General features: G+C 39.1%; 4 protein-coding genes across 6 annotated transcripts; 1 reads left to right on the top strand and 3 right to left on the bottom strand.

Moving 5' to 3' along the window:
- Positions 1 to 265: 265 nt before the first annotated feature.
- On the bottom strand, positions 266 to 4,964 carry pheta1 (PH domain containing endocytic trafficking adaptor 1). 2 transcript variants are annotated; one of them, XM_053325754.1, is made up of 3 exons: positions 4,835 to 4,964; positions 4,306 to 4,412; positions 266 to 3,469 (listed from the first exon to the last, which is right to left on the bottom strand). In XM_053325754.1, exon 3 carries the CDS (start codon positions 3,426 to 3,428, stop codon positions 2,526 to 2,528), a length of 903 nt encoding a protein of 300 aa, XP_053181729.1. In that variant the 5' UTR covers positions 3,429 to 3,469; positions 4,306 to 4,412; positions 4,835 to 4,964; the 3' UTR covers positions 266 to 2,525. The 2 variants fall into 2 exon arrangements, with proteins under 2 accessions (XP_053181729.1, XP_053181730.1); XM_053325755.1 differs by lacking the exon at positions 4,306 to 4,412 and having other exon boundaries at positions 4,835 to 4,939.
- Positions 4,965 to 16,296: 11,332 nt separating this feature from the next.
- Positions 16,297 to 22,700, bottom strand: prr16 (proline rich 16). 2 transcript variants are annotated; one of them, XM_053325767.1, is made up of 2 exons: positions 21,951 to 22,700; positions 16,297 to 17,327 (listed from the first exon to the last, which is right to left on the bottom strand). In XM_053325767.1, exons 1-2 carry the CDS (start codon positions 22,083 to 22,085, stop codon positions 16,443 to 16,445), a joined length of 1,020 nt encoding a protein of 339 aa, XP_053181742.1. In that variant the 5' UTR covers positions 22,086 to 22,700; the 3' UTR covers positions 16,297 to 16,442. The 2 variants fall into 2 exon arrangements, with proteins under 2 accessions (XP_053181742.1, XP_053181743.1); XM_053325768.1 differs by lacking the exon at positions 21,951 to 22,700 and adding an exon at positions 21,554 to 21,646.
- Positions 22,701 to 26,075: 3,375 nt separating this feature from the next.
- On the top strand, positions 26,076 to 53,877 carry hsd17b4 (hydroxysteroid (17-beta) dehydrogenase 4). The gene is made up of 25 exons (XM_053326054.1): positions 26,076 to 26,219; positions 26,699 to 26,752; positions 27,775 to 27,882; positions 28,555 to 28,614; positions 28,776 to 28,797; positions 28,981 to 29,027; positions 29,374 to 29,458; positions 31,454 to 31,641; positions 33,340 to 33,431; positions 33,619 to 33,643; positions 33,784 to 33,912; positions 37,208 to 37,314; positions 40,771 to 40,883; positions 43,746 to 43,869; positions 44,096 to 44,147; positions 44,479 to 44,550; positions 45,724 to 45,827; positions 45,923 to 45,988; positions 46,403 to 46,472; positions 46,648 to 46,754; positions 47,910 to 47,996; positions 48,109 to 48,195; positions 48,363 to 48,501; positions 49,606 to 49,733; positions 51,689 to 53,877. The coding sequence occupies exons 1-25, from the start codon at positions 26,168 to 26,170 to the stop codon at positions 51,776 to 51,778; spliced, it is 2,208 nt and encodes a 735-aa protein (XP_053182029.1). The 5' UTR covers positions 26,076 to 26,167; the 3' UTR covers positions 51,779 to 53,877.
- LOC128365354 (dmX-like protein 1) lies at positions 53,348 to 110,270 on the bottom strand. Its single transcript, XM_053326055.1, has 51 exons — positions 109,896 to 110,270; positions 107,222 to 107,463; positions 104,953 to 105,078; positions 99,980 to 100,057; positions 99,424 to 99,502; positions 99,087 to 99,231; positions 98,592 to 98,658; positions 97,918 to 98,102; positions 96,336 to 96,540; positions 93,556 to 93,736; positions 92,815 to 92,991; positions 92,388 to 92,629; positions 90,755 to 91,472; positions 90,235 to 90,356; positions 90,054 to 90,143; positions 89,547 to 89,649; positions 89,316 to 89,435; positions 88,689 to 88,907; positions 87,247 to 88,520; positions 86,727 to 86,985; positions 85,975 to 86,108; positions 85,441 to 85,627; positions 85,199 to 85,309; positions 81,756 to 81,925; positions 80,784 to 80,881; positions 80,468 to 80,633; positions 79,191 to 79,319; positions 78,849 to 78,987; positions 76,481 to 77,268; positions 76,010 to 76,108; positions 75,363 to 75,530; positions 73,860 to 74,051; positions 73,587 to 73,663; positions 70,944 to 71,065; positions 69,858 to 70,115; positions 69,278 to 69,486; positions 68,857 to 69,005; positions 68,530 to 68,615; positions 68,190 to 68,391; positions 67,433 to 67,550; positions 66,941 to 67,003; positions 64,976 to 65,062; positions 64,110 to 64,228; positions 63,484 to 63,631; positions 61,730 to 61,790; positions 61,108 to 61,235; positions 60,525 to 60,602; positions 60,245 to 60,336; positions 59,986 to 60,038; positions 59,151 to 59,368; positions 53,348 to 56,910 (listed from the first exon to the last, which is right to left on the bottom strand). The coding sequence occupies exons 2-51, from the start codon at positions 107,306 to 107,308 to the stop codon at positions 56,677 to 56,679; spliced, it is 9,360 nt and encodes a 3,119-aa protein (XP_053182030.1). The 5' UTR covers positions 107,309 to 107,463; positions 109,896 to 110,270; the 3' UTR covers positions 53,348 to 56,676.
- Between the last annotated feature and the right edge of the window lie 487 nt (positions 110,271 to 110,757).

The following is a 110,757-nucleotide window of genomic DNA, read 5'->3' as shown; positions in this document are numbered from 1 at the left end:
TTGTTAATCACATTCATCACCTCTCCCACCAGGTGTGTAAAATAGAGGCTGACTGCTGTGAAGTCAAGGGTTTGAGACCATGGTCTAAAATTGTTGCACAGTGACACCTGGTGAGACACAAGTCGAACAGCACTAAGAATGTGTCTGTTTTTATAAGGTAAGGTATCTGCCATCTGTACACATCTCTAAAAGTAGCAGCAAAAGATCTAACCAGCCAAATATAGTAAATTAAATTTGATAGCAGAAAGATGAAATGTTCACAATGTCGTATTAACACTGTTTATTGAGTGGTTTACAGCAAATGCTTAATTAGGAAACATCTTTCAAGGGTACCATATTAGGACAATGTGTTAAATAATATTGGTTAATCAAAATGACATTCATACAGTGTACAATAACATTGAAAATTGTTAATAGAGTCATGGGATTTAGTGGAAAAACATACAAATTGATTTTTGTGCATTTAGGTTGCATTCCTCATATTGGCACTCTGAATAAAGATACATAGGTATGTGGTTCATTTGACACATTCACAATTTCCTTTAAATATTGTCAAAAAACAGCTTTTTTTCATCTGTAATCATAGTAACCATCTCCTAGAGTCAGTAAAATTGGCACTAATACAACCGAAATTTTAGATAATACATGTCAAAAGCATACTGCCTCGATATTGCTGTTTAAAAAAACATCAATCCACACTGTACCAGTCTCTCCCACATTGTCATTTCTGTCCAAGCCGAGTGTATAACAGCAATGATAGTGCTGTGCACTGATGCAGACTGAAACAAGTGAGCCATTGTCAGAAAGTGATTGCACCGAAATCAGCCTTTGGCAAGAAAGAAGGAAGGAAAGAAAGAAAAGAAACAGTCGTACAGTTAAGAACAAAAAGGAAAAGACAAACCCCTCCATCACTATGGTCCTGTACATGACTGTATGGTAATGATTTCAAGTGCAGTAACAAAGTTATAAAAAGGTAACATAAGGCACGTATAAAAGAAAATTGTAAATGCTATGATTGAATATTGAAATACAGCATGAGCACTCATGTTAAAAACGGCCATTTTTCAGATTGCTGGTGTTAACTTCCAACATGGAAGAGTAAGTACTTGTATACAAACCAAGAGGTTGTTAGATGTTCAAAGACAGTTTAATCAGTAACATTCAGATTAGTCAGCTGTAACAAACAAACCAACAGGGCCATCAAATTAAGATGATTGGATTGCATAATGACGAAATGATCAGCAAACTACGACTAAAAGTGTTACGTCCTGTGAGTTCAAAGATGAACAAGCTGCTTTTATGAAATACAAGAGTCAAAAGAGAACTAAGTGACACTCTTATGACACTGCATCATCTGGCTGCTGGCTAACAAAGGCTAAAAATACCAGGGTGTGTTGCTCGGAGCAAGACATCCAGCTCCCACCTCGGTCCCCAGTGACTGTAGAGGGGAGGCTCTGACATTAGCAACCACAAGGCCTCTGGGGTGAGATGTGCCCTGGTGGGAATATGGAGGAGGAGGATCCAGACCTGTCCCCCCTCCCCACCACACACTGCCTCTTAGCCCACAAAGTATTTCTCCTCTAAAAAGATTAAAATGATCTTCAAAGTTAAGATGGTTTAAAGTTATCGGAAACTCAAAATGTTGAATTTCTAACTTGAAAGCTGTTAATTGACTCGAAGTCATTTCCATTTCGGATTGTAAAAAGTGTCGACAACCATACAAACGGCTTCCCTGCTCTTACTTTAAAGTTATCATGTCACTTCCTGTGTTTGAACACTCGTCTCTGAACGGTCGTGAAATGTTTCGTCACCAGTAGGGGGAAAGCTCAGACCTCACCAATTGGGCGCATCAATCATACCAGCTGCAAGGATTTTCTGTTACTTTTACAACTGTAAACTTAGGTTAACGTGTCGTCATAGCAACCTGAGCTATGTTGATTTGCTTTGTGCAACATCTTTAGGATGTTATTTATGTGGCCTTCGTGATTGAATTTGCATATAACAGAAACAGACTCTTGCCATTCACAGCTTTTCTCTTTCAGCTTGCTTTTTCAGCTTTTAAGAGATTACCACCGCAGGAGTATATTTAGAGGCTAGAAAGAATATCAAAATTGGTAATATAATGATAGAACGGTATATTTTGCTGAATTGTATCTACTTCAAGTTGATTTTGATGCTTTTTTATATGTGCCACGGTTACTTCTCTAACTGTATCATTACATTTCTTATATTTGTCTTATCGCAAATGATTTGGAAAACAGTGGAAAAGAACGTTTTTTTATATTTGCCTGGACTGTATAGTGTATGTTAATTATTGATAAGACAAATTGATTCCCCTGTGCCAGACAAGATCTGGAATCAATCTCTTTTCTTTTTTTTTAAATATCCTTTTTGATTGATGATTGAAAGACTGCAATTTGCAAATAAGTCATTGTTTTCTTGTCTCTCTGTTGGGTCCAGAAGGGTGCAATATTAGAAAAGGAATTATATAGCTGTGGGAAAAGAAACAATCCATTTCTGTCAGTTTACTTGCTCTCAAGCCACTGCACTCTCAGTTCCTCCACCTCTCTGCCATACCAGTCATGGAGCTTGGAGAAGCACCCAGTGCCAGGGGAGACAGGGCTCTCCAGAGATGCTCCTCTTCTCCTGGGTGGCACTGGTGGAGCCCGCACCCCATCACCCCCATAACCAATCACACTGCTGTTCCCAGAGTCTGCACTGGCTTCCCAGGCCACCAAGGAGGACGCTCCCTCGACAAAGCCATTAGCCAAGGCCACTTGTGGTTTGCTCCATGCAACGCCGTTCTCCTTGGAACACCCAGACATGAGCTGGACCTCATCCTGGACATTCTTGTGAGCAGAGAAGGGGATTACCATGGGAGTGGCACTTGATGATGATGATGACAAGGAAGATGACGATGATGAAGAAGAGGATGCTCCAGACCTTGATCTTGACACCTGGCCTCGCCTGGAGGACTTTTGCCTGCCCTGCAGGCTGCCTACTCCCACCCCACCACAACCACCTCCTGCAGCCTCGTGAATCTCCTCCAGCTGCCTCTCCAGCTCCTTCACCACCAGCCTCATGTAGTCAAAGCTGGCCCTTGACAACGCTTTCACCCACGACTCCATGGCCGCCTGGTTCTCAGCAGCCATCTTGTACACCCGAGCTTTGGCACAATCAAACTTAATGGCAAAGGCGAACTCCTCAGCTGACTCACACAGCTCCACTGTGCATCCTTCAAGCACGATGACACCGATCGGTTCGCGGCTGTCGCGCTCCTCAAAGTAGAAGAGCATGTTGCCCTTAAGGACGAACCAGCGACGGTGATAAGCCGTGTTGCGCTCACCCTTTTTGAACAGGAAGCCGGTCTTGTCTGGCGGGGAGTCACAGGTGGCGTAGTGCGCCACGCTGCGTTCGTTCAGCTTCATTTTTACTCCGCCTCCTTTTCCACTGTGGACTCTTTATTCATCTGAAGAAAAATATAAAGACAGGTCATCCCCAAGATCTAATGGTTAGTTCATAGTCAATGACGCCAAAAGCAATTCAGAGCAACTTTTGATTCTGCTTATTAGTTGTTTTTTCTGCCTCTGTCTTAGCTGAAAGATAACATCTCTGCCCTCAGTGCCACATGACTGTATTATTTCTAGTTTATTGACACAATAATCTAGTAATAATCAGGCTGTGGCATGTTTTATTGCTTTATGTTTAGTAGGCAAGTAATCTATTAGCCCATCTCCTGTTAGAAGGTCAGAGCACAGGTCTGGTACAAAACACAGATGCTTGCCAACAGGACTTCAACCTACATCCTCTAGTCTCCTCCCACCCACAGCCACCCTGTCAGCACTGATGGCTGTGCAAACACTTTTTTGTTTGGCTTTTTTTAACTTTCATTTTACCTGTCAGTACAAGAGTGCAGACATGACCTCGGGCATAGTGCTGCGCCAGGAAATACAAGTACAGAAGAAATGCTGTATTAGGTCTGACTCACTACAAATATAGGCCAACTGAGAAAGGCTGACTTATACAACAGGGTGAAATTCTTGGGTCATTCACTGTGAAATCACATGTGCAACTGTAAACTAGGACTCAGTCCTTCCCTCTGTGTAAACAACTACTAATCTAAGTCTGATGTCGCCTTTAAAAAGGAAGTATTAAAGTTCAACTCTGGAGATAGATTTAATTTATAACCTGACTAACTTGTTTGTCATGTAGCTTTCATGAGAAAACAAGTACACATTAAACTAACTAGACAACACTTTGAAAGCAAGCTACACATGTAAATGTATGTTTGGTTTCTCTACTTACGTGTCTTTTCTCATATCCAGCTGACATCCACTCCTCTCCTCCTCCTCCCCCTATCACATCTGGAGCTCATAACTTAACATGTCTTTGTCACGAACTACAAATGAGAGCTGAAAAAGACACACACCCAAAAAGAAAAAAAAAGTGTCAGGTTTTTATGACCAGTCCGAGTGGAAATGTGTGCTACATGTTACAGATTAGCTGTTTTTTTTCCACCTCTCTGTGAGCTAATCGTATTTTGGCAGCAATGATTCAGACTCACAAGCTTTTGACACATCAGCACTTTGCGGGACATTTATCTCTGGCTACAGAAACAGTTTCAGCAAACAAATTAACAAAAAAAAAGAGAGAGGGCCACAAATGTCTGAAAAACAAACACGTCTCTCTGTGCCAACTAGCTAAACGCATTTAGCCACTTTGATGAATACCAATGTGCATCAGCGTTTTGACTCCACAGAGCCGCTGAGGATTAACATTAGCCTCACATTTAAATTACCACGACGTTAACGAAGTAAGCGTTCATTTTTATTACCTGATAACGAAGATGCTCTCCTTCAGTCAGTCACATAATATCCTCGTTGTTTATTTTCCCCTTTTTTTATTTTTATATAGCTCTCCCACTTCTTTCTCTTTTTTTTCCCCCTTTTCGTCTTCCCTGTCACGTGACCAAATGCGGCGGGCACTTGTTGTGTTAAACGTGGTCATCTTAACCGAGCGGGGACGTAAAGACAGCGCTGGAAGGGTGGCACCTGGATTAGCGATGAAATAAAACAAGCGCACCCGTCTTTGCCCTTGGAGTACGGCTGCTACAGGCTGCTGGGAACACCTGCATATCTGGACCAAGGATGCTCCGTCTGATAAAGCCTATGAGGACTAACTACACTGTATTATTACATTTTAATATTTTAAAAGTAAATTGAAGACCTACTTTTTTAATTTGGCTTTCATTTGAACATTATGATATATATCAATCTGTCTTTTATTTTATGTTTAAAGGTCAATGCCGTTTGGTTTTTTTTCGTGTTCATGTCGTTTAGTCAAATTTAAAGGGGTTAAAATGTGAAAATAAACGTATAAATAAGTTGCACACACTTTTTTGTGTGGACCCAGGATCAAATTTCTGCTTTGAATCAATTTTGAATATATAGAGGATTATAGCAAAAATGTCAAAGTGGTGTAACCATGAAAACTTTGTACCAATTAATTAAACTTGCTCAATAAACACCATATGAACTAGTTTGGTCTTAGATTATAACTTTTTTATATTAAATAAAGGTAATGGAATGCAGTTGTTCAAAATAATAAATTGAATCTGGGGAATCATGTAAATCAGGAACCATTTCAATGTTTTAAAATAAAGTAATTATTTGTATATATATGCACGTAAATACACTGTAAGTGGATAACATATTCAATATTTATCATTCTTTTGTGGTTACACCATTTGACATTTTCAGGAGCATTCAGTTACTTTTGGGGGGGTGCATATGTCATTTCAACTGACATAAAACCAACATAAATACAAAATGTACATTTTAACAAACCCAATGCATGCTTTTAAGACATATTTTAAGATTTTTAATACATTTTTTAATTCTTCATCTTGCCAACCCTGATTTGTCACTGACCCTTTAGCCTATTTTACTACTTAGACTATTCCTTTATTCTGTTTTATCCCCTGATTGTTTTACTCGTCATAATCCACCTTTTATGTCTGGTTTTACTTACTTATTTACTTACTTGACTTTTTGTATGTATTTGGTGTAGTCTGAAGTTATGTCAATCAGCAATATCAGGCTACCTTGGCTCAATTGTTGAGTGTCTATGGGATCAAATGAGGGGTGCATTTTTCCAAGCTTTGTCTGAAGGGAGGCCCACAGTCTCAGACTCTGAAAACTCCTGGAATAGAATACATCTCCACTGCCTACTTTAGATATAGACCCTCTGGACATGTTTTATGATAAAAAATACTGTGCTGTAAATAATAATTTGTATCTGATATAGTTTTTCAAGTTTCCACATCACACTTCCAAACTAGTTGTGATGACACAAATCATGCTTGTACATACATGCCTTAAACTCAGATTTTAGGTCAGCACAGAGACACTTTCCACCTTTAGTAGATGAATGTAAAAACAGACTGTGCATATATATTATTCTTCATAGTGAAGCTCAAACATCAGAGTCGTCCTCAGCTCAAAAAATGTAGCGGTGGGCTTTAAACATTTATTGTTAAACCTTGATTTCTCTTTATCACTCCTTACATTTCACTTGACTTCCAATTGAGAAGAAGTGGTTCGTGGAAGATAACCTAGCACACCTTGCAGTAAATTATTCATTCTTTGGAAATCCTCCAAATTGACACAGCAGAGATGCTCGAATCTTTGTGTGCCTGCAGCGAAATCCTCTACAACAGAAATATATCAGGCCCTGTCAGGAGTGATGGTGCAAAGAGTTTTTTATGTGACCTCACATTTTATAAAGAAAGCCATTTCCAGGCAAAAAATGTGAGACTTTTACTTTGGATATTCTCCAAATTGTGACACTAAAAATGTTTGATTCCTTGTGTACCTGCAGCGAGACTCCTCTAGAACAGAAATATATCAGTTCCTGTCAGGGATGATGTTGCAAAGTATTTTTATGTGATGGAAAATTTCATTAAGGAAGTCATTTCAATGTACAGAGATGCAACTTTTTCCTTGGAAAGTTTCCAAATTGCCACAGTATAAATGATAAATTCTTTGTGTACCTGCAAGTGTTATTCATTTATTTTTTATTATTTTATTTATTTATTTGACAGGTGCCCATTAATCAGCAGAACAAACTGTAAATGAGCCATCTGTTGTCCCTGTTGTCTCAGCCAACAAACAGCAAGTAAGCGTTAAGGTTAAAATTGCAAAGTACAACAGGAAATGCAAAATACGTGAGAACAGTGTGTGCGTGTTTGTCAGGGATGTTCTGGTAACAGGGTCAGATTAACCCGCCCTGCTCCTCCCTCTCTTTGTGCACTGTGCATGCCCTTGAGTACCCCTCAGATGAGGTGCCCCCCCCTCTCCCCTTGTATAAATAAAGGTTGAATTAATTAGTATATAACCCTGCCGAGGGTGTGCAGTAATTTGATTAATCACACACTAATTTATTTATGAATGTACACTATTTAAACACAAGTAATGAATATATTAAAGCTAGATTTCTGACATGGAGTCCCTTTACAAGATGAGGCCTTGAGATTATGTAATAATGCAGGAATGAGGCACCAATGAATTAGAAGTATTTTCTTCTTCAGCAATTCAGATGCTGCTACACACAGCTGCCCAGTACAACTGTAGTATTCTCATTCTACCATTTTACATTGGCTGCAATACTAAAGGTCGCCAAGGCAACAAGTTACAAATATACTTTTCTAATGTACATTTTTTTCTCTGCAAGTCCTTCAGGATTTGAACTCATGATCTTCCAGACTCAAGTTCATCTCTCTTCTGTCTCCAAGGCCACTTCCACTGCCTAACTCCCATAGCACTGTCTTTCATCTTTATGGCATTGACCTGCTGGCGGTGGCCTGTGTTATAATGTGTATGACTGTGACAAGCCACTATGAATTCATTAGATTATCTTCTGGAGACAGCTGATGGCCTTTAGCACCGCCAGTCTGCTATCTCATCATACTAATCTTCAATTAACTGATGCAGCTGCTGATGCCATTTAATGCATTTTTCTTTGTGAAAGGTTTGCATGCACTGCTTTTGGCGACTCATTTGCAAGAGAACAGTTTATGATAAAGCATATAGATGTAAAAATCAACACTTTCTGCACTCAAAATGATTGTCCAGTCCGTAAAATATACACCGTTACACCAACATTAAGTGCAAAGTGTTTTTTTAATTCTCACAAGTTATTTTCCAACAGTTTGTGTACACACACACACACACACACAACAAAATATCATTGATAACCTTTTGAGACATTCCAATCTTCTTTGACTCTTGATTCGTCCGCAGTTTGGTCATGAATTCAGTCTCTGTGTCCAGTGAGAACAAAGAGGTGACATTTACAAGTGTGGTGCCTCCAGTCTGAATGTGGAGAAAGGCTGTGTGCATCAAAGAAATTCTGTTGCTCTCCAGCCCACATCTGTCTTCCTTTTATTGATCCAAAATGGCCCATGAAAATTTGTCCGCATCTATTAATATTCTTCCTCTTTATTTGATTACCAATGACTTCTTGACCTAAAAAATGGGCGTTTGTCAGGTTTATTGTGGCTGCAGAGGCAACCTGATCACATCATATGGGGAAATAAGAATGATATATTTCTTAACTCTGTAGCATGGAGAGCAGAGCACCCCAACAGACAGCCTCTCCACATATGCATAGAAAAACACAGTGATGGCAGGACAAAGTGAAGAGTCAGTCATGCATTCATTCAGCCCCATGCCTCCTGTCTGATAAAGCACAACTAGGTATTTGGTTTACGCCATTTATATTCTCCACATTACATTTTCTCTCTTGCAGTACCACTCCCTCTGTAAAGATTCTTGCAATGATGATACTGAAGCACTTGTTTTTCATCCGTACAAACACTATGCTGTTGCTATATATAAATAACTCATCCTGCTTTGCCCTGCTGAAAAGCACATACCTCAAGGGAATGACAGCTTTTGTCAGAATACCTCTCAGTCATCCAACACAATATCAAAAATATCATCTCTTTAAATGTTAAAGTCTCTGTAGAAAAATGCCTGAAATATATAGATATCAAACATGTACATGTATAATTGTATACATATAAAATTTGATGCAAATTATTACTTCTTCAAGGATCCTTTAAAGCTGTTACTATGCCACACTGAACTGTATCTCTGCATGTTATAGTGAAAAAAAACATAGCTTTTATGGCACCAGTAGAGCACATAGATTTTGATGTACAATGAACATGTCAGGACACAGATCAGTGACCACATCATCAAGTTCAAACAATCAGTCTCTCCGAAACTGCACTGTGTATATGTAATGTGCATATGGCACATACTGTACAGATACATAATGTTATTTTCTCCTCATCTGCAGTCCAGCAGAGCAGTATTTTGCTCAAAGGCAGACCTGTCGGGCTCCCTAGACACAAACAATTACAATTCTTAAAAGGCAAATTCTATCGGTTGAGTGGAGCTATTGATTTCCATCTGAGTATGCACAGAGCAGAAAGTCTGTGTAGACATCAATCAAATACTGGCTGACATCATTTCACCCCAACATGTACCTCTATAACTACACTTCTCTCTCCTTTTTGACGAGCAGAGATTCAGCAGCTTTCTAACCTTTAATTATTTTATTTCTATGTAACAAAAATATCATATCCACATGTATAAATTCATCCATCCGTATGCACTTACATACAGAGACTGCCCTTTTGTCTCTCCCCAGTCTCACAATAATAATTATTCCAGCCTTGTGAACACAACTGTGTCTGGAGGTTGTTCATTGCTCAAAATTCAAAAGTATGAATTTGTCTAGAAGATCTTGTCTCCTGTTGGTCGAGAGCCATTAGCTCTTCCAAAATAAGGTCGTCTGTGATCAACCGGGGTCAATCAGCGTATGAAACAGGCGTCCCCTCCACTTGTATCTCAATGATCTCAATGGGCCCTGCAGAGGGAAGAGGAAACACATTAGTGTGAATGTCGAACAGCACAGAGAAGAGCCACTTGAAAGAGCAGTCGCAGCACTGACAGGCGCTTTTCACAGAGCAAAATAAAAGTGTACTGAGGTATTATTGCCCCCCCCCTCTCCACACTCACACACACACAGTCATCAAAGTTAATAGGACTGAACTGTCTGGCACATTTACCTCTATTGATTAAAAAGCCTTCCCTTTTGTGAAAACACAATCGCCTCGTGGCTCTCCTTAAATAGCTGTCATCTTTCTTTTTTGGGGTTTCTTATTCAGTTCTGGAGTGGTTCAATGAGCAGAAGACCCCATCTGGGTCATTGTAGCTCTTACAAAGCGGATCCAGTTATCCTAAGATATTGTTTACCTTCCCTGAGTAAGGTGCAGCTGATGCCTCTAACTTTAAACAATCTGCAAAGGAGCGTGAAATTCTCAGATTAAGTTTGCTTCACCACCAAAAGCTTTCCAAGTTGCACTGAGCCCTTTGACTCTTTCTCACACACACACACACACACTGCTGCATGCGCTCATGCGTTTTCACTCTTGTACATTACATTAAAGGCATGTGCACATAATGTATGTATCCCTTTGACATTAAAATGTATGCATTTCAGTGTGCACACATATATTTGACAGGGACACACACACAAATGCCCACTCACTTTCCCTCATCATGACTTTGTCTGAGTCACAGATAAAGAAGCACCAAGATGAGCCAGTATCCATGCCTAATGTGCACCAGATTTACTTTTTAACATTTGGCAATGTAGGTCATGACTATTTTGTATTTTTATGAACTTTTCATACAGTATCTCCATTACAGATTTAATGCCTCCGCAGCCCCACAATTATTTGGCTTTCATTTTGTTTAATGTTTTCCTCGTAACATTCTCATTTTCAATGACTATAATGAAATGTGGTCGATTTTGGGGAAACAAAAATCAAAGTAAATGATGCATGCAGAATGGAGATGAGCAAATAGACAAGTGTGTCTCTTGGCAGACTATCACCACTGACAATCAGACAGAGAAACAACAGATAATTAATATTTATTGGCAAAATGTGTGTATCACTCTGACAAAGTTTGAAACAGACTTTTATTGTATGTTGCTCACTTGCCAGGTTGGAAAATGGGAAGAAGACAATACAGCTGGGACACATGTGACTATTGTGTGTTATAAGACAACAAATGAGAGTAACGGGTTTACATTTAGAAATATAACTGTGACAAATTAAGCATTCAGATCCATGAGTTTGAGTTAATTATGTAAGCAGCAGGTTTTAATCATTTACCCCAATGAAATGAGGTGTCGCCACTAGTGACGTTAGCAGAATATGAGGTCGAGATTGAAAACACACAACCTTTAAATGGCGGAGCAACTCAGTCATTTATTAGTGGATGCATAATGAGTAGGAGTGGATATTTTTCATCCCTAGAAGCTCATTTGTAATTCAAAAGGTGCGAAGTGAAGGCTGCAGCAGCTCCGGGAAGAAAAAATCTGAATTTTGATTAAACATACAAATGTGAATCCTGCCAAAGGTGTTCGCTATGCTAAGTGTCAGATATGTTTTAATAATAGCAACCCCACCCACATGTATACAGAGATACATGTGCACAGGGAGATTGTTATGCATACAGCTGCTGCTGAGTGGGAGTGAAGCATCATCCAAGGGGAGGTGAAAGAAATAAATGAAGAAAGAGTGAGAGTCAGAGACAGAGAGGGGGGGGGAGAGAGAGAGAGAGAGAGAGAGAGAGAGAGAGAGAGAGAGAGAGAGAGAGAGAGAGAGAGAGAGAGAGAGAGAGAGAGAGAGAGAGGTGGGCTATGAACTAGAGCTGTGAGCTGTGAGCTGTAGGGAGTAGGTCAGTGCAGTTGAGTCAGTCCTGACTCATGATGGAGGCGGAGAAGATCCACCTCCTCCCTGCCCATTACAACTCCATCCTCAAGCCTGGAGCTGTGGAGCTCAGATAGCCATTACAAAAAATGGTGGAAAAACTCCTACAAACAACTGCGGTCAGCTGCTGCATTTCTGTGTAACAGGAACCATCTCCGAACAAGTCATGGATGTTTTAAAACTATGAATTCAAATATTAAGGCCTATTTTTGCAATGAGAGCTGGTCAGTCAGTGCATGAATGGTAGGGTGCCATGAATACAAGCACTTTAGTGTCTTTCCTTCTCTCTGCCCACACCTCAAATATGATGTGGCTGTTAAAACTCTTTTATGCAGAATAATGACCTTAAATTTTTTCAAATGAATCTTAAAGTCATATTATAGTAGAAATATAATACACCTGAGACTGAAACTGGGTAGACTGAAACGTTGTTTCAAGTTGCCCCTTTGTCTGATAACCCTGTCACATATTCAGGTGTGCAGAGATTTTTTTTCAATAGGTATAAAAATTAAATTTGTTCGTTTTATGTGCTAAAGCTTTCTAGTGGAAATTAAAACTTGGATATGTGTGATTTTATACTGCAGGTCACTTTTTCTGGCACCTTTATGCACACTGAGTATTTTATTATTATTTATTACACATGTTTTATTCATACAATTTTTGGTAGATGTATTGTGTTATATGTGGCTGACTTGACTATGGATGTAGCTGCCGTAACCAAGTAATTTCCTGAGAAGGATCAATAAAGCATCTCTCTCTCTGTACCTATTTATATATTTATTTGTGTTTTTCATACAGTGCCTCATTTGACATTACATATTGTTAAAGTGATTCAACACACATTGCACACAGGTTTTCAGTGTGTATCAATCTGTGCCTGTTTTTCAACTTTGAGTACCAAAAGTTGTGTGGTCAGACTCGTAATCTGGTTTACTTCATCATCAGACAGCAGATAAAAAAGGCTTTTATAATGTAGCAAAACTGTTTTTTCTCACAGTAAATAAAAAGTAATAGTTTCTTTCATAATGTTTTTATATTGCACTGAAACTCAGTATTGGCATTAAGGCTGCAACTAATGGCGCGCAGGTGGTCGAGTGGTTAGAGCGCATGCCACATACGCAGCCGGTTCGAATCCCGGCCTGAGGTCCTTTGCTGCATGTCCCACCCCCTCTGTCTACCATGTTTCCTGTCTGTCTACTGCTTAATAAAGTCGTCTATGCTGAAAAAATCTTAAAAAAAAGAAGAAAAAAGGCTGCAACTAATGATTATCTTGATTATCAGTTAATCTGTTGACTATTTTTGTAATTAATCCATTATTCATTTGGTCTATTAAAATGTCAGAAAATGTTGAAAAATGATGCTCACTCTCAAATTGCAAGATGCGAACTATAACATCTTTTGTCCTGATCAACAGTTTATAACTAATATTTCTGTTGACTAATCGATCAATTAAACTAATCTTTTCAGCTCTAACTGGCATTAGTTGCTAACACTGGATTTAGTCCAAAAATATCAGCTGTCAAAGATCATAAAAATCACTACTGTCAGCTGTCTTGTATTCGAGTTGAACAGTGACATGTGTGCTGCAGCTACTTTTAGCTTGACTTCAAATTCAACAAAGGAAAAACAAAACAAACAAATATCTATATTTAGTTATCAAATATCTCTGGGTTGTAGCCTGCACACAACAGCAGGTTGTCTTGGTTCCAGTGCTTTGGTCACAGGTCATTAAAGATAAACAAACAAATAAATAAATAAATACCTAGACAAACATAACTATCTTACAGGGGAAAAAACAGTAGTAAGGAGGAAAGCTTTTGAATAAAATTAACTCAGAAATAACTTACTGGGGGAAAAAGACCCTGATGTAATCATAAATGTATAAATTATACATGCAAGTATTATGCAAATGTGAAAGTCCTCAAAAGACCTGCAGGAAGTAGAAGAACACGCACAAGGAAAAGTAATATAAACAAAATGGAGATGCTCTTATTTCTTCATTGTGACACTGCCTCATGCACAGTATCAGTTTCCTCGGTTCAATGAAGAGTGCATTAGACGAGAAGGCAGTGCTGCTGTATGGTGGCAAAAATCCCTTCATGAACTGCATTTATTGATGGTACTGGCTGCTCTCCACTCTGTAGCTCACTGCTGTGTGTGTGTGTGTGTGCACGCGCGTGTGTTTGTGTGTGAGCATGCCAGTGCCAGACTCATTAGGATTCATTAATACAAGGTAAACACACTGCATGTTCTACACAGAGAGTCAGTCACCTTGAAGACAAACATGCATCCACATATGCTCCAACAAAGGAGTGATACAGCACCAGCCTCCACTGCTTTACTGTTTCTCTTTCACCAGCTCTCTTTCTCTCTCTCTCTCTGCCTCTCTCCATCACACATGCTCTCTTTTCCCCCTCTCTATCTGTCCCACACTCTGTCTCTTTCTCTCTCTCTCTGTGCCCTTAACCCCCATGCTCACTCTGTCATTCTCATTTTTTTCTCTCATGGCTAAATATCCACTGATCCCTAATCCAGACGCCGATTTTAGATTGCAAGGCCAGCGGGGTCACGCGTTGGATTTAGTCGTCAGTGTGTGTGCTACTTCATATACTGATTTTCTCAGCCCTTTCCTCCAAGCTTCCCACCCCCACACACAGTATATTACGCACACATACACACACACACACACACACACACACACACACACACACACACACACACACAGACACAGATATTCAAAATCCAGTATATGCTCTATATATAAGATACCTGCACCCTTAGAACACAAATCTGCCCCATCTTTCTCTCTCCTTCCTCATTTCCTGTATCTACTTTTTAGTGTTCTCTCTCTCTCTCTCTCTCTCTCCCCCCCCTCTCTGTTTATCATAAAAAATATGTGCAGCAGCAGAGCTTTGTCAAGGCTAATGTTGGTACAAAGGCTGTCTGAGGCAGTGCTGTTATCTCCTGTAGTCTAATCCGGCTAATTAAGGGCATCGCTGGGAGGAAGGTGCTACTATTCTCATCCAACTCCAGGGTATGCTGTCTCCCCAAGTCTGCCAAACTGACATGTGCTTTCACACACACCTATACACGCTTACACACACACACACACACACACACACACACACACAGTTACAGATACATTGCCACTTGATTTGAAAATGATTTCAGGACATACTTAACATTTCGGTCACATGCGCACACAATCCACATACACACATAAATATGCTTCTTAACGAGAGCTAATAAAATGAAAGCTACCAACTGCTCATAGACTAAGATAGTGTGATATTACTGCAGATTTATATTCCCTTAAGGAAATGAAGGCCAGCATGTTTTCTGCCTTATTATCTGAACTGAATAGTAGAATTCATTAATTCATTGTGCATTTAGTCTCAAAGATATCACAAGAAATAACAGCAGGGGTCTGTGCAAATGGGCGTAGACTTGCTGAACATTATTTTTTTATTGGGAAATTAGATACAAGATTTTTTTTCTTAATTAGAATTAGCCATAAATCAAAATGTCCTTTTTGTCATCTCACACTTCTCTCTCTCTTCCCTGGCACACCGTGTCACTCTCTACTGATTTTCTCTCTCACTTCTTCTACTCCTACATCAGCAAAATGTGACGTGAGGACTCGGAGACAAGAGCTGGTGGAAGAGAAGAGGAAGCATGAACTCACTAGCCTGCCTCCCAACCCTGATTGTTCACCCTGACAGGCTTGATATAGATGCCAGTACCTGCCTGTGATGATTTTTTAATGTACTGTACTGTACTGAGTGTACTGTGAATACTGAATATATACTGTAAGTGTATCATTGGTGGAAAGTTGTTCTTGTAAATGTTCTTGTACAGTACCAGTTAAAAGTTTGAATGCACTTTCCCATTCACTTAAATGAGAGAGTGCGTCCACTGTTGATTGGTACTGTATATATATCAGTGTATGGGTGGATCTTTAGGGCTTTGAATGAAATCTAAGGGAAGTGGGTTTTCTTGTTTCATCCAGGGGGACATGAATTAATCAGAGCCGTTCTCTGAAAGAACTTCCTGAGTTTGAGACTCGTTAGTACCGATAGCTTCCAGAAAGACACAGATACAATTTAGTTTTACGGTTGTCAGCAGAGTCTCTCCTGAAATTTTAAAGTCCGTGTACATTTTGCAGTCAATGCTCACGGCCTACAAACAATCACTATCTGCACACAAACGCCTACTCACGCACCCACAAATATAAAATATAAACACATGAATATACATAAACAAATACGCTTGCATGCAGACAGATATGAGTCAGTGCACACATGCAATTGCTCTTTTGTTCCTCCCTTTCGCCTCCTGACAAACACAGTTATACATGCACAAACACTCACCGCTTCTTCCTGATCTCTGTGTGTACATCTCAGAGCCTATGGCGATGCCTTTCTCTTTATTCCAGTCGTTTTCTGCATTCTTTTGTTTCCTATTTCCCAACCCTTTCTCTCTCTCTATTTGGGTAATCCAAAGTTCATCTCGAGTAGAAAGCGCTCATAAAGTAGAAAACACTATGAATGATTCAAGAATGTTTAAGTTAGACAGAACGAGGGGTTCGGTGTCAAACTGTGGTTGTGGTTGATTTGCGTAGGATTGTTTTCTGGGGCTTGAGGGAAGTCGGATGAGGAGGCACACAAGGTGGAGGAGGGTTTGCTTTCGGCGGGAAACTGTGGCTGACTGAGAGGCCGCCGTTCTCCAACATCAGTTCGTGGGGAAGGGAATGAGGAGGATGAGGAGGAGGGGAGGAAGAAGAGCAGCAGTGCACAGGGCTGAGCCTTAAGTCATTCAGCTCAGTCTGTAAGTGTAGTTCTGTGTCGTCTACATCGTATTGAAGGTCACAGTCCGGGCAGTAGCCATGGTACTGGACCTTCTCACTGAAACGAACACGCTCCCTCTCACGGGGCTCCCTGCTGGGGGCCTTGGGGCATTTGTTCTTTTCATGATGGAGGAGAGGCATTGGCCTGGGCAATGTAGGAACAAGCCCAGACTCAGGGATCCCGCTGTCACTAGAGATGAAACACGGTGTGGAGGAGAATAACTCCCTGTTTGGTTTCAATGGGAAAACCCCACCGTTCCTCAACAGAGACCCGTTAGCCTTGGATATATTCCCTGATAACACTAATGTTGGGTGAGGCAGATTCTTAATGTTGTGATCCTCGGCTCTCATCGGGGTGAGTCTGGGTGGGGGTAAGGGCGGGTGGGGTTTCTTGAGTACAGTCAGGACTGTGGGGGTGATGATGGGGACCGGTGGGATGGGCGTAGGTGGTTTGAAGATGCAGTCGTCGGGGAAGAGCTTCATCTTCTCCAGACTGGAAGCGGTGGTGGTGGTGGTGGTGGAACTGGAGCTGGAGTTGAGGGTGTCCGTCTTAGAGCTGTCTGTCAGCCCGTCCTCCAGTCCTCCGTCCAGTTGCAGGTCACAAGTCAAGGTGTCAATATCATGAACAACCTGGTGACGACAAGAGGGAGATAATGGAGGTCAGGAATAATAATCAATGAAGAAAGAGACAAAGAACACTTATAACAACACCGATAATTGGGCAAAGAAAGAAGAAAATGATCATGATACAAGATTGGACCTGATGTCTTTATCTCCTCGACTTCTTAATTAATAAATTGAAAACCTTATTGTAGAAAACTTAAAGAAGATTTAAGAGATTGATTCATGAGATTAAATACTGATTAAGATATCACTATGACAACCACGCCAGGGAAGAAAGAAATATCACTACAATTTATGGGAACAGTCACGAGCCTGGCAGACTCTGACTTCAGAGATATACTGCAGCAATCCCAAGCACCATCACAACTGAGAGGAGTGACAATACCAACCATATCCTGCGAGCCAAGAAACAAAAACAGTCATTTGTAATACAAAAGAGTGAGGCTGACTGGAAGTGAATGAAATAGATATTGTCTACATAATAGCTATATACAGTGAAAAAGGACAGACACAAACACAGGAAACAAATGGAAGAGGGTACAGATATGAAAAATAAACCAACTGTCATTCTTCACTCTGGGAAAAAAAGTCAGCACAAATGTTTGTCTCTGTTTCCTGAAGTGAGCAAGTTTGAGATTGATGAGAGTTTTCAAATGCAGAGAGGGTAACTAAACATAATACAAATGCTACAAGAGGGAAGATCTATTTCTACTAACAAAAGTGTCATTTGTTTTAACAACAGCGCAGGAGACAATTCATCACGGTTTGAGACTCATTGCGGGGAAACAACCTCACTATGACGGAGATAAAAAGACAAACAGGATAGGACATTCAAAATAACAGCAAAAAATCCTTTCCTCGAGCAACACAATATTGAGAGAGCAAAACACACCATCAATGGCAGTGGTGCAGTGATGTGCCACAAGGAGACATAAGAAACACACTGTGACAGAATATATTTTGTTGAAAGGAATAGAGGCAAACAGAGCGCTGTTTAAATATTTGAATGAATTTGCAATCTCGCACTGTAAGATGATTTATGAATACAGTACAAAAGGAGGCTATTATTGTAATTGTATTGTCAGAGAAAATGGCAGAAATACTTTGTTCAGTGCAGTAGAAGTGAATATTAACTTTTATCTCGGGACCCCATGCATGCAGCAGATATTTAGATCCAAAGATAGTTCCTTTGTCCTCCAAGAGGAAATTTGTTTTCACAGCATGAATAGGGAAATATTAAGGAGCCATTACAGCAGAAACTGGTTTGTTGGCACTCTTCGTGTACAAAGGCAACAAAGAATACTGGTAATAGTAGTAAGAGTAGTAAGAACACCAATTTGAGGTACAGCACAGACCATATAGATTCATTAAAAGCACATTAAATAAAAAAAACCCCAACAATAGTCTGAGATCTTCTATAGCAGGCAGCATAAATATCATAACAGTCAAGGCAGGCTTTCAAAGTGCATATCAATAACTGTATACTGACAATTGTTATAAAAATAGTGAGTGGTATACTGCACAATCCTATTTACCCATGGACTCCACATCCCTCAGTCCATGCACTTCCCCAGACTCTCTGTGGCTACTGAATCTTGTTTAATTGAGTTACTGCCACAGGAATAAATGAGTTTTCGGCTTGGTTGGTTCTGATCTTGGGGTATCTATACCTCTGACCAGAAGGGGGTGGCTCCACTGAAAGATCCTGTCTGCCTTCTCAGTCAACCTGGTCAGGTAAAGGTGAAACAGGTCAGCCTGCTGCTTCTCCATGATTTCCACACAGGTCTTAACAATTTTCTCTAATACATTTAGTGCATACTGTACAAACATATATATATTCTACTGTAACTAAACATAAAACATATATGACACATTTTTTCAGGGCATTGTGCTTAACTGACTTTGATTCAACATCCACTAATCAATATGAGCCAATCTTGAAGGCCAACAAAGGACTGAGTAAACAACAAAAGCTTGACAGACTGTACAGTGTTATCCTTAGATAGTTTACTTAGAGAGACACCTGTAGTTATTGTCTCCTTTCCTACAGCTGACTGCATTTCATTTCATAAATCAAGCACTTGCACTGTGGACATATCCATGGAAATTAAAAAAAATGTGAGGATAAAGTTTCTTGAAATTACATGCACAGATAATACATTTTACCCACAGAACCATCATTACGGGGGATTATATAAACAATCTATTTAGCGGACCAAATGGACACGCTGCCAGATATCATCTGATGTCATTTCCTGTCATAATGACTGAAATTCAATATTGAAACATCCATGTTCTTCAGCCATTTTGGACGTGTGTCCAAAAAACATTTGTAGAGGATTTCCCATGTGGCTCTCTTTGCTTGAGTTTTTATTACTTTGATGCCTGAAGTCTTTGATATTTTATGACCAGTGAGTGTGCAGGAAGTCAAATAAAAGTTGAGCTGAACATGCTTAAGTTCATATTATCATGGCCTGAAACAGCTGAAATAACTTCTGAGAGAAACTCACCAGAAAGGAACATGAATGTACTTTTGTGATGCATTCATAAAGTAATTATGACAATGGCAACATACTATTGTTCATTTCACATTAGTAATGTTTATCACAGTGTTCCCAGTATATTAGCCCACTGTAAAACGACGTTGCTATCATCTAAGGGTTTGAGATGCATTCCCAAACAGTGGCTTGAGAAAAGGCTGAAGAGGTGATATGGAGTGACGGTAATGAGGAGGGAAACAGAGACCAAGGTAGTGAGAGGGACGATAAAAAGGAACATAGAAAGCCAGAGCCGAGAAAGCAATGGAGCTAAACTCTCCATGCAATCTTTAAATGGGTAATTTGTTGGGACACACACAATAGGTAATACCAGTATCCCAGTTTGAGGCCCCTGCTGTAGGCGAGGCAGCTTTGGCGGCTATGCCAAGCATCAGGGCAGGGTCGCTCATAAGAGCCAGGCTCAGCTCCAGCCCTGTCTGTTAGTTATAATAACAATAACAATAATAATAATAATAATAATAATAATTTATAAGAATAGCTCTTTTCAAGCTCAGAGCACAAAGTGCTTTCCATAGATAACTGCATTTCAAATGGATTATACCCTAAACACTGGCTTTGATAGTAACACCCCCTCGAGGTTTATGTTTAGTGTGTGTGGTGTCAGAATAACTGATCCTCTGCACGATCTCCCTGCAAGCAAAGAAAGAAAGAAAGAAAGAAAGAAAGAAAGAAAGAAAGAAAGAAAGAAAGAAAGAGTGCACATCAAAAAAAACAAAATCACAATGGACAGATTACCATGCGTTCTTGCTCTAATTTATCTCTGCCGCCTGCTGTGAGACATTGTAAAATGCTGAAGAACACAAAAGAAGTCCAACTCGGCTCAAACTGCAAAAACAGAGTAAAGGGAGCAGAGAGGCAGAAGGAGACAGATGCTGTGTCGACTACCCATCCATAATGTAGGAACCAGAGGCTGTACGCAATAGGGTTTTATTAGAATGACAGGCTGTCATGTTAGGGTGAGAGGTTCAGGTTCAGCACAGCATGCTGGCCGGTGGAGGAATGTAAACATAAAAGCAGGTAAGACTGCAGGATTCTGCGACTGAGGCAGCAGCATGAGGTTCAGTGATTGGCGTTTAGAGGGAAAACAGATTTGAAGAGAGGCACTGTAACACGTGAATGAGAGAAAAATATGTCTCTGCACACAGGCACTGCTGCTGAGATACAGAACTGCTGTAAATAAAATCACAATATGTCTCCGTATAATCCCCGAATCCTTCAGCGACATCCTCCCCACCCGCCCTGACTTATATTCAACACCCCTGTCTCTGCATCACTGAGATTTGAATAGCCAATCAGACAGCTCTGAGAGTTTTGATCTTTAACAAGGACTCTGTGGAGAGACAGAGAGAGAGAGAGAGAGAGAGAGAGAGAGGCAGAAAGGAGAAAGAGAAAGAAGGCAGACAACAAGAGACAAAGACAGGATGAAGATGAGCAGCTGTAACAGATACAGACAAGGAATGAAAGGTTAGGAAAGGTGAAGATAAAGAAATCGAGGGACACCAGGAGAGTTGGAGAGAGATGAAAAGTAAAAAGACAACCCCTCTATTATTTGGCAGGAGATAATTCGCAGAAAACAACAGTCAGCATAAAGATGATGAAACGCAATGCAAAAGCGCCTTTCATAGTTGAACCAACTTGCCCATTAAATATTAATTGCGATTAAAATTTTCTCACTTTCATCAAAGCCTGTGACTCAGGGTGAAGCTCTGTCCTGTCATTTCACAGCCCATATCCTCCTGTGCCAGATGTCTTTCATGTCAGACAGAATGATCACATACATTAGTGGGCAAGAGGGGGGAGGAGGAGCATGTCTTGTATATGTGTGTGTGTGTGTGTGTGTGTGTGTATGTGTGTGTGCTGTCACAGCCTATTCCAGGCCCCCAGTGAGGAGGATGGTTAGCCTTTGCATCTCCCTGTCAGACAAAAAGAGAGCATCCTCAAACGAAGAGCCTGCTGTAGAAATAACACATGGATAAAACACATGGCATGACTAGTGCTTACATGCAAAAGGCGGTTTATGTGCTCTCTCTCTCTCTCTCTCTCTCTCTCTCTGTCTCTCTTGTTCATTTACCTCTTTGAGCTCTTTGGCTACATCCTTCAGGTCCCCCAGGATGGTTTCCAAATTCTCCACGATTGTCTTGATCTCCTTTTTCACTTTCACTTTGGAGACTACTCCTTCAACCTCTGCATCTGGTGTCCCTGACATTCTTCAGTTTGTGGCACAGTCTGTTTCTTGAAGGATCGTGAAGTCAAATCCTTTGCTGCTCGCCACGCTGCCACTTTGCCAACGCATTTTTTTTTCTTTTTCTTTTTCAGTCCTCTGCTCCCTTCACTTTTGCTCCTACATCACGGCCGGGAAGGTGCGAAGTGGCGTCGGACAGATCTCTCTATATCTACCACTAGGCATGCGCAATAGAGCGTAACACAAAAATAACACAAATGTCAAAATATTGTATCATACTGGTGTTTTTTTTGTTTTTTTTGTTTTTTTTACACCTTACACATTCATGTCCAACAACAACAACAAAACGATATTCCTCGAGTATCCTTCACGTCGAAAAAAAGCGCTAAATTCAACATTGTGCAATAAAAATAAAAACAACTAAATATTAGTCACGGGCGCGTTAAAAAAATGTGTGAATAAAAGAGTAGCTACACTGTATCAGGCTGTTATCCAAAGCCGTAACACTGCCGGTCGTCAACCTAATGGTCCATAATCCTCAGGCATCGACCAAATGGTAATACACTCCTCCCTTTTCCTCAAATTTGCGGTTCTGGTAATAATATACTCAGGAAAGCTGCCAGGTAACGACACTCCAGAGGCACTTTCCTCCGAAAAATACCGCGGCAGTTTCATCCTGTCTCCATCGCAGCCTCCTCGGAGAGTCTGAGCAGCAGACGTTGGCTGCTCTCTCTCTCTCTCTCTCTCTCTCTCTCTCTCTCTCTCTTTCTTTTTTCACACTCTCATATTCAAATCCAAAGGGGCTATATTGTGTGTGTGTGTGTATATGTGTGTGTGTATGTGTGTGTGTGTGTGTGTGTGTGTGTGTGTGTGTGTGTGTGTGTGTGTGATGTTTAGGGATGGATGGAGAGGTAGGCGACAGTAGCCCTACTGAAATGAATCCCCAGTTAGGTAAGGGTAGGTCTCAAGGAAATGAATGTAAGTCTAAGAAATATTCCCAAAACATATTCCCTAGAACAACTGTGTGTGTGTGTGTGTGTGTGTGTGTGTGTGTGTGTGTGTCTACATCATTCACTGTCCCTCAGTTTGTGGCATGCTGATACACGCTTTGCAGCAAGATATGCCCTGTCTATTTCTCCTAGTAGTATTTTTTTATTTTGAGGGGTCATTAAGCTCTTTGAAATCTGATATTCAGAGCTGAATGTGTTTAAGAACAAATGAATGCTCCTTATTACATTGTAAGACATTCAGTGAAATAATAATTCTCCCTCTGTTTCTCTCTTTCATTGCATGGCAGCTGTTAGTTTGTTGGTATCTCGCCTCATGCATGCAGATTTCTAACAAGATAATTTGCCTTTTTTGTGAAAAAAAGATATCAAATTCAAGTCTATAAACTGCATTCATATTACAATATGATGCAGAGTATAAATGCCAAACAGGCAAAACGTGGAAAGTGCATTTTATTATAAAGGCAGAAAAAGAAATAACAATCTATTTTCCTTGTCTTTGTAAGGCACTTGGTTTTGAAGTAATATATAAATAAATTTATTGTTAATATTACAGAATACAATCAAGACAGGCTTAAAGAAGGCAATTTGACACTGCTGAGTAAAATTGATAGCATATGTGTGAGCAGAATAACATTACAGATGCAAGAGAAACCAAGAAGGAACACAAGCAAATGTTACTATATCCATGTATCAAATCAAAGTTAACTGTGTGAAGTTAAATACTTTGTATGTCAAATTGTACTGAAGTCTATATTTATCTGTCATGAACAGATTCAGATTTCCGTTCTCTTGTATATTTAGTATAGGGGAAGTTTGTAGCTTATGCTATATTTTTTCCTCAGGGTGCCCTATATATTTGGCTATATATACTATAGTAAATACAAATAATTTCAGAATTACAGTATTTCTTTATATAATCTCATAATAATGCAGTATATTATAATTACTGATGGTTATAGGCAAGTTGTACAACAGCTTTTGAAAATCAAAGAAATGCTGATGCTGGTTTTATTAATGAAAATACAGGCGAAGCACAGTGCATATATGTAAATGAAAGTGCTTGTTCTGCATTTAAAAAGTATATATGTATTACAAAAAATGTTAGGATGTGAAAATAAAATGATGTCCTCATGAAAACAAAAGTATCAGACATCACATTGGGATCGGTGTAAAACATCTTTGAAAACTCTTCAGATCTTCCTGAACAGTGTGGATCTTGTCCTTACATTGTAGAGGATCTTTTTGGAGTGCAGCAGGACATTAATTCATTGATCCAGTGTCTTTGTGAGGGAGGGAGGTCATTTCCACTTTATTGAAATTAATTTTCCCCATCTGTACTACTATCAAGTAAAATTAAGTGCTTCACTGAGATCCACATTTTAGGATCCTGTGGAATATCATTTTTCTATCATTTTTGAGGTGGTTTCCAAAACCTCTGCAATCATTGATAAACCAGATCATATGAGAACATTATGCGTGTAAGATATTAATTAACGTGTAAGATATTAATGTTAAATTTGTGGAGTTTATGAATTCTTAAGAATACTCCATCTACAGGGCCACAATAGGCCTTTTTTCACTGCAGCCATTCAGATACGATAGCTGCAGGAAATGCAGGTGTAATCAATAACATTAATTATCGCTGTGTACTCTTTAACTTTTCCACTTCATACTTCTTGGCATTTTGCATTCTTGCTCACTGGTTCTGCTTACTTCAACACTTAAACAGAACAGAACCATCAATTATAGGATTAGCTACCTACACCTGTGCCTTTTCTGCTATAAGTCAAAATATGTGGTGTCAAAGTGGAATTTATATCAGAGTTCACTCAAATTTGATGTTTTTTTCCGCATTCCGCAATACATTCTGTATTTTCATATTATTGCTATGTCACTTAGCTTAGTTACTAGAATAACCACAAACAAGTAAATTCCTTGTCATTACATATTAAAGATAAAGCTAAGTTGCATGAGTAAGATATTTGAAAGTCTTCTGTACGGAACTGGAGTCGACCTAATGAGAGGGTATAAAAACATATACACATGTTACATAAACTAAAAAAGATGGAAAATGTGATAGCCCATACTGTGAGGCCTTATATGTGTATGCTGTGACACCATTGCTGATTTCTTCAACTCAAGCCTGTCTGCAAATTTACATGGGAATATTTTTAAGCTTGCAAAACATTTGATAGATTTTATTAATATACAAAAACTATGTATTATCTATAACAAGGTAATGAGGTTCCGAAATTACTTCATATATTAACAATGAAATTAAAAATATATCAGTTGTCCTGTAATGTGTTTTTATATTAAAGGATAGGCTCCTCATTTTTGAAGTCTGTTATAAAACAGGCAGGTGCTCAAATGAACACTTAAAGTGGTTTTCTTCACTGTCATTCCCCCTGTTCATTATTAAAAGATCCCCTTCAAATGTGCTTTCAATGCCAAAATCCACAATGTGCCCACACAGTCATTTTGTGGAAGAAGTTAATCTGAAGCTTATGTGAGACTTCAGCAGTCTAAATTAGTCAAATTTACAGTCTTTTTAGCATCAAAATCCCCTTTCCTCAGACAGTGTTTCCCTGTTGAGCTGCAGTGGACGTACAGTAACATAAAGACAGATTTTGGCACTAAAAAGACTGTAAAATTGAAAGATATCTTCTTGATTTGACTCCCTTGGACGACTGAAGCTCCACATTAGCTTCAGATAAACTTATAAATGAGTGTTGGCATAAAAGGAGGCTTTGGATTTTGCCCCTCATCAGTTACAGTGTAAGTGCATTATGAAGGGAAACATTGTGATGGTTATTATTTTTTAATTAAATAAATTGTATAAAATATATTGAAGGGATAATGGTCATATTTTGTACACTCCCTGTGAAAACACAGCTGTGTGGTGAAGACAGGGTTAATAAAATCTTGGTTTCTGATTGGTCACTACTGAGCCCGCCCCCTACGTTAGTGCGGAAGTGGAACTTGTGGAAGTTCAGCCTGCTGGACTGTCTCTGTCAACCACTGTTGCTCTCCTACTTTTACCACTGTGCTGGTGTTCTGTCACAGCTCACATTCAGAGAATAATATCTCACTGGGATGTCTCTGTCATTTGAGGGAAGAGTCGTGCTTGTCACCGGGGCCGGAGGAGGTAAAACCCGCCATGTTAGCTGTATGCAGGCTTCAATAGGGTTGTGCAACGTTAGCTACCAATGCTAACCTGAAGACCCGAAGATTTAATCACTGTATGAGCTATATTATTAACACAGCTAGCGTTTAATTGCGCAAGCCTTCCTTTCTGTTGCATTAGCAGGTGATGTCAGTATCATTTTGGCTGTTAAAACTGGCGAAAGAGCTGCGTCGAATAGTCGCAATAAGTAAGCAATGTTAAGATATCTTCATGAATCTTCTCTGGAAATATGAAACAACATTAATTACAATATTAATTATTTGATTAGCAACAGACATTTGCCAGCATTCCTTATTTGAAGAACGCAGGGATCAAAGTACGACGCAAGTGTGTGAAAGGGCACATGCAGCAGTTCCACAACAGACATAATAATACTAGGGGGTGTGATGTTTTGTTAAAAGTACACTGAAGCTTGTTGTCTTCTTTTTTAATTTCCACAGGCCTTGGAAAAGAATATGCACTGGCTTTTGCTGAGAGAGGCGCCTCAGTTGTTGGTAAATAAATTATCCTCATTTCAAATTGCCTCCTTCTCTGGAACAAGTGTAGTGGATGTGATATTATGCAGCCCCCCCCCTCCCCATCCCTCTACTAAAAGTGACGCCTAGTTACCACAATGGGTGTGCTATTTTTATTTTGCTTTGAAGAGACTGCTATGTCAGTGTGCATGTTTACAGCTCAGTAGGAGTGTTAAGAACTAGACATCAGTTTCATATTTCATTAATCAAATCCTCTATTTTAGAAATGTCAGTGAAATGTTACTGTTTAAGTTCTTATTACCCGCTGCTCATACACAGAAAAGCAGTAGCAGTGATTTTAATCTGCAGATTATGGCATGAGAGATTGAGTATGGACCTTCAAATTGTTGCTCCTGCATTGCACACAGATAAAAATGACTGCTGCTGCTGTCCTCATTTAGATTTAAGTACAGATACACCGATCCAATATGTCTCATTGGAAACCGATCCACATTAACTACAGTTTCATTGTCAATGTCATTGTTGAAAAAGTGATTTCTGCTACTAAATTACATTCACTCAGTTGCACAGCAGGTTGCTTTTTTTTTTTTTTTTTTTCACTGTCACAGTTAACTCACTTTTAAAATATTCCAATGATTTCAACACAATGAGGTATGAAATTGGTACTCGGTATCAGCAGATCCTGAGTTCAGGTATTGAAATTGGTATCAGGAGAGAATAAGTTGCATCGGTGTATCTTTAGATTGAATTGATTTAGAGATTACATATACCTCAGAAGGAGAGATATCATACAGAAATGTGCATTGCATTGATTATAACAGTCATGATATGTCTACTTTTTAGACTCAGCAGTTGCAGATTTAGGCGTAAACATTTGCCCTTGCCAAAAATAACAACTCTCCTGCTGCCTGGGCTGAACTTGCCCTTGAACTCTGACAAGGAATCAGCTTAGCTACACTCTTCTCCTAACCTAATCACTCGTGGAGAATTGCAGAACTCACCCCATTATTGCTAATCTCTTTCTTCTTGTTGCAATAAAGTGAATGACCTTGGGGCAGACACTAAAGGGGGCGGAAAGAGTTCTGCAGCTGCTGATAAGGTGGTGGAGGAGATAAGAGCAAAGGGAGGCAAGGCCGTGGCGAACTATGGTGAGAAGTTTGGAATGGCTCTTACTCTCTCACACATCATTATATCTATCTATTTGTTTCTATCTCTGCTTACCTTGTAGTACTAAGCTTATGTAATGATACGCTCAAAAGGAGTAGTGCTTTCAGTCAGTCTAAATGACTCACGGATAAAGCAGTCAGTGAGCATTGTAGGCAGATGTATTTTCTTCTCTCACCTCTGTCTATCTTGCATCTGTAATAAAAAAAAAAAAAAACCTTTTTAATGAAATTGGTTGATGATTCTTTGATGGGTCTCATTCAGGTATTTTTGAACATGGCAGATTCGTTTGTAAATGTAATTCAAAGCTATCACTTACTAGAAAAGATGCCATACTTTCCATGCGTAACAAATAATGATGCCCAGCAATCATTAAATATGTTTTTAATTGTTGAATAATTAGTTTGAATAGGTGAGTTGTCACACATTATTACTCAACATAATGAGCACATCAGGCTCTTAACTTTCTTCTTAAATTTCTTTTCCCCTCTCTTGTATTATTGGAACTGTTATTCTTTACATTGTTTTAACTTTAAGCCTAAACACAACCATGAATCAGTTGTATAATTGTAGAACAACTAACTGGAACAACAAATAAGATACAGTTATGCAGAACATTTAATCATTTCATCACCGTCTCTGTTGTTCTCGTACAGATTCTGTAGAAGATGGAGAAAAACTAATTCAAACAGCACTGGATGCATTTGGAAGAATAGGTGAGTATTGTCTCTGGATGAAAATAATGTGGCCATCAGAGTTTATTATTCAGTTCATAACTCAGTTCATTATTAAATTATCTGAATGAAATGATTGTGAGTGACTTATTATTGCTGTTTTTATTGAACAAAATCTGATAAGAAATCTTTTTTTCTTCCAGATATTCTTGTAAACAATGCTGGGTGAGTCATTTCATGGCAATAATCATACTTTTTTTTAGGTCTAATCACACCATCTGTTTTGGGAGTGGCCATTTGTGTATTAGTTAGTATATTAATAGGAGTTTGGGGCATTGTAATCATGTGGAGAAAAAAAAGCACAAAGACTGAAAAGACTAAAACTCTTTCTTGCTTTTCGTTTCCAAGGATACTTCGTGATAGATCATTTGCCAGGACGAGTGATCTGGATTGGGGTAATTAAATTATGTCTGATCTTTACATTCAATTCCCTCTCATTAACTCATACTGTGCATTGGGTTTCATCACATTTCATATCAACACATAATTTCCTTTTGTTTGGCTCACCTCTTCATGAAGACAGTGCCAGCACGCTATAAGTAGAAGAACATTTGTTTTAACTTTGGCTTCTGCTTCAAGCTACCTTATGCTTGTAAAAACAGATTGCCTGTGTGGGAGTTTTAAAAAAAACAAACTACTGCTATGTGGATGTGATCCACAAATGTGAGATAGCTAAACTGTGTAATATTATTTGTTGTGTGTTAATGTTAACTGTGCCATTCCTTTTACTCTGCATTTCAGACCTGATTCATAGAGTTCACTTGAGAGGCTCCTTTTTGGTGACCCGTGCTGCCTGGAACCACATGAAAAACCAAAAGTTTGGCAGGTAAGGAGCCCAGCTACTGGCATTTATTGATGTAGATGAAAACTGTGCTACCTTCCTATTATGCAGGCAGGATTCTTTTTGTAGGTCTTACAAAGCTGCAATATCCTCAGCAGACAGACCATCAGTAGATTGTAATCAAGAAATCAGGATGGCATATAATGCTGTGTGATGAAGCCCTGATTCAGACATCAGCTTAAGTATCAAAGGTACTTTTTACGTGCCCCACTTTAAGTGGGCATTTGAGGTAATGAGTATATAAATCAGAGCATGTCTGCCATCACATTATTATACATATTTTCTGACTCTGACTTTAGTCATTTCACTGTGTAAAAAGAATAAAATCTGCATAATGATAAAAGCCAGCAAATTTGATATGAATATGCAAATTACCACAGAAAGAAGGAAATTAATTAATTTGGGTATGCAGCACTTAAGATTGATCTCTGAGTAATTTGAATAGTACTTGCATTGATGACTCCACAAGAAGCAGGGAAGATGTGTGCAGGTTCGTATCATTCTTTCAAGTCATGAAACATAAAAATTGTTACTGGACTAAACTTGAAAAATTGAACATGTTTTGCCACTCAATAAAGAGCCCATGCAGACATGGACTGCTTTAGTTGTAAAGAAATATTCAGAAGATAATTTAATTTAGGATTGAAGCAGTGAAGATGTATGCAGATATGTATTGATTATATTTTTAAGGCACCATCAATCCTAAATGGAATATGGTAAAGACATTGCTGACTTCAACAGGCATCCAGTGCAGCTTGTGTTAATACATTAACAGGAACCTTGTTAAAAGGCCTCTTTCACTGAGGGCTACACATGTACAACTAATAACATTAACAATGACTGCAAATTAGACCTGGACAAATTAATATTATTAATCACACTGTGTTTTCCTGCTATGACATGTAAAAATGCATGCTGCTAGTAGGGCTCACTGAGGTTTGTGTGTTTTGAATTGTAATTTTTAGGAGAAGGTCACACAAGCAGATTTGCTTCCATGTTACTTCAGGTAACAGATGCCCTTCCCAAGTGGACACAAGCTGTTCTACATGAATAGGAGAAGGCATTAGTGTATAAAAATTACAGTGACATTTTGAAAGAAGTGTCATTGAGCTCAAGAGTGGCTTGTAATTGAGTAGAAGGCATGTTATTATGTTGACATAATAATTTAACATATAACTAGACAAACTGAATAATCCACATCATTACCGGTTGTATATCTGGATGGGTAAGTTTACAATTCAAAACAAGATTATATTTATATATTTTTATATATATATTCTGTATCATCAAACATATTTTGTGCATCTTCTGTTTCTCCTTAAATAACTATTTTATGATATGATGCTCTTTAAAAAAGAAAATCAGTCATGTCAGTCTGACATGTTTGGTATTTTGTAATGTAATCATAAGGGCATAAAAGTTGCACATTATAAAATATTTTATTATTGCCAATCCTCTGGCGGTGGTTGTATTACACAGTATGAGTGTATTGACATATGGATCACTGCTTTCTGCTGACTTGTGAGACATCACATTTCAGGTGTCTCCGATAGTTAATGTAGCATTTATGCTTAAGCTCATTACTTGTGCTTGACTGAGGTGAATTCCCTGAGTGAGATTGCTCGCACGATTGTATTTGCAAGAGAGTGTGTCCGTTATGCATACATGCATCTCTTTCTGCATATAGCCTGTGTTAAATGTTATACAAAAGAAATAGTCAGGTAAATTTGCTGTATGCAGTGTTGTATTTGTGATAAAGTTAGTTAGATGTTGTGTATGTGTGTGAGTGGGCTTGCCTTACATGACTAGTTGCCTTCATATGCGTACTTCTGCGTGTTTATGTATGCATGAAAAGTGTGTACTCCTTCGTGAGATTACATGTGTATGTATGGGGGGCTAGCTGTGTCTCACATTACTCCATTGTGAAGCCTGTCACTTTGCATTAACACTGACTTGTTGCCCTGGGATGTGTGTGGCCAGAATCATTATGACGACTTCAGCTGCAGGCATCTATGGTAACTTTGGCCAGGCCAACTACAGTGCTGCCAAGCTGGGCTTAGTGGGTCTGGCAAACACCTTGGCTGTGGAGGGACGCAAATACAACATCTTCTGCAACACTATTGCTCCCGTTGCTGGGTCACGGCTCACAGAGACTGTCATGCCCCCAGGTAAGCAGACAGATAAAACTATCAATATATTTGCATGCAATTGCTGTCTATAACATGTTGTGGTGTTTTACTAAGTTTCACTTCCACGACAGTGTAAAATGGGCAAATTTTAACCAGACCCTTTTCTCTGGAGCCGCTAAGCTGCATAATATAATATATAATGCTTACATATAATGTTGATTTACAAAGTTTGAGGCAACAGCAGTCCCGTTTGACATGCAAATTTATCATCTAAAATTCAAAATATGTTTTTTTTGCTGTTCCAACGGCCATGATGAAATTATGCACCCTGTAAGAGCTTTAAAAGTTTTAATGCATCACCCCCTTGATTTAAACAGGGCTCTGGTCTACTTATTTTACTGTAGCTGTTGTTATATTTACAAAAATGTAAGCAAGTATGCCAATGTAACATTTTTTATTTGAAATATATTTCTTAAAGCAATGTAATTCAGCATTCGATATTTACAGTAACCATGGTGAAATAAAGCTCACAATAGCTCATAAACATGATAAAACAAAAAAAAATCTACTTTTGAAATGACAACTTTTTTCAACATTCTTTCCTGTTTTTAAAAGTGGTCTTATGAGCCCATGAACATTTTTTTCTAACCCACCAATCTCTGTTTGGAAATGTCTACACTTCCTGAACATATTGTGTATGTTCTGTGACTGCAGCTCTGTTGACGCGGGTATTAAGTGACAAATAAAAGGAATGGTTTTGTTGCCCTGCCGTGCTGGTCTGCAGTAGCATCTGTCACACTGCGCCGTGCCAACTGTCACAGGATGGCCTTACCTTAGTAAATGACTTGGTTCCATATGTTGGCTTTCACTGACTCAGGCCTTTCTAAAAACAAACAACAAGACAAATAAAATCTTTAATCTTACTAAACATTGCAGCGTGCAGTGAAGGGAGCGGAGTGCCTGTTCTTTTAACTACCATGTTTTGGTGACTGAAGGGTACAAATGTTTTTTGGAGACACATTTTGTATGGTATTAGATTTTTTTTAATGAATCATACAGGGAATTAGCAGCATTTCCCCTAATAGCTTGACTTCATTCCAACATGTATGGGAATCTATTTCATAATATAGTTATTAATATTTACTCAAGGCTCCAATATACACCCAGAAGTACTTTGATTATGTGTGAGATCAGTTTAAACCTATATTCTAATGCATTATAGGTTGTCCCATTTCCCGCTTCACTTGCTTGTATAAGTGCATGTTTTGTGTTGAGTTTTTATCCCGTAGAAGAAGATTATATTAATTCTTACCGTGTAACAATCAATGAGTGACATGACAAAGTCTTATGATAAATTAGACTGGCAATTAGTAGTTAAAGATCCAGATTTCATAGCTGTTAATTCATCGTACACATACTGCATAGTGTGTACTGTAATGCAGGCTAGATATATCAGAATCAAATTAAGGGTATTTTTCCATATCATTTTCATAATCATTCTCCCTTGATATTGCTTAGGAACAAACAGCAGCTCATGTCTGTTAATAGCTTTGTAGCAGGACAATGAATGCTTGAGCTGTGCCTGATAAGATCAGAGTCTTAACGTTGTAATAATACTCTTAACTACCAAGCAAAAACACTGAAGCATTATGAAATTCTTTGCCACTCAGTAAAACTGTGTTAAAAGATGTGCCATGAAAAGAGGCTCTACAGCACAGCATTTGTTTGTTTATTTAGATCTCGTGGAGTCTCTGAAGCCTGAGTATGTTGCTCCCATGGTGCTGTGGCTCTGTCATGAACAATGCCAAGAAAATGGAGGACTGTTCGAGGTATCCAAAATCTTTCTCTCTCTTTTTTCCAAGGCCTCCTTCCTACTACTGCGCTCTCTGTACTGTAGCTTTGTCCTTTTTTTCTTTTGTCATTGAGAACAAAAGAAGACATGTTCAATTTTCATAAACAGACTTTTTTTCTAAATCTGTGTAATGGCTCATCTGGTCATGTTACATCTTTTTTCAGGTTGGTGCAGGCTGGATTGGTAAATGTGAGTATTGTGTATTTTTCCCGAGGAAATTGTCTGTATGCATCTGTGATGTTCATTATCCCCTGGTTCACTAGTACTGTATTCGTGTGTGACTTTCACCATTCAATGACCTCTTTATTTGTGTTTGTCCATGTGTGCAGTGCGCTGGGAGCGTTCTCAGGGTCGCATTGTGAGAGAGAAGAACCAACCCATGTCTCCCGAGGCTGTCAGGGAACAGTGGGACAAAATCTGTGATTTTACAGATGCTACAAAGCCTTCTAGCGTACAAGGTCAGTAATGCTGCGACATAAGGGGCACCGGTGGCCTAAAGGTTAGAGACTGAAAGTTTGCTGGTTCGATCCCCCAACCGGCAGGGGAAGTCATGATGAATTGTACTGGGCAGCTTCCAGGTGTGAATATATAACTGTGTGAGTGTGGTCAGAGAGACTTCCCTGAATAAATAAATGTTAAACAAAAAAGCACACTTTCATACACAGTAGATTATGATCACTTAAAAAAAAGTGTTCAGTAGATGCCATGTTAAAATATATTTTTTAGTTTGTATCTTAATAAAAATATAAACCATTGAACTTAATAAATAAAAATGAAAATACTCATCCTTAATATTTTGTTTTTACAGATCATTAGTTGTGAACATGGACATTTATCTCAGAAACCACACAACCGCTGCTTGAGATGTTACTAAGCTTATTTTTCACATTTGATTTCTTTATTTTAGTCCAAATCAGAGTTGGATGAACTCCCTCCTTATCACCCAGCTGGTCTGCTTTCACACTTGTTTGAATCATGCTGTGTTGAGTCAGAATGATTCAGATTGCAGCTCACAGTGTAGCTACACTGAATGTAATCACAGCCATCTGATAGTTACCAGTGATGTAATGAGCTGACTGTGAAGCCCAGTCTTTGGTCTGGTGCAGGTGATATTCTCTGATATTCTCCAGTCACGATTATCTCTCATGTTGGAGAAATGGATTGACTGTATCTTGCCATCTTGATAAACTGTTCACTTATACTGTCAAAATGTGAGAAGGAGGTGTGTGATTCTCAGGAACGGTGCATTTCAATCTTGATTATGAAGCTACTGGCAGCTATATTCATGAGACAGTGTCTAATATTGTTTGACAGCTATGATATGATATGATATGATATGAGACAAGATAGAAGGTTGTTGAAAATGTTTTTTTATATTCAGATAGACATAAAGGTGTGATTAGCCTATTTGGAGTGCAACGGCAGGTGTAATCGAATTGTTGCTCCATATTTTTCTCATTGTCAACAAATCTCAGAGCCAAACCAACAATGAACTCATCATACTTATTCAAAGCCTAAACTATAGTTTGTCTCTGTGTAGTAGACCTCCATTGTTGTCCATATTCAGTGACCCACCCCTCTGCACTGGGTGACATTTTCCTTCAGCATATATAGTACAGTTACCTGGGTTTGTGTAGAAACAGTTCCAAAAAGTAATAACAGGGCTGAAATGTTCCCACTGGACATGCACAGCAACACAGCTCTGTTTAAAGAGCTTTTCTCGCTTATTGTGCTACATCACATCACAACCTCTTGACTTTTCATTGTAAATTTCTCAAAGAGCTCCAGTAGAAAGCGGTTGTATTGTGTAACACAAGCTACAGAAGTGCTGTAAATGGAGCTGCATTCCCAGTGATGATGCTGTCCGCCTTACACAGAAACAACTCTCTAGAGATTGAAAACTGTTATTAGTCTTTTAAAACATTCCTAAACTGCCGTATCCATAGTCTCATGGGCAAAGGAACATGTCACGCAGTGCTACTGTGTAGCTCATTGATGTGTTTTTAGTAGTTTATGGACAACAATGGAGGTCTACGGCACAGGGGAATAAGATACAGTATATGAGGCTTTGAATGCACACAGGCTCTGTTCATTGTTTGATTGGCTCTACACAAATAAAACAAATAAAACTGCCTTACACATGAGATTTGTTGACAGTAAGAAACCTATTGAAAATCTGCAGCCTACTCATTTGAAGTCAGAGAGAAATAACAATGAAGAAAGAGTATTCATATAGTAATTCTTTGGATTGTAGAGGAAATTAAGCTTTTGTGAGAACCTTTTTAAATAACATAGCTTCAGTTTTCAGACAATAAAGCCATTTTACTACCTGCTCATCTGTATTTACAGAGTTTGATAACACTGAGTGAGGGCAAGATGGTGTTAGATATCAAGTGGAAGAGGTGTAGAAATGAAGTGAAGGTGAATATGATGATATGAATTAAAGGAGTTTTGTTCCCATAAGGTCTCATGCAAACAAGAGGATGGCAAATATTGATCATTATTTCTCTCCGCCTCCTTCATCCCTCTCCGAGCTCTCAGATGTACATTCGAAGAAAGGGCGGCGGTGTTAACATTAACTGAACGGGTATGGCAGTCCCACAGGGCCCTAGCGGGCCTAATTAGCATGGCTTTGTAGTGCATCCTCATTTGTAGCTTATTACAGAGACTTGTTGCAGCCTCTGTTCTGTAACTGCTGCCCACTGAGTGATGATAATTAATGACTGTGGTTAGGGTTCGAAGTTAGTTTTTTTGTCCACCAGCCAAATCGCTCATCAATGTTTAAATTTTACCAGATAGATTATCATTGGGGTTGTTTTTTTGGCTAGTGAGTGAAGCAAAACTACCAGCCAAGTGCATATTTTACCAACATTTGGCTGGTGCCTGGTGGTCTTTCAAGTTCCACTGCGTTCTGTTTCCTGGTTGTTTCAACTGTCTTCCTTTGCTTTGATTTGGCTGAATCTGCAGAGGTATTCATGACTTGTACTACCTGATTTATATGGACATATTTACATCCTGTTTTAAAGTTGCATACAAATAGAGAACACACAATGTGGACTGAGGGTCTTAAGTACATGTAAACTAATGTTAATATAGAGTAGGTGGATCTCATATTCATCCATCTGTTTTAAAGCTGCTGTGGATCAGTACGTATTAGATTAAAGTTCTCTAAGTTCTTTAACATCTGACTACATTTCTTCAGTTCAGCAATTTACCTTGAGATGAATAATCAGTCATATTCCTGAGGCTTATTCCTGCGAAAGTGCAGGATAATTGACAGTTACAGTTGAAACCAAAAAAAAGATGGTCACCCAAAATCTTGGTTAAATTGGTTCATGTATGGGGTTCAATTTGAAGTCATATACTACATACAGTTGAAACCAGAAGTTTCATACACTGTATAAAAAGACATATAACCTTTTTTTTTGTCACTGTCTGACTTTATATCAGATGAAACTTTTCCTGTTTTAGGTCAGTTAGGATTACAAAAAATATTTATTTGCTTAATGCCAGAATAATAAATAATAATAACATTTTCAACAAGCTCATTTACACAAGTAAAAGCTATTTGCATAATAAATAACTATCTCTGCCTTTGTGCACGATCTGTGGTATCAGATATTCACTTCCTCAAAAGATCCTAAATATCCAGGGTTACAGGTTGCATTGATGATGAATTACCTCATCTGTCAATGCATCTGTCTCTTGTTTTTGTGTGCTTCCACTCATCTGTCATCTCTGCCTTCGTTACAGAGTCTCTACAGTCAGTCGTGAGCGTGCTGTCTCGAGTGGAAGAAGAAGTCAGTGCCAGCCCAACTGCCGCCGTAACCGCTGCGTCCTCAGCCTCAGGGATCAATCCTGTGAGTTGAGACAGCCACTGTCCTCCTCTAGTCATTATTTTCCAGCCCCTGCAGGTCTTTGCCTTATTTTCACCACTGTTTTCTGTACGCCCATCAAATGTTTTTCCTCCACCTCAATTTTTCATAGTACATTGTTCCTGCAATGGTGTCAGTAATGGATGGTTGACAATGACTGCTGAAAGAGCTTTAAACTCTCTGACTGTTTCAAACACGACAACTCATGACTCTTTAATGTCGCCTCATTGTACTTAGTCAGTGATGATAATTACCTTTTCAGCTCCTACAACATAGATAAGTACTTAGATGTCTCCTGTAAATACGGAACAGTGATGCACAAGAGAAGCGTCAACTCAAATTAGCTTTTAGAGTGCAACATACAAAAGACGTCGGAGCACAATGGCGCAGTGACGGTTCCCGGGATGGGTGCCTCCTTGCTTTGCTGTGTGCTCCCTGTCATTGAATCACAGAGAGTGAACTGGTTACAGCTCTCACATTGCTGAGCTGCCTTAATAAAACATTGAGCCACAAGTATAATCACATCATTGTATCACATCAAATAATTATCCACTGGAACAGCCACCTTTTTTTTTCTGTGAAGACAGTTGTAGCATGCAAAATAATGAGAGTACAAATTCATTCGATCAACACATTAATCTGTTTTGTAATAGGACTTAAACCCATACTTAAACATTTATAGGGCTGTAGATTTGTTTTTATAATAAAACTGCCTTATTAAGCATGGACCACAATATTCACAATTTTATGAATGATAATTTATTCTGGTTGAACGCTTGGTTAAGTGCAGTGTGTAGTAGGGGTGCAAATGTACTTATCTTATCAGTATCAAGCAATAATTGTTTAAATATATATTGCCGGTTTCTGGACCAATATTCAAATACTTCCCAGTGCATGAGTGCATTTTGTAGAGCATCATTTTAATAATCTAATTTAATTTTTAGAATCTTATCTGGTAAAATGGGACCATGGAAATGTTTTTTTTTAATGAAAAAATGTGAATATTGTGCATTGTATGGAACTGATTAGTTGGAAGCTGTTTTGATAAATTATTAATCATTAAAGTTAACTTGATGAATCCAAAGTAAGCCAAAATGCTAAAAAAAATGCTGATACTAGATTCTCAAATACAAATATTTTCTGTGGTCATTTGTCTAGTAAAGTGAATAAGTGGGTTTTGGACTGTTGGCTGGACAAAACAAGCAATTTAAATATGTCAGCTGGGGTTTTGTGATATGTGATGCACATTTTCCAATGTTACAAAGAGCAAACAATGAATCAATCATAAACTTTAGATGCAGCTTTAAAGCATCCTGTTTATCTTCTGCTTGTATGGTATTAACCAGATGCTGACTCGTTCAAATGGCATATGATTCACTTTTGATGAAACATCCTCGTTGAGATCCGCTGAGACCTCAGCAGCACTCACTAGTTGGCCTCAATAATATCATGATTCACTACCTAATGTTAAATGCTGTACACTTCAACTCTGGTGTCATTGTCTTCTCCACTGAGTCTCTGGCAGAGGTTTGTGTGTGTGTGGTTCTGTCTGGATTGGAGATTTGGAACGGAGTCACAATGTAGCCTCAAGACAAACATCACATTGTGTCCTCAGCTAACACAACATTGTGTTCAGTGTGTGTGTATAGTGTGTATTGCTACACACATACACATTTTTTGCATTTGTGCCTGTGTCCTTGTCATGGTATGGTGCACATTTTGCTTAAGTTATGCCCCACTGTGCCACTGCTGTGCTTATATTGCTCTTACGTCATGTACTTCTCCACCCGTAGTGAGGTCTAATAATCCAACATATTATATGCTATAATTAGATATTTGAAGCAAATATCAGGAACAATACATCAACTCCAGCATCGCTGTTGCTCTGTGCATCACAGGCACTTGTGTGTTACCTAAGTATTATCTTGGTGGAGTGTATTTAAAGTTTAAAATGTAATTATATAACAATCTATCATGAGCACAGTCAACTCATTAGCATTTTCAGTATTATGAGTGATTATAAAACATGGTTGTGCGCAATAGTGTGCACAAAGGGGGGGGTGGGGTGGCGGCGGCAGTCTCCCTCCCTCGTGGCTCAAGTGCCTGTTTGGGAGCCAAAAGGCGCACTAAAGTGCCCTCTTGGGAGCCAAAACGCATGCTAAGGTGCCCTCCTGGTTGGCAAAACACACTAAACTGCCCTCTTGGGTGGCAGAAACACGTGCTTAAGTGCCCTCTTCCGTGGCGAGAACAAACTGTATGTGCCCTTTTTTTTTCTTTTCGCCCCTGCCCTTCAAAAAGTCTGTGCACGCCACTGGTTGTGTGTAAAAAAACAAAAAAAAAAAAAAATATGGGGGAGCACTTTCACATTATACTTTCTCAGTATTTTTGAACTAAGCTGCTGCTGGCTATAGTCTGTACAAAATGCTTTAGAAAAAATGTATTTATGAAAAGACCAAAAGAAATGAGAGAAGATGGTGTTTATGTTAAGGTGCACAGATTTTGTCCAGATGCCTTAGGAGCTATTATTGAAAATTCATCATCAGTTTGACTCTCAAATGGTTAGAAAGCTCTGCCAGAGGATCTTAGGTTGGGATTATTGAGGGTTTTTAAATGGTTGGCAGAACAACTGTGGGCTCCACCATACTGAGCTTTTAAAAGGCATTCGTGACTTTGTGTCATGAGAACTTGACTACTGCGATGTCCTGTTAAGGTGTTACTGCCCAAGCTGGTCATTGACACAAGCACAAATCGAACGTCCATTTCCAGCCACACTGCCCTGACTGCCAGTCAAGTTCACGATCCATTTTAAAATAGTGCTGACCACTTAAAAAACTCTGTAGGGTTGGCCCAGGAGAACTTTTCTAAACTGCTGATTCCTTTCAATTCGGCAAGATCCCACAGGTCTTCAAACTAATGACTGCTGATGATTCTGCCGATCACAGATTAAATCTAACTCTAAGTTTAGGAGCAATTTAACATACTGTATGCTTACATCATGTTCAATCTGAACATGTATTTTATAGCATTTTGCTACTTTTAAATGCTCAATTTAGTTTACCACCTATATTTTGATGCAGTCTTTGAGAAGTGGCCAATTGAACTGTAACAATTTGTCCTGTTATAAGAGGACCGACCTCTGCCTGTGGATTGGCTGAAGCTCAAGAGATTCCTTTAATATGGCTCTAGATGCAGTGTTTTTAAGGCAACTGCGTTGAGCTGTGAGTTTTAATCTACCATGATGTAAACCTTCTTTCTTTTTTGCAGACCTCAAAATTGCAACGTAATTTTCTGTGTCTCAGTTACAGTATATCATTTCATTTTCATTCCTCCAATATGTTGTGTCAAAAAAGCTGACCAAGTAAATGTATGAGTGCACTAAACTCCTCTCCTCTCCTCTCCTCTCCTCTCCTCTCCTCTCCTCTCCTCTCTTCTCTTTCCCAGGCTGAGGCAGTGGGACAAAAACTACCACCAACCACGTTCAGCTTCACCCATACCCAATGCATCCTCTATGCATTGGGGGTTGGCATGTCCACCAAGGACCCAGACCATCTTAGGTGTGTTTTTCAACTCAACTTTACATATCACCTTTCATACAAACATGCAGCCCAAAGTGCTTCACATAGCAAGATTAAAAATAACACAATAAATACAATTTTGCAAAACTGAAAAGTACAACAATAAAACAATAAAATGTTGAAAATAAATAAATAAAACTCAATAACATAAAATAAACACAAGGGATGAACATAATATATATAAAAAAAGAATGATTAAAACATAAAAATTAAGGCTTTAACATTACTCCAAATTGAAAGCCAGAATAAAAAGATGTAGGTGTTTAATTTCTCTTTGAAAATACAGAGACAGCTTGTTATTCTAATATCCAGAGGTGGTGTGCTCCTCAGTTTACTGGCATAAAAACACAAGGGTGACTTTCTGGTACTTTTATGGGACACATAAGGAACATTAAAAAGAAAAGTGCTGGAGGACCTCAGAGATCTGTCTGTAACATAAAATGAAAGATGATATCTGACGCAGGAAGGAGCAAAGTCATTTAAAGCTTTATAAACGCGTAAAAGAACTGTTAAAATAAAATGTGAAAGATTCAGGGAGCTAGTTCGGCGTCTTAAGTGGCGGGGTGATGTGATCCATTTTTCTTAGTTTTAGTTAAGGTTCTGGCCGCAGCATTCTGGCACTAGCTGTAGTTTTCTTACAGGCTTTTTAGGTAATCCAGTATAAAGGGAATTACGATAGTCTAAACTGCTTGTAATAGAAGCGTGAACGAGCATTACAGCATCTTTTTTGAGTTAAAAAAGGTCTGACTAATCAGTATTTCTAAGATGAAAAAGCGTATATTTTAATGACCTTGTTAAATTGATAATGAAAAAGAGTCTAAATTCACTCCCACATTTATGATGTTAGCAAGACTACCAAGCATTGAGTGCAGTTTTTCTCTTTCTGCTTTGGTTTCTATTTAAATAATCAGTTTTTGCTTAATTTAGTTCTAAGAAGGTTTTACCTATCCATACATTAATGTTAGTGAGACGGGCAGTTAGACCATACAGTGCATTGGGGTCATTTGGTGAGCCGGAGATGTACAATTGTGTATCATCAGCATAGAAATGGTAATTGATATGATGGTACATGATATTTCCAAGTTAGAGCATGTACAGTGAAAACAAAATTGGGCTTAGAATTCTTCCTTGAGGAATACCACGTTCAGTACCATGAGGGTGACACAAAACAGCCTGCCCATTAAATAAGACTGAAATCAAGCTAGAACATGGTCAGTAATACCCATTTATTTCTGTCAATGGGTCTGTCAATAAAATGTCATGGTTGATTGTTCTAAACACTGCACTGAGGCTTAAAAGAAGAAGAACAGCCACATTGCATCTACAATAGTCCCCAAGTCATATAAAGCTTTCAGTGGGAGTGTATCACTGCTGTGGTTTGCTCGATAACCAGATGGGAGCTTTTCTGAAAAGCTGTTGTTAGTTAGATGAACAAGTCATTGATTGAAAACAATTTTCTCTAAAAGTTTTCCAAGAAAAGGTTGATTAGAAAAGACTGTGTAATTGTTTAGCTCTGAGTAATGTAGATTGGATTTCTTGAGGAGAGGTTTTACCATTGAAGTCTTGAAAGCTTTGGGGAAGATACCTAAATTAAGAGAGGAGTTTATTGCACTTGTTGTTACTTGAGAGAGACCGTGGAAATAGGATTTAAACAGCTTGGTTAGGATGGAGTCTGAAGCACAGGTGGAAGACTTCATCCTGCTTATCACTTCACTGATGACATCTCGTATCAAAGGATGAGGAGTTTTGAGTGTCTGCATTTTCAGTGCTGGCTCTAATAGGAACTACTTTTGAAAATAGCGAAGCAAATTCTTGGCATTTAGGAGCTGTTGTTATATTTATTATTGAGGCTGAGAGCAGGTGATGGATTTAGAAGACTTCCAATTGTAGAAAAAAAGCACTTTGGGATTGTTTTGGTTTTTTGAAATTATTTTTTGAAAAATGGGCTTTAAATTACTGTAAATTTTAATTTGATCTTTAAAAATGTCAAAGTGAAACATGTATTTGCTTTTCCTCCATCATCTCTCAGCTTTTTTGACAATTTTAATTTCAGCTGACAAATAGCAGCAGTTGTTCATGGTGATTTGTGAATTAATTGCCTTTTTTTGATTTTGTTCAGGAGCAGCTATCTAGTGAGAGTCTTTATTTATCATTAAGATGTCATAAAAAGGTCATCAATTAAGGAAGAACAGTTATTCACCAGAAGCAGCAAGATCCATGAAATCCAGTACTACCAGAGAAAATAGTGGCTTACCCACCCCTTCTTTTATTTTGTCAGCTGGAATATAAAAAGGTAAAATTAGGACTCTAACAAAGTAGCCGGAGCAGTTGAAGTTATCCAGGCTCCAGTTAAAAAATAAAAGCTCAGGCCATGTTCAGAAATAAAATAATTTATATAAAACGTCTTGCTAGAGTGGGATCTAATATTCAAAAGTGCTAACTTTATCAGCTTGAGATCGGGCCTCAGTGGGACTGACTGTCAGACCAATTTTCATTAGGCTGCGTGCGTTTCTGCCATAATGAGGGAACAGTATGACATTAATGTGAGAGACTGAGCTGTTGTGAGGAGCAATCCGTGTTTGTGTGTCTCTGCTAGCAACTGTTTTACTTTAACTGCCCTCAGGGGTCTGAAAACTCAACCTGTGTGAAATTGAACTGAAAGAAATGATAATCTCAGTGCATTTGCAGTGCCATACCTTGACCTGCTCAGAGAGAAATAAAAATCCAGGTGTACAAACACTGTCCTTTGCAGCCGCCTGTGCTGTTATTTTTATGTCTTCAGCTCTAGACTGTTCCCATGGAAGTGATTTTTTTTCACAGTTCACTAACTTTTTCATGAAGGTTCCTGTATGAAGGCCATTCAGACTTTAGCTGCCTCCCCACGTTCGGGGTCATTCCCTCCCAGGCAGCCATGATGGATGGTGGGCTGGCCTCAATCCCTGGACTCAACATCGACTTCACACAGGTTAGAAAACATACATGTTCATGTCTAAACAGCTGTGTGTGAATGCCTTTGTGCATGTGGGACACAGTTAGATGTACATGTGCATATTTGTATCCATATGATGTATTTATTCACATAGTCATGAACACAAGCAGAACAATAATAGTGTGGAAATTATCAGTGAGGCTTTAAAGTCCTTTGTTATCATTATACTGTATGTCACATCTATTATGTTGTTTTTCATCAGGTGTTACATGGGGAGCAGTATCTGGAGCTTTACAACCCTCTGCCCACCTCAGGTATTTCCTTCATTGTTATTAAAGTACATACACTTTCTTGCCTATGTGTGTGAAATATATGCAAGAAAAGCCATTTAAGACTCTCACTTGGAGGATTTTATTTTCATGTCTTAACTGGAACCAATCTGAGTTCAATAGATAAAACTGATGCCATTAGCTTGTTAAAAGGGGACATATCATACACATGTCCAGGTCTGTATTTATATTCTGGGGCTCTACCGGAATATCTTTGCATGATTTACAGTTAAAAAAATGTGTTATTTATCTTAGACTAGCCCTTTATGCAGCTACTCAGTTCATCGTCAAAGTAAATGGTTAAATCCATTTTCAGGACAACTTACCTCTGAAGCCACCATAGCAGATGTGTTGGACAAAGGATCTGGAGCTGTCATCCTCTTGGATGGTGAGGTGTTTTTCTTTTTTTTGCCCATCGGGGTTTACAACTTTAATCATATAGTAAATTTATTTCATATTCATTTGTTTTCATCACTTTAACGTGCCTTTTTCCTGAAAGTTGCCTCTCAGGCTGAATTAATGAAAGTTAATTTACAGTCTGTGTCTGCAGGGATTGAAATAATGGATTGGGAATGACTCATATTTCTGTTTGACAGTCCCATAGAGATGGATGATATTAGAACCACTCTGATCTATAATTAATCCGACTTTAAACAAATAACATGGGACCTGAGGTTCCCTGAGGAGTCACAAAGGGAACTTCTGTGTAATTTCTTGATAAACACCAAAGCAGTCAGTTTCTGTAATCCTCCTAGAGTGAAAGCAAAGTTATTCTGGGTGAGCACGACACAGTTACATCCTGCAGAAGCAGCATTGTTTATCTTTATGCCTGGTTATATTTTGAATTGACCTAATGAAATTAACCAGCCGGCACACTGACAGTAGTCAGGGTGTGATTCATTCTGACAGCTGCTAATTGTCTCCTTACAGCCAGTCTCCACATGGCTTTTCCCCTCTTGGTGTAATTTTACATTATAAGTGTGCTGTAATGCGAAAATGATGCTGAAGCAGGTAGTTTATTGTTATAATGTTATATATGGTGTTGAGTATCTGTTAGAGAAGTTACCAAGCAAGCACAGGATACTACTACCGTATACAGTACTCCTGTCTTCCAACATTAGCTTTCATGTGGAGTTGTCTTTCAGGCCATCTGGTTATTTAGCTCTGTTTTTTGGCTAGTTAGCTGCTAAATGCTTTATAAATTTCACCAGCTGATATTTGGTGCTTGGCAGGTTGCATGTAGTGGAATTGTTAAGAGGTTTTTTAAGTCAACACTACGATAGTGGACCAAAATGTTTAAAGTTGTGAGCAGAACAATCAAACCTGAGCTCAAGGATGATAAAAATTTCCATAGAGCTGAGAGGAAGAGCAGGTTTTGTGAATAATCTGAGTTTGTCAGTACAGGTGAAACCTTTCACATGTGATTCATGTTTAATATAATGTTATTTTAGCCGCTTTAATTAAAAGTTTGAATGCAGGACTTTAACTTGAAATGAAATATCACTGCTTAAGTAAAGGGTCTTTACTGGAAATACTAACTGCCACATGTGCTGCTATACAGTGAACACTTACAACGGTGACGAGCTGATCTCCTACAACCAGTTTTCAGTGTTTGTCGTTGGAGCTGGAGGCTTTGGAGGGAAAAGAACTTCTGAGAAAGCCAAAGTGCGTACTCCATATTTTAATCTAATTGACCAATAAAAGACACCAGGAATAAACGCTGCCTTTGATTTGTTTTATTTGTGTTTTATTTCCTCCAGGCTCCTCTGCCTCCACCTAAACGTGCACCAGATGCTGTGGTGATTGATTCTACCACAAGAGACCAAGTGAGTGTGCCTGTGTGGGTTTTGTTGCAGAACAAATCAGATGCATTGATAATGCATAGGCAGGAAAAGGACATTTATTTTTTATTTCCGCGTGCTGCCGAAATACCCACAAAGTCATAGACACAAATTGAAGGTACGGCAGATGAGCGTGCAGCAGAAGTGTTAAAAATAAAAAGAACGCTGACTGTATGATGCAGCAGAAAATAAAAAAGAAAGGGGAATTAAAAAAAAATGAAATCCCTTGAGCAATTTAAATGACTGCAACTGTATCACTTCAAAGACATGCTTATTTTAGGTATCTCTTCTATTGCCTTCATGATAATTTAATTTCATCCCACATTTGTGTATGAAAAGTTCAGAGGTTTATGAATTAGATATAGATCTAAACAATGTCTGCTTACCCCGTGGTTACAGGCGGCATTGTACCGTTTGAGTGGAGACTGGAACCCTCTTCATATCGACCCCAGTTTTGCTGCCATGGGAGGTGAGAGCGCATTTCTAAATCTTTAGTAACTTGGATTAAAGGGTATTTTTTCCTCTCAAAAATATCTTTTAAGCATTTTCAATCTTTTAATTTGGGGTTTGGTGTAAATCTTTCCCTGAGATTTTAGGTCAAATGAGTTTTGATCTCTTTATACTAAAAAGTACTCTTTGGTTAGGCTTCAAGTCGCCCATCCTGCACGGTTTGTGCTCATTTGGCTTCGCTGCGAGACATGTCCTCAAACAGTACGCTAACAACGATCCCTCAAGATTCAAGGCTATCAAGGTAAGTCTCACCTTTGCTTCAAACTCTGTCATACATTGTGTGAGTCATTGGGCCTTATGCAAGAGCCACTCAAAAGAATTTATCATATGTACCCATTTTAATATTCTCCCTAATTTTGTCCTAGTTATGAACAAAGTCACAAATGATCCAGATCAGATACAAATAGTTTGCGTTTTTCTACAGTGGCTAAAATACTGAATTACTTACTATAGTTTCTTAATCTAAATGAAATTGAAGTGTAAATATCATAATGAAATCAACAAAAATAACAAAATAAAAATCAGAAAGTCAGTATTCTGTTCACCAGTATCTTCATGACCCAGCACAATTTAAATAGAATTTTTATCTTTATCTTTCTTTTAAAATTTTCTTATTTTGGCCAAAATATTGTTAGAAAAATGACAGGTGCCCCAGGGCCTTCATGCAGATCAGGTCCCTGTCAGGGTGAACATCCTAACATCATATCAAACTTGTATACTTTTAAATTTTGTATCACCTTTTCATACACGTTTGTGTATTTTTTTTTTTGATTTACATGACACTGAGAAGCTGATAATAAGCTTGTAATTCATGCTTATTATTATTATTATACTGAAAAACAGTGACTATAGCATAACTACTTTGCTTTATGAAGCATTGCTTTATTCCCTCTTCCTTTCTGTCACGGTACATTGCTGCTCTGATGCCACGTCATCAGCAGCTGTATTTACATAATATGACCCGCTGATTTCTGACAGAAGGACTCAAAGATCTATATGTTGTGCTGATAGTAAACATTTTTGGGAATTTAACTTGGCCTCAAATAGAGGTCAGGTATCCTTTTATATGACAGTTTTGGGCAGTTGATGAAATCTCCTGAACAGATTGTATTGAGTTGAAACAAGCAGTTTATGGCAGGTTTGAGCAGTGTGCTGAAATCTCACAGCACTCACCTCACAGAAAAAAAAAGAGATGAAAGAGCAGAACATGAAAATTTTGATGTGCAGCTTAGGTTGCACAATGGAGACATGGGAATTTTCCACTTCAATCTACCCGAATGAATAGCCAAGTCTTTTATGAAGCATTTATCGGGGCTTGTTAAATGCAATAAAATCATTTAATTGCAGAGCTTGTAACTCCTCCACCATCTTTTCATCCCCTGTTTCTCTCGGTCAGGTTCGCTTTGTGAAGCCAGTGATGCCGGGCCAGTCACTACAGACCGAGATGTGGAAGGAAGGCAACAGGATTCACATCCAGTGTAAAGTCAGTATTTCACAGCAGCGTCCGTTACAATCATCCTCACAGATCTGCCATTTCAATGTTGCTTTTTGTTTTTCTGCATGTCGTTCTGATCAACCCCTCTCTTTTCGTCCAGGTGAAGGAGACGGATGCAGTTGTGCTGTCAGGGGCCTACGTGGATCTACATGGTGCGTCAGAGGCTTCACCAGAAAGCCTTACCAAAGTACGTCAGTCTAAAGTATCTATCCTCTCTATTCCCCTCATCAAATTAGATAATGGAAGCTTCTCTTCTGTCAATGCTGTGGATGATTTAGACTTTTGACGCAGCTGTAGTGGTAAAGATAGACCTCAGAATATTTAATGGAAGCTATCATTTCTACCTTGGCGCAGGGAGGAGGTCTTCAGAGCGAGCTGGTATTCGCAGAGATCGGCCGTCGTATTAAGGATTTGGGAGCAGAGCTGGTTAAGAAGGTGAATGCTGTGTTCGGCTGGGAGATCACCAAAGATGGAAAGAACGTCGCGCAGTGGAGTAAGTGCACTGAACTCACCACCGGAAGCATCCCTTTATAATTCAATGTCATTTTGGGCAGAATACTACAGCTCCCTGAAGCGTCTCACTCTAGATTTGTTGTTGACTCTTTTCCTCCACTTCCATCATAAAAGATTGTCAGCCTCTTCAGTGGTCCACTTAACACTCAGACATCAGAGTCTGGAAACGGTGTTTAGGCTGGCACCAGTCTGAAAAACAAAGGTTGAAATATCCACAGGAGCTGTAAAGTTTACAACCTGATTTGACCTTGTTTGATTTGAGAGGAAAAAGCTGTCAAGTTAATCATTAACACTAATCATTGGACTCTTGGGCTGTTGCAATAACCACAATATTGCTATACTGCACTGTAGACAAGCCAAGCATAGTGGATGGCAAACTACTGCCACAAATGTGCCATGTTCACATTTTTTCTTCTTTACATGGCGCTCTGCTCTTCTTATTTTACACTTCAATGAGTGAGAATGTTCGGCAGCTCCCCTGGTCTGGTTCGGCTGGCTCCAGAGTATCCTACCTGCAGTGTGTACTCTCACATGCTGAGCCCTCATAACAGAGCCAGGCTCAGGGTGATTGGGGGTTTGGTGCTGATGATGCTCAGTAGATAAAAACACATCTGTATGAATATATTTTTGCCTCGATTATATGTTTAAACTCTCCTGGGTCACCACCAGGCTGAGCAAGCTGTCATTTAACATACGAGGTAAAGTCATTTTCCACCAATCATACAACTTAAAGACGCCAGCCAGACTCCATTCATAAATCCCTGGTTTAAGGGGACCTTAACCTTATCGGACGTATGCCAACATACGTTTACTGTCAGTTTCCACAATTTAAAGTATTTTATGTGTTCTTCAGGTACTGCTGCTCTGTTTGGCCAACACATAATAAGACTGACCGTGATTTCCCGCCCAAAAAAACCTCCTAAATGCACCGCATGTATAGACCACATACCATGCTGTTGAGCCACCCTGGAGGGGAACCTCCTCCACCATGACAGCCCTATCAGAGAGAGACTCAGTGTTGGTGCCTGATACACCAGTGAGTTGTGGAAAAGTCACTTTTTTTTCTCTTGCTGTTTTCTTGTAGCCATTGATCTGAAGAACGGTAGCGGTTCCTTGCATGAAGGCCCATACAGTGGCAAGGCGGATGTGACCATCACGGTGTCTGATGAAGATTTCATGGAGGTGGCTCAGGGGAAACTGAACCCTCAGAAGGTAACAAACAAGACCCATTCAGTCCCAATGAACCTGTGTTGATGTGTCATGTTTTAACAAAGGAGCCACATTATCTGCATGCTGTACTGTGAATGACCTTGTCTTTTTTTCCCTGCGTGTTTCTCCACATAAAAGCCACATTTCTACTCTAACTATTTATCATAGTATCTTCTGCTTCAGATTCCTCTACCATGAACAACAGCTCAGCACTGTGTGATTTAGATTTAGTGCAAAATTCAACCATTGCTGACTACTTAAGAATTGTTTAAATGGTCACAAATATTTACAGATACCAAATCAATGCCTCAAGACCTTGATGAGCATCATAGAAAAATGTTGCTGTGATTTGGCATCAAAACTTTTCACATTTTCAGATTACTGCAAGAATTGCATTTTTTGGCGTTTGGATGATGAGCACTTCTGTTCTGGATTTGTGTTTGAAAACTAATGAGGCTGTGATTGTTCTGAAGGTCACATGGCACCATTTTAGAGAGATTTCAGAGAGATCAAGTTTCAAATGGTCTACTACTATGTGGAATCACATAATCACACATGAATACATTTCAGCTCAATGAATTTAGTCTGAGCTCTCCAGTCATACAAAATGTGTGCAATTCCAAGACTTTCCAAGACCTTGGTATGTAGAAATATTCAAACACACCATTTTCAGAATAGATGAAAATAACACATTTATACTGCATACAAAATACTGCATGGGATTAGCATAAAGGTGGCATGTCTGTAAAGGGGGGAGTTGTGGGAACCCATAGAACCTTATTTCATTCAGATATTTTTAGTTTAGAGGTCAAGGGACACTGAAAATGGCAAATGGCATCTTTTTCCCCTCGCCAAAATTTAGCCCCTTCCTCAACAAGCTAGGCACAGTTAGCACCAATTGATTTCTGAGGTCGTGTAGTTTCAAATGACACCAGTATTTTCACTTCAGCTGTAAAACTTAACCCTCTGAAAGACAGTCATGTCAGCAGAGGATGCTGGCGTCCTGAGGGTAGTGGAAGAGGTTAAAAGCTTTGTTCATGTTTTAACTAAAAGACACTTGACTTGATTTTTCCCAAACAGATGCTACTTTGCGCAGTAGTAATGAGGTTTTTGGTGAAAATGTAACCCATATTATAAACACTGTCATTCCCCAATGTTCAAATCCCTTCTTGTACATTTTAATTAAAGAGAAAGTTCCCTTTGAAGAGCCCTCCAAATCTGTAATGACGTTTTCCTTGATCTCTACATGTCAGATAAAAAATGAAAGACTCTGATCAAACAAAATTCAGAAAGCACTCAGCGCGGGTAATCAATCGACGCTACTTGTTATGTCTGTAGCATCTCATCTGTCACAGGGAGTAGCCATCACTGTACAGAATTTATATGCTTCCCGGAGCGCTTGATATTGATCTGAGGCCAGTGTGTGTGTTCTTCACAAAGAGTGTCGGCGAACCGCGGTGCTGAAGATCCCTCAGGCGGGGTCTTTTCCAGCCCCTCAGACGATGAAAGCAGAAGCTGGAGAAAGATTAGTTGGTAGAATTGAAAAGGACGCTGCTAACTGTCATCCAGGGTCATCACAACCTCCCCCCCAACCCTGTGATGGATTCAAGCCTATGATGGATTCAAGCCGAGGAAAGCGCTGCACATCGTTAGTACTTCAATAAAGAGACTTTTTCTGCGGCACCTCCTAGCTCTGGAGCTTATGAATATTCTTACATTGTTCTGCTGCCAAAGCAACAACGGTCACATTCCCGCTTGCCCAAAGACCTGGCTTGTTGCTTTTTCATCTGTATGAAATGTTAGCCGCAGGCACCTTGGCCCTTTTTTACTCTTGGTGTAGTAGAAAACAGCCAACAAGCAAGAAATCACAGGAGACGTGTGCTTTCTTTAAAAAAAAAAAAAAAAAAAAAAAAGAAGAAAGAAAATAATACTCGTGTGTGTCTTTGTTGTTCTGCTAGGCGTTCTTTGCTGGCAAGCTGAAGGTTAGAGGGAACATCATGCTGAGTCAGAAGCTGGAGGTCATCCTGAAGGATTATGCCAAGCTGTGAGCCTCCTCAGCCAACCAATCTGATGACTTCAGGAACTAACCAGTCTACCAGCCCTCTCCTTGGATGCTTTCCATTTGTGCTAATGTGGCCTCTCGCTTCCCTCGCTCACGCCTCTTCCTCACATCTTAGCTCCTCCCAGCAGGAGAGGAGGTGGGGGTGAGAGTGAGAGATCCGTGGACAGAGGATTTTTTTAATTCACCAAACGACATCCTCACTCACTCCAGCATCATTTTTGAGGAGACAGCAGTTCCTCATGACGCATCTCATCTGTCAAATGTGAAGTAAATATTAAAAGAAAAACACCTGAAGACTGCAGCTCCAATACTGATTATAAATCTATGTTGCAGTATCAGGTTACCACAGAATATAACACAAATTAAAATCTGTTAATTCCTGAAATATCTATGTGGGAGAGCATTAAAAACAGATATACTTGCTTTAAATAAAATATAGTGTAAGATGTAGAACAGGAAGTCTGACATCTTCTTCAGGCTCAGTTGGTTATTTATAGGAATAATAACCTCCACTATCTCCAAGGAAGAGACAGAGGAGGAAGGAGTGATGCCATCTGGTAAAAAAAAAAACCCCATTTGAAATAGCACCTGTGGTTCCTTGCTAGAGGCCTCGTCTCTTCTCTGGGATGCAGAGGAGCGACTGGAACATCCTCGGTGAAGGTCAAACTAGATCGGTTTCAGGGTCACAGAGGAGCGAGGATGGGAAGAAGCATCATTAGCAGAAAATGGAAAGCATCCTTCATCTATACTGTTTTGGTTCTGTTTCATTTACATGTTTTTGCCTCTTTGGAATAGATTTTGTCTTCTATGAATTAACTTTCACTGTAGTGATAAAATGAGTCCTTCAAATAGATGGAGACTGATATGTTTAGAGGAACAGACAGAAGAAGCAATAATTCACTGTAATTCCAGCTTGTTAGTTTACTTGGTTGGGTCTTTGTTGTCCGCCCTTGCCTTTAATGTGCCCTTAAAAACACTTGCCTTCATAGAAATTGACTACTGATCTTCATAAAATCCACTCAGCGTAAACTCTCAGATGTGACACCAATCAGTGTCCTTTAGGAGAAACAAACGTCTGCTACAGTGAGCTGAAACGCTGCTCTCTTCTACATTGTGTGAATTCACTGCTTGAAGTCAAGATGATTAGAATCAAAAGCAGTTTCTTGCTCGGGCAGACCAAAGTCATAATTGAGTGGTTTGTTATTTCATCATGAAATTAAGTTTTATGTACCTCATACTATAATCGCAGAACATTTATGAACTGTATAGTAATGTAGAGTTTATTACCAGTCAGTGTGACAATGATGATTTTCACTTGATTTCTTTGTAATCAGTGGAATTGCAATAAAAAAATTTTGTTTGCTCTTTTATGTAAAATAATAATTCAGACTAAAAGCTGATTTTGTTTGATACTTATAACTATGCTGCAATTAAAGTTTAAATTTACCTGTATCAAATTAAAATGTGTCCATTTGGTTTGTTTTTGTCATACGTAATCAAATTAAATCTCACACAAAGCAACAGTCTCTATTCTCAAAATTACGGAAAAAACATCTGCTCGTTACATTTTTTTTTATTACATTGGTACATTTCTTTATATAATACATCGATTTATACAATATCTTCATTATAAAATTAGAACTATCTGATCAAATTCACATTTGCAAGATCGAAGAGAAAAAAAAAAAAAAAAAAAAAAAACAAGTCAGAGCAGAATGTGTTGATTTGGTTGATCAGACCAAGTGAGTTTGTTTATCTACTCATGCAACAGCTACACCCCGACACACGGGTGTAGTTCATATTAGACTGATCTGTTTGCAGTGAGTCTTAAAAGGAAAATAAGCAATATGTGTGGAGAAAAAAAAAGCACTTGCTGTGATAAAATTTATTTCATTCTCGTGTTTGTAGGAGCACACATAGTTTTGATAAAATGCATTTGAACTCTCCACTTGCTTTAGAAGTACACGTCATTTCCCATCCACTTTTGTGGGGAAAACAAAAAAAATTGCACTGATTGTTCAGGCCCACATCATGAAATAATGGACAGAAAAAAGAAATGACAACCTGATAAGAGAGAGAGAGAGAGAGAGAAAAAAGCAGGAAATATGATTACATCTGTCTTTTGATCAATCACTCAATATTCCTAACTATGAACATATTTCATAAATATACCTGTGTTTATACAGAATTATATTCTTCATAAAGTGGCTTTTATCATTACCCACTGTTCATCTACATCTACTCGTTAAGATTATGCAGTTATTATGAGACGCCTACTTTATGGATCTGTGTATATACACATAACTGCAATAAATCTGCTTCATCTAAAAAGGTTTTCCTCAGTTTATCCTCCCTGAAATCAAATCTAATGTACATGTATTTCCCTACAGCAGCACAACAAGGTTCTCTGGGTAGTTAGCTTCATGGATTAAACCCCCTTCAGACTAAATAGCTACAGGTCAGCCTGCATGAAACCCTTCCTTATTGATGTGGAAGACATATCATAATATAAACCAATCTAGGTTACATTTTAAAGCATGTACTGAAGGCAATGTGCTGCGTCTGGATGATATAAAAATCATCTAAATGGTAGAAAATGAATTTAGGTCATAACTAAGAAACTGAAAAAAAGCAAACCAGTCTGCTAAATAAAATTACTTCAAGGCAAACAATATTGTTTCCAAGGCAGTTTTTTTCAATCATGGTCCATATGGGAAATGAATGACTCAATGAAAGGGAAGTGCATCGTTATTGGAATAAAACATTTCCACAACAAAATAGCATTAAAACTTGTTCAACCCCCTAAACCCCCTTTCCATTGTCATCAGCAACGATTCCTGAAGCTTCATATCGAACATTTCAAAAACAAAACGCAGCCAGAAAAAAAAAAGAAAAAAGAAAAAAGAAGATATTTTTCATCATGTCTCATATTAACAAGGGCACGGTCAAATTAAAGCTACTTTGTGCAACTTAATAGTAATATCAGCGCTGACAGTACAGCAGCAGCAGTACTGTGCCAGCACGGCAGAAGTAGTTTTCAGAGATTAAGGACACTTAATAATATTACCAACTGGTTAAATCTAGGCCGCGATTAACAAACACCTTACTCTATATATATATAATTCTTATTCTTATTACCAAAGGCTTAACTGTGACTGCTTTAGTGACTTCCAGTCTTGTAGTTATATGCGCTTACACTACATATTATTTAGCTTAATCTTTATGTGCAAATAGAGAAAGAGAAATGGCGCATTCAGGTAGTCCACAAAAATGAGGAAAAAGGATGGGTGGCGGCACAGCTGTAAACTCAAGTCACAGATTTAGCTTAGCTTAGCTTAAATAAAGGAACAGTGTGAAATTTATTTTGGGAAATTTGCTTATTCACCTTCTGGAGGAGGGTTAAAAAAAATCCTTACTGATCTCACCTCACCTCCGGTTAGCGTAGCTTTGATTAGCACAAAGACTGTGGGGTGGCCTGGCTGTGTTCAAAGGTTCACCTATTAGCATATCTGAAGCTCACTAATTAACATGTTATTTATTTTATAGGTGAATATGTCCTGGACTATTTCTTGGCCGGGTGTATTACTTACTGGGGTCTTTTCTGGTTTTCTAGAGTCAAGAAATAGTCAGGCACAAATAAACCCTGTAAAATGACACATTTTGAGTTCTACACTTCAGCTTTCAAAGATATTAAACATGTAATGGGCTAATTAGTGAGCATTAGAGGTGCTGTTAGGTGGAATTTTTTGTTGTATCCATCTGTTTCCAGTCTTTGTGCAAAGCTAAGCTAACCAGGTGTAGCCTTGTGTTTATTGGATAAAGTTTCTGCCAGAAAGCAAATGAGTTTATTCCCAAAATATTTAACCAACGTACTTTGTGTGTACAGATGTGATTTTGTTTGTTTTTTCCCCACCTTTATAAAAATCACGTTTCCTGTGTTCAATTAAAGTCAGGCTGGATTTGGGCATCAGCCAAATACTTAAAATATAAAACATAATGATGATATGAAACTGACACCCTGTAAATACCTACAATGTGTGTATTTGTTTTTGTTTTTTTTCTTGATCGTGAGAAACATGATCCTCTGATTTTCCATCCAAAACAAGCTGGCGTCATTTGCTTTCATTAAATGTACAAATGGAGCACCAGAATGCGCCAGGAGTCCTTGTGACCGGATATAATGTGCTTTGTATGATGTCGACTGGCCTTACTGCTTTGTGCTGAACGGGTTTGACAGTGTTGTGCAGTCTTGTGGTGACCTTTAAACCCCCAACAGGGAACACTTATCATCCCTGTAAGACACACAGCATACACAGTCCACTTTATCACCTGAATACTCCAGCAGAGATGCCAGAAGAGCTCCCACTATCCAACTACTTGACTAATATGAACTTAAAGAGAAGGTAATACTGTATTAGACCGATGCTGCAGCTTCAGACTCTTCACAGTCTCTTCTCACTCCTGCTTCTTCTACAGCTTCCGCTCCTGTGCAAAAAGGCAGTCTTTTCTCCATGTGCTGTTCACGAGACACTGAGGTGGCAGTTTGTTACGGAGACGTCTCCAGCTGGGTTTCTGTTCGTTTTTTTCTTTTTAAATTTAAACAGTCTTTCTGATTGAATGTGCCCTCAGTTGTCACCCTGTGCCCACTTTGACTTCCACTACAGTTCAGAACACTTGTGGAGGCTCCTGCTCCCAAACACAGCAGAAGCAGTTATCTCACCGCACGCTCACTCTTGCGCCCACGAAAGTCTATAAATCCTTTGTCATTTACACTGGTACATGATAACACTTGCCATCACATGGCATCCTTCCGCCGAAACTCAATGACCCCACGTGTCGATCATAAAAAGCACTTCACATTATTCAGTTAAACTGACACATTTTCTATATGATGAACTTGACGTCGTTCTTGATGTTGCCGTTGTTGTTATTGACAACACTGAAGCGGTTGGGGAGGATCCTCATCTTCATGGTCCCGTCGGCGCCACAGGAGAAGATGTGATTGGCCGGACCAACCTCGATCTGCATGACACCCGTGCCGAGGTTCCTGAACAGCGACTGGCGAGCGTGTTCATTCGGGAAGGTGTAGAGTGGACACTGTGTGGCCAAGTTCCAAACCTGAGTCCAGGGAAGATTCAAAAAGAAACTTTATTACTTAGAAATTGTATTCATTGAAGATACAGCAAAGGCAACTTTTAAAAACTGTAAGTCACATTAAAAATAAGTCTGGTGATACTCAATTTTTTAATTAACAAATAACACCACCACAACCAGAAATGAATTTATCCTACTGCATTTACAAGTATTGTCTGTGTGGCCAAAGCCTGATACAGCTGATATTCCTTTAAAAACACAATCTGAGCACACCTTTACTTTGGGTGACCTGCTCCTTTATTATGATTAAAAGAGGCACTGTAGTTGACTGAGTCTCTAACACAAACAGCGTCAAAAGAAAGAGCGTTTCTGTCAGCAGTCTGTGAATTTGTGAATTACAGGGGACCTGGGGCAGGCTTAGCTCCCCCAAAAGAGTCCTGAGCTCCCTCACGAGCAATGAGATTTCAAGTTTCAGGGGAGAGACTTGAAAAATTGCTAATAAGGATTAGCATTTGTAATTCTGCAATGAATGATATAAGAATTACTTTAAATCTTCTGTACTGTAATTCATTTTGAATGTGTGTGACTGATGGACTCGTTCAAGGTGTTTTAATACACTGTGGCTTGAGGGCCTCTGGGTTTTTTTGAAACTGTGTAATTATTGGGCGTGGATTCATTGTCAGATCAACAATTCTCTGTGTGTCAGCTGTGCAGTTTGGCTACTGGAGTGCACTCAGATCAGCAGCTTCTCTCATCGTTTCTGTGCATTGAATCTCCTCTATCGGACCTAACTGCTGTTCACGATCACACACCTTGGTGAAACAAGTTTCTCTTTCATAAAAGCAAGTCAATCCCTCAATGATTTTTCCGGGTTATGACCTTTTTTATTTGTGTAAAAAAAAATTCTAAATGTCTCGCTAAGTGACGAGTTCATTTAGGTTTTGTTAAGTATTAGAGAAGACAATAGCCTAATTAAGTCTCTTTCTCTCTCTTGCAGTATTTCAGCTATATGTATTGTATGTAAGCTACCATTTTAACACCCCCCCCCCCCGCAACAACACCACACTTAAACCACACTGACTGATCCGGACATGCCCTGCAGTGAAAAAACTAGTTCCCAACAACTGAATCCTGTTTGTGTAACATTTCCTAAAACCTACTTCAGTAAGAACTAATGAACTTTGGGTGAGGACCACAGTCTAAGAAAGTAGCTTTGGTCTTTTCTTTGGATTTGTTGACCATAACAAATACACAGCAGCCAGCATTTCCTGTAGTTTGTTCTGCCTCAGACTGGCAGGCAGGAAATTATTAAGCCTCCACAGAGAACAATGATTACCTCTCAGCAACTTGCATTGTTTGATTCATATTCCCAGTCTGGGAGCTTTATTATTTGATAAGGTATTTCCCAGGCTGAAGTCTGTATGTATGTGCTAATCTTCCAGTTCTATAGACCCTCATCAAACAATTTAGCAGCTTATAGATTTGCAGCACACCCGTGTTCAATTTTCAATCAGCCAATATACAATTAATGACTTTAGATGAGTAACATCACACGCACAGCCTTTAGAGGTTTTTGTGAGAAATAATGAAAAAAAGTTCTTTGAATTTCAAGCAGATGTGGCTGCACCATTCTTTCTATTTTCTGTGATGCAGTGGCTTCATCCTTGGAGTGACAGCTATGTGATCTGCACCAACATATTCAAGTCTATAAGATGAAAGACCTGCTGTCTCTCGAAATGTATTAGCTGAAAACAGCTGCATCTTCCGCCTGCTGAGTCGAAACACTTAACTTTGTTTTCCACTTTTACCTTACATTTTAGTTTCAATCATTCACACCTGTTGTCCCGAGCAGGCACTTAATCATAAGTGTGACTTTAGTTTCGACTGACTTTGATGGTGCTCACTGTCTCTGTGGATAAATGCAACAGTCATCTGATTGTCAGTGTGAAGGAGAGGGGAGAGACGTTCACACCTGGGTGCTGAATGCCCTGCAGGACTGATCTGTCAAAAGGGAGTTTACTTCGTGCTGAGGAAATGATCAAAACTGTTTTTATAATCCGAGTTAAGATTTTAGAGATCAGAGTCTGGTGAAGCTCTCATGTAAAATTAATGACTCCAAAACAAAGTCACAGATCTTCCACCACTTTTCTCCTCTCTGTGTCTCCCCGCTGATGCTGTAACAGAGCAAACGGCAACTGACAAACTAATGCTATTAAATACTAAAATTCCCCAGTTCCCTTTCTGGAATATACCAGACTATATACCTTAATGTTGCCTTCAGCTGATCCACTGATAAAGCAATCCTCAGTTGGATCGACAGCCAGTGCTTTGACCGGTGAGTCGTGGGCCTGGAAGCTCTGGCGCTGGTGCCTGTGGGCGAGCTCCAGGACACTGATCCAGCCCTTCTTTCCACCTGTGATGAGCAGCTGCTGCCTGGGGGCCATTGCTAGCACAGTAGCACCTGACTCATGACAGCAGAAAGCTGAGGAGAGGGAAAAAATGTAGAGGATGTAGAGAAGGATGAAAAAATTAAATATATGACAATGAAAAATGATGAATTATTATATACATTCAGGGTTTCAACTAACTTGTTCACTGTTGATTATTTAAATGGTTTATAAAATGTCAGAAAATAGTTAAAATGCCCTTCAGACTTTTCCCAGGCAGAGGTGGAGCTTTTCCCAGCAGGGTGTGCACAAGTGTACTGTACAATGCATCAATTATAAGAACGGGACTGTTTTTTTTAACTTGCCTGTTCTTTATTGAATCATGTGTGCACTAATAAAGGTCTGATAGACTGAAAGCTCAAAGTAAAGTAAAACACTGCATAGATCTAAGTGCAGAAATCTCTTCTATCAGTTTGGACTCATTGATGCCTCCAGCACATTAGCAAAGATTTGGCCGGTTGTAGCTGTGGTCATCCTGCATTAGAGTTGGAGTGCAGGACTTTTGTCTTCCCCCTCTGGCAGTCAGAGTAAAAGGGGCGCACTTGGCTGTGATTTATTGAAAAATCTACTGATCTAATTCATGTATAAAATATTATCAGTGAATCAGCTGATTCCTCAAAGAGGCTTTTAAAAATAAATCAAATGCTTTTACCATGAACAAGACTGTTAGCAGGAGTCACCAGGGTGTCCCACAGACACACGTTCCTGTGGAGTTACAAAAATCACCAAATTACTACTCATTCCACCATTTTCATCTGACAAGTCATTATCTCTGTTGGCCACTGCACAGTGGAGTTGAACAGACCAGAGATTTAGCATTTAATTGCTGTGAATTGGACATTCATAGCACAGAATTCAACATGCAAGCATTTTTTGTGACAACTGGAAATTCTCCTTTTCTTCTCATGTACCTGTTGTCTGTTGAAAGGCCTGCAGTAGCGATGAGGGAGGAGGAGCCCACAAAGACAAAGTCATGAGCTGTCTTGTTGTGGCACTGCAATGTCTGGCACAGGCAAACAAAGAAGACGGTTAGTCATAGTGACAGTAAGAGAGAGCCAGTGGAAGAGTAAAGGAAAATGAAAATGACAGGAAGAAGACGAGAGGACACTAAGAAGATTCAGACAGACAAAACTAAAAACCAAAATGTTGGAAACAGAAAAAGCACATTAATAAATTCTACTGCTTTCTTACCAGGTAAGGTTTTGGTGCATTCCCACTTGTGTTTGTCTGCCAGAGACTCAAACCTCCATCAGCATCTACGATACCAAACTAAAGAAAACATTTGGAGAGCAAATAAGAGACTTTGCTGAAATTAAGATAGAATATTGCTTTATTTTTCAACAGAATGACAACACAGCTCCTCCTGTGTTAGGTGATTTATGTTGTGCTTTCAAAAGATGTCAAGAGCCTCATACATCCAGGCTGCATTTACATAACTAAAATCAAGTGCTCTGCATGTCCTCTTTTTCCAGTTTTTCTAAAGCATATTTCATTCTTTTGCCAGAACTGGCAGATAAGATAGCACTGGCATAGGACAGGCGCCATCTGAGAAAATTATTAGCTTGAGGCGAGTGCCTGAGTTCGGAGCGGTTAAATCACTCAGCTGAGGAGCAATGTGTGTTGAAGCTAAACTCTGTACTGTTGTTCGTGCCTGAATGCCAAAGTTGTGAGAGGAAGTGTGAAAATGTTGCTGAATCTGACAGGCTCGCATCACAATGCAGTCGTGTTTTGCAAAGCTGTTCTAAGTTTCCCAGTATGAGTGTAACTTCCTGACCTTGTTTCCTTGGTGATTGAATCGTATTCTGGTGACTCTGGAGTTTCCAGGGCTTCTGAAGCAGATGATCTGCTGGGAATGACCCCACTCGAACATCCTCACGCTTCCATCCTGAGCTCCCGTCAGATCTGAACAGTAAAAGTAGGAAAGAAGAACTGTGACATCAGTTCAGCTCATTTTGCAGTTCATCTCTATGGGCGTTCTGGTCCCAACATGAGGTTTTGGCTTCTCTTTGTTCCCAAAATGTTCAGTTTTATTATTTATGGAGAAAACGGTTTACTTCACACACACATTTCAGCAGCTGCTCTTATGACCTGCTGGGAATGATTTCATCCAAACACCTCACAACTGAATCCCCAAACTCCACATTTAGTGGAAAACACAAGGTTGTAACAACTACAGCTCATTCAGCCATTTCTAAATCAACACCAGCACTGGGACCAGAAGGAAAAAACTCTGCCAAATATAACTTTTTCTAAATATCTAGATAAGAGAAACTTTTTGGGTGATGAAATCTTGCCCCGAAGCCTCTTTTTTAACATGAGAAATATGGTGTTGGGATTCCACTTTTAAGAGGCAGATACTCTTGTATTTTATTGACAGACATCTGAGTCGTACTTACAGTACGGCAGTGTGGGATGGGAGGTCATTCTTCTCACATTGTTGATGTTTCTCTTGATCATCTGGGGAAAGAAAGTGAGGAGGAGGAGAATTTTTAGTAAGTCAATGTCAGTAGAAAACAATGCAGTGCTTCATTATGGTAAACAGTAATATTACATGGCTATATGTAATAGTACAGCTTCACAACATTGCAGTTCTTTACACATGCTGAATACATGACATTGCCTGCATTTATCTGCTAAATAATAGCTTTTTTGTTCAAACATAGATGTTTATAACCTGACAGGAATGGAGCCACAATGAGTTAGTTAATACTTAATAATATTAAGTGAAAGTGAGTGACAAAATATTGATATAACAAAAAAAGGAATTGATACTTAAATTATTAAATTCAGACTTGTGTCGTGTTTTAAGGTATTACAGTTATGTTACCAGGTATGACCTGGTAAGTTTGTTGTCACAACCTTTACTGTATGTAATAATGACTGGTGCATATTCATACATGAAAATTACTGTGAGATTTATGTAACCAGGTGCATAATTGAATGTGGCTGATCTGTAGTTAAAATCAGATCAATCTGAAGGTCAGAGAAACATTATGTCGATGTAGAGTACATATTCACCATGAGCTAATATTTAATGCTGCATTTAAATTACAGAACAAACAGGTTTTCATCATCACCATAAAGCATTAATTATACTGTACTGCAGCTCAGTTTTAATTTGCTGTCCTGTATTATGACTGGTAACCCAAAGAGGAAGAGATTAATAGTAATGTCTGCCAAGGATTTTATTTATGATTGTCTCTAAATGTATTCTGCTCCAACCTTGAGCTGGTTGCCTGACTGGTTGGTTTAATAATGACTATGCAGAGTGGCTCTTACTGTCCAGTCATACTGCATATCAAGAGCAATGAGAGAGCATGTAAATAACAACAAACATGACTCATGACTGCTCGATTCAAAGACACTGATGCCACCAAAACCAAATCAATCTCCTCGTAGCTAACGCTAAGTCCTCCGCTCAGTGAAACAGCTCATGCATACTTTACATAAAAGAAGCATAACATGATGGAGATTTGGGTCTCACAAGCTCTAGCATTCAATAACATCTCAGTTCCTTTGTAAGTCAATGAGGGAAGCTAATGTTAGCAGCCACAACGCTTTTGGCAAACTGAGCCCAGACAAAGATGAATTATTAATTAAAGTCATTTAAACTGCTTTGAGGATTTTGCTTTGAGTTCAAAGAAGGGCAGATTCAGAGCAACAGACAACATCAATTAATTAAAGAAAAGCAGTGAAGAGTACTAAACCCATGGCCCTCATCACTGTACTGTGTATGAAAAATTAAGGGAACCATACTCGTAGTTTTTCATGGTTTAGTCCAAGCACAGATTGCATATACTTGATTTTACAGCTACAGTACTGAAGTTAGTCAGCTTAATTTGTTGGCAGTTTTTTAATCATGTCCTGGTGATGCAGTCACCTAAGACTTTTGGAAAATATGTTTGTAACATTAAAAATAATGGTGGCAAAGTGTTGACTATGATGGATAAACTAATGCGTGTCTTTAAAAAATGTAAACAGTAGATGTAACGATTTGGAGATCAGGAAATAGATACAGTACCAGTCAAAAGTTTTTACACATTCACAAGAAGGGGAAGGTGGATCCAAATTTTTTGACACCTACTGCATACTAAAGCACGAAAATGGCTCAGACATAATCAACACACACAAATGAAAGTGCAGAGCTCACCACAGATGCACCGCGGCCTGTCTGCAGGCCTCCCAGCCACGGCATGTTGATGGGTGTGCCGGGAGTACTGTGAGTGTATGGCGTGGTGCCGTGGAGGGCGGCAAAGTCATCACGTGCATGAACCACCAGGAAGTCATCACTGCCAACACTGCAGACACAGGGGAACAATTACTGACTTACTTATATAATGTATTTTCATGACAGATATGACACGTTTAGCGGGAAACGCGTCACGAAAATTTCGAAAAGCATGGAAAGTTTAAGATTTTTAAGCCAAAAAGACAGATAAACTATCATGGATTAGGCCATGTGTGACGAGGATAAGAACACATACTGACAGGAAATGATGATGTTCTGACATGCTGTGGTAATAGCTCATAAAGAAGCAGCCACATGTAATACATATATATTCTGCAACACAGGCACACACAACAAACAATGTAGATTCATATACACCACCTACACAATCATTATTGCACCAACCACATTGTCCCACTCCCAAACTCAATTTAGTGCAGATGGTATGAAGGTGAAATGATGAACTCCTAAAACCGCTGGGACTCTGCGAGTGCAGTATGCATGCAGGCTCACTCACACAGACAGACACACACCGCCGGGTTTCCTACCTTTTGGCTTCAGCCTCATCATCATCGATCCATGTCAAGATCTGTGTGGCCAAGATGGATGACACATCCAACTCCTGAATGTCATGGGTGGAGGCCATGACTAAACAATTACGATTTGCCTGGAGGACACACAGAGATAAGGGGTGGGGAGAGGGAGAGAGGGGTGAGAGACGGTATACGGGTGAAGAAAGCAGGGTGAGGAATAATGTATGTGCAAATTCTGAAAAGTTCGAAGGACCATAAGAGTGACACAAAGACCTTTTTCAAATCTATTCTGCCTTCGGTCACAAAACCATCCAGCTCTGCTTTTAATGATGGCCTAAAGGATACACCTTCCTTTGATCCCTGTTAAGAAGAAGCCAACACCGCTGCTTTCCTTTAAATGAAGTGCTACATTCAGTCACCTATAACCAAGTGCATCACAGCGTGAACCTCTTCCAAAATAGAAGGAAAACATGAGCAAGGGGATATTTGGAGTTATGCTTGCCAAAAGATTTTATGTATCTGTTTTGAATTTGTATAGCTGAGTTCAATGGTAAAAGTGTAGTGATGATTTGAAATTCAGGTTTGGTCTTTGGTCTGACTTCCAATGTTTACATAGTTTTCCCTTTAGAAGATACTAACAGAGAAAAACTTAAATTATGCAATGTAATGGAGAGACTTTTTTCTACTGGCTACCCCATAACAATAAATCATGACATTATTGAACGACCTGCATCATACCGATTATACCGGAGGTGGATAATCTAAGGTTTGTATAAAAATATCAATATGGGCCAGACTGATGCAGTCCATTGTTGGGAATCCGCTATGCCCTCATCATACTGTATCGGGTTTTTCAGTAGCATCCATTTAAAGAGATGTACCTTGTTGATGGCGAAAGCTGTGATGATGTCAGATTCCTTGTGGATGATGCGTGCCTTTCCTCCAGGGCTGCCTTGATCTGACTCAGCCTACACACACACACACACACACACACACACACACACACACACACACACACACACACACACACACACACACACACACACACACACACACACACACACACACACACACACACACACACACACACACACACACACACACACACACACACACACACACACACACACAGACACGATTCAATCATTACAGCTGAAACCGTGGTAAATATTTCCTGCAGACAAATACAGTAACAGCCATAACTTCAGATAAATTTCCCTTTGCGCTACAGATTCAATGACCTGACAAAATCCATGAGAAGGGTTGATAAATTAAGTGTCAAATTATCTTCTGTAGGAGATAACGCAGCTGATGTTATAACAGAACCAAACCTCAGCCTATAAAGTCGACTCTTTGTTTGATAAACTATGTAATGTGTGCACACATGTTCATGTGTTTGTTTGTCTTGCCTTTAGGGGTTAGGAAAGGACATGTGAGGTGCATCAGGCCGCACGGTTAACCACAGCAGCCAACATAACTGAGTTAGTGCCATTAGATAGCATGAATGCAACCACCCTTAAGCAATGAGCACTGTACCATGGAGGTCCTATGGGATGTATGCAGTAGTCTAACAGGCATATTGTATGTTATAGTTTGATAGTACAGTTTGAGCATGGGATTGAATTGAAGTCTCTAGCATTTATGCAAGGAGAAAAGACCACGTCTTTTTCTGTCAGATGGAATAAAGCAAAACTTGACTTGGAGAAATCTAAATATGGTGGTTTGCCATTTTCGTTGAACACATAATCCCTGTGGAACGCAGATTCACTGTGACAGTGTTGGACCCATTAATCAGAAGCTATTTAGCTTCATAGCTTGTCCTCTGAGAGACTGGGTTAATTAACACTGTGCCAAATAGAGTAGCTACAACGTGGCGGTCTGCACAGCGAAAGCCAGAAGATTATAAAACCTCTATGAAGCATCAGTGTACAGTATGATTTAAGATTTATAGTTCACATTAATATTTAGAGTGTTCAATGTAAGATTAATACCAAACACTGACAGGAACATGTAGAGTTCATTGCCCTGAAAATTCATGTACTGTAACTCTGTCAAGAGTTACAGTACAGTTCTTAGACTAAATGTGACAGGCCACATTTACTATTCTACTGTAGAAGGCAAATACAAGGCATGTGCATATGTGCATATGTTCCCATATTTAACCAGTGGAACATTTTGTACTAGCCACGCATGTACGGTGATGTAAAGCATGTTTCATAAGGTTTTGTAACATCTGTACAGATTGTCAGTTTTATGAACTCATTTTGATTCAGAGTAGCTTCCACAATGAACTACATTTGATATGGTTAACACCTACTTTAGACTGATGTAACAAACCATTCATTATTCCATTTTCATCAAGTGTCAACAAATTCATCAGTATGTCTAAGCGTGCAGCCCTATATGAGAGATATTGGGTATAAAATTAGAGAAGATATGATAAAGAATAAGCAGATGGCATGATTATATTTGCAGTCAATCGTCAGGAGTATAATTTCCCAATATTTGTGACCACATGTACTAAACATTACTAATTTTCAGCATCAAATACAATCCTTTATTTTGCTGAATGTTAACACAAATTTCTAAAAAGCAAAAAAAAAAAAGCAAAACAATTTTTACCTAAACAGATTGGTATATTCTAAAAAAATAAAAAAAAAACTGGTTACATGTTTCTTAAATTTAGGTGATATCTGATCAAAGTATACCTAAACAAGAGTATTTGGTGCTAATACTATTTTTTTTGTGTTAGTTGTTTCAGTATGTTGAGTATGAGTGTTAAGGTTTGGTACAGAGCTCATCCCACCCAACAACTGTAAGCCATACTTAATCTGAAGCAGTAGTACCTGATAGTTTCCTGTTTCGTCCATCCCTGAACATTTCATATTGTCAGTCTGGTCCTCGACCGACTTTAATGATTGGGGGAAGCAGCACAACACACAGGGTAGACACACACACACACACACACATACACACAAAACACATATGACAAGTGATGAACCATGCAGTCAGACACACATAAACTGAATTATTGTGCTGTTAATCAAACAGGCTGTAATTATTTAAAATTAAAGCATCATCATGCAACTGGAGGCAGTAATAATACATGTGGTTGGCATGCAGAACAAAAAAAAAAAAAAAAAGCACAAATGCGCCAACAGAGTGTAAAAGCAATATTAATGATGCAGTTTGCCTATGGGTAAATACAGAGATGTGTTGTGGATTTTATCGTAACAAAACAGTTAATGTGTTATTTAGGGACAATTAATAAAATGTTCTAGCTGTGCAATGAGGACACAGTTCATGCAATGGCTGAGCGTGGTGCAAACATTGTGTACCTCGTTCGGGTCCCGTTTCTTGGTGAAGATGTTTCTAATGAAAGTCTCCTGTACTTCCTCCTGCTTGACCAGAAACTGCCACAAACGCTTCACTGGCAGAGCTGAATGGTGGCTTGTCCTGGAAACAGTAGGAAACCTCATGCATATTCACTTTGACACTCACAATTCAGTTGTATTAGTTCACTGAAGCACAAAAAAATATATTAAAAATATATTATTTCTGATGTGTGCCACTGGTGCTGATCTGAATACTCCACATATTCTGTGCTTAAGGCAAAACACATCAAATGCAAATACTGTAACTGTTCCTCTAAGATCAGCAAATGCCTACATACTATATGAGCGATGTGAAATTCTGCCGGGGTCACATCTGCTGAAGGATTAAACATTGACTCTAAAGAAATCCTGGGGAACAACTTCCAAACACATTTTACAGACATATTTGGTGCTGAAGGCAAACTGTAAGTCAGTTGAACTGCATCATGTTAACATTAGTCTCTAATGTTAAAAAGCTGAGGGGCATATCTGAAGACTTGATGCAATATTGTACAGCGTAAGACAATTACTTTGTCTACGCAAAAACACATATGTCTCGAAGGCACCGCGTGAACGTAAACATGCACATCAACAAACACATTAAGGCTGCCTAATTTAAAATTCTAATTGAATAAAAAGGATTACTTTCATTTTTTAAAACCTCTGCTAAAGATTTAGATTACAGATTACATTACAGGCTTGACAGTAGGCATGGCGCTACCTGAATGGTGTGTTGGATGGTTCCAACAGGGCCTTGTGTCTGAGGAGGGCAGGTCCAGGCGTGGCTGTTTCATCCTGCAGGTGCGTGGAGATGTACTTGGAGGGGGGGCCCCCGAAGACCTCCAGCCTCTTCTGCAGCACCTGCTCCCAGCGCTGCAGCGTCTTCAGCACAGCGTGACACAGAGGAGAGCCCACAGGCAGATCTGCATTAAGTGGAAGCAGGCACACACAAACAAGGAGAAAATAAGATTAGTTAAGACAGGCAGTGAAAGATGGCACGGCACTTATCTCCATCCAGGACGTTAATACATCAGAGGTTGTATTACATATTTCAGTTTTACCTAATAGATCATATCCTGCCATGGGGTAGAAGGACTTGAGGTTGACCAGCGCGAGCTGAACCATTGCCAGGCGCATTAAACACCAACTGGAGAGAGAAGAAGACGTTAAAAACCACATTACAGTTTTGAATACTTTAAATGGGTCAAAAGCTGCCTTCTAAAAAACTAGGGCCATAAAGGCTGAATGTAGAGCACAGTTCAGAGGCAGCATGATTACACACAAAAAGTCAAGAGAAAGATGCAAACGCACACAGTTTCACTCAAGGCAGCTCGAATTGAGATAAAGTCGGTGTTTGCAGTAATATATACTCAGCGCTCTGTTATTACCTGTATGAATTGTGGTTAGAATGCTCTCTTTGTGGAGAATTGGGGTCAAACACATCCTCATATTCATCATCATCTTCATCCTCATCTTGACTGCCCTCGCTCTCCTCTGAGTCGTACTCAATTCTGCTTTCAGATGGTGGCAGCAACGGCTAAAAGAACAAGAACACAACGATGAAGAAGACATAGTTGGGTAATGTTAGGGCACCCTGGGCATTTTTCTGAGTGCACAGATACATTTTAGCTTAATGTAAATGAGAAAACTAATAAACATACATACTTTTTCATTTAGTGTCAGTCAGCTTTAGCACATTATTATTGCTTATTAATGTACTTACATAATTCCACATTACCATTATATTTTCACAAGATTATCAAGGTCATGTTTAAAAAAAGATTAGCTGGTTATAATATTCTGGGTTACCTTGGCGATAAAGTAATCCCAAATGCTGAGCTCTGGAGGGACAAAACGTTCTTTAAAGATGGAGGCAGCTTCCTGTTCCACAACAGGTCCTGGCTTGGGACTGGACGGGCCCTCTCTCTCTATCCCAGACTCTTCCTTTGATCCACTGCGTGATGACAGGAGCCTGAATCGTCTCGATTTCCTGTCTGAGCTGTCGATGCCTGGTGAGGCTGGTGTGTCGACAAAGGAAAGTTTGTTAAGTTGCTACATCTGTGATATCAGCTGCTATCACATCCCACTTTGTGCATCATATACAGGACATACTTCAGCCTACCACTTGGGCACATTCACTAATGACAATTATATTAACATTTAATATGGAAACACCACCCTAAAACATGAAAAAAACACTATAGTTAAAAAAAAGTCACTAATGGATTGATGGATTTCACAATGACCTACAGATGGGAACTCAATTAATTTAGATGGGTTGATTTGATTTAGAGACTGGGTCACCTCCAAAAGGAAAAAGCCACACACAGACACAGCCACTCAAATTGTCAGAAATAAAAACAGATATGCTAAAACAATCCTCACTTACCTGGCGGGGGTGTTTTTATTGGGCTGTTGGGTTTCTGTAAGACAGGGGTCCGGGCACCTCCTCCGAACACCGTCACCCAAAGTTTGCTGTTGAGGGGGTGGGCCACAATGCGAAACAGCTCATTGCTGGAGTGAGTGGCCATGCCGTGAACGAACAGACTGAGGAAGACTGCAGTCATGATCTCACAGAGCAGCACGGCTAAACCCGGTTGACTTTCCTCACCTGCTGAGCTCAACAGACGAATCAGAGAGGCGATACCTGGAGAGAGGGGCGACAAGATGTGAGGCATGAGAAGAAGAGAAAAAACAAAAGAACTGAACGACAGTCGCTTTTGAGTGTGCAAACTACAAGAACCTAACATTTGTAGTTTACATAAATAAACAGGGGTGAGAGGTGTCTGAATAACATGGAAAAATTCACACAAATAAAAAGAACATAACATTAAATTTATTTGACAAAACTGAAGATCGGAATGAGACAAATTCTGCAATTTCTTTATTGTAAAAAAAAATCCCATAAAAAGCAAAGCGAATTTAACAATGAGTTTAATCTACTGACAAGTATCGTCTATGTAGCCAAAGTCTGATAAATCTTATTACTGTGTGCCATAGACCTCCATTGTTGTCAAAAAAAAACTATTACCAACACATTAATAAGCCACACTGTTGCACTGAGTAACATGTTCCCTAATTATGATTAATATAGTCAGTGTAGTTAATTTTGAGTCAGTCCCACAGATGCTGTCCTGCTGCCATAAATATCACTAGAATATAAAATGTGTATTAACTGGCAGATGAAAATAGTCCCTAACAAATGCAATGTGTACTCCTGTTTGATGTTTGCTAAAATGACAGTCCACAGCTGTTTAAAGAAAAAAAAAAACCCCAAAAAACGCAAACATATTAATGTATTAATGACCCCTTTTTAAAGATTTACATCCTCAGTAGGAACAAACGGGCCTGGAGCTAAATGTCACACACAGGGTAGGAAAGTTGTAAGTATTGAGAGGTGGATTACCAAGTCACTGTTGGTTTTGGTCTTATATTTGTTGATAAGAACGAAACGTATAAAGTTTTGTGTATTTACCTGGCCACTGTGCTGGAGAGGTGTTGGGCTGAACAGACTCATCCATGCTGACTGTTCTGACTGGCTGCTTCTGGGACAGCAACACACTCTGATATACAATCCCTGTGAAATGGTTCACATGGCTGTGGTAGATGAAACAGAAAAAAGACAACACACACACACACAGAGAGTCAGGATGAGGACACAAAGCAAAAACATTCGTATTAAACATGAAATGCTGTACTGAAAAGTGAAATTGTAAAAATTGGGTTACGTGGTGTAAATATATAATGTCTAAATGTTTTATTTTAAATGTTTTAAACTTTGTTCTCGATTCTGGGTTGCTGTTTCCAAGAAAGACGCGCCGCTGTCAAGCTCTGTTCTGTCAAGACATAAAATACTAATGGGCCGCATCTCAGGTTATATATGCAGTTTGGTAATAGAGAAGAAACACTGAAAGAGAGTGAAGAAAGTGTCAGTTCTCAAATCAAGTGGCTTTTCAACAAATGCACACACAAAAAAACCTCGAATGGTTGGAGAGGAAATAGAGAATAAGGAATGCTTAACCCACCAAGGAATCTATTAAGTTTCTAACATCCAATAAATCCCCCTTTAAGCTTCTGTGAAAAAACCAATTTGCCTGCACATCAAAAAGAATTCAAAAGTCAAAGCAACATCATTGAGAGGGAGGAGTGGCAGGGACTGTGTTACTTAATGCACTTCTCACAACGAGTTTAATCCCTCAAGTCACGAACAACACACAAGAGTACGCAGGTGCAGTAACTTCTAGTATTTTTAGGTGGACGGACCTGTTGGCCGGTCTTTTATCGGTAAATTAAATTAAACTGAAGTTAACATGACAACAGAGAGAGAAAAGAGCAGAACACGGATCAAAATACTGTCAGCTTGGCGACAACACTCAACCCCCACAACCTACATCCTGAAATACCTTTTAAAAAATTCACACCATGTCTTACAGTTGCTCCCTCGCTCACACGCTCAAGAGGAAAACACAGAAGCCCAATTTCATCAAACCTCTGCAGCGATACACCAGGAGAGTTTAGATCATAATTACCATAACAAAGACAGTGTTAAATTAGAAATAGCCCTGCTAATTTAGTTCGACTCTTCAACTCCCAACAGTATATGATAGATGGCTCTATGTGTGCGTGTGCATGTGCAAAGTATATGGACAATAAAGAATAGGAAAATATATGAAAAACCAAGTGCTCATTTAATCACATTACTAAGAATTATGCCATCTTTAAAACACCAAAGTCAGAGAGCTGGTTTTAAAAGAGTTATGTTTTCTCTCTTATCTAAAAAAAATCTCTCAGGGGTCACAGCAGTGTGTCGTTAAGGGTCCCACTCTGGTCAAGCAAGTTAAAATGAGTCTGCACAACATCAAGAACCATGACAGACAGTTGCACAGCAGCATAGCTGCAGGCCGAATGGGTAATTTCAAAGAAAGATTCCCTCGCGCTCCTTCCTCACCCATCCAAAGTTTAAAATCCTGCTGGGCTGTTGTCAAAGTGATTGGGAGTTATGCTACACACATGTCTTAAATAAAAAATGTTCCTCCCATCTGTCAAAACCAAAACTCTAATCAAGTATTTAAGATAAGAATGACAAGCAGCCTTGCAGCTTTCATAAATCATTCTCAAAAGTATGAGAACAGACAAGTGAATGTCATATTTTTAGGAAGCAAACTTCTAACATGTTTGTCTTTTTCCACACCTTAAAATCACAACACTATTCCACTTGGTGAAACCAGCCTTATCATGACCAATGCAGTAAAGATTATCTCGGTAGTAAGATGACTTTTCATACGGACAAAAAAAAAGCCTAGGACATCATGGAGAAAAAAAAGAAGTTTCCACTTTGTTATCACATTGGTAGTGTTTTGCTTGAACTGTATGTGCAAATTATCCTCTTGTTATAAAGTATTCGTGGTTACCAGTAGTCATGTCTCTTCCCCCTTATTTCTTTTAATTCTGCTCCAATAACCTCTCACACACACACACACACACACACACACACACACACACACACACACACACACACACACACACACACACACACACACACACACACACACACACACACACACACACACACACACACACACACACACACACACACACACACACACACACACACACAACCAGAGGATACAAATTAACATCATCTTTTTGAAAACAAAGTCAGATCTCTCGTTATCCAGTGGCGACTGGTGCCGTTAATGGAGTCGTGTCAAGGTGATATGAAAAAGTTGTATCAAAGTTAAGCATCGCTTGAAGACATATAAAGAATTCAATAAGCTTGCTCGGAGAGATTCTGCACTGCACTGTAGATACTCACGATGAACTCAAACCAAGAGTCTGGGTCGGGCATGACACTTTTTTTAAACAGTAAGCCACAGCATGCAACGATTTATTTCCCAAGATTCCCAAATAATTGGCAAGAAATAGACTGTTTGTGATGCATTAAATTTTTAGTATGAAGCTGCTGATGATGTTGCTTTATTGAGCAGTCCTTGAAACATGATTCAACCATTGAAAAAACAACATACAACACTGTATCCTTGAATGTTCAAAATATTGGTTGTAGTGACCTTGTCTAGCAAATGATCATTAAAAAAAAATCCCTGCTTGAGACACTTACCTGTATGTGTGTCCATCACACAGACACTGATATATACAAGCAGACAAAGAGGCAGCCAATGTGTGCATCACGTAGATCTGAAAAAAGAGCAATGTCAAAGTAAAGTGTTTTTATATGAGGTTTATATTGTATTAGTTTTAAAGGTTTTACTCTTCTAACTGAGAACATTCATATAGTTTTTGTGTGGGTCATTACACACATCTCACAGTATCACTGCTCTCTTCCAATAAATCAGATTAATAGCTCTTCTGTCAAGAGGAATATCCACCTCACCTCATTGTTAACAACATCAGGATGTGGAGGAGAGTTGAGTGCATTGATGGTCTGTAAGATGTCGTGAGTCAGGTTGGTCAGGTATACGATGGGATTGGCCACCACGGTCTTTACGTTGGCTGTGCAAGCCATCAGAAGAGGGATAGATGTGGGCTGGGAACACTGCATCATCACTGGTTGGATGGAGTCGTCCTGTGGGAAGAAGTCAGAGGGTAACATTTTTATTTATAGTATGTAGTCACGTACACTGACGAAAAGAAGTACAAACTGATTTGACAATGCTAATAATGCATAATTGATGACTTTTCACTGGGACATATATATATATATACACACACCACAGTAAACTCCAAAAATAAGATATTCAACATTCTCATTTCTTTTCCTTCTTCTGTTTTTTTTCTTTTTCTTGCAGGTAATAGAGACAGCTAGCAAAGGGAGCTGGAACTGAGGGGTGCTGCTTTGAACTGTGAGACAAAAGACTTTTCCTGAGCCATACTAAGACAGGATGAGCCAACTGTGTGAGTGTCATACAGGATCCCATACTTAGGAGAGTACAGGCTGGGTTTTTCAATGTGTGTGTGTGTATGTGTGTATGCGTGCGAGGGTGCATACATTTCTATTTTTGAGAGAACCAATTTCAGTTTAAAACCAGTGCTGTGAGGACAATTCTGTATTGTGAGGACATTTTTTCACAAAGTCAAAGGGCAATTTGAGGGTCAAGACAATCTGAGCGTGTAAATTTAAATAGCAAAATATAACCTGATGGAGGGGCACCTAGTGTTGTGCATGTTCTCTAAATCCCCTAACATATTTCTCTGTGTGTAAGTATACCACAGGGTTATTATGTTCCCCACACTTGAAGAATCACATTCACTTGTCACTAACATAACTGAAATAAAGTCAAACGAAAAATACAAAAATTACCTCGACAACAGTGGAGAAATTTGACAGCCATGGCACCAGAGGTAGGACAAAAAGAATTGCTTTTATGTCAGAATCAAAGCAGGAAAGTAGAAAAGACTCACAGTGCCCATCAAGAGCATTGTTCCCATGCCGGCTCATTGAGTTGTTTACCTCCTAAAATTTGACTCAACAATCTCATAGTCAGCCTAAGGCAGGACCTCCTTCAGGAGCTGATGTGAAGCCACACAACCTGTCAGCTCATTGCTGGAGGTGTGCTGACCATCACCAGTGCAAAATATGTAAGGCTGAATGTGTGTGTGTGTGTGTGTGTGTGTGTGTGTGTGTGTGTGTGTGTGTGTGTGTGTGTGTGTGTGTGTGTGTGTGTGTGTGTGTCCATGGAATCTGGTCGCATTACAATGAGCAATTGAATTGTCAGTGATTTACTAACTGACTAAATGTTTTATCAATTCTGCCATAACTCTATGAATCAGTTAGCATACTTACAGGCAGCAGCTATAGCAAAAAGACTCATTTGGCTACCACTGCTAAATTGGTATACTATTTCTATCTTGATTGTGCATCTGATGTCATGATTACCTGGTGAGACTCCTGAAGCAATAATATGAGCTCCATGCGTACAGAAGCCAGTCCTCCACCATGGGAGCCGTGTAAGCTGCAGTAGCTCAGAAACATCCTCAGTAAGGGCTGGTTACTCTGCAGCCAGTGTCTCCTGCTCTTCTGGCTGTCACCACGTGGGCTGCCAGGCTGAAAAAACAATTTTGCTTTATTAGTTTTATAGACGCATCAATCAACATCCCTGTAAATATGCCAAGGTTATCCAGCTGGCTAGTGTTCAAACAAAAACGGTGCTATGCTAAAAACAACTAGATTTTAAAACAATGTACAAATAATCGCTTCTGACAACAGATGAACGTATATCTTTAGGTTTTTTAAAAACTTTCATTTGTAAATAGACAGAAAATGTATTGCACAAGCATATGTGTGTATACTAAATTATGTTGTTGAAACTGAATCATATTATAGAAAAGAACAAATATTCTAGCAGCATGTTTTGTACCCAAACAAAAAAATAGAGGTATGACTGTCAGAGATCTAAGGAGGAATGGTGCAACAATCTCTTCAAACTAAGCTGTTTACTTCATTTTTCATTACAGTAAATGTTGCATTGATTTCTCCTCATGAACATCTGACAAAACTAACGGCAGCCAGCTATCTACACCCACCTGTTCCTCCTCCACCAACCCAGAGACAGGGGCATCACCCTGGACTGACAGCTCTGGCAGGCAAGGCTTGTAGTTGCAGCAGTGCTGGAGAGCCACCACCTGGGGGAAATCACAATTTTCTTGTGAAATCAATTTATCTCAAAGAATAATCACAAATGGGTGGGAGTGAGAGCGTTATACCAGGAGAAGGCAAATACTTTCAGAGAAGAAATTTTCATTATGAGGTTTCAATGCACTAACAGAGTACACACACGCAGAGAAAATCTTGAAACAGTGAACATGACGACTGTGGAGATGTGTGCAGTTACGCAAGTAATAAAAATTTTATTGAGTGAACCTAAGGGTGCAGCCAGACTTACGCTTCACCACACAGATGGATATTATAATAATGTTTTAACTAAAAAGAAAAACATTATGGATTTGACCTTTAACTCTGTGAAAGTGTTAAAAAGTGTGTGTGCGTGCAGTCACCTCTCTTTCTAACCACTGGTAGAGCTGATAACGAAGCTTTCCTCCATCCAGTTCATACCCTGTCGAAAGCGTCCTCAGCTCATTGGTCATAATCTTCAAACAGGCCGTAAACTTCAGCTGGGCTACCAGGATGTCATCCGCTGGTGCGATGAAGTCACTGCTGTCCTCCCCTGTCACCATCTCCATTAGTGGCGACATGGCATCCTGCGTGTCCTGGAACACACTGCTGCTGTCTGCCGTTCTGCCGCTCTTACCATTTTTATTTTCTTCTTCATCCTCATCGTCCTCATCAACGTCTTTGTCACTGTCCCACTTCAACTCCAGGGGCTCATCTGGGAGTGTCACTGACGGCTGGCTCCAGTCAAAACTCAACACTGAATCTGACTGGCTGTTGGATAAGCTGTCCCCGCCTGACTCGTAGCCGTTAAGAGCTGGCTGAGACCAGTCCGGGTCTGATGTTTGTCCATTCTTACTCCCAACACTGAGTTCAGTGGCGATACCCGTATCCTCCTGGTTGTGGAGTTTGGAATGCTTGTGGACTTTGGGCATCTTGGAGAGGACTTCGAGTGCTAGCATCGGGCAGCCAGCTTGCAGGTGTGCATATGCAGCTGTGAAAAACAGTCTTCTCTCCTCCAGGCTAATGGAGTCAGCCCTGCGACCCTCCGCGGTCAGGCCAACTTTAGCCTTGTCCGAGGAGCCAAAGTGGCGACGAAGGAGGAGTGGGTGGGTACGGAGGTAGGTGTAGAAGTTGAAAACCTCAGGATTACATGTAGATAAGGAAGAGGAGCCTGCCATAGACACAAAAAGACAATGTTTTATCTGCTGCAATTGGCAAAAACTGCTGCAAGTGGCAAAACCTTTACTGTTTTGACCACAGTATTACCTGCAAGGAAAAGCTGTGTTATTGGATCAGACAGAGATGGAGCTGGCTTACTGACAAACATTTGCACATATTTGAGCACTTGTACACTAAGAAACTACATACTGTAGTCACTTAAAAGGTAAGTAATGGCCTTGGGAATTCAAAGAGCAACAGTTTATTGAGAAGAGCTGATGGACAATCCAATGAAAGACAACTCATAATGTAAACCCAACAAGGACAATACAGAATCTATAACATGGAAAACAAAAACTGCTTTGAGAACATAATTTATGACACGTGTAGCACAGAGGTGTTAATCTGCAACTGTTTTGGCTCTGAAGTAAGGTTCATATTAAGTTCAATTCTTCATTTATTCTTAAGGCAAGCTGTGCACATTTTCTTATTTAAACAGCCTTCTGTGTGTGGTAGGTTGCAATTACTTATGCAATTCCACATACTTAAACAAACAGAGGGCCAAAATAGTTACACGGCTGTGACATTTTAGAGAAAGCAGAGGAGTTGAACTCACAGTGTCAAATTACAATCTGCAAAAACCTCAGTTTACCCCCATTTTTATCTGCAATGCTGCAAATGACACATCAGCATCCACAGCAGAAAAATGTTCACCTGCAGTATTTACTGAGGTATCAAAACATCCAGACAGATAATACTTCTGACAGTGTACACCAACCAGTCCCAGATAAAAGCTATTATTAATTTTCAACATATGTTAGGGGGAAAAAAACATTAAAATGCAATTTAGTGTAAGAATTAACTTTCCACTGCTTTCCACCGAGGTAATAGAGCACAGGGCAGATTTTGACTTAATGTATTAATTTACATGTTAGTTTATATGCTGTACTGTTAATTATTACTATTAATTAATATTGTTTATTAATTAAAATATTTTAACATTGTTTAGAATAATGTTTTTATCTGATCAAAAAAACATATTTTGGTCAACATACAAGGTCGAAGCTACATTTATAGCACTAAATGTTTTAAATAGTTCAAATGAATCAGCTCTCACTGAATTCCAACAAATTACACCAAACCTACAGCAAAGTTATGTTAGAAATGTTCAAGAAGTTGGGGTACATGTAATTGTATTTCATTGTTATGTTGTGATAACAATAAAAATATTACTGATAATTATAAAAAGTATTGATACAAGTCACACACATGAAATCATCAAAACAATGTCAATGAACAATATGTGGGGTGCTTATATTTCTTAATAATGTAATTTTCTTGCCTTCCAATTCATCTACACAAGCTCTCTGATTATACCAAAAATGTACAAATGTACAAACAGAGTAACATAGACATAGATGTACTTCTTATCTAATAACAGAAACTAGAAGACGCAAGGTGTTCTTGGTTGTGCTGAAATTGTGAAACTCGTGTGTTACAATACTGCAGGAATGTACCTTCCTAACTTTTACTCTGCATGAAAGAAAATAAATTCATGAAGCCTAATATATAAGAAAAACCCTGCAGACCCACCAGTATCAGATCTGGTCTCGGGGGACACAGAGTTAGCGCTGTTAGCAGGCTGTTCGAGCAGAGTGTCCAAGGCTCTGCTGTAGTCCTCCAGGACCCAGTGAGCCATGCTCCGTAGGAATGGATCGTGGTGGGCTGGAATCTGAAATACCAAACCAAAAATCAAAATGACTCATTCTGCTAAATTGTAGAAAGAACAGCCACTGAAGACAGACTTTTCTTTGTGTGTCTGCAGTGTATTAATTGTCAAAAGGCTGAAGATTCAAACAGCATCTGCTTTTTTACAGTAACTTGTACATTAAAAAAACAACAGCTTGCTGGGTCTATGATAAACACACTGTGCACCTGTTTGTCTTGTCCCAGCACATGTCTCTGGAGGATCTTTTTGTAGGTGGATGCTGTCTCAAACTCAGACTCATACAATCTGGAAATCACCAGGGCAAGCTGTAGGTCCTGCATTTTCTCTAAGCACACCTGAAAGAGGAAATTATTGAGATCAGTATTTTATTATATGTCATTGACACAGTAATGAATGGGATAAGACGAGAAAAGACAAACTAGAAAAATACTCTATATTCCTGGTAGACTTTAAACAGTTGGCAATTGTGATCTTGTTTAGCAGTAGAAAAGGAAAAGGAGGGAACCAAAATTAAAAAAAAATAAGTTTGTGCTCACAGAGCTCAGCTAGCTGAGGTGTAGTTGTGCTTGGCCCCAAACTGCTAAGGTGTGAGGTGCATTTCTATGAGACTACCTCTAAGCCAGAGAAACTAAACAAAGTCAATGATAGCTCATTTCCATAAAATGCTCAGAGAAGCTCCAGTTACTCACACAGATGTAATAATGTGACTCATTGCTTCAGGGACTTTCTAAACAAAAATAACCTTGATGAATAAGAGGTTAAACAGAAACGATGACCAGAAGCAGTCCTCTTGATAAGTAGGCAAAAAGATGGAGAGCTGTATATTTCTTGTGGCGTTTAACTTAACCCTGATGGATGGCAGAAATATGAATGCTACTTCATAAACCTCTATACTACACATTTATTATAAAACATTCTGAAGTTTATGCAGAAACAAACAAAAAATATGCAAATATATTTTTATGAAATGAAGGTTGTATGAAAAGTGTCCCCATTTACAAAGCGTCAGTAGAGTGTGGTGCTGCTAGTTTATAAATGTCATTACTTAAAAATTCTCACATAGATGAGGAAAGACAGCAACACCCAAGAGTCAACTGCCAACATCAATAATCCTTCAGTGAATTGTGCTAAAAGCTCTTGACAAAGACACCACTGTGGGAATGTATTGAGCTCTTTTAATAATAAAAAGGATGCCACAGAAAACAGATATTGGAGGTGCGGTCTGTTTCTGTGAATGTGGTTTCTCAGCATACTTAGTTCAGTTCTGTCAAACACTGCCCTTGACTATGAATTGTAGGGGAAAAGGGGCTGAATTATAATGCCACAGACATTTTGTAAATAGAAAATGAGCAGCACTTGATTTAACTCATACTGAGAGCAAGCTTTCACACTTAGATTCAGCAGGCTGACAAGAGGCAATTGCAGTTGAAGGAACAAGTGCTTCTTGTAAAGTTATTTTGTGTCATGTCTATTTTCCACTTGCCTCAACAGCATCCTTAAGGGAGCCGGCTAGAAGGAAGAAGGCTGCAGAATGCTGGAACCGCTGCTTTCCCAACAGAGAAAAGGCATTTTTCAATGCTGCTTTCCTCCACCGGTCTTCGCTGAAGTTGTTGCGGAAAAAGTCTGTCATTTTGGCATTCTTCTGAGATCTGAAGAGAATAAGATGAACATGAATTCAAAACAACAATATTTCCTTCAGTAATCTGAAGAAGGAAAATATTGTGAAAGACAGTTATTGCATGTGTATGTCTCTGCATATGTGTATTCTACATGCAAAATCATGTCAGCTTTTTTTTTACCTGTACAATCCCCAGACCACTGCTTTCTTCTTCAATGCGAGGTAAAATATAGCTGCATCCAGAGGATCATTGTTTCTCTGAAAAGAAGACTTGGCAACCTGACAACAGAGGGGGGGGGGGGGGTTCAGCTCTTATACAATCTTATTCACAGCACAAGTTGTATCTTTATGGGTCATTTCCGGGAATATTTCTTACTCAGTTATAGTGCTGTATTTTATAGCCACCTCAGCAAAAGTACACTTACCTGACAGTACTTCATTTCTAAATGAAGCAATCAATATGAAGTATAGGGGGCTAACACACTAATGGAAAACTTTTATAGTCTTTATGTGTAGAGGTTTTATATGATTATACCACCTTTAAAATGATTCTAGTTGCAGGTTTGTTTCTTAGTATTTTTATGGGCATTTTATGCCTTTAGTAGAGAGACAACAGCAGAGAGATGACAGGAAATGAGCGGAGAATGAAATGGCAAATTATATGCTAAAAAAGAGCCCGGCTGGATATGAATCAGGGCTGTTGAGATTTAGTTCCTTAAGCCCCTTCAACAATTATGCATCCAGTGTGCCCCACATCCCTTGGATATTGAAAACGTCTAGTCTCAACTGTGTCCAAGCCTTCTTCACTGAAGATACTATGATTAAATCTATGAGCCAAAAACTATGATATATGATGCAAAGAATGTAGTTAGATTGCGTCATAAAAATGACCAGACAGTGGAGTCTCTCACAAATGCATTTGATTACATTAAACAAGAATAAGCTGGAACAATATCTGACATGAATGCAAACATATTTAACAAAACTCTACAGATGTACTGAACTAACTACTTTACCTCTTCTTCCACACAGACGTAGTACTGATAGAAAATCTGACAACTTATTTTAACTAAACTGTCCATGGTGTCACTGATTAAGATTTAAACAAAGATAACTTGACACTTGATCATATTAACATTATTAGCTGCCTCACCTTCTCAATACACCTGCGTAGTTTGTTGGTGCTGCGCAGCCACCAACCGACACCCATGGAGCGCAGCTCAGGCCAAGTTGGCTCTCCCTTCTGCAGGGCGGGCAACATGTTGAGAAGCTCCTCTTCAGCTTCAGAGTGGAAGGCCCAGGCATAATGACACGTTGACAGGCCTGTGGGGGGAGAGAAAGGAACATTTTAAATTCATTTTAATATGCATTTAGCAAGCAAGAGGTTAACTATGACTTGAGTGAGTGGGTAAATGAAGGAGTAAAGGTTACACATATTCACAGCACTGGCTTGCCTATTTCAGTACAGTACAATGTAGCACAGTGTTTTTACTGCTGGCCACTCAGAACTTTCATCAAACAGACTGACATGAATTAAGTGCCCTGCTCAAGGGTAACTTTACTGTGGTAGTTAAGGGTGATGAATAGAAGGGCTTGTTCAAATCTTTCACTGAGACTTTTAGAGTCAATAATTTACAATTGAGACTATCAGTAATGGTCTTTATAGAGTTACTCCCAAAATACCAAGGTGGGTACAGGAGCTTTATCTGAAGAAGACATTAAATACGTGTTTTAGCTGCAGGAACTTTGCTGAGGTACTAAGAACCTTTTGAGGGAATAAGTTTCACCGGAGGGACCAGGGTCTATATTAAGCTCCAGTGGGATTGTCTGAGCCATGAAAAGGTCCCTACTCTAGGGGTAGTACTTTCCATAAATAAAGGAACTTTGGGAAAACACACACAGCGCAGCAGCTTCAACTGTGTATCACTTCATTCATAAAAGAAGGAAGAACTCATATTGATTTAGGACCAGTTTAACGTTTTTGTTAATGTTAAAGGTAAAGTATGGCACTGTGGACGACTTCTTGTCTCATTTTAAAAAAAGAGCAAGAGAATTAAAAAAACATATATAGCACAACAAAGCTGAAATGACCAGCTAGCTAGAGAGAGACAATGGCGATGGATGAGACTGAATGAGAGAAATAAAAACTTCTTATTGTTTGACGGCAGTTATATTCTAAAGCAGAAATTAATAACCAGTGAACACTCAGATATTATACTGTGGAGACATATGCTCTTATTAAGAACAGCACCAATCACAGAATGTGGAGGCGGGCTCAAGGCAATGACGACCGTAGAGCGACTCTACAGTCTATGTTACATCCAGCATGGCGGCCACGGAGGTGCAGCAACTGTTCAAAGCAGCAGTAGATTGTGTGCTAAATAAATTGGAAGACAAGTTCACTTTGAAAATAGAACAAAAACTTGCTCTACATGATTTTTCCTTCATAAAAAGGATGTGTTCGCGCTGCTCCCTACAGGCTCTGAATATGTCATCGTTTATCTCACATGAGATTGAGGCGTGGTCTGGTGTTAGCCAGGCTAGGATTAAGTGCCTTTTGACCCAGGAACTGCATGTGTTCATTTTTAATTTAAACTTTCTGTTAATGTTACATTAGGAAAGAGTATCTTCATCACCCCTAAATGATCCCATACGTGGGAGGCTGCAGTCTTTGCCAGCCTGCTTGTGTCAGCTTTGAAATGATCAAATGAAGAAGCACCTAGCGTTGGTGCTGGTAGCTTCTGAACTCAAAACTACATGGAGGAGGAAGACTGCACATAGACTCGCTCTTTTTATCAACTTCCTCTTTAATCAAACAGCATTGTGCTGGATTAAATTACTTTCATCAGGAACCAAACACAAATATTAGTTTGAAAACCACTTTTTATTCATTTTCAAAAGTCACCTGTACTGTTAGCTGTATTAGTACACATCGTAGCACTATCTTGCGGTTTAAGCGAAACAAAACTAGAAAATGCATTTCCTGGAGATGATGCATTTGATTGCTGAATGCTGAAAGATTTTGCCCCTGCATTGCTGAAAATGCTGAACTCTTAACTGAATTTGCTGACACTGCTGAAAGCTGAAATGCATCGCACTACTGAGATGAAGGTGAAATGTAATAGTGGCATGTAAGAGTTGGAAGCTGATGTCCATTATCTAAAGAAGCTGGAAAGGCTAAAATCCTAACTGAATTAGCTGAAAAACGGAGATGAATTCCATTGCTTTGCTGAAAATCCTTCAAGCTGAAGTGTAAGTGGCAGAGTTGGAGGCTGGAGTCACGTAAAGATTACTAGATTACCTGAAAGACATGAAAAGCATTGAAATACTAAAAAAAACTGAATGATACATAATCACCTAGGAGCTGAAGTGCAGAGAGAAGCAGGAGGAGAGAAATGAGGAGGAATAGGAGGAGGAGAGGAGAGAAAGGAAGAAGACAATAAAAGAGAAGGGGGGGGCAAGAAGGAAGGGAGAGGATGAAAAGAGAAAATGAAGAAGAGGAGACGGACGACAAGAGGAGAAAAATGAGGAGGAAAGAAGAGGAAGAACAGACAATTTTAGGAGGAGGGAGAGGAGGGGGAGAAGAGAAGTGGAAGAAGAGGAGGATGAGTGGGAGAGAGGAATAATAGGAAGAGGAGGTGGAGGAGGGAGGAAGAGAGCAGGACGAAAAGGAAGAGAAGGAGTCACACTGCTTAAAGAGTGATATTGTGTGAAACAGCGGCTTTGTTAATGAATAAACGGTGTGTGGAATTAAAGTTTGTTAGATTTATCAGTGCTAACACAAGAAAGAAAGTTTTGTCTCCAGCAGAGAAGTTAAAAATTAGGGTGAACATAATATAAAATACACACCCATTATAAAACTGAGACAAAAACATAACACAAACTGTGATTTCATAAAATTCATACAGGAAAAAAATCCATCAAAAGAAAATCCATCAAAAAGCTGAATGGAAGTATAATTGCTGAAAGTTCTGAAATCCGTTTAAAGCTTAAATGAAATCTGTAGCTAAAATTATATTTAAGTAGTTGAATCGTAAAGTGGACTGGGTTTCAAGGTGTCTTCCTTTCATTTGAATGAAAAAAAAAGAATATCTTAAATAGTAAAAAAAAAAATTCTGAATAAAAGCAATAATGTCCTTTAAGAGCTGAACACTTTGATATTTGAATGGTTTTTATAGCTGAAAGTAACCCAAAAAGGTACAGAGTAAGAGTAATAATAATAGTGAGAAGAACAATGGTAAGATGGCTGCTGAATCAGCATCTCACAATCAATGCAAAAAAATCTGTTTAATTTCCAGCAAACTGTACCCAAGCTAAATAGTGATGTAAACTCAGCTTGTAAGGAAGGTGTAACAGGTAACAATACAGGTGACACAGATGATGGCTTGATTACTGAATGTAGTTATCCTACAAGATGTCTTGTGTGATGTTTGAAAATGTATAAAAAGTGTTTTTCAACCCAATATTTCTGTTTAGCCCCCGGTGAGGGCGTAAGGGCTTTAATTCAACACAATGCTATTTGAATAAAGAAGAAGTTGATGAAATCAGCAAGCCTATGCACGCTTCTCCTCCTTGTCCACTACTCGTCCACTTTACCTTGCCGTAGCAGCTGTGCTCGGTGTGCCGGGGGGAGGGACGTAGAGAGGAAGGTATGTAGTCTCACAGCCAGCAAGAACTTCAGACCACATTCATCCAGTGTCTCTCCACCTGGTTTCATGAATGACAGACAACACTTATTACACATGCATAAGTACATAACGATTGTACATTGCACTTTTTTACTGCATCTCTATCTATTTGGAAAACATGTTTTTTATATTTATCTTCCCCTTCAGTACCTTTGCTCTTGCCCTGGCTGTCCTTGAGGTCTGTGCTGGTGGTAGCGATGGTGTCAGCTAGCGCCATGAGAGACATTTGCTCCATACGAGTTAAACCAGGCAAACTGGAGTGAAGAAGGTGGCTGGACAGGACTTGGGCATGTTCTGGACCAAAGTATGTAGGACTGTACTGGGACAGGTCTATTACCTACAGATAGAAAGCAGATTGAGGCAGGAAATATGCAATACAGTACATGATTCTGCACATGAATATTAACTACACACTACACCGATAACATGCACACATAGACACATTTTTCCAAATCCTGACAATCTGCCAACAAGAGGCAATATTTTCAATGCATTAGGTATTAGCATTGTCACAGGCTGTGAATGTCTATTTGTTGAGGCAACTTTATATATAAAATGAATTTTGACGTGCATAATTATGTGTGTCTGAACTACACACCAAACTACAAACAGCTTAAAATGTTTCCGTCAACTCTCATTTTTATACATTCTCTTTCAACTAAGCACAAGCCAACAGAAACTGACCTTGTTCCCAGTTTCCTCTTGATCTTTGTCCATGGGGTCCAAGTCCGCAATGCTGGGTGTATGAAATAGCTCATCATAAGCATCTGTGTGACTGGAACCATGCCCACTATCACCGCTCACACTGCCCACTTTTTCTATAGGAAAAAACAGGACAGAACCAATATTGAACAAGGCAAGCATTTCAGAAGAGACATCCCCTCCTGCTGGGCAAACAGCAGATTAAGTTAAAATACCAAAGAGCAGGAAATCGTTTCTGCTTTCATACTTCTCACTTTGTATCCTCAGAGACACAATGAGAAAAAAAACTAGAAAAAAATACGTGGTGGATAAAAATAGTTCTTTCTTTTATACTGTTAATTCTTTCTCTTTGTGCTGACTAAAGAGCACTAGAGGAGATCTGTGATGTTTGTCTAACTTAATATTCTCTGACATAATTACAGCAATCAATTCAAATGGCTCTACAGTATCTACCACATTCAGTAAGTTGCTCTAGTTTAGGAATTGCTACTTTCTGAGTCTTTTTTAAATTTGGTTTTAAAAGTGTTTTTTAAAGTAATAAGTGTTCCAGCTGTAAGTTCAGAGCTGTTCACCTGCTTTGTGTAATATATTTTTTCTGGGTGCCATACATTCTTGTAGCCCTGTGTCTAAAGTAAATTAATTTAAGTTGAAGCTCAAGTTATTATCAGTGAACATTTTTTTTTTCATTTTCCAGGCTTTACCTGGCCTATGTCAAGTGATATTGAAATACGCACCAGGCTTTGGTGATGTGTCCTCATCAGCTGCCAGAAGGGCGTAGAGAGGCAGAGGAGGGATGGAGCTGATCTCTGTGTAGTCTGGGGTGGAGTTCTCTGCTTTGCTGAACATCTTCCGGTCCCTGGCTGTGCTTCCTCCGGCGCTGATGGTTCGAGAACGTACACGTTTCTCTGAGTTGGTGGAGGTGTCTTTAAGAGCCACAATTTCTCCAGCAATGCATTTCACCAAGTGGGAGAGGATGGCTTTGGCACGGTGAACCTCGAGAAAGATTAATTGTGTTACACACATATCAAAGTTTTGTAAAGCACCCATAACAAGTGTCAAGCTACTCTCAAATGTATTTTTATTAAATGAATGCTTCTGTCTTACTACAGCTTCTACAAAGTTCAAACCTAAGAAATGAAATTATGTTAACTGACTAAACTGAACAGCCTGTCCTGTTAATTAAGAAGAAGAAATAACAAAAAAAAGTAAAGTATATGTAAACAGTACACATATTCAGTAATTTCTTTAACTTACCTTCCCGAGATCCATGAGCTCCAGTAACTGTACTGGGTGATACTGGGGCAGGGTGGGAAAGAGTTGGTGAGCTGCTTCAAAGAGTCCAGAATCCTCCATCTCTACCGGCAGGTCATATGCTGTTCTCTTCCCACTGAGTTTCTGAGCCAAGCTCATCATTGATCTCGTCAGGGCCTTTTTGGGAGGTGCCAGTAAAGACATGGGAGCCCCAAGACTAGGTCCCTCCTCCTGGCTCTGTCTGACAGCAGAGATAATGGAAGAGACGCTGCTGCTGATGTCTGCATCTTGGACAATAGCAACATTGGGTTTGGGTGGTGCTGGAGGCTGCCACTGGGAGTAGACATGCATCTCACAGTCCATGCCTACTACTAAGATGCCATCTCGTACCCAGGACAGGGAGACTGGGATGGGCAATGAGCCTTCAACAGAGGAGACCAGATCAACTGATCGAAGCAGAACCAGACGCGATAAGCACTGGTCTCTACTAGCATCACATGACAGGCCAAGTTCTGGAGGTTTTCCAGACAGGCGGCCGTACATATAAATCTTTGTCCCAATACCAACAGTAAGAACATGTGATCCATCCTCTTGGGAGACCCAGTCCAAGTGAACCAGGCTCTTACTAGTAGAACCAAGACAGTGCTCGTTAGGTATAGAGAAGTCCATGTTACTGCCTGGAATATTGGTATTTCCAGTTGTGCTATTGCTAATGCTATAGCTAGCTGTGGGATCTGTGTTGTCCAGGACTATGGTCTGCTCTAGAATCCACTGTGAACCGCCAGTGGACTCACACTGGAAGATACCAATGTGGACCAGTGGTTCTCTAGTATTTGCTGAGAGAGGTCTTGGAGAGAGATTTGAGCTAAGCTGTATAGTAAGGGTTGGGGTCAGGTGGGTGTTGGTAGTGTTGTTGTTGTGCTGCGCATAAGGGGAGGAAGCCAGGGTAGGTGGAGAAGTCAGTCCGTGAGAGTTCAGAGGGGGCGTCAAGTTGGGAGATGTGTTTGGTGTCTGCCTGTAGGCAACTGCAATCCGTCCAGTGTGACAGCAGCTGACCTCTATCGGGCGACCTTGCACGTTTACTGCACTGCAATTGGGAATGCCGTCCTCCACCAGAAGAGGCCACTCTTCCCATTGATACATTAACTTGTCTATACCGGAGTGCTCTGTCTCCATGACATTGCACCTCCAGAAGCGCACCTTTCCATCAGAGCAGGAAGTAGCAAGGAGGTAAGGCACACGGCCAGTTGGCAGAGAACACGATGCGCTGAGATGACCTATAAAGAGTGTTAACAATTAACTTTTACATAAGGAAAATGACATTGGTTGCATGGCTTAATTGTGACTATTGCACACCTACAACATTAGTCTTTTTGTTCCAGACACCTTAAACAGAGCGGGAAATTGTTCACTTTTATTGGAACTTTAAAAAAGTTGTTCCTCACCTGCTGAGGGTGTAATACTGATGGCCTCCACTCCTGCTGGCAGAGCAATTTCTTGGCTGTACAGCCTGTGTGTTGTGAGGCTGAGACGACAGGCGCTCTGCAGGTTTGAAGTGCAGGGTTTACTCTTCTGAGTGACTGGGGAACTGAACGTCTCAAAATTAAACTGAGAGCTGTTCATCGAAGAAGCTGTGCTGGTATCCTTCTCTGGTGTAGTGTCCTCTGTTGGTACAGACAGAGGAAAGGATTATGAAGATTATGGGACAAGAGATTACGGACATATACAATTTATGTGCAAGACCCTGCCAAAATCATTGGACAGGATAAAATAACACAAATTTATGAACATGAGAGCAGATTTATTGCTCACTACTGGACATTACAGCATCATCAGGAAGCTTGCTTAGTACTTGTGATGCATGCAGACTTTCTCAGAGATAAAACTAGAAAGAGTCCTTTAACATTTCTGACATTCAGTTATTTGACTGGAGATTGAACACGAAGATAGATAAAAGTGCTCATCTAGTGTGCACTTCCTAGTGTACTTTCACCACTACAAGCAATTCCTTGTAGTGGTGAAATTTCCCCATACATCCCATGAACTTTACTTCTTTTGGTAAAAATACCCACCCATTGTGACAGGTCTAGCAGCAAGATGGAGATGCCACATGTGGAGGAGCGAGCGCCCTGTCGGTGTTAATTCGACCACCACGAGAAAAAAACGTGCCGAGAAGGTTGGCTCACTAGAGGCTGCAAGGAAACAACATGCAGGGAATATTAATACCTTCTGCGAAAATCTGTGGTTTTGAAGGAGGTGCAAATGTTTGATAAAGATTAAGAAAAAGTCAATTTAATTTATACCACCATGAGAAGAATCAGGAATTTCCTGTGTGCCCTCTGTTCTGTCATTGCCAAGGATGAGATCCTCCTCAAAAACATGCAGGAGCTGGGTCTCCTTCCCCTGCTGTAGAACACAACAGCATTATCAGACTACATCAGATACAGACACTGAACAACCACTGTGTTAGTTTTACATACACAAACATGCACACGCCAAACACACACAACTGCCTGAGGGGATGAGAGAAGGTTTTGCTCTCCACCAATTTTTATTTTTTCATGGTTGACCTTTCGCATCAACGCAGAAGTGTGCTGCAGAATATTTTATGTGACAAACGGACTAGAATTCAACTAGGGCTTTTAAACATATTGCAGTTTATATATGTTTAATTTCAAAAGAACGTTCTGTTACTTTATTCTTCATTCAAGACTTTACAGTGTCTCTGTATTATTAGATATGCAAACTCAGCAGGAACAAAGATATTTGTTTACTGAAACACTGTACATTTCTTCTTTATGTATACTTACAAAGTCAGTGATGGCATCCAGCTCTATAATACACCCTGGTTTTGCTGTGGATTGCTGACTGATGATGTTGAACACCTCACCAACATATTTCTAAAGAGAAACAAACAACAATTTTCCAAAGCAATACTAACTACACCCTGCAGAGTTTCTCATAGTTTGATAATGCTGGTAGTCAACTTACAGATATCTCAGGATTGGAGACCTCACTTAAAAGTTTCTTGGCTTCAATGACAGCCTGATATAGTCTAAGGGAGTAGCCATCACTTGCCACAAAGCAGGCGCTGGGAGAGTTACAGTACACACCTAATAAGAGAAAGAAATAGAAAAGAGAAAAAACAGACAAAGGCACATTATATATAGTAAGGAACGATACATTAAACAAACAAATCCTTATCTAATTGTTCGAAAATGTTAAGTCTTTATTGATTTTATGGAGCTTAAATAAAATTGTTTTCAGATTAGTTGTTTGTTTATCTACAAATGGGACAAAAGGGAAAAAAACAAAAACTGTGATTTTTCATGTTCCATTTTCGTGTTTTTCAAGCTTGTCTCATTTGGCCAGTTAGTTAATTAAGAAACTACTTTTGCTGAATCACAATAACAGTAATGAATTGAAGCTGTGCTCACTTGAACAATAATTTGTAAAAGCAACAGAGAACCTAGTTCTCAAAAATTCTTAAACTATGAAAATATGTCCTTACCTAAACAGCTGCTGGGGATGAGCGTCGGCAGCCAGGCTACATTAGCAAATGCTGATGCATGAAGAGAATTGATGCGAGCTAACTCAGACACTCCGCCTGACAAAGACAGCGCCCCCACAGGGTCCACTCGCCATAAAATCAGCTCACTGTAGATAGCATTGGGATCCTGGGAAATCATACCCAGGGACACTCGGCTGCGCCGTGATCCACCAGGCAGAGAAGTTGAATGAAAGAAACCAGTGGAGCAGGCCTCTGTAGGAGCCAGGATACTGTCTGCCTCCGGCGACCTCAAGGCGTTGTGGTGTGAGGTGGTGAGGAGGAGAGGGAGTAAGGAATGACAGGCCAGGTCATTGAGGTGGAAGCGGTGACCGCAGTAGCGAGACTTGTGTGAAACGCTGAGCACTGTGGAGAAAGCAGAGTCCTCTGCAAAGCTGACTGCCCACTGGTTCAGGGAGCCATCGGCATGTTTAGAGATCATAAGCACATTGGGGGTAAAAATACTTAGTCGAAGACTACTGCTGGGAGCAGCTTTCCCTTGACCTCCGTAGCTAATAAGAGCAGATTTGGTTTGAGGCAACGTGCTCCCAGGTGGTCGCTGTCTACCATGTTGGATAGCCAGATCCACATTCTTGTTGCAGGCATACATAACCACACTGTGGCTCAAGGAGATAGCATCACCTGTAGGAAACGCTACAGGGATACGGGACACAAATGACACCTGTGAGACAAAGAGAGAGAGAATAGTTAAAAATGACAACTTCCTGTTAGTGATGAAAGGGGCTCTATCAATCAAGTCATCCTACTTCATCTAAAAATAAGAATACATAATGAAATAGATAAAGTACTTCACAGGAATGAAAGCCTATTTGACAAAGCTGACCAAATTTCCTACATACGTGTAAATGCTTGTGTAATGACAAAGGGCCACGACTCTTCTATTCTCCGTTAAGGAACTGAATAACAACTGACTTCTAGAAACTAATGGAGTGACTAAGACAGTTATTGATATTCGAGGGACACAAGCTTCTTCACTTGACTCTTAATATATGTAAAGAAGAAGAATATTCATCAGTTCTCATGCACACATTCAGGTTTCTGTCTGCTAATAAAAGCAGTCAGGTCTAATGTTAATGAAACTGGTGAGTCTTTAAGCTGTCTTGCATGACTGACTGACAACCATGTCACAAAGTTCTCATTATTTTACCACTGCGAAGCAACACATAATTACAATATAACTGTCTGAATGGCTGTATGAGACGCCATTAAAAAGGAAGTAGACCATCACAAATGTCAAAATTATTAAAAATCTCATGAGATGATGAAGAGATGATGAATTAATCCTTTCCCGGATAAGCACTTCTCAAAAAAGTGAATGCAAACAAGTCACTTGAAAGAGTGACCAAATGAAAGAAGATGTTAGTTGATTAGTTTACAATATTCGCATCCAGTTAATACACAAAAAAATATTATTTGCTTTCTGCTGTTTTCAGTCCTAACACTGGTATGCTTCAGTGTTTCTTTATCAGTCTTTAGATGAATGTAGAAGATGAGGGATTCAATTTGTTGATGTCATAAATTATATTTTTGTTTAACATTTTCTAACAAATTTAAATAATATCAACAGTGAATTTACCTGAGCTTGTCTGAACATGCCTGGCTGGTACTCATCCAACCAGTCCACATGCCAGACTAACAGGGAGCCGTCCATGGGATGGATGCTGAATAACATGTCTGCCCCTTTATTCCACTCTTCTAACAACACATCCACCTGGTGCTCCACTGCTGCCAGAGGAAGCTCTGCAGCCTCAGGTCCTTGGGGGTCACTTGGCCTGCTACTATGATTGTCTTCATCTAAGTTATCCTCATTTTCAGGCTCTGGAGGAGAATACAAGCCAAAGTATTTAAATGTAAATTCTGAAAATGAATATGCAAAATGCAAATGTAAAAGTGTGATGCTTGGAAAGTTATTTGGACACGAATATTTTTGACAGTTTTATGTCAGCTTCATATGCAGACGCCTTCCCATCGTTTTCGTGCTTGAGTCAAATCTTTTTCTGTACCTTCATGAGAGCATTCACTCTGTTGCTCCAGGCTGCCTCGGAGCTGCTGCAGGAAGACTTCCATAGCTAAAGTGAAATGAAGCTCTTTGTTGTTGAGCCAGTGGACAGTAAAGAGGCCTCCAGGTTCCTCATCATCCACAGCACTCAGAGAGGAGATGGAAGGAAGCAGGGGAATGTCTGTGATACAGAAGTTAAATAAACAATATATTAAAACAATTAGAAAAAGGCAGCAAAAAATAACAGAAATGGGGATTGCTAAAGCATACTTAAAACATACAAATACAATCCTACAGCACTTTTCTGCCTGAAGGCTGAACAAATCTACAGGATTATACCCTGATTCAGGTCAAATTAAGCTGCCCCACAAAAACATAACTTACTCTTAGCAGCTCTCATTACATACAAATGCTCACTGGGCTGTTAAATAAACAACCCCAGGCAAGTCACAAAATTTACAGCATATTTTATCATAAGAAATACAGAGGTGTAGCCCTCTGACCTCCAGCTGATTTTATTCAAGCAAAGCTAAGAAACTATGCAGTCTCAATGGTTTAGGAAAACTATTGCCATTCAGTGGGTGTACTGCATTCTTTCTCTCTCTTTAAGAAGTACTTTTTACCATCTTGAGGCTTCAAAATCTTAACTAAATTTTGACAATCTGTTTAGTATTCCACAAGATGTTGGTAAAAAGATCTGCAGGATTATCAGCTTGCTCCAGAAACAAATCTGGTTCAATCTAACCTGTGGCAGGGTTGATGCTGGCAGCAATGTGGAAGTGGCAGAGAGCGTTGGCATGGGGCATGTGGCTGCTGATCTTCTTGTGGTTGTAGTGTCCGCTCTGATGGTGGGGCAGGCAGCCAGTCAAAGAGGGCTGTGGCACATCCCGATAAAAGGGGGAGTGCCATAACTCCTGAAAATTCAACTGTGGGAGAAAAAATGTATTAAACAAGTGAGCTAATTAATAAACTATTTGAATACGTTATTCTTACATGTTGCAAAGCACATAACACCAAACAAAAAAAATGACTTCTGTGGTTAAAAATATTTATTTTATGAATGTAGACTGCATAGATTTTTATCAGTGTTTTTTTCCTTATATATTAAAAAACATATGAAGAAATTCCATAGAGAATAAGTAACTGCATGAACTTCGACAGAGATTAAATTCTTTAAAAGTGTTTGTAGGGTGGAGCAGGGAGGTGTAGCTACAGTTCCCCATCAGTGCTTTCAGATTGAAACAGTAACACAGGTTAAACCCGCTTTGGGGAGTGAATCAACTTCGGTAAATAAACTGAGCTTCACGACTCTCCTTGGCTTTGGTGAACAGGTATTTCTCTTAGGAATAGGAACTAAAGTTATTTGCTATTCATTATAATTAACTTCCCAATGTGTCTAAAACAAAGAGAAAGTAAAAGAGAGCAAGAGACATGTGAAGAGAACTGAAACTAACACTAAACTATTTTGTTATGTGGTTAATGTTATTCTGGGTAATTCTGTTGTTTCACAGTAATGTGTGAGAAACTGTAGGTCTTAATTTTAGTCTCTGTGAACAGTCACAAGAAGAGATTTACCTTTATCAGTAGTCTCTTGAATAGCTGTCCAGAAGACAGAAATTCTTCAGCATTATAGTGATTAATTAACATAATAATGTGCTTGAATTACAGATTACGGTACTCTTGTGTGGAATGGGTAAAATAAAAAGAGCTGTATAACTGCAGTATTTCAAGTATTATTGATATATGTGTCAAATTAATGTCATCTGTAAAGACGTCATATGCCAAACATAAGAAATGTGTGTAAACTCACAATTTGAATATGCATGTACCATCCGATACAGCAGATGGCAGAAACACATTTCTTATTGGTTATACATTAGATTGTGGTGGAAAATCCCATATTGCTTATCAAGCAATTTAAGACTTGATTAATTTCATTGATTTAGCAAGATATGTTGCACTGTTCATCCAACCCTGAGGCATGAGGCGTAGATAGAGGTGGGGGCTCAGTCGTGGTGGTGAGGTTTGTTTTTTATTGTGTAAAGCACTTTGTGTAATATTGTATTTGTACGAAAGGTGCTATACAAATAAAGTATGATTGACTGATTGATTGATTGATTATACCAAAATTGAGTTTAAAATATGGCTCTACATATTGACTGGGGATTTGACAGAGAGAACATTTTCCCATTGATTAATAACCTAATGACAACACTGGTGTAACCGGTTACACTGGATATTTTACAAGATGAGATATCTGTTGATGATGCTCAATAACTGTAGAGCGTTTACAGCAGTTCTGTAGTGTACACACAGACACAGCAACAAACCAGAGGACGACCACCGCTTAGAACAACAACCAGAGCAATCCATCTGACCTCTGGAGAGAGACCCAGCTAGAGCAGGCAGAAAACGGGAGAGTTACTGCCGAAACCTACCTACAGTAAGACTCAGATTGCCTTGATCATTCGGTACAGTCTGATTTTTAATGAAACAATCCACACATGTACTCTTACAGCCTTTCCTTAAGGCACAGTAGAGGAATTTGCATACCTTTTTTCTGGAACCTAATGTGCTAACCTGAGCAAATCCCAGTAAGATTCATAACCATTTGAATGTCCATATTAAAATGGATGCCTGTATTATGTTTCATGCCTATTGTAGCTAAGCTGTCAGCAACTACCTAGGTCACATAGCGGAAGACACAACCATTACATGTGTGAGTCAGCAGCAGCAGCACAATGAAATTGAAAAACAGCCATTAAAAGTGAAAGTTACAATTTTGTGGTGCAGCACAGATTACAGGAAGGAGGCAGAAAGGAGGCCAGTATTCCTCACTGATGGTTAAGCTCTACAAAGCTTCAAAAGTCATCTTCTTGTCTGATAGCCAATTAATTTTCCCTTTTAACTCCACTAAGCCTGTTTTTTTCTATCTACATTCTCCGTCTCCCAGTTTGCTCTTGTTTCCTTATCTCTGCAGTGCCCTAATGTGCTACACTAGCAACAGTGAAAATGCAGTAGCCTGGCTTTTACTTCAGGGCCTAACTGGACCACAGCATGTGTGTTTATCATTTGCCTTAAAAAATACTTATTTTATAAAAAATACTTTTTGCATTCTGTAACCAAAACTCAATGATATTCTCACTGGGACACAGCTAAACAAAGAATGCTCTTGATGCTGACACAAAGAAGTTATGTTGACCCAAGCGCTTCTTTGAGGTTTGCCAACGTTTACATTTTCTTGTTGTAGAGGTCATCAAATTGTCTCAGTCTGTGTGCCACACTGTCAAATTATGACAATATCGAAGAAAGCTTGATATTTTCACACCTAACAGACCATGTAGGTGTGTAGTGTATATCTATGAAGTGATACTAACATACTTACAGTTCCTATACTTTGTATTTTTTAAGTTTAATTTTATGACATGATTTATATTCTCATTGTTCTTCTAGGGTAAATATAGCTACACATTATAGTTAGTTAGACATTTTACTGATAGCAAGCACCACATTAGATTTGCTCACTTCTTGTGTTGTTCTCCCTTGAGTCTTCCCATTGCAGATGTTTTTCCTAGAGGGGCCAGCACATCTCAGTGTTTCGCTGTGTTGGCCACCAGTGTGGTTGTTATGGTGACCAGACAGGAGGCTGTCACCTGGCAACAGAGTCTCTGCCCAGAGGCGACACACACTGTCCTTACAGCAGGTGAGCAAAACATTACACACTGAACCTCTGTCAGGAGAGATGAAGAAAAATGAAAGGGGGGGGGGGGGGGGGTATGGACAAAGGGTTAAAGATAAAGTCCACTCTGCAGTACTGCACCTGTCAGTAATTATATTAATCATTTACCAGTGATTGTACTATTCAACAGCACATCAAAGCAGAAACAGCAATGGAGAGACAAGTTGAATGAAAGGTCAGAAAGTGAAAGTTTACAAGTAAAATATTGACTACTGGTAATAATAAAAATCTAAGCTCGTTTTTAATGTAGGCCATGATTACAGCAGATGGGACCACTTAAGCCCTCTTGAGAAAGCCAAACATCTCAGCATCTTAAATGTTATATTTAATTAATAATTATTCACTTCTAATTCCAATAAAATTTGGAAGTAAAATTTAGCCTCGTTCTCTATCAATTTTGCTTCAGAAATGAATGGGTAACTGTCCTTAAACCATGCAAGTAGTTATCCAATCTCATAGTTTTTTTGTGGTTGTTGTCTCTAGGCAGAAAAAAGGTTAGCTGGCTCACTCTTTGGTTTGGTCACTTCATAACTGGGACAGAAGGCCATAGCCATCATAGCTGTGCATGTTTGTTTAGAAAATGAAAATTAACCAATCATATTGTGATTTATAGTCAGTGGGATCAAAAAAAATCATACCCCTTCCCAAAGGCCAGAGCCATCCTGCTTGTAGCTTAGGTCACAGCACATGCTGTAGTTAAGTTTGTCATGTCTTAATTCAAGGCTCTGTATTCACATTGTTTGATTGGTAATGCTCTTATTACAGCTTAAAAGTTATTATGGGTTCATTAAGACCGTTTTGTGTACACATCTAGTAATTGTTTTATTTTAAAAAGTCTAACGCTAACTCTGCTAGCTTTGATTATTTATTTTATTTGTTTGCATTAATATGTTGTTAGCATCAGGCTTAGCAAGGATTAGTGTCCTGTCAGTAAGTCCATCTTAAAAACCTATTTGCAAATAGTAGTGTTATTCAACTTTTTATTTCAGCTGTAAGCTTTAGACCAAATAAGTTTGGAGACAAATGTATTTTTCTTTCATTTATACATGAATAATAACAGCACACATGACTGTTTTGTAGTTTTGTTTGTTTGAGAGAAATAGCTGCAAGCCGTGAGTGTTACTTAAAGTGCTACAAGTGCTTATCCCTCACAAGCTCTTTTGCCCTTGTTGCTGCTTTGTTGGTGTGTGCGTTTTAACAGGGTTAGACAGGTCATGTCTAACCAGCAAAACAGGCCTTGAAAAAACAGGATACTGATTATTGTTTTAGCCACTACTGTGCAAAGCTTCCTGAGGCTATGGTCTAAATCCTAGAACATAACCAGTGCTTTATAAGCTGTTCTTGTCATAGCCTTGACAGTGTCCGTACCGTGGCATGTACTTGCTGGTCTTCCTCCAAGAGAAGCCCGTAACAGAGCGGGGATGGGCCAGGTAGACAAAGGAAAAGGCCAGCTCTCCCTGGACACTGATATTGCATTCTGGAGGTGTATAAAGTCTGGAAACACCACACTTCCACTTACTGGTGCTGTACCAAACCTTTACTAGGCAGTCATCCTGAAGAGGAGAGACAAACAGGGATATATATATAATTGATGATGAGCAGTAGAGTGTGTTCACCCAGGTTAAAGCCTTTGAGCTGTAATGCATGCGGAAACAACAGTTCAGTTACAACAGAGTTTACAGAATTTGGCCTTGTCAACATGAATGGATAATGCAGACATTTGGACAAATCAGATTTCATTATAGTATGTTGTACTAAAGGTGCAGACTTGTGTAGCGGTGCAACTAACAATTATTTTCAATATCGATGAATCCGTTAAGTAGTTTCTCAATGAATCAATTTCTCTACAACATGTCAGAAATCAGAAAAAAAATGCTCATGATAATTTCTTGAAGCCCAAGGTCACGTCTTGTACAATCAACAATCCAATTGGGGATTGACTCACTCAAATGAAAAATGTTAGATTAATTGACTAACTGTTGCAGCTCCAGACTTGTCTGTATCAACATGTCCACAAACGTAGGAACTGTAAGACAACCTACCTGTCCAGCAGTAGCAAAAAATTCCCCATCAGGAGAGAACTTCATCAAACTGACTGGAGAGGCCGTTCTACAGACAGATGGACACACACAAAAAGTTGCAGTATTTTCTTTTTTTAAGATTTTTTTGGCATAGACACCTTATTCAACAGTAGACAGACAGGAAACATGGGAGAGAGAGGGAGTGACATGCAGCGAAGGACCTCCGGCCAGGATTCGAACCAAGGTCGGTTGCGTATGTGGCATGCGCTCTAACCACTTGACTACCTGCGCACCAGTTTCACTGGTTTTACTACAGGATTGTCAATATCATTGAAAATACTCTTGTATATGGGTCAATGACGTGATGCTACTTTTTTTGTTTCCATCCACTTTGAGCAAATACATAATTGCTGTTTAAATTTACTGCCAGGCAAAAACAGAAAACAAGTCAATCACCATCTTAAAATCAAAGAGGAGCCAGTAACATGTGCATATTTTATACTTCAGAGTTCTTACTTGCTCTGCCAGATACAACTCCATGAAGACTGGAAGTCTCTTGTGGTCATTTCTGCCTGCTTTCCTTCTTCTTCAGCTTCATCCTTCACTCCATCAACATTAGACCACAACTGCAGGCTACTAGAGCCTGTTAAGAGAGTGCTGCCTAGATATACAAAAAAAAAATACATTCAGTCTTTCAGGAGAGATATCACACATCTTGTATCAAACTAAAGATTTTCTACTGTAATTAGTAGTAAAAGTGGCATCCAAACTCTTTAAAAACAGTAATTTATTGTTAAATATTTTGGTGAAATAAACAAATGATTTCTTATTTGTATGTTGCATACAGAAGTACCTGTGGGGTGCCAGGCCAGGTTCCGTACCATAGACTGCAAAACAAACTGGCCAGTCTTCTGCCATTGGTAATTCAACTTCTGCACACAAAGAAGACAGCAATTTAAAAAACAAAGGCAATAAAGATATCAAAAGGAAACAAAGACCAACAGTTAAGCTGCTTTCATGTGAGCCACATGTGATCAGGCCACATGAACAACAGCCGTAATACCAAGGAACTTCTGCAATGAAAGAGGTACTGGGTTCCTGAAGATGAGTAAAATCTTTCTGTTCCTTAAGACTATTCTTTTGACTTCCCTAATAAAACATGGTTGTTCAACACTGAAAGAGCAAACCTTAGACTTCTAAACAGTAAATGTATTATGTGTGTATTACAAATATTCTTCCCAGGTCACTTTCAATGCAGTCCTTTATTCAGTCCAGTTCAAAGCAACAATATTCTGCTTTATTTCAGATATCAAGAGACCTTAGCCTGAAAAAGAAAGGTTGCGTTTTTCACGATGATTTGAACGCAGGCATGACCACAGTGTGACTGAAAGATAATTCAGGTTACTCACAGTCAAAGATGTGTCCTTTTGATCTGGGTGCTGAACTGGCTCAAAAACACACACAATGCTTCCATAGGAAGCTGCAATCTGTCAGCAGGAGAAAGAAAAGACAAAACCTCAGATTGTAGGACATTTTGTTCGAATAATAAATAAATAATATTTTCACACATTGCATCCCCACTTAATTTCTAAATAAATATATATATATATATTTAAAAAATATATAGTTATAGATAATTTGTAAAGTAAATACATTAGAGACAATATATAATTGCAAAATGAACAACTGTGTGTTTATGGGATAGAAACCAACTGTGTGTTGACTAAAAGGCATATTTCTTGCTGAAAAGATCCAACATTAAACAATATTTAGGCAGTAAATAATAAGTGTACATCCTTATTCAAGATGTCTTATACAGCCATTGGAAGCTAACAAAAACTATATAAACTGTGGTATGTGTCAACAGTTAATAAGAGAAGTCCCTGGATAACAATCCAAAAATACTATGAGCCTATAACAACCCATTGTTGAGTCAACATTGCCTTGTCTACTGCATGCACACCTCCCATTTCTGCATTTGTCAAGTCTACAAGCTCAAGTGCTTTCCATGGGAGCCGCAGTCACAATGTTAAACAGAGTGAATGGGAAAAATTTCTATGGCAGTGAACACAAATAACAAGCTTAATAAGGTCCGGGGCTTAAATAATACAAGCTGTGTCTCTGATGGAGTAAATAATGTCGACTGTCAGAGAACAGCATGAAGAAGTGAGTCACACACATATACACGTGTACATAAATGGACACAGACGCACACATACAGGCCGTCACATGCACAATGACACAATATCCTTCTAGATTAGGGTTGATTAGATAGGGTTTGTGTCTTTACGATCCATCAGGGAATATATATCCGTTTTATAGAGCGTTGTAGTTACAGTAAAAGCAATGTAGTTTTATATTTAATCACAAAACAATGCAGCACAAAATTGAACATGTTTTATATAGTAAAAGAACAAACAATATACTGTAGGTCCAGTACAAAAAGTAATGTAATTAAGTAATTATACACCTAATCAGGATGAAGCAAATAGCTAACTTTTGTTTTTATGTTGTTATGATCATGGTCATTATGATTCCTCTATATATGTGTTGTTAATAAAACCCCAAATGACATTTTGAGATCATGTCGGAAAAATCTTTAACCTTCGGGAAAATTATATAACTTAACCTAGAAGACTTTCATCTTGATAACAATAATCTGAGCCATTTCTAGAAGTTCACTTCATGTCATTGCTTTGTTGCAGAGGTTGCTCACTGTCTCTCTGCATGCAATTGTTTTGAAGACTAGAGATATATATGACCTTATCCCAGCCCTTGAAATAAAATATTTATGTAATTCATCACAGAGTTCAAACTATATAATAATTAAAGTGGACTTGGTATTAAACCATATTTGCAAAGTATAATATGTCTTGGTGTACTATTGATGCATCTCTCTAAATGTTATCAAGCAATGCAAAGTTACTGCTCAGTCAAAATTGATGATACACAATAAATTAAAAAGCAGTGCAGAGGCTGGTGCACATTATTGTTATTATAACAATATTTTCAACAATTGTTATTATAACAATAATGTGTTATATAATGAGACTGGAAAACATGTGTTTCATAGCACTAAATCATTAATACTTACAACATCCGTTCGATGTCTTGAAACACTTATAATATGAGCGAAGTAGGGTTGTGCTCAAAACTTTGTGTAAACTAAGGGACTGCAAATATCACAGTGCAGAGCAGAGCAGTGAAGTGGACCTGCCAAACATACAAACTGAGCATGCTCAAACAGACGCTGGACCATGCTGGAGGCATGTGAGGTTAGTTGTGGCCCAAATGAATTGGATTAAACATCACATGAGGGGAGTGTTAAAAAACTGGGTAAGCACTTTTTAAAATTTGAATGAGATCAGGCTTGTCTTCTGCTTTTACTAGGCTACCACTATTCCCAATTAAAAAATAAAGCCAGATTATAGTAACAGCCTGGCAAGGATAACTTCTGTCTTAAATAAATTCATCAATTGCGTTGCTGTGCGTTTTATCAGCTGATGTCACAAAACGTCAATTTTAAGTCACTGATATGTTTCTCATTCATCAGACCTGAAGAGAGAGTGAGGCAGATTCAACAAAAACCTGATGCTAATGCTACTGAACCTGAATATAACTACTTAACTGTATAATAGGCCTACTATATAACTTGTAATTAGCCTACTATAAAATATAGTTCAGAGATAAGTTAACTATATAAAATAAACTCAATGGCTTAACATGTGCAATCTAATTTAATCCAATACAGCAGCTCTGCTATACATTTTACATTTATGAAGTTTATACATTTTTTGACAAGAAGGTGAAAATTCTGCTTTATGTTCATTATTGAGTGATTGTGGTGTATTAGGGTGCATTATATTGAATGGTGTTCCTAATATTTTGTCCACTCCATTAACATACATGAGGAGGGCAAAATATTAAGAACACCATCCAAGTACACGGCCACCACCACTTAGTACAACCTCAGTAATAAAAAAAAAAAGTAGAATTATCACTTTTTTGAAAATGTATAAACTTCAAAAAAGATTTTATAGCAGTTCAGAGTGTATACTAAATAATATAGTTCAGAGAATACCTTAAATTGAAGAAAAGTGACTGAATACAATCTGCGGTAGTAATAGGCTATTTGAAATTATTATGATAGGTGTAATGTTTTATTGTCAAGGCTAGTTCCATTTACCGTTTACACATGGCTGTCTCATAGCCTACTTTGACAATATATATATATATTTTTTGGTTTATTTACAATGCATGTTTTTATAGTCAAAAAGCACCTTATTACAGCTGTAAAGTATTAATACAGTTCTTCTGTCTCGATCAACCGGAAACTTCCCCTGTCTTCTTCTTAACTGACTATTTTCCAAATGACGCACACTCACGTAAACCACAGGTAACAGATTGTAATCTACTGCAGCTAGGAAAATCCAGGGCTCTGGGTAAAACTCACTAATGTATTGTAATTGCCACTGCTGATGATGCCCCCGGTGAAACACAAAACAGAGGAGAGGAACTAGCACGAAGATAAATGACAGCAAAACGCAGTACAGACACACACTGAGCTGAAATGAAATGAGTGCTTATTCATTGGATAAATAAATAAACATATTTTGTTCCTTTCAGAACCAAGGATATGGTGTGGGAAATGTTAAGCATAAAGTTGTGACATCACAACCTTATAAACAGCTCGCTTAAAAGCGCAGTTTCTGAAAAGGGGCTGTGTGCATTTCTCTATGGACTGAGCATTTTGATTTTTTCATAGTATTTATAGAATCTCACAGAAGTTTACACTTCAGAGTTTATAAACAAACCCTACAGGGATTCAACACACCCAATGCAGATATTTAAGTCTAATCTTTGGCAGTATTCAAATGGGGTAGAGGTCCAAAACACTGGAAGAAACATCAATCTAAAGCAACCTGGATTAGAGCTAAGAGGGTCAAACAGTTTTCACATTTTTTTAACTGCTTGAATTTTGGACAGTTTAAATCATTCATACAAATCAGTAAATTCAGCAAAATATAAAACCAGTAGTGAATCAAAATACACTAAACAATTCTTCACTCTCGCTCCAAAATAATTTCTGCAACTGGGACTAACCCCAACACCGTCCTCCTTCACAAACCAGTGAAGGCCTGATCAATTTACACATTTAGAATCAAAATAACTGGATTTTTTAAACAAGCAGAAAACACACACAAGCAATCCTCTCTTTGTCTACGTGCTACAAATGGACCAGAAAAACAATAAGCAACACTACAAAAACTGCATGCAGTAACTTTCACTTTCACAAATCTTTCCCAGATGCAAATTACAAACACATCACACAAGATCTTTTGTTAGTGCCAATACTTAAAATAATTTTGGGGAGAAAGATTATCAGTGAAAAGCCATCAGTGAATGTGCCTACTCTATCAGTGCGTGCTTTATTAGATGATTTCCCCCTCATTTGGGAGTTCATGACAGGAAGCTGAAGTTCATTAAAACAGCCTTTGATGTTGCAAACAAATGTCTTTCCTGAAAACATAAGCTGCCACCACTTAATGAGAAGACGATATAGCATCCCACTAATGTGCTTTCTGCAAAGCGGCTACAGTTAAGCCTGAAAAGCACGATTCACAACACAAATGTCGTGGACATTTCAGCAAAATGTGGGTAAGATTATTAGTTATGTGCAATATTGCTCACTTACCTACCAAGTATTTTATAATAACAAATTCCACCAACCAATGTTGTATAATTATTAAAATATGGCAACGTAAAACCAAAGAAAATCACGTGTATCATGCTGCTGTGCACATTTTTAGTGCCCTCTATTTTTCCTTTTTAAATTTTGGCCATGAAGCAAATTATTTAACTATTCCTCAGTTTTATTTTTCATCATTAAACAACTGACTACTCCATAAGGGGATAGCATTGAGAGTAAAGTATGAACATTGTAGTTGTATTGCACACATTTTGCATTGTTAATAACACAGAGCAGCAAATCCTTATTCTGCAATTGACCCATACAGCCTTCAATTTAAAAGGGCTGAAAGATCCATGAGCTTGCTTTGATGGAAGTTGTTCAACAAATTTCTTTTTTTGGAAAGAAAATCTGTACTATTTAACTGGATCAATGAAAAACCCTGTACTGTAATACACATGCATAGACATTTTTAAAAAGATTACGGTTAGTGCCGAGATAAGAGAGAGCTATGGTTATGTAGATATGGTGACATGCCCAATGACTTGAGTGTCACTGGATTGGGGGATTTCTGATGTTTTTTATGGAATATGCAGCAGAAATGAAGAAAATGGTATTTGAATACAGGTTTATTTCTGAGTACACATCAGACCAAGTGTCCAACATGACAGAGCACCACTCTATTACTTTTACCTGTCCTCCTTGCAGTGAGCAGTCGACACAGCCAACCTGGATATTGCCATGTTTGGCCCCTGGGATGATCTGCAGTCGCTCAAAGTCACTGCCGAGAATCACCACATCACAACCAGATGCATAGGCCTATAAACAGAGAAAGAGAGCAGTGAGAAGAGAAGAGAGAGTGATGGAGATGACACTCAGATCAATCCAGAGAGAATTGCATCAAGGGTCACTTTAACTGCACTTGTCCTGGAGTCAGTGTCACAAATGAAGCATGCCACCGTATGACAGCTCTGGAGTATTCGAAATTCTTTGCTCTATTTCTGCAGCTCTCAGAAGGGGATCTTCACGTGAGCTGTGATTCACTGTGACTGTGCCTCCTTCAACAAGAGGACAGGGGACATAAATAGTTCTCCTATTGATCCACTCTCTGAATAGCATGGGGGAAGTATCTCATGGAGTTTGTTTTGAGATCACAGTGAAAAGGCAGCCAGAGGTGCTGCCTGGGTATCTCAGAAGTACAGTGCAGTCTTAAACCTAAACAAAGACTTGCTGCGGTATAGGAAAGTGTTTTTTAAACTACACAGCAGTTAGCACAATAACACAGACTACCTTCTAAAGTAGCATTCATAAATGTGGAGTTGGATGGGGCTAACCCATGATATCATCGTTATTCTGAAAACATTTGAATCAATGGTTCCTCTTCCTTTATGTCATGGGTGTAGACATTTTTAGCATCTGAATCAGTTGAATGAACAGAAAATCATATCAAATATCTGTTATGCAGAGATCCAGCGCTACACAGCATACCATACCTAATGAAAATGGGTGCTCCTCAAACATACCATTTTCAGTGTTGTATGGTATTTAAACAAGAGTACACATGAAAACAAGTTTTTTTAGTTTTAGCAGGAACACCTTTGCCTTATGCCCTGGCAAAATTGTGTACTACTGTGTGTAATGTCATAAACTCCCCACCTTGGAGTGTAACCAGACTCACACAGTTTATGATGGGATTGGCAAGTTACCTGTCCCTCTGTTAAGTATTGTGTATCATTAACAGAGCTTTTGTTGCTCCTCTGTAATCTCAAGTTTGTTCCCTAAAACACTGATGACCAAAACTCCAAACTTTAGTTAAGCTGTATTTCCACCAAAAGTTCCAGAAGAACTGATACCAGGAACTGAACTTGGAACTTTATAGTCCCTTTAGTGCTGTCTGTTTCCACCACATCTGAGGAACCAGGTAGATCATCGAAATTAGACCTATGAGGAATTTAGAAATTCTGGAGGCATTTGAGATGCAGTATTAACACACCAACTTCCCTGTTTTTTGTATTTACTGCTGCATGAGTAGGAATGAATGAATGGTTAAAAGAAAGAGTCATGGAGAGGAAGTTAATACTTTGTCTCCACAGTATAACATCTGTTGAGTACTTGACGGTTATATATTTGTGCTTTAGAACATAACCACCATGAAACAACCAGAAAAAAAACATTTTATTTGTTTCATTCTCGGGCTTCTCAGTACCAGTGCTCCCTCCTCGCTCGATCACCACCTCCCTTTTTTCTCGCTGGCTTGCTGGTACTCTCCGTTTTCTCTTTCTTCTTCTCTCGTCTTTTATAAAGCCTGTGGCAAAAGCCGAAAACAAAGCCTAACTTCACTTTTGACAATAACAAAAAAAATAGAAATGTCCCCCCCTTGTCCTAAACTGGTCCTTAATCAATATGAGTACTTCATGTTTTATGAATGAAGCAGCACACAGGTTGAAGCTGCTGCACTGGTGTGTTTGACCAGTCAGCGATAATCATCCCTGCAAACCCCAACAACACAGAAAATACTACCCCACCAAGCAGGTACTTTTTGGGGGATAAAGAAATCTCCCTGAACTTCATTTAGACACTGGTCCATCTGGTGGAAATGCAGGTAGACAAACTGAGTTCCTCAAAAGGTTCTTAGTACCTGGGAAAAGTTTCTGTGGTCAAAATACGGCGTAAGAGTAAAAATATTTCATGTCAGTACCCAGTATCCAGCGAGGTTCTAATCTGAATCACTACCTTGACTTAGTTCTTTGTCCATGGGATAACATTGCAATTAGCAAAGCTGTCTTGGCATCAGTGTTGTTTCCATACTGTACCTCTGCTCTATCAACTACATTTACATTTAAAAAACAACTTAATTACAAAAATATGTTCTCCTTAGTGTCAGATCAGTTTGGCAAATGCCTCAGAATTGGAGCTCATGAATGGCTGGCATGAAATGTTTCCAGAGCTTGAAATATCTTACCGTGAATGGCACGTTGTTGACGCTCCCTACAGAGAAACAATTGTCCCCAGGGTTGACAGCCCCTGTGAGGACCTGATGGAGATTCATGACTCTTGTTTATAGTCCTGGTGTGTGGTCCTCCCTTCTTCCTCCGTTCTCACAACACCCTCCAACTCCAGGTGAAATTCATGGGAAACCATGTGAAGTATGTGCACATCTTCATCTGTAGCCAGTAGTTTTACGTCAGTGTCTCTATAGATAAGCTGTGAGGGAGAGAAGAAGGGAGAGATAAATCAGAAAGATGTAAACAGAGACAGTTTTGGTTCAGTAACCGTCAAACCAGGACTATATTTACCTCAAAACAGGGATGTAGCGATTAACACATTTCATTATTCACAGTGCTGCAAACCCCCACAGTTTTGTAATCATGAAGGCTCAGCTACACTGTTCACTCTCAAAAAAAGTGTCATTATGGTATATGGTATATTATTTTTCCATGAACATCAGTTGTACTGTGAGGAAAGTTAAACAAAACTGGACAGTTGTGTTAAAAAATGGTGTTGGGCTTTCGGGGCAAAGTAAACTGATAGCAACAAAGCGGGAAAAACAGCAATGTAATGCAACTCCCTCAAGGGTTAATGTGCAATCATTTACATCCTGTTGCTTCCTTCCATCTGTGCTGAGTAAACGTTAGGTACGGTCTAAATAAATATGTCAGGTGCAAAAAGCCTAACCTCACTAACCATCATTATAACATGGGATCTATTCAGTGAATAACACCTGCTTATGGGATGTTCTTGATTTATTTCTTAGATTTTTACTAACAACAAACAACAAAAAACAAACAAACCCAAAACCAAAACAATAATAGGATATTCTTAGGTCACATGTCAAATTAAAACATTTATTATCAAAATATATTATTACAAATTTTTCTTGTTTACTTTTAGCCTCAGACTGCCTCTGGGACTGCTCTAGTTCAGCCCACTGTTGCAGAAATGTTGATTAAGTCAGTGCCTTGTTCTCCCTCCTCAAAACAAAGCATGCTCATGTGATTTTATCCATCTGTAGTACTGTGAAATAAATTAATGCACAATAATTGTGAAACTGAGATTCTCCCTCAGGGTATTATTGTACCATCAATATCTATAATCGTTGCATCCCTACCTCCAGATATTGACAGCAATTAGATTAATTATTACTAATTCACCATACTGTACAAATCAATTGTTTTTAAACCTTTGCTGCACCAGTCCAAAATGTAATGAAACCAGTCTCACGATGGGACCCTGAGAAACAACAACATATTGGTACTATTCTGAGAGAAACCATTACAAATAAGCATCAAACCTATCTGGCATTTTGGTGGGAGAGCTCATTTGATCCAAGTGACCTATCTCCTCATTTAAAATGCATTCCATTTTGTGTGTCAGCCCCTTTAGAGGTTGTCATCAAGTGATAGTTCACAGCACCAGAAATACTGTCAGCTTGATTATGGACAAACTGCTAAGCATGCAAAGAAACTTAATTGCAAGAGAGGTCTATTTACCTGCAGTAAATAAACAGTGACAGACAGACAACATGAAGCTGTGTAAATCCAGTGTCACATCTGTTGTTGTGTCAAATATATTTGGAGTGGTGAGATTAGCTTCTGTACACCGCCAAGCTGGAAATGGTAAAATAATTATCCACGTACGACATAAACAATGTAGTTGAGAATTTAAAAAGGCAACAGTATGACTGTAGCAGATTAAAAGTTATGTCATTAAGAGTGTTTACATGGAGTCTGATTGTATTAATATATATGATGCACATCTAATTGAATATAAACTTCTACAGAGGCACTGAATACGGATTAACTACTTCAGGTGGATGGAGCATTATTAGATAACACCTCATAACAAATAGTCTATGACTCTCTTTTTATTTATTTATTTATTATGGTTTATTTAATGTGGACAGATACAATATACATGTCCCTGAACGTACAATGTCAGTATGCTTGCAACAGCAGGCCGAATATTTATAAAAAGGCCCCAATTAAAAAACAGGTGTCAATAAGGGTGTGGGCCAAGTGGGTCACCTTAGTACCTGTGCTGCTACTTTTTGCTACTTACTATAGCACAGCAAGACCAGTTAATCCACTTATTCTTGTCTATCTGTCTTTACTTTGCTCCAAACACAATGGGGGAAATTAACAAGTACTGACCAAATGAGCTCGTATTACATGTCTACAAGCTTTACTGATAAATGCATAACTTGCTGTTCAGATGTTATTTAGATCACAAAATGACATCTCTTCAGTAAGTGGAAAGCCTTGAATGTCAAAGTTTGGCCTACATCATGAAGACAGAGTGCAGCAGTGACGTTAGGCTATTTTATAAGTGGAGAAAATGAGTTATGTGTCCTGTGCTGTGGCAACTCACGTGATAACATTTTACACGCCAGCGCATTAAAACATCGCTAATGACAACACATCTGACCAACGTTGTGCTACCAGCTCAGATGAAACACACCATTAGTCGAGCTGCCCAGTTATGTTTTAGCAGACACTTCACACAACATTATCTAAATTACCTGTTTTCGAGTCCTTAAATCATGACTGCAACTTAGCTGTCAAGTTTAGCTAGCCACCTTTGGATTAAAAAAATAAACAACCTAACACAAGTGCTACATCAAGTAATTAGCGACTCACCTTGTGCTGCTACTTTTTAGAACGGCCGGATGATATAACGTCAATGGTTAGCCCCTCTTTCAGTTGCTGTCTTTGAGAAATGTAGCTCTCCAAGTAACATTAAATGTTAGGGGACTCGATCTCCTCAGTTAAGCTAGCGTTAGCAGCGCACTAGCTTGTGAAGCTCTCTTTTGGCGAGCTCTTGAGCTACAAAGCTAGCTGTAGAGCAGCTACTGCATACATTTGGTGCCCGACAACCTGTTTGCCAAGACTATAATACATTTAAATCTCAAATACTAACCATAAGAAGGAGCCAACCTCTCCCCAAGGTTAGCAAATAAAAGGCTTCATAAGAGGAAGCTTTTCCTAATGTTGAAGATGTGTCATGATAATGACTGTTTCGCTGCAATGCATCATGGTCCTTGTAGTTGCGCTGTGAGAGCACACCGGCAGACCAGATGTTGATAGGACGTCACCTGGCAGATGTTTTCATATAACGAGATTATGAATTAATTTTGGAGATATTACTTATATGTTATAAGTTGCTGTTTACATTATGTTGGGCCTGTCTTGTTTAAATTAATGTTTATATGTTAATGTAGGCTAAAACATGTAAATTAGCCTATAGTGTACTATAGCCTACAAGTATCCCCAAAATGTCTACAAAATTTCAACAACTAAATATATAGCCTAATAGATTTCTAAGAGAGTATGACTACACTGTGTGTGTAGTCATGAGGCTAATATACAGATAAATTAATAAACATGTACAGAGATCTCTTAATTTTGCTTTTAAAGAACTGTGACTTTACAGCTGAAAAACAAACCTGTCATTGCTCTGTGATCGACATGCAATGAAAACACTCTTTCTAAATTCCTTTAA

This window comes from Scomber japonicus, chromosome 9, assembly GCF_027409825.1.
Source record: "Scomber japonicus isolate fScoJap1 chromosome 9, fScoJap1.pri, whole genome shotgun sequence".
NCBI classification, from domain to species: Eukaryota; Metazoa; Chordata; class Actinopteri; order Scombriformes; family Scombridae; genus Scomber; species Scomber japonicus.
This window is presented reverse-complemented; position numbering and strand designations above follow the sequence as displayed.

Bases quoted from the DNA above. Each gene is read 5' to 3' on its own strand.
- hsd17b4 (XM_053326054.1), top strand. From the start codon at position 26,168: ATGTCTCTGTCATTTGAGGGAAGAGTCGTGCTTGTCACCGGGGCCGGA. The intron at 28,798-28,980 runs GTGAGTCATTTC...TTCGTTTCCAAG, and splicing joins ATTCTTGTAAACAATGCTGG to GATACTTCGTGATAGATCAT. The intron at 46,755-47,909 runs GTAAGTCTCACC...TCTCTCGGTCAG, and splicing joins CAAGATTCAAGGCTATCAAG to GTTCGCTTTGTGAAGCCAGT.
- pheta1 (XM_053325754.1), bottom strand. From the start codon at position 3,428: ATGAAGCTGAACGAACGCAGCGTGGCGCACTACGCCACCTGTGACTCC.
- prr16 (XM_053325767.1), bottom strand. From the start codon at position 22,085: ATGTCAGGGACACCAGATGCAGAGGTTGAAGGAGTAGTCTCCAAAGTG. The intron at 17,328-21,950 runs GTAAATGAACAA...TGTCGTCACCAG, and splicing joins TAGCCAAAGAGCTCAAAGAG to GTTGTTCATGATATTGACAC.
- LOC128365354 (XM_053326055.1), bottom strand. From the start codon at position 107,308: ATGAATCTCCATCAGGTCCTCACAGGGGCTGTCAACCCTGGGGACAAT. The intron at 98,659-99,086 runs GTAAGAACTCTG...ATCTGTCTGTAG, and splicing joins AGTTGTATCTGGCAGAGCAA to AACGGCCTCTCCAGTCAGTT. The intron at 68,616-68,856 runs GTAATAACAGAG...TTCTCTCTCCAG, and splicing joins TCTAACCACAATTCATACAG to TTGGTGTTTAATGCGCCTGG.